The 144179-nt window shown below is 35.5% G+C and overlaps 2 protein-coding genes across 3 annotated transcripts; one reads left to right on the top strand and one right to left on the bottom strand.

Moving 5' to 3' along the window:
* Positions 1 to 31741: 31741 nt before the first annotated feature.
* TENT5D (terminal nucleotidyltransferase 5D) lies at positions 31742 to 93900 on the bottom strand. Of its 2 annotated transcripts, XM_070606200.1 has the most exons (5): positions 93602 to 93900; positions 88886 to 88958; positions 39137 to 39259; positions 37642 to 37690; positions 31742 to 35227 (listed from the first exon to the last, which is right to left on the bottom strand). In XM_070606200.1, the coding sequence occupies exon 5, from the start codon at positions 35206 to 35208 to the stop codon at positions 34036 to 34038; it is 1173 nt and encodes a 390-aa protein (XP_070462301.1). In that variant the 5' UTR covers positions 35209 to 35227; positions 37642 to 37690; positions 39137 to 39259; positions 88886 to 88958; positions 93602 to 93900; the 3' UTR covers positions 31742 to 34035. The 2 variants fall into 2 exon arrangements, with proteins under 2 accessions (XP_070462301.1, XP_070462299.1); XM_070606198.1 differs by lacking the exons at positions 88886 to 88958; positions 93602 to 93900 and adding an exon at positions 50803 to 51260.
* LOC103539998 (charged multivesicular body protein 1B2) lies at positions 93896 to 137891 on the top strand. The gene is made up of 8 exons (XM_008506496.2): positions 93896 to 94101; positions 116795 to 116892; positions 121714 to 121860; positions 122233 to 122301; positions 122386 to 122493; positions 126265 to 126308; positions 135380 to 135452; positions 135870 to 137891. Exons 1-8 carry the CDS (start codon positions 94086 to 94088, stop codon positions 135912 to 135914), a joined length of 600 nt encoding a protein of 199 aa, XP_008504718.1. The 5' UTR covers positions 93896 to 94085; the 3' UTR covers positions 135915 to 137891.
* Positions 137892 to 144179: the final 6288 nt, after the last annotated feature.

The following is a 144179-nucleotide window of genomic DNA, read 5'->3' as shown; positions in this document are numbered from 1 at the left end:
TAAACATGTACCAAGGCTAAGTTTTACTTTTCCCCTTTAAATTCCTGGAAGGAAAGTTTACTTCCTGGGTTTTTTCCCAAATTTTTTGAAAAGCCTTATTAAAAGAAAAAGAGTGCATTTCTTTTTTGAGAGGTTCTGTGCCTACCCTAATATTCATCCAAGTTATCTCCGTGCTGAGATGAAGGTTCTAGTTCCTCAGAAAGGCCAGTGGAAAGGAGGAAGCTGAAAGAAAAACCGACAGATTGAATTATGAGCCCTCTCATACACTGTTGTTGGAAGTCGCAATACCTACCATCCATCTGGAGGATGACTTATAACAAAGCCATTAAAGGTGTTCATATGCTAGTACTCAGTTGTTAGTACCACCCTTAGATCTAGCCAAAGGGGGATCCTGCCCTGGGCCCCACAGCACATGGGGCCCTGTACTTTGGAGTGTATTTCTCAAAATTTTTAAAGATCCCCGTCAGTGTCCAGGAACTACTAGCCCAGCAGTGCCATCTAAGGAGGGCATCCAGAACCCAGTCCGGTCTCGTGTATATCCAGGACCCAAGAGTCCTCTATCAAATTTCTCAAGTCCTCTTCTCATGCCTGAGACAACTCAGATTGGTAGTGCTATCTGGACAGTGCACCCCAAGTCTACACAAGACGTTCATGGGTCCTAGTCCCTGTTTTTCCCCTTCAGGGTACTCTGATTGTCTACTCCACACATGGGATTGGCCAGATGCCTCAAGGGGCTCCAAGATTTCTGACTATGAAGGTTCCAAACTGTGCATCTTTGAGGTTATGCCAGTACCCCCAGGATCAGGCTCCAGTGCCAGGAGGGCAGTCTGGTGAGTGGACCCTCTGGTTAGCATTGTATTTCTTTTATGGGACAGAATGACATTGGGCCCTTGCAAGGATGATAACATGTTGATCTGGGGTCATTTTTGCAACAATCATATGATAAACTCATGGCTCTGGGCTACTGAAAGTCTACCAACAACCCTTGGGCTTGAACCAAACATGTGGGCTCCTACATTGGCTCTCATCCATCCATGTTCTAACTGTAGTGTTGCCTGCAGTAGACAGCACCTTAGAGTAGTGGGGATGGTAGCAGGAAATCCTTGCCCTTTGTGCTTCCCACTTCTGGAAGTCAGGATGGTCACTCCAACTCCTCTGTAGGCTCCACACCATGTGTTAGGCGGTCCTCCAGGGGTGGCTGCACCTACTTACCCTGAAGGCTTTTGAAAATTCAGCTTCCCAATGCCACTGGGTTCTTCTGATAGATATACTCTTTTGCCTCTTATTGATGCAGTGATTTTATCCTCTACCAAGTCAGTCTTAAGCTATGCCAGATGAGGGACAGAGATTTTGTGCAAATAGGACTATTCTTTTTGCTCTGTCCATGGACCTCTCACTGATCCTCCCCATTGGTGGCCATGTGTTGAAAGTAGGATTGTGGTCAACATTGAAAGGTATCACATTCTAGGAATGCAGTGATTGCAGCTAAAGTGTCAAGAACAGACATGATTATAAAGTGTGTTGTTCTACATTTACATTGTAAAATCTCGAATTCCAAGAATTTATCCTAAGTATACAATTACAGATAGCTAAACAGATTTTTCCACAAAAACTATTTTTGTTTATCATAATACTATTAAGAAGAATGTTAAATTTGAAAGTACAATTCATCTAATGAAAGGAGATTGATTAAATAAATTGTGGGACATTTATGTGATGAAATATTATGCAGCTATGAAGATGTGTTTATAAAGACATAAAATAACATTTGAAAATGCTTATAATGAAATGTTAAATAAAAATTATGGAAAACAAAATTCTATATAAACTACTAACTCAATGTAAATAAAATATGCAAAGTAAAAAGTGAAAAGAAATATGTAAAAATGTTAACACCAATGGATAATGGGATTATGGGTGGTATTTTTTTCTTTTTCATTTTACTTTTGTGTATTTTCTGTATAAGGAGCACATAGTATTTTAATTATCAGAAACAAACAAAAATGTAAAACTAAGTTTAAACAAGACTTTTACTGGGCTTTATAAAATTATGATGAAATTACACTAAAACCTTGCAATTCCAGCACAGTGGGAGAACTTGGTTCATTAAAGGCTCTAACACTTATTAGTTTTTTAACCTTGGACAAGTCATTTTACCTCTTGGGGTCTCTGTCTCCTCATTGGTTGCAATGGACTGAATTGTGTCTCTCTTAAATTCATATGTTGAAGCCCTAACCCCAAATGTGACTATATTTGGAGTAAGCAAGTAATTAAAGCTAAATGAAGTCATTAGGGTGGGGCCCTGGTCCCATAGGATTAGTCGCCTTATAAGAAGAGACACCAGCGAGCTCACTCTCTCTCCACTGTGTGAAGACACAGTGAGAATGTGGCTATTGACAAGCCAGGAAGAGTTCTCACCAGAAACTGAGCATACTGGTACCCTGATCTCAGACTGCCAACCTCCAGAACTGTGATAAAATAAATTTCTGTTGTTTAGGCCATCCAGTCTGTAGTATTTTGTTATAACAGCTGGAGAAGACTAATATATTGGTGAAATAGAAGTGCAAATAACTACATTTAAGGTTATTACAGCAATTAAATGAAATAATGTATATTAATTGCCTATCATAAGTTCTGGCATATAGCATACCCAAAATGTGACAAGGAGAGATACAGAGATGAAACATCAAAAAAGAAGTTAAGAGACATGAAAGATAGGATGAGAAGGTCTATCATAAGACTAATGGGTATTCCAGAAGGAAGAAATAGGGAGAATGGCTGAGAGACAATATTCAATGAGGTAATGGCTAAGAATTTTCATTGTTGAGGAAAGCTATGGATTCTCATATTTCAGGAGCACTATAAGTCCTAAAAGTGTTAAATAAAATAAAATTCAAATCTAGATTCATAGTAGTGAAGTTACAGAACTCCAAAGACAGAAGATCTTATGAGAAACCAGAGAGAAAGACAAATTACCTATAAAGAAACAGTAAGTGTACTAACAGAAGACTTCTCAAAAGTAATAATAGAGTTCCAGTTAAGATGGAGGGAGTAAACTTCACCCTGTATCTCCCATGAATTACATCTAAAAACTCTGAACATACTACATAAAGCAACTCTCTTAGGACTCTGAAAAGTAAATACAACAGCCAGAGTGGGAAGGAAATAAAAACTTGAATAAACATAGATACAATGGTGAGTTTCATTTTTTTCCCTCCCATATCTCTGAGCCAGATTCAAATTGACTTGGATGTTGGAACTGTACAGCTTCCAGGGATAGAAAAATCTCCAAGAGAAATCTTCTCTTTCTGGTCAAATGATCATAGCATGGGTGGGGGGAAGTGGCAGGTAGGGGAAGCACAGCTGTGAGATGGAGAGAGTGGGGGAAATCTCATGTTTGGTTTTTGTTTGTTTGTTTATTTATTTTTTGGAATGTCCCAGACTTGAAGCTGCACTCCTGTGGCGGTGTAGGTAGGGGCAGCAGTGGCCTCATAGGCGCCACTCTGAGAGACAGAAAATGTCCTTCTCTCTCACCAGAAGAATTGCAGAAATGGGTCTGTGGTATGAAGAGTGTAGGTGGAAATTCCCATTTGCATTTTCTCTCTTCATGCCAATTTTTCTTGGAGATGGAACCAGTTTTGGAAATGCAGACAGGAAGAGAAGGCTAAAATCCCAGCTTTTTAGATAGTATAGAAAAGGGGATGACTGGGAGCTGCAGAGTGTGGGGGAAATCACACAGAGGAGAGGGCTCAAAAAGGGAATCCATAAAGTCCCTTTGTATGTAAAGTGTGTAAAGTCCAAGGCTCACCTTTGAGCTGCACATTCAAGGAAATGATTAGAAATAGAATACCAAAGGCTTTTAGAACTGAAATATGGTGTACAGGTGTAGATCACTGCCAAAGTTGGAGACTGGTACTCTGAGGGGGTTGGGGTGCACAAGCAGAGTAGATCTGAATAACACTGACCTGGCTTTATGGCTTGTTTTGGCTAATAGAATACAAAAGAAATAATGGTGTGCTTATTCCAAATGGAGGTCTCCAAAGACATTGGGCACTTCCACTCATTCTCTTGGAATCTTGCTTATCCACCTTGTGAAAACACTTGGGCTAATCTAATGGAAGATGAAAGACCACGTGTAATAGAGACAAGCTGAGTGAACTCAGATTATTCTAGATCAAGTAACCCTTATTCAACATGATAGCTGAACACAAATTCATGAATGCATCTACTCAAGACCTAAAGGACCACCCAGCTTAACTAAGCTCAAATTGCTGACCCAAAGAATAGTGAGCTAAATAACTGGTTGTTGTTTTAAGCCATTAATTTTTGGGGTGGTTTGTTATGCAACAAAAACAGTAGCCTGGTGAAGAATGGGAAAAGAGCATGAAGAATTATGAGTGAAGGGTTTTAATGACCCAGGACTGAAAGAATAACTTCATATATTACTTCTATCCGTATTCCGTTAGCTAGAATTAGATCATATGGCCACAACTAACTACAAGATAGGATGGATATTAGTCTATCAGTGGGTGCTGGAAGTAAAGAAAATGTGTTTGGTGATCAGCTAGTAGTGTCAACTACAGAATTTATTTTATTTTATTTTATTTTTGAGCTGCTTTTTTTTTATTGAGTTAATGATAGGTTACAATCTTGTGAAATTTCAGTTGTACATTAATGTTTGTCAGTCATGTTGTAGGTGCACCACTTCACCCTTTGTGCCCACCCCCCACTCCACCTTTCCCCTGGTATCCACTAAACTGTTCTTAGTCCATAATTTTAAATTCCTCATATGAGTGGAGTCATACACAGATTATGCTTCTCTCGCTGGCTTATTTCACTCAACATAATTCCCTCAAGGTCCATCCATGTTATTGAAAATGGAATGATTTTGTTCTGTTTTACAGCTGAGTAGTATTCCATTGTATATATGTACCACATCTTCTTTATCCATTCGTCTGTTGCTGGGCATTTAGGTTGCTTCCACGTCTTGGCTATTGTAAATAATGCTGCAATAAACATTGGGGTGCATAGGACTTTTGGGATTGCTGACTTCAAGCTCTTTGGATAAATACCCAGTGGCGGGATGGCTGGATCGTATGGTAGTTCTATTTTTAATTTTTTGAGGAATCTCCATACTGTTTTCCATAGTGGCTGCACCAGTTTGCATTCCCACCAGCAGTGTATGAGGGTTCCTTTTTCTCTGCAACCTCTCCAACATTTGTTACTATTAGTTTTAGATATTTTTGTCATTCTAACGGGTGTAAGGTGATATCTTAGTGTAGTTTTGATTTGCATTTCCCTGATGATCAGCGATGATGAGCATCTTTTCATGTGCCTATTGGCCATCAGTATATCTTCTTTGGAGAAATGTCTGTTCATGTCTCCAGCCCATTTTTTGATTGGGTTGTTTGATGTTTTGTGGTTGAGTTGCGAGAGTTCTTTATATATTATGGATATTAAGCCTTTGTCAGATATATGACTTGCAAATATTTTTTCCCAGTTCAACTACAGAATTTAAACCTTTAATTTTACAAATTGGGAAAATAAGATGTGCCTTGACCAAAGTTACACAGTAGTTCCAGGACTATAACCCAGGTTCCTAAAAACCAGGCTTATGCTCTTTCCTCTATGTTGTTCTACTTTTGCCGTAGTTTAGTGTCTCTCACACCCATCTACTCCTCTCTATTTCTACTACCACTACACTACTTTAGCTCCTTACTGTCAATCCTAAAGTAATGCATTATCCTTCAGTTCTCAATTCTAGTCTCAAATACTTGGAATTTTATTTTGCATGGTTAATCTTACAAAGCATTGCAATCTTCAATGGCTTCCCATTGGCTACTCCCTTTAAAGTAGCATTGGAAATGTATGCAGAACTGAGAAATCTTTAGGATCACTTATTCTTGAGCGACTCTTTCTCCTGTCTTAGATCTCATTTTCAAAGTGACCTTTCCTGGCTGTCCTATGCAGAGTAGTCATGTTTTTGTGATTCTCTCTCTCTCTCTCTTTCTGTATCATCTTTCAGTTGTTACAAACAAATTATCACAATTTATAATTATCTATACTTTTCATTTGCTTACTAATTTCTTGTCTTCCCTCTCCCACTAGATTATAATCTCCGTACAGACAACCATGTGTTGATTTTAACCAGTTTATCACTAGTATCTAGCTAAGAGTGTGGCTTAAATACTAATTTAATGAAGCCTGTTGATTCTAACCACCATCACCTCTAAATCATGAAATATTGCTCTATTGTATTCATAGATGGGTAGAACATAGTGTCCCGCTTTCAAAATATTTACAAGTTGGTAGAGGAAACACACACATAAACAAGTAATTACAGCAATATGATAAGTGAAGTTTATACAGGATGCTGTGAGAGCACAGAAAGCACACATTTAACTTTCTGGGGAAAACAGCAAAATCTTCATGGAGGAAACAACATGATATAAGAAAGTACTTCCCATTATGTGGTACATGTACCACTGGTGGTATATGAGATGATTTTGCATGATATATAACTGAACATTTATCTGGGCTTGCTGCTGAGTACCCTGAAGAGACTCCAGATGCTTTCTTCCCTGAGTCTTGATCAGTGGTCTCCCTTCTGGTAGCACCATGGAGGGTATAGACCAATAGAGGTGGATACCCATGTTCTATGCTATCAGCACTTAGACCACACAGGGCACCATGTTCTTCTATAACCAAGAGCAACACAAAGAATCAAGTAGCTGAAAACTAGATGGTTAAGGCCACAGGACCCTCACCCCAGCTTTGATCATTTGCCCAGTGAAGGCTTGGTCAGGCCTTACATGAAGACCCCAGTATTTAGAAAGAGTGGAAAAAATAGTAATTTTAAATTCAAAGATATCTTGAATTTCTTTTCCCTGAGGTAAGTACCAAGTAAAGGTCACCAGCCTCTATTATATTGCCCTTTCTAATATGTGGGTTGGGATTTTTGATGTTGATAGCATAAAAATGAAAAGAGAGAATCATCTAATTGATATAAAAACTCATCTTTGTCTTAAGTTAAACATCCAAACAAATACTGCTTTGTTGCCAATGTATCAGAAATAGTTCCATTCTTTTCATCAAGGAATTTATTTTACTCTGAATTTTTGTAAATTAAGTAGATTTATTACTTATACTTCACTGCTTAATTTTATATTTTAAAATGTAATAACATCACTTTCTTATTCTTTATTTTTATATTTTCTTTCTCTTTATAGTAAATGATTCTGGTTTTACCTTTGTGGTGGTGATATAATATTTCTTTCTAAATATATTTGTGAAAAGATACCAAAATGGAACTCTTTATGTTCCAGTTTTGGACGAAGCCTCAAAACCTGATAAGTAAATAATAAGTATCAATATGCTCCTACCAGATTCTAAAGCAAGCATACATGGCCTCAGAGGAGATGACTGAAAATCAGTTTTACAACCTTTATTTGCACACCTCCTCTCCAGCACATAAAATAGTTGAAGATGAAGAGACCTGAAAAAAATTTCTTTGGAGAAAGTTGTTGGAGTGGTATGGGATTTTTTTTCCTTTGCCCCATCAGGCCTCATGAGAGGAGCTTCAGGGACACCATTCAGAGTTTGATGTGTTCCTTAGAGTTTGGAGGATACAAAAACTAGGGTCTAATAGACCTAAAAAGTCTATAGGCTAGAAGCTAGGGCAAACAACCTATGGCAGCAATGTAGGGGGCTGCACTGGGAACGAAATATCCCGTCATCTATGGTGGGACAAAGGTATGAGTTTTAATTCATTTGGGCCAGATATGAACCTCAAAGATGAAAGGTTAACTGAGTTATTTTTAGAAGGGGATCCACCCCAGAGGTGTAGCAATCTGATGGATATCTCCAAGGAACCTGTGAAAGCACTCCACCAGAAACTGAGTCAGTTTTAAACACCCAACAAGCCCAGAGCAAATCAACATCAGATCGGAATGATACCACAAGTTAGAGCTGACACAAGTTAGAGCTGGTGCAAAGGGGGAGTTTACCTTTGAGGGAAGGTTATAATTTGGACTATTGCAAAGGCTGGAACATTTAAATGACTAAAATGAATAATAAGATTGTTTGTGAGTCTGATTTGCAGATTAAAAGTGGCTAGATACCTTTTTCTTTTTCAAGAGAAACTGAAAAAACATCTCCCTAAAATTTCATACAAGGACAAGGTAAGATGCAATCTACAGAACAGATTTAAAGGAACAATGGGAGTTTAAAAATAATATAGTTGCTTCTACTTGTACTCTATATATTTCTTTTCATTCAATGTAGTGGTTGAACACTGATTTAAGTTTGAAAAATAGATCCACTTAAAGAAAAAGATTCAGGAAATATTAGTAAGGTTGTACACACATATAAGAAAAATCATAAAGGTAAAATGTGAATGACTGATATTTGGGAAACATTAGGATAATGCAATAGATCTGGGACAATAGACCAATAGACTTAGAGTCAGACAGCCCTGGGTTAGAATGCCAACTCAATATGTGACCTAAGGGAAGTCACTTAGGCCATTCATACTGACAAAACTAAAGAGGATAGATATATGAGGGGAGATCTTTTAGAAGACACAGCAAGAGTCCAGGTGAGAAATAATGAGGACCTCAAATGAGGCAGTTGTGGTAGGCTGGAGATAAGGGGATCTACAGAAGAAGAGTAAAAATCATTAGACTGATGTCTGACCATAAGCAGAGGAATCAGACTAGTCTCCTAAACCCAGCACATTCAACCTTGAATAGCATATATTTGTGTATTCATTTTGGTCTATTCCTCCAAATAGATGGTTAACTCCTTGATGACAGGATTGCCCTCCCTGTCTTTTCTGTCACCTGTACTACCTAACTATGGTTTGATAAGATATTTCTTGGCCTAACATAAACTTAAGATAATAAAAATATCTTCTTTGGCCTATTGATACCTCCATTCTTGGCTCTTATTGGAAAGAGAAATGATGACTACCAATGCACCACAACCGCAAGTGGGGCTGCAATTCTAGAATAAAGTATGTTGAAGATGAAGGATGTTGATGATTTCTCTTAGGACAGATGGATTCTCTTGTTTTCCTTTTTATTTATTTATTTTTTTTCATTTTTAAATCGCAATCCTCAAAGACATCTGTTTCTTGTTTAATAAATGGAAATAGAACCTGAACATTCTGACTGGGATATCGTTATATTAATATTTCTCTTTAAATATTTGAACATACTACAGTAACTTTTACATTCACTGTTTGTTAATTCCATCTGGAACTCCTTCTACTTATTCACTTTTCTCTTAGTTATGAGTGACATTTTTCAGCTTTTTTACAAATCTAGTAATTTTGAATTGGTACTGGACATTATAAAGGTTACATTTTTCAGTGTAGATGTTTGTTGCCTTCCTTTAAAAAGTGTTGGCCCTTATTTCCTGACAGGGAATTAAGGCACTTACAGATTAGCTTCATTTTTTTGAAGTTTATTTTTAAGAGTTTTGTCATTTGATAGTTCTAGAGTGACTTCCACTCTAGGGCTAATTTTAGCCCTGCTACTACTAAAGCATGACTCTTATGGGGTCTCTACTTAATTATTGAGATTTTCCACTCTAGTTGTTCAGAATTTATACCTCTCCTGGTCCTGTGTAACCTATAAGAACCAACAGTTCTTGGTAATTCTTTGCCTAGGTTCATTGGGTTTTATTCTACACATACATATGGCTTAGCATTCAGCAGGAAGTAAATAGATCAAGGAGATTCCTATGTATTTTTCTGGGGCTCTTTCTCTGTAAAGCTCCATCCTTTCCTGAACTTCACTTTGAAAATTCCAGCTGTTTTAGGCTTTCTGAACACAGATTTTTGTCTCCTCAACTCAGTGAGACTACTATGCTTCCCTTGCAATGCCCTTCCCTGAACAACAGTTTGAAAAGTGCCTCCAGGCAGAAAGTTGTTATGATCCTAGGTCTCACCTTCTTTGTTTCCCTTCTTTCAGGGATCAAAGTGTTGTGTGACTCGTCCAAAGTTTGAAAACAGTTGTTTCATATATGTTATCCAATTTTTCTAGTTGTTTATGGTGAGATGGTATGTCTGATCCCAGTTCCTCCATTATGGCTGATAGTGGAAGTCCAAAATTATAGCCTTTGGAGTCAGACAGACCCAGAATCAAATTCTGCCCATCTCTTTAACTACTTGTTACAAACTGTGCAAACTCAGACAAGTCAGTGAACCTCTCTGAATCTCAGTTTCCTCATTTGTAAAATGGGGATAATAATAGTAGCTACCCTATATGGTTAAACAAGATAGTGAATATAAATTTGCAACATAGTAGACACTTGATAATTCATAGCTGTTATAATTATGATTAGCTTCAATGAGAGACATTGTAGGATTAGCCACCACAAATATTCCAGTCTCCAACTGGTTACCTCATCCTTAAAATGCTTCTGAGTCATCTCTTGATGGTTCTGTAAATCGGTATGGGCTCAGGAATCACAAAGTCAAATTTTAGCCTACAGCTATGCTTCTCCAACTGGGGAAGATATACAGTGCTCTTAGGAGCATTTTACTTTGATTAAAACAAACGTTTGGGGGCTTGCCAAGTGGCACAGCAGTTAAGTGTGCACGTTCCACTTCAGTGGCCCTGGGTTCGCCACTTTAGATCCCGGATGCGGACATAGCACTGCTTGGCAAGCCATGCTGTGGTAGGCATCCCACATATAAAGTAGAGGAAGATGGGCACGGATGTTAGCTCAGGGCCAGCCTTCCTCAGCAAAAAGAGGAGGACTGGCAGCAGATGTTAGCTCAGGGCTAATCTTCCTCAAAAAAACCCAAAACAAACAAACATTTGGAAGGGAGTCTCTTTTCAGGCTATGAAAGAGAGGTCTTGTGGGGCCCTTGTAAATCGAGAAGGACTTGTTAATCTGAGTAATTCTTTGTGTAAGATGATCTACAAAATGCAAGGAGAAGTCTCATATCACCAATCTGACATACTAGCTGAGGAATCTTTAGAAAGCTGAAGAAAGACAGTGGCACTGAACTTCAACTATACTGGGACCAGTGAGAAAGTCATTGTGACCAACAAGTGTTTTTTGCACAGACAATTGAAAGGTTATTCTAGTCTTATCAGAAATAAATGGAAAATAATCTCATTTCAAAGAGCATTAGTTGTTTTTGGATAGAATATACTGCTCTGAAACAGAAAAGTAACACCCTGTTTACTGTGTTGGCTTTCACTCATCTGAGAAATCTCAGGGAAGGATTTGAGATGAGGAGGAAGCTTCTACCTCAAAGGGATACATTGATCTAGTCCCTTTTTCAGATTCAGGTTTCTAAATTGTTCCTTCTTTCTTTGTTCAAATGCTGAACTTTTACTTCCTTTGGTTTGGAAGGTGACTGGCTATTACCCATAGACAAGGCAACTCCTAGATGGGTAGGGAGCCAGAAAAATCTACTTCTCAGTTACTCCAAGCCCCCCACTCCTAACAGGCATATTTAACTTTCTTGTCTGTAAAATAAGGACAACAGTACAGTATTGTTTCTAAATATCAACTAAGATAATGTATGTAAAGTGCTTAACATAGTGCCTGGCTTACTGGAGGTGTTCAATAAGTGTCAGCTTCCTAACTTTCCTCTAACCTCCCTGTATCTACAACAGTATTGTCCATTCCACCCCAACAAAGTGTGGAGCTTCTCTTCTCAGACTATCCATAGGACTTTCCCTTTCTCAACCTCTAACCCCCAAAGTTCTTTCACCCCTCCATGCTCGCAGTGTGTATTGGGGCAGTTTTATCAGTGCCAAGTTGCATATTTAGATAACTTTTTCCACATCTCCTACAGAGAGAGAAATTATACTGCAGAGGGAGACCTGCAAAAATAAAAATAGGTAAAAAGGCAGAATGTAATTGGAGGAAAATTTCACTTGCTTTTTGATAGTTACTTCCCTTGACCATCAACTGCTTTCAGGGTCAGGCAGGATTTTATCTTATCTTTTCTGTTTGGAAACAACTGAAGCATGACTTGCCCTGATCACCTGATGCATAAGTAAACTGGTTTTACAAGAAATGTTTGCTCATGCTAAAAGTAAACAAACAAACAAAAAAACAGGGCCTGGCAAGATGGTGTAGTGGTTAAGTTCACGCACTGCACTTTGGCGGCCCAGGGTTCGCAGGTTCAGATCCCAGGTGCGGACCTACACAGCACTCACCAGACCATGCAGTGGTGGCGTCACACATACAAAGTAGAGGAAGATTGACACAGATGTTAGCTGAGGGACAATCTTCCTCACTAAAAGAAAAGTGTCCCTTGCAGCAATGGTAACTAGCTTGAAGAATAGTAGCTGCTCAGAAAGGAGATTCACCCAAACATAGAACTAGTCGGTGTTGGTCTTCTCTCTTCTACTGGTACTGTCATTAAGATAAAGAGTTTTGGGCTCTAACTGATGTAAACTGGAAGACTCACAAGAAATGGGGACAATCACTCATTTAGTCAGGGATATGGATCTCATTTAATGTAATGACAGCAAAAAACATTATACCCAGTCACTGGAAAATAACAGCACCCAGTATGAATATATCAACTCTGATGATCTATACTGATAAAAGAGTTGAATGATTGTGGATGACTCTGAGGTATTTAGAAAAAGTAGAGCCTTGCTCAGCATCCTATAAATAAATATCCCCCATTAAATAGTATCAATATTTTCTGAGTCAATTCCTTCTGAATTAGGCAATACATTGCATGGCTTCATTCCTTACCCAAGTTTTTTTTTCCCCTTCTACAGGTTCACAAAACACTGTTGTTCAATTGACCATGTCTATAGATAATATTTGTGGAAAAAAATAAGTGGATGCTCTCAGAATTTCTGTGAACTCCATTCTGATGTTATTTCAGAAGCTTGCCACTTCTCGCAGTTTCACTTTAGCTGAAAAGGCTTCTTGCTGTCAACTAAAAAGGAGTAGGATTCCCTTTTAATAATCCCTTCCTACCCTAAACTAGCCTCAGCCACCACCATAGACTCAGCCCCAAACAGACCCCTGGAACAGTAAGAGCAAGATCAGCTGCAAAACGAGTTCCATTTCTCCCACATTGAGGTCTAAAAATTGTCTTTTGCTCCAATGCCTAGAAGCCTCCAGGATAGGCTTTGCTCTCTGAATGACTAAGAGAACTTTTAAACTGCTGCTTCCTTATCAAACCTGAAATCCTGACACATTTTCCTAGGTCTCAGGTGTTCAGAATCCTTAGATTTCCAAGTGGATAATATCCCAGTCCTGAATCCTAGGGCCTAGTCTGGGCAATTTGATCCTTTTACCTAGTCCTTTTAACTGGGCCTAGGTTCTGCTTTCTTATATACCTTTCTAATATATGTGCAAGTCTCATCACAGAGAATCCAGAGTGACCATTCATCTTAGAACATATCTATGGACCCAAGTATCAATATCTGCTCCTTAAGGCAGATACCTCCCAGTCATTAACCTTGGGCAAGATCATACCTATGTTTGTCAGATTATCTTGGACTTGGTTTTTGTGAACCCTTGTCCCTGTCCACACGGATCCTGGCTTGGTCCAAGATCACTCCTTTCTCCCTAATAGATGTGACCAGCATGTTCCATGGCAAGACTTGTACCATTTATTACATCTTTTAATTAATCTAATTGGAATATTTGAAAACAACTTTGAGTTGTTAAAGGGGATATGTAGAAGTCAAACATCAAAGGAGATGGAGAAATATGTCTGAGGTCACAACCTTGTCTCTCTAGAAACTATGAGGACACAGTCTTCCAAATGTCCCTATGATCTGGCATTTTTCTGAAGGAGACAAAGCCTCATGAATTAAATGAATTTCTGTAGTCCATGCCAAGTTCATTAGATACAGGAATCAATTAAAAAGTGATCTTCCAGGCCTTAACAATGTAATCAAGAGGCATCTGCCAGTGGGCTTCTTAGTAAAGCTTTCACAAAATCAGTTGCCGGGACAAGAAATTGGATGCAGGTACATCATTTGAGAGGTGAGCCCAAGAAAGACAAATAAAGTGGTGGAAAAATGAGATAGGGAAGGAAGAAAAGCCCATAAATGGTGCATTAATGAGCAGGTACCACTGTGCGTAACTGGGGCTCAATCTTGCTGCAAAATTCCTGAGGACTTTTGTATAAATTGCTTCAGAATTGTCCTACTGAAAAACAGGGATCAAATTGCATCAACTCCCAGGCACTTCTGACTGTCTTGTTTTGGGCCAGTGATTCTCACCCTGGAGCAATTTTTCCCCTCAGGGGACATGTGGCAATGTCTGGAAACAGTTTTGGTTATCATGACTGGTGAGAGGTGTGTTACTGGCAACTAGAGAGTAGAGGCCAGGTATGCTGTTCAACACTTTACAGTGCACAGAACAGTCCTCACAACACAGAATTATTTGGCCTAAAATTTCAATGGTACCCAAGCTGAGAAACTGCTGTGAGATAAGCAAGTTCCCCTGTTGCAAAAAAAAGCCTTTAGACAGAGAAGCAGAGATATGCAGGCTATTTGTCTCTGTTAGCATAGAATTGAGGCTGCAAGAGAAATCAGAGGTGAACCATTGAGACATGGCACGAGGTGTCAATAGCTTCTATTATACTAATTAAAGACTATTTCATCTCTAAGTTGCATCTTTCACCCAGAATAGCAGAGACTCAAGCTGAGTTCATGAGAGATAGATAACTTTGGAACTGGAATATGTTTATTTCTAAAGAAAATCAAACGTTTATGTTTTCAAAACATGCACGTAATCACATTATTTGTCGTAATAAGGGGCTTTGAAAACAGCAACCATGACAGCTACCTTAGGAATCCCAAAGGTGACTCTCTCCTCATGTAAACAGTTGAATATATGGACACCATGATATTCATATATGTCATCTGGAGAGAGGATAATTTTCATGGTGTTATCAATATTAGAAAAATATCATTATACAGAAAATTCTGTAAAAGTCCAAGAGTGAACTCACATTGCAGAAAGGTGTTTTTTTGGGAGGAAGCCTTGTACTCCAATCAAAAAACATAGTGTGGCTGAATGGACTAAAAAAACAAGACTCATCTATATGCTGCCTAGAAGAGACTTACCTCAGATCTAAAGACATAAACAGACTGAAGATGAAGGAATGTAAAAAGATATTCCCAGTAAATGGAAACTAAAAGAAAGCTGAGGCAGCAATACTTATATCAGAGGAAATAGACTTTAAAACAAATGCTGTAACAAAAGACAAAGATGGACATTACATAATGTAAAGAGGTCAATTCAACAAGAGGATATAAGATTAGTAAATATTTATGCATCCAACACAGCAGCACCTAAATATGTAAAACAAATATTAACAGACATAAAGGGAGAAATTAACACAATACAATACAGTAGGGGACTTTAATACTCCTTACATCAATAGATAGATCATACAAACAGAAAATAAATAAGGAAGTATTGGCCTTAAACAACACAGTAGACCAAATGGACTTAATAAATATATACAGGACCTTCCATCCAAAAGGAGTAGAATACACATTCTTTTCAAGAACACGTGGAACATTCTCCAGGATAGATCACATATCAGGCCACAAAACAAGTCTTAGGAAATTTAAGAAGATTGTTTTTGACCAGGATAGTGTGAAACCAGAAATCAATGACAAGAAGAAAACTGGAGAAAAAACACACACACGAAGATTAACAACATACTACTAAAGAACCAATGGGTCACAGAAGAAATTAAAATGTACTGTGAAACAAACGAAGGTGAAAACACAACATTCCAAAATCTATGGGGTTCAGCAACAGCAGTTCTAAGAAGAAAATTCAGAGCAATATAGGCTTACTTCAAGAAAGAAGAAAAATCTCAAATAAACAATCTAAATTTACACCTAAAGGAACAAGAAGAAGAACAAATGGAGCTCAAAATTAGTAGAAGGAAGGAAATAATAAAGATAAGAGCAGAAATAAATAAAATAGATACTATGAAAACAATAGAAAAGATGAATGAAACTGAGAGCTGGTTTTTTGAAAAGATAAACTAAATTGACAAACATTTAGGTAGATTCATCAAGAAAAAAAGAAAGAGGGTCCAAATAAATAAAGAAATGAAAGAGGAGACATTACACTTGATACCAAATAAATCCAAAGGATCATAAGAGACTACTTTGAACAACTGTGTGCCAGCAAATTGGATGACCTAGAATAAATGGATAAATTTCTAGAAACACTTAATCTTCCAAGACTGAATCATGAAGAAATAGAAAATCTGAATAGACTGATGACTACTAAGGAGATTGAATCAGTAATCCAAAAACTCCCAACAAACAAAAGTTCAGGACCAGTTTCACTGGTGACTTCTACCAAACATTCAAAGAAGACTTAATACTTATCCTTCTCAAAATATTCCAAAAATGGTTGAACATCTGAAAATCAATGTGACACACCACATTAACAAAATTAAGAATACAAATCATATTACCATCTCAATAGATGCAGAAAAAGCATTTGACTAAATTCAACATCCATTTATGATAAAACCTCTCAAGAAAGTGGGTATAGAGAGAACATACCTGAAGATCATGAAGGCTATATATGAAAAAACCCACAGTTACCATCCTACTCAATGGTGAAAAACTGAAAAGTTTTCCTCTAAGATCAAGAACAAGACAAGGATGCCCACTCTTGACACTTTTATCCAATATAGTATTGGAAGCCCTAGCCACAGAAATTAGGCAAGAAAAAGAAATAAAATTCATCCAAATTAGAAAGGAAGAAGGAAAACTGTCACTATTTGCAGATTATATGATACTATATATAGAAAACCCTAAAGATTCCACCAGAAAACTGTTACGACTAATAAATGAATTCAGTATAGTTACAGGATACAAAATAAATATGCAGAGATCTGTTGCATTTCTATACAGCAATAATTAACTATCAGAAATAGAAAATAAGAAAACGATCATATAGAATTGCATTGAAAAGAATAAAATATGTAGGAATAAATTTAACTAAGGAAGTGAAATAACTGCACTCTGAAAACTATAAGACATTGATGAAAGAAACTGAAGGACACACAAGTAAATGGAAAGATATACTATGCTCATGGATTGGAAGAATTCATATTGCCAAAATGTCCATACTCCTGAAAGCAATCTACAGATTCAATGAAATCCCTATTAAAAACACCAATGGCATTTTTCACAGAACTAGAACAAATAATTCTAAAGTTTGTATGGAACCACAAAAGACTCTGAATTGCCAAAGCAATCTTAAGAAAGAGGAACAAAGCTGGAGGTATCATGGTCTCTGATTTCAAACTATACTACCAAGATATAGTAGTCAAAGCAGTATGTTAATGGCAGAAAAACAGATACATAGATTAATGGAATAGAATAGAGAGTCCAGAAATAAATCCATGTATACATGGTCAACTAATGTACGACAAAGGAGAAAGGAATATACAATGGGGGAAAAGACAGTCTCTTAAATAAATGGTGTTGGGAAAACTGAACAGCTACTTGAAAAAGAATGAAACTGAACCACTATCTCACACCACACATAAAAATTAACTTGAAATGGATTAAAGACTTGAATGTAAGACCTGAAACCACAAAATTCCTAGAAGAAAACATAGGGGGTAAGCTACTTGACATTGGTCTTAGCAATGTTTTTTAGTATCAGACTCCACAGGTAAGGGCAACAAAAGTAAAATAAACAAATGGGACAACATAAAACTGAAAAGCTTTTGCACAGTGAAGGAAACCACCAACAAAATGAAAAAACATACTTCTGAATGAGAGAAGATATTTGCAAATCATATATCTGAGAAGACTTAATATCCAAAATATATAAAGAACTCATACAACTCAATATGAAATAACTATCCAATTAAAAATAAGTGGAGGATATAAATAGACATTTGTCCAAAGAAGACATACAGATGACCAACAGGAACAAGAAAAAAGGCTCAACCATCACTAATCATCAGGGAAATGTAAATCAAAACCACAATGAGATATCACCTCACACCTGTTAGAATGGTTATTATCAAAAAGGCAAGAAATAACAAGTGTTGGCAAGGATTTAGAAAAAAGGGAATGCTTGTGCACTGTTGGTGGGAATGTCAATTGGTTCAGTCAGACTGGACAACAATACTGAGGTTCCTCAAAAAATTAAAAATAGAACTACTTTATGATCATGCAATTCTACTTCTGGGTATTTATCTGAAGAAAACGAAAACAGTAATTCAAAAAGATACAATGATGCATTGCTTAACGACAGGGATACATTCTGAGAAATGCATCATAAGGAGAATTCATTGTTGTGTGAACATCATAGAGTGTATTTACACAAACTTGGATCTTACACTCTACTACACATGTAAGGTGTATGGGTCTTTTTTTCAATTTTATTGAGGTCATAATGGTTGATATCATTGTGGAATTTCAGGTGTACATCATTATTTATCAGTTTCTGTATGGACTGCATCGTGCTCATCAACAACAGTCTAATTTTTATCCATCACCGTAAATATGTGTGCTTTTTCCCATTTTGCCCACCACCCAACCCCCTTTCCCTCTGGTTACCACTAATCTGTTCTCTTTATCCATGTGTTTGTTTATCTTCCACATATGAGTCAAATCATGTGGTGTTTGTATTTCTCTGTCTGACTTATTCCACTTAACATCATACCCTCAAAGTCCATCCATGTTGTTGCAAATGGGACAGTTTTGTCTTTTCTATGATTGAGTAGTATTCCATTCTACATATATGCCACATCTCCTTTATCCACTCATCAGTTGAAGGACACTTAGGTTGGTTTCAGGCCTTGGCTATTGTCAATAACGCTGCAATGAACAAATGGGTGCATAAATCTCTTTGAATTGTTGATTTCAAGTTCTTTGGATAAATGCCCAGTAGTGGGATAGCTGGATCATATGGTATTTCTATTTTTAATTTTTTGAGACATCTCCAGACTGTTTTCCATAGTGGCTGCACCAGGTTGCATTCCTACCAGCAGTGTATGAGGGTTCCCTTCTCTCCACATATTCTCCAACATTTATTTTTTGTCTTGTTGATTATAGCCATTCTGATATCTGTAAGGTGATATCTCATTGTACTTTTGATTTGAATTTCTCTGATGATTAGTGATGTTGAACATCTTTTCATGTGCCTGTTGGCTATCTGTATATCTTCTTTGGAAAAATGTTCATATCCTCTGCTCATTTTTTGATTGGGTTGTTTGTTTTCTTGTTGTTGAGTTGTATGTAATTTTTACATATTTTGGAAATTAACCCATTGTCAGACATATTATTTGCAAATATTTTCTCCCAGTTGGTGGGTTGTCTTTTCATTTTGTTCATGGTTTCTTTTGCCTTGCAGAAGCTTTTTAGTCTGATGTCATCCTATTTGTTTATTTTTTCTTTTGTTTCCCTTGCCTGAGTAGACATGGTATTTGAAACATACTGATAAAATTGATGTCAAAGAGTGTACTGCCTATATTTTCTTTTAGTAGTTTCATGGTTTCAGGTCTTAGATTCAAGTCTTTAATTCATTTTGAGTTAATTTTTGTGTATGATGTAAGGTAACGGTCTACTTTTATTCTTATGCATTTGGCTGTCCAGTCACCCCAAAACAATTTTTTTTTAAGATTTTATTTTTTCCTTTTTCTCCCCACAGCCCCCCAGTACATAGTTGTATATTCTTAGTTGTGGGTCCTTCTAGTTGTGGCATGTGAGTCACCACCTCAGCATGGCTTGATGAGCGGTGCCATGTCCATGCCCAGGATTCGAACCAATGAAACACTGGGCTGCCTGCAGCAGAGTGTGCGAACTTAACTACTCGGCCACAGGGCCGGCCCCACCCCAACAAAATTTTTGAAGAGACTATCCTTTCTCAATTGTATGTTCTTGGCTCCTTTGTCAAAAATTAACTGTCCATACATGTGTGGTTTTATTTTTGGGCTTTCAAATCTGTTCCATTGATCTATGTGTCTGTTTTGTGCCAGTACTATGCTGTTTTGATTACTATAGCTTTGTAGTATATTTTGAAGTCAGTGATTGTGATGGCTCCAGCTTTGTTCTTTTTTCTCATGATTGCTTTGGCTATTTGCCATCTTTTTTGTTCCATATAAATTTTATTATTCTTTGTGCTATTTCCTTGAATAATGTCATTGGGATTCTGATTGAGATTGCACTTAATCTGTAGATTGCTTTAGGTAATATGGACATTTTAACTATGTTTATTCTTCCAATCCATGAGCATGGACTATCTTTCCATTTTTATGTCTTCTTCAATTTATTTCAATAGTGTCTTATAGATTTCGGTGTATAGGTCTTTCACTCTGATTATACGTATTCCTAGATATTTTACTCTTTTTGTTGCAATTGTAAATGGGATTGTATTCTTGACTTCCTTTCTGATAGTTCATTATTAGCACATAGAAATGCAACTGATTTTTGTAAGTTGATTTTATACCCTGCAACTGTGCTGTAGTTGTTGATTATTTCTAATAGTTTTCTGGTAGATTCTTTAGGGTTTTCTATACATAGAATCATGTCATCTGCAAACACCAAGAGTTTCACTCTTTCCTTTCTAATTCGGATACCTCTTATTTCTTTTTCTTGCCTTATTACTCTCACCAAAACTTCCAGTACTATATGGAATAGGAGTGGCAAGAGTGGGCACCCTTGTCTTGTTCCTGTTCTCAGAGAGATGGCTTTTAGTTTTTCATTATTAAGTATGATGTTGGCTGTGGGTTTGTAATATATGGCCTTTATTATGTCAAGGTACTTTCCATCTGTACCCATTTTATCGAGAGTTTTTTTTTATCATAAAAAAGCTGTTGGATCTTGTCAAATGCTTTCTCTGTATCTATTGAGATGATCATGTGATTTTTATTCCTCATTTTGTCAATGTAGTGTATCACATTGTTTTATTTGTGGATGTTGAACCGTCTCTGGCATAAATCCCACTTGACCATAGTGTATCATTCTTTTAATGTATTGCTGTCTTCAGTTTGCAATATTTTGTTGAGGATTTTTGCACTATGTTCATTAGCAATATTGGCCTGTAATTTTCCTTCTTTGTGTTGTCCTTGCCTGGTTTTAGTATCAGGGTAATGTGGGCCTCATAGTATGAGTTAGCAAGCATTCCATCTTCTGTAATTTTTTGGAATAGTTTAAGAAGGATAGGTGTTGATTCTTCTTTGAATGTTTGGTGGAATTCTCCAGAGAAGCCCTCTTATCCTGGGCTTTGTTTGTTTGGGAAGTTTTTGATTACTGTTCAAATCTTTTTACTTGTGATTGGTTTATTCAGATTCTCTATTTCTTCTTGATTCAATTTTGGGACATTGTATGAGTCTAAGAATTCATCCATTTCTTCTAGGTTGTCCAGTTTTTTGGTATATAGTTTGTCATAGTATTGTCTTATAATCATTTGTATTTCTGCAGTATCCATTGTAACTTCTCCTCTTTCATTTCTATTTATTTGAGCCTTGTCTCTCTGTTTTTCTTAGTGAGTGTGGCTAAAGGCTTGTCAATGTTATCTTCTTGAAGAACCAGCTCTTCGTTTCATTGATCCTTTCTACTGTTTTTAGTCTCTCTTTCATTTCTTTCTGCTGTAATTTTTATGTTTTCCCTTCTTCTGCTGATTTTGGGCTTTGTTTTTTCTTCTCTTTATAGCTCTGGTATGTGTGGTTTAAGATTACTTATTTTAGATTTTCTTTTTTGTTGTAGTGGGCCAGTGTCGCTATCAACTTCTCTCTTATAACTGATTTTTCTGCATGTCATAAGAGTTGGCATGTTGTATTTTTACTTTCATTTGTCTCCAGGTATTTGTTAATTTCTTCTTTGATTTTTTCATTGATCCAATGGTTGTTCAGTAGCGTGTTGTTTAGTCTCCACATATCTGTGACTTTCCCAGCTTTTTTCTTGTAGTTGATTTCTACTTTCATAGCATTGTGGTCAGAACAGATGCTTAATATTATTTCAATCTTCTTAAAATTATTGAGGCTTGCTTTGTTTCCCAACATATGGTCTATCTTTGAGAATGTTCCATGTACACTTGAGAAGAATGTGTATTCTGGCATTTTTTGATTTAATTTTCTATATATATCAAGTCCATCTTATCAAGTGTTTCACATAAATCCACTATTTCCTTGTTGAACTTCTGTCTGGATGATCTGTCCATTGATATAAGTGGGGTCTTTAGGTTCCCTATTATTATTGTATTGCTGTTAATTTCTCCCTTTGGGTCCATTAATAGGTGCTTTATATACTTTAGTGCTCCTGTCTTAGGTGCATATATATTTATAAGTGTCCTCATGGTGGAAATTCCCCTTTATCATTGTATACTGCTCCTCTTTGTCTCTCATTGTCTTTTTTTATCTTGAAGTCTGCTTTGTATGATATAAGTAGGGCAGCACCTGATTTCTTTCGTTTGTCATTTGCTTGCAGTATGATCTTCCATCCTTTCACTTTGAGCCTATGTTTGTCTTTAGAGCTGTGATATGTTTCCCGGAGGGAATATGTTTTTGGGTCTTGTTTTCTAACCCATCCAGCTACTCTGTGTCTTTCCATTGGAGAATTCAATCCATTTACATTTAAAGTAATTATTGATATATGAGAGCTTAATACTGCCATTTTATCTTTTATTTTCCAGTTCTATATTTCCATTATTTGCCTTTCTTTGTATTTCTGACTTCCATTTAAGTTTGCTGGTTTTCTCAGTTTTCTCCTTATTTATGAATTGTGTCTCTGCTTTTTTCTTTTTGGTTTGTTTAGTGGTTACCATGACATTTGTATAAAACATCTTATAGATGAGATCATCCATTTTATGATAGACTCTTACCTCCATTAGCCTAATCAGGTACCATCACTTTCCTCTTCCCTTTCTGAGTTATTGTTATCACAATTTATTCTGTTTTGTATTGTGAGCTTTTGACTAAATTGAAGTGTTTATAGTTATTTTGCTGCTTTCCTTGCCTTTATCTTTAATGTTATAATTAAGTGTTTGCTAACCTGTTCTGATAGAGACTCTCAGTTTTCAGATTTTGTCTATCTCTTTGCTCAGTGCTTTGTGGATCTTTGCCTTTTTGTTTCAGGTATGAGGGCTTCCTTTATCATTTCTTGTAAGGGAAGTCTAGGGGCAATGAACTCCCTTAGCTTTTGTTTATCTGGGAAAACTTTTCTTTTTCCACCATATCTGAAGGATAGTTTCAATGGATAGAATATTCTTGGCTGAAAGTTTTTGTCTTTCAGTATTTTGAATATATCATTCCATTCTCCCCTAGACTGTAAGGTTTCTGCCAAGAAATCCACTGAAAGCCTGATGGGCGTTCCTTTGTAGATTATTCTCTTCTGCCTTGCTGCCCTTAATATGTTTTGTTTTTTGTAGACTTTTGGCAGTTTTACTATTATATTCCTTGGAGAAGATCTTTTTGTATTGACTTAATTAGGAGTTCTATTAGTTTCATGTATTTGTAAGTCCAGTTGCTCCTCCGGGTTTGGGAAGTTCTCAGTGATTTTTTCTTTGAATAATTTCTCTCTTCCTTTCTCCCTCTGGAATACCTATAATCATTATGCTGTTTTTCCTAATTGTGTCAGATGTTTCTGGAAGAATTCCTTCATTTTTAAATCTTAGTACTCTCTCCTTCTCCACCTGAAGCATTTCTGTATTCCTATCCTCTAATTAACTAATTCTTTCCTCCATAACATCAGCTCTATTTTTTAAGGATTCTAGATATTTAAATTTACTATATGTTTATTTCATATCCAGAATCTATGTTTTTTTTTTAAGTTTCCATCTCTTTGGTGAAGTATTTCTTCTGCTCATTAATTTTACTCCTGAGCTCATTGAACTGCCTGAGTTTTCTTGTAACTCATTGCATTTCTTTATGATGGGTATTCTGACTTTGTCATTTTCATTGTAAATTTTTGTGACTTCAGGGTTGGTTTCTGGAGACTTGTAATTTTCCTTCTGCTCTCAATTATGTCAGTAGTTTTTCTTGATGTTTGATGCACTAAGTCTTTGCTGGCACATTTTTTGTAGTCTTGGGTCCCTGATTCCACCTGGTACCACTGGGGGCAATCAGGAGTTGTCTTTCTGATCCCATGCCGGCTGCTGGAAGTTGTGTGGGCATGGAGGGTGCTCCTGCAAGCCAGGATGTTGCTCAGGCATGTGCCAGGCTGCCACCACCTCCACTTACAATCACGCTGGCCACTATGCTTGGTGGATGGGGCTTCTTCATGGGGCCTGAGCTGGGGCCACTCGGGGCTGTCGTGGTACGGTGGGTGCTACTGTAGGCTGGGAAAGTGTTCATGCATGCACACAGGGCTGCCATCACCTCTTCTTACAGTTGCACCAAGGTGTGTTTCCACTGGCAGGGCCATGGCAGCACCATGGGTACTCCCAGCTAGGATAGCATTTGCACAAGCTCACAGGGCTGCTGCTGTCTCCTCTCGCAGTCACACCAGTGTGTGCTCTCATTGGTTGGGATGCTGCAATACAGTGTGTGCTCCCATAGGCCAGTATAGCATTTGCCTGTATTCTGGGCTGTCCCTGTCTCCTCTTGCTGTGAGAGGACCCATGACCTGGCTCACTGTTTCCAGAGAGCAGTAGGGGAGTGCTCACCTATCTCCACTGCTTCCCAGGGACCCAGTCCCTCCACCTTCAGAGTTACAGCTGCATGGGTTGTTCAGGCATCCTGTTGTGCTGTGTGAGTGTCCTCCTTTGGTCAATGGATGTCCATTTAGTTGTAATTCACAGGGGGAGAGACAAGGGAACAGCTCACTCTGCCATGTTGCTGATGTCACCTTCTAGGCTATATGGTATTCATTTTAGAGGACTAGAATTGTATTTGCAGCCCATTATTGATGAAAATGACATTATGTGGTCATGACTATATATGCACCCCAAAGTTCATTGCAGCATTACTTACAACAGCCAAGATATGGAAGCAATCTGTGTCCATCAATTGATGAATGGACAAAGAAGATGTATATATATGTATTTATATATATAATATTATATTATATATTATATATATATGGGGTCTGAGCTGGGGCCACTTGGGGCTGTGGATCTTTTCAGTTTTTTATCAATAATTGAATTTCTGGAAGTCCTTACTCCACTATTTTACTGACTTCACCCTCGACGTTTCACATGATATGTTAAAAGAATTAATTTGCTTGACAGAAGATGATACCACAGGTCATTAACATTTTGAAGGAGGGATATATTGATTACAGCCCATGGAAGGGAAATCACATTAGGATATAAATGTATGAGCTAGGTGAAGTGGTGAGGGTGTGAAGTGCTAGGATGCAGAGTCAAATGCACAGTAGGGGCCTGAGTCTTTGGAAGGGAGTGACAAAGCCATACTTAACAATTTCCCTGAGGGCTTCCCCAATGGTGAGGTTCAAATTTATTTCTTTTAGGCATTGAGGTGGATCACAGAAGTCACCACTCCAAAGATAGTACTCTGTGAATAAGTTTTGAAAGACAGACATGCCCAGACAAGAGTTGTTAGGTGAGTTTTGGGTCTCCTTTATAATCCATGAAGGCACCAGAAAACCTGTAAGAATATAATTACCTTCCCATAGAACTACTCTCAGATGACTTCTGGTTTTTAAAAAAAAAATTTCTATATTAGTTGGTAATGTCTCTCAGTTCAGCCCACTGTCTTATACCCATCTCTTGTGTGCCTAGAAAAAAATGATCAGTTTAAACTAAATATTTTAACTATAACCTAAGACCATTCTCATATATCAGTTTTCAGGCTCCTTTTGAAACTGGAGAGGGGATTTTCCTCCGTGACACGTATGTTAAGTACCTGATACATTTGTGTATCCTTATATGTGTGGATGTGGAGGGAGGGCATCTCTAATAAAGAGCTGAAGAAACGTGGAGTCCATTTCACAGGCGCATGTATATTCTAAAGGAGACCCAGTTTGTTGTTTGATCATATTGTTAAAATTATATTTTTAAGGTTGTAATTCTTTCCATGATAACTAATTGTGGTTTAAAAAATAGGGATTCTGTAACAACACCAGATATGACAGATGAATATGGAAGCAGCTAAGGACAACACGTGATATGAGCAATGATGGGAAATAGGATACTGCTCATCTTTTTATGTCTTCTACAATTTTATTTTTAAATACCTAAAGACTAAAATTTTAAGAAAAAATGAACAAAGCATATCTTTGAAGAAATCATGCAATATTTTAGATATTCCTACTAAGGACAAGATCCATTTTGGCAGGGATGCGCAAAATGTGTCTTCACTTTGTTTTAACATTGGAAATAATGTAGGGGGAGGACAAGTACAGCAATCACCAAGCCTGATCAGAAATTTCATAATATGCAAGCACCTTAACGGCATCACTGTCAGGGGTCCCAAAATAAATGAATTACGTTTCTACTAATGCTCAAAATGAAATGTTACAGTGCTTGAAAAAATATACTATATGAATATAATCTGTTATAAATGGTAAAAGTCATTTATATAGAGCTATAGTATACTGAAGGTCAGTCCCTCCCCATTGTCAATGGGGATTCTGTACAAATTCCAGGGTAAAGCTCCTTTCTGAGTAATTTTTTGGACACACTGCAAATGATTGATTTGGTATTTGAAATAATAAGCATTTACCCATTTTGCAGTTGGCACATTGCTGCATGTTTCACAGTGATTTTATTTCAAAAACACATTTAATCTAATAACAGAATCTCTATAATGCTTTTCCACAGAGAGCACAAAAGTACATAACAAAGCAAATGAAACAGGTATAAGCTATTAGACAAATAATAAGAGTACAATTATCATGGTATAATTCACTTAAAAATAGCTTCCACCAAAAAGACCCTGCACTGTTCGAATAATATTATGCTTTGGTCAACAGTAAAACAGATTTTTCAAAAAAGCACTTACATGTCTCAGAAATTATATGAGCAGTAACATGGTAAAAAAAAACTAATACGATTTAACATATAGTCAACATTAAAGCAAAGATACGTTTCACTCAGCTCTGGACATTTCAGTCATCTCTTAGATGCTCCATTAATACTTTTGAAATTTTCATTTACAGAAACAGTAAGTTCTTAAGAAGAGTTCAAAATTTTTGCAGTAAAAGATTAAAATTGGTGATGTGAAGTATAAGGCTAAAAAGGCACCTAAAACATTTATAAAACTATTTATATTTACTGCTTTCCTAAAATGTTGAATTTTTTAAAGTTAAAATGTAAGACTGCCTTCTTGTAGTAGTGTAGGAAATCATATTAGCAATTTTACTGGGTGCTGGGCAACCACAGTTACATGTTTCATTTCCTACTTAATGACTATAATTTCTTTCACTAATATTTTCTTTAATGCTAAACAATTGGATTTGACTTAATTCAAACTTGAAACATATCTTTAAGATAAATGCTTATGGATTCAATTTGTTTGCTTATCTTCTAACTTTAAATGTATTCTTTATCTGACAAATTGTTTTATATCTAGTGAAATGGTACTGTAGGATTTTTCTCATATCCAGTAGTTACTTTTGGTCTGATCAATATGGGAAAAATGCAGTTATTCAATGACTAGGATCATAAATAATTTAGGTCCACTTTTCCTTGTTCATTACTTAATGACATGTTTCTGTCCTAATCATCTGGACAATTGCCTTAATTCTTTGTTTTTCAGGTTGAGACATTTATTTACATTCAGAAGAACTTAAAGAACTTTCTACTTGCACATGCTTTTCAAACTGGAAGGATGTTACTAAGACTGATGTCACTCAATCTAGGGACTATATAAGATGAAACAGTCACAGCCATCAAAGTGAATTTTACATTTCAATTAAATCTAGTGCCAGTGTATGGATATAAAGTAGATGAGCTTTTTAGGGATATATGGGATTTGTTGTAAAACAGAATATCTTTATTTAAAGAGCAAGCAAGAGTCTGCTATGTCACCTTATGTTTCAGCATTACTCATTTGTAAATTGGGAACTTAAAGAAAATTAAGGACAAATTGGAAAAGATAGCTATAGGACAACATCCTCGAATTATAATGGATTGAGATCTGGAAAATTCAGATAATCCAACAGGTTATTTCTAATATTTATTGAAAACACTTAAGGTTTTTCAATGAAATATACTGAAATTTTTCAACAAATGTGATACTACATTATAATTAATGAAGGTGAATCACCTATTCGTAGTTTTATATTTCAACATAAAATTAACTCTATAGGAATTTAAATATTTTGTAAGTTTGTATACTTTAACATATAATTTAATGTATTATATCTGAATTGATATGTGGCTTTTGTTGTTAAAAAAGGCTAATTGGCTTGACTTGTAATTTTTTATATACTAATTAAAACTGCAATGCAACTTATTTAACTTTAAAAAATTCCCAAGAATTATACAAGAGCACATAACAATGCTTAAAATGATTTTGACTATTTCTTAACTAAAAAAAAGTTAGTTTATAACTTATACAGTCTGGACTCTGAATGATATGTAAGCCATATAAGTGATTTCTTCACATTTAGTGCCTAGAATTCCAGGGTTCTTAAAGAACTGAAAAGTGAGTTGTTATCTTCTAGAATCATGGCCATTGAATTCAAGTGTTGTTGTTTATCTTAGTGTATCTACTAGTGTAACAAGTAGTTAGTGTAACTACTTATATGGTTAAGCGAAATCCTGAAAAATCAGAGATCCTAATTGGATTCTCCACAATGCACATGTGAAAGCTTTATTCTCTGGAATGGGACCATCTATTGATCACAATCCTACCTGAGTCAATAATTCTGACATTTCTAGACTCTCTCCTCACTAGGAACTAAACTTAGAACAGTGTCATTTTATCTTTTGGTAATACAGTAATAAATTGTCCCTAGACTTCATCTTTTTTGCATCTCATCAGTGTGAGCACAGAGAGGTATCATTTAGGTAAACAATGAAAATGTGAAAGAAAAACAGGAGGAATTCAAAACATGCTCTTCATGAAAATGGATTATGTGCCCCCTTTTTGTAAACTGTCAGGATTACAATTTGTATCTCTCTTCTATAGAGGTACTCTCCTTGACTTAGTAAACAGGCATTAGATTTTATATAAATCTATTTATAGTATATTAAATATAGTCCTCTACATTTCTAAAGCAGATAACTTTTCTGATATGGTTACTATTTCAGTACATATATTATTTACCTAGAAAAAGATAATGCCTTTCACTTTAAATATGTATTTAGGTGCTTTCAACAGAAGTAGACTTTTAACCTTAACAACTGTTATGATATACATTTTTTACCTGTTGACACTATCTGAAAGCATTTTACCTGATAATAAATCTTGAGAAGTTGCAATAAGAAAAAAGTTATTTGGAGTTCACAGCCTAAGTAACCATTGCTCTTTGAAGTCATTTAATCCTAGGGGTCCCAAAGCTACCATACAAAACTCCCCAAACCATAAGGAAAATAATTTATGTAGAATTTTGTTCAAAGAGGCCATATGTAAGGCTTAAAGAACATTTTTAATCCTCTTTATTCAAATATCCACTAATATATACTTGAGTTGACTACTGAATTTTATTAGGGGGAGGTGGACATTTGTAAAACTTTTTAAAACAAATTTTAAATGTTAATGGCTATATAATACCAGTTTTTATTTTAAAGAAACATTTTAGAAGTGACTACTACAAATATATTGGAATTTCTTTTTGGGGGGAATTCCTTTTCTAATTCTGATTTTACGAATTAATTACAATAGATTTATTATTTTTCCATTTGAGATTGAAGCCACATTCTATATAGAAAAGTCTTTTTTTATGTTGTCTTCATATAATAAGAATGAAACTGCTGAATAAGATATTAGTGTGAACACTCATACCACTCTCTATTGTCATTTTCACAGAGACCAGTCTCTGACACTGATATCTCCAGGGCTGTACAAAAGCCAAAGTAAGAATTAAATCTTAGGCTTCTGGGTTCTCTAGTCGAGCCAAAGGACCAATATAAAGTGGACTGCTCATTAGAATTTTAAAGAATGGTTCGATTCTACCATCAGTCTAGAATGTATAACAAGTGAATTGTCATAAATCATCAAGAAACTACTTGAATTGGATTTAACAGGGTTAGTCAGTCCATCACTTTTAATTCGGAGCCATAAGAGAAAATTTTGCAGAGAGGGCCCTCTCAATTTACAGGGGGTAACGTTTTGGCCCTGAAGTTCTGAAAGGTATATCTTATGGTATTCTTTTTCTAGAATAGGGAGTTTGCTATTTTGAGGGGTCATAAAAAGCATACAAACAAAAAAATTCGTCTATAAATTTTCCGTTGCTCTTTCAAGGGCTACATCTAAATAAAAAGAGGTTTCCGTTGTTGTTTCAAACACTAATGCAATCCATGTAGCACTACCTTAGACACAAAAATTTCGTGAAAAATAACTTCACATTCCCCCATATTAAAGTAAAGCAAAACTCGTAACTGTTGAGCTTAAAGGTCACCTGTTACATGTTAAATCGGTTTCCAGATAGCACATACTCTAAATTGTATGTTTTTGCTCAAACTCACAAAATTCAAGGAAAACTGTTCCTTAAGAAAGCACTTAAGAGCCATACACTGATGCCCCAACAAAGCTACCTCCAGCTATATACGCTGAAAAAATATTCATAAAATGAAGCTGTGGATCAGTAACACAATTTCCAATACTTATTACGCAAATTTTAACATTACAACATATAGAATGTAACCACAATAATGACAGCAGAACTAAAAATAAAACATCATTAAATGTACTTTCTTTTATGATAGTAAAGCAAATAAGCCCCAGAGCAGGTTAAAATGCTGAGCTTTATGCTGCCAAAATGGTCTTCGTAAGAATGTTTACCAAATTGTGGTCTCACATATCTCTCAATGCTGCTTTAAGGCTAATTTACAGAGTCAATTATTTTTTTAAATCCTCTATAAATGGAAGTGCTGTGTTGATAGATCAATATAATTTTGAAAAGCATTACAAACTTTAAAATTGCAAAATTTTTCTCAATTATATACTTTAACTTCCTGTATTTTGTAACTTGAATACTTCCAGATAATAGATCCACCGAAAGGAGTGTTAATCATATCTCAAGCATTTTGTATATTGATATTTTTATCAATGCCTAAAACTAAAATGTGGTAAAGACAAATTTTAAAAACTCTTTAATTTGGATGCATTTTAATAGAGCCTTTCTGAGGTGATATACAAAAATGGTATTTGTGCCCAGGATGCCTTCTCAATTTTTTCGAGAAGTTCACAACTGTTCTGGCTCTGGAAGTTTGTCTTTAATTTAGCTGGGCTCTCTCTCCTTTAAAACAACTAGCTAATCCTTCTCTTCAACTTTCTTTGACTAAACTGGACATCAGTCACTATTAGAAGAATCTCTCTGAATTTAAAAATTACAAATACTCTATTAGTAGAACTTTGATGATAATGTGTGGATTTGTGAAATGCAGTAATATTTTGGTTTAAAAAATATGTATCTGTAACTGACACTGAAGATGTTCCACTGATATGAATGCTAGAACTATACCAAAAAGGTTTTCTTTTTTGCTTTTGGTTAGGTTTCGGGGAGAAAACAACAACTCGTAAACCAAGACTCAGTCTTGGATTTGAATAAAATAAAAGAGGAAAAGACAATACCATTTATCTCTTGTAATGAGATGACATATGTTCTAGAGTTAGATTTTTTAACTAATTTCTATGAACTCCTTTAGGCCAAGAGTCTACCACTCATTTATTTATAGAAAAACTTTTCCATTTATTATCCTAATGAACAGAATGAGACAACACTGCTTCTCAAGGCAACCAGCCTAATCCTGGAGAGATACTCATGCACTACTAAAGATAAATATTTTCCTGCTTGGTTGGGAGCAAAAGACAGCCTAGCTTGGTGATGGTATGTACAGAAAGACCACCACGAGAGAGAAAGCTATAGCTTTCTCTTTAGTGATATCATTCTTATTCAACAAGTTTGGCTTCTCTCTCTCTTGAGAAAATATTACATGCCAATTCTGACCTCTTTTACCAAAATGGAAACACATGCTTGAAATGGAAGAAGCACAAAGCTTTCAGACCACTCTTCAAGCAGGATTTAAAGCTTTAGGAGAACACCATAAGGAAATTGCTTTTTAGGGAGGAAGAATTTAAATTCTCAACAGGACCAAAGGAAGCTAAGGGAGAACATCGGGCATAAGATGTTTCCAAACAGCTTCAGCATTCTGCTCATCAGCGTAAAATGCCTTTACAAGTGACTCATCACCATCATAGTTATTTTAGTCTTAAATACTTTTCCTGTATCTTTTGGAATTGTTTTTTGGTACTGTTAATATAGCATCAACTCCTTTAGCTCTACGTATAAGCACTCTCTAGAGTACACTTAGGGCCGAAAGATCAATCATTTTCAGCCAATACATTATGTCAACAGATTACTGAATTTTCTCTTTAATATAGCATTTATAACTTCTTTGTTTGTCCCAAGCAAGGAGGTGAATCCATATAATGTTTTAAAGCCTTAGGGTTGTGTGGACTGATATATATGTGTGTATACAGACACATAAATACATATATTTTTTAAATATAATTCTTTAAAAATATACTGATGGCCAGTGGTGCTGTGGTATAAAACATCTCAGAAATATTGGTATTTAAAAATGCCATATTTGGTGTACTTCTTGTGTTCAATACTGTAATACAGAGAAGACATATTAAGTGTAGTCTATAACTGACAAATTCTCAGAATACTGTTGGATCATGTTGTGATGGAAAAACTTGTGATTGTCAATGAAAACTGAGATGGAAACTCATAAAAAATCAGAAGTAAGTGAAAGTAGTGAAGTTTTCTGATGGTCTTATTTATCTTCATTCAGGACAGCACCCCTTCTGTCATCTCAGATAATATTGGTCATGGATTATTTTCTTCATTATGTTTTAATCCTGATGGTAGATTTGCTAGCAGCATATTTGATGTAGTAAGTAGATATTCAGATACCTGATGAACATATGCAATTGTTGAATAAATTATAGTGTTATGCAAAAACTCACATGAGGAGGCACTTAAGTGGCTTGTTAGAAATGATCTTTGGTAAGAGCAAAATGAAAAAAGTGCTTCATTTAGTAATAATGAAAATATTTTCACTTACTAACACTGAATGTCTCCAGATATATTAAGATGTTGGTCAAACAGGTGAGAAAAATCGTAAATGCCAAGGCTAAAAACTTCTGCTTTTTGCTATTTGCGTTTTAGAGTCTCCTTTTAACAGATGATGACAGAAAATTTTCACATTCAGAGCTGGTCATTTTCATTCTTTTCAAGTTATTTGGGGGAAAAATGAAGAAATCTGTATTGGGTACAGTATTGGTTGTACAGCTGGATGGTATTATTCTTCAGATCCACAAATTAACTAACTTACTTGATAGTTGATAAATTACTAATGTCCATTGTTTTCCAGAACCATTATTTTTCAGTGTTACTTCAAACTATACTAGGATTTTGTATCTAATCCAATTTAACTGGGAAGAAATAAATGCTTGAAAAGTCCAGGGTTTTAATGTCTTCTGAATCTGTTGTCTTTGAAATTAGGCATTTCTGTTAACTAATGAAAATTCACCGATGGTAATGATGTAAACATAAAGGAATTGATTAAATACAAAAATGTTAGCACTTGTCTTTACTGTACCTCTGGAATTTAAAACATAAGTCTTTCCTTTTATATTTTAGTCAAATGGCAGGTATCTGTATGTGTCACAGCAAGTCTGAAAGTCAAGAAATAGCTAGTAATATTTGAAAATCATTTTAAGTGTTCCAAGACATTGGAAAGTTATTATAGCTAATCAATAACATCTGAAAACCACTTAAAGTGGTCAGTTCACAGATGATATTGTATTTATTATGATGGTTTAAGCTATAATTGATGGAAAATAGTTAGCAATTGCATAAAAATAAAAAGAGATCTTACATTTATGGAATTTGGAAACTTGCTTTTGAGAGATGTTTAATTAAAGCAAAGTTTCTATTGTATGTGTGTTTTTTAAACCGTACAATTTGGCACATGAAAGTGCAGTGGGTAGTATGGCTGAAAGAAAACAGGTGGTGGTCCAGATATTACATAATAAGAAGGGTATCCTCCATTAGCAGCAAAGTATGGAGCAGGCTGATAAAAGCAAGTTACATTGTCTGTATTGGGTAGAATATTCTGTTCTCCAAGTACTTTTAAAGCCATAAGGGTGATCATATTGAGTGTCTGTCTTCTTTCACGACCCATGAGGCAAACAGTGCTTTCATTCACAACTCCATGCAAGGTCATAAGGTAGTCATACTTGCTCTTTTCTTCTCCTATGAAATGGTTGCAGAGGTACGATTCAATCTTCTTTTGCTGTTCTGCTACATCAGGAAAATCAATGAAAAACCTAGAACACATATAACGTTCCAGGATCTTGATTTCTGCTTCACAAGCTGGCTTAAAGTCACGAACCAGCAAGTTGCTGTACTTCAGAAGGCCGCCACCTCTAATCTCTTCAGGTTTTCTGGTACATATAAGTTTGTATTGCAAATGTGTCATTGCTTCTTGGAAGTCTCCATACATGCTTTCAGCTACCACAACAGGATAGGATTCTTTGGTTAGCTGAGCATTTTTGTCACTGTAGAAGTCTAACATGGGATCCAAAACAATTTGAAAGGAATCTACACTAAATTCAAATTGTCGTCTGAGTGAATTCACAAATTTTAGCTCTACATTCTTACCAGTGTTATTTGAAAGAGAGATGAGACTCCAACGATCATGCTTATTGCAAACTTTGACCATCTTCTGCACATAAGCCTCTTTCATGGTCTTTAGGGTGATCTTTTCCTTTTTTACACCTTTTGGTAAAAAGTCCAGGAGACAACCTAGAACTGCATCTTTAACAACCTGAAATTCTTGATCACTTGGTAGTTCAACACGAAAAATAATATCCAGATCCTTATAGCTGATTCCATTGTGGCTTGCAAGTATATAACTTGCTGTGGAACCATTTAATCTGGAATCTTTAACAATAATTCCTTGCTCTATCAGTTGATCTTTCACAACATGAATGATATCTTTTGGTTTTACCTCCAACGTGGGGAAATTCCCCCTTCCATGAATTGGAGTTACTTCATCTAACACTTGATCCAGTGTTACAACTTGATCCCAAGTGAGATTGCTAAATCTGATTTCAGACATTGTGAAGTCAGTAGACCAACTAGAAAGCAAGCAAATTATTGAGAGAAAAGGTTAGCATCTTGAAATCAGTGTTATACCTAAAGCATATGAAAAAGTTAAAAATAGACTTAACTTTGATGTAAACAAAATTAATACTAGGAAGTAAATTATCAATGTATGTAATCATGTTTAAATCTATAAGTGAAATAAAAGCCACCATGATTATGGCAAAATTGTTAGATCCATTGGTGCATGCAAACAGGCATTCTCAGGGATTTGTTAGAGTTGTAATATTTTTGATATAAAATTGTGGCCTTTCTCAATATTACTTCAAGTAAATACTATAATGATTGTACTAATTTTGTGGTATAAATTTTGTTCATGAAATAATCATAGTATATCACTGAGGTTAACTGCCATGAATTTAAAGTGAGATCAGAGAGCATGTCTGTGTGTGTTAGACCCAACTGACTGAAGAGCATAATGTTTAAAAGTAATGTATACCATCTTAATCCAAAAGCATCACAGTATTCTTATATATTATTCAGTTTCATATATATTACTGCTCTCATTTTAAAGAATATTACTGAAGTTCATTATTAGGGTATGAATTCCTTGAATTGCTTGAGGATAAGGATAGCACCTAATTCATTACCTCTTCTATGTGCCAAGTAACCCTTTAAGAAATGTTGGTTGAAGGAGATAATGAATGTTAGTTTAAAATGAAAAACAAATGAAACTACTAAATTTGTCTCCAAAATGAGAGCAAGAATATATAAAGGCATAAGATTCCTGAGCTTTAAAAAATGTTTTCTGCAGATGTGTAATGTGACATGCTCAGAAAACTTTACAGTTGGGGAGGTGTCAGGAAATTAAAATTTTAAACACTATAAATGCAATTAAATATAATTATACTATTATGTAGTTACGTACAATGACAGTTACTAAATGGATCTTCGAACAAGCTATCTAAGCAAATAAATCTAGGAAAGTAAATAAGGTTCATTATAGACATAGCTTTGAGTTTAGGCATTCTTTCCTGAATCCAGAAATAAAAATTATATGAAGCTTAAGATAGATTTATATAGACAGTATTCATATTTTGCCTATCTATGGAGTTATTAGAATAGAATTTGAATAGAATAGAAGAGAATTATGAAAATAGAATCTGAAAAGAATTAGAACAGAATCTGAATATTTAGAATTTAGTGTTGTGTATTTCCATAGTAGAACTACAGCAAACAGAATCATTTTATTTGACATCTGTAGAACCAACTTTGATAGTCCAAGCATTTTTGCAAAAGTCCAATTAAGCAAGGGCAGATCTGTGTCAGTGAGAAGATTAAACCTATTCTGTTTCTCTATATGAAATCTCCATAAACATAAATAGAAGAATATTTACTTTTATTATATGATGAAATGGCCCACATCATGTTTGTTTCATTTTAAGCCACATTAATTACTAATGTTCATACAGTTTCATCAGTTATGTCAATATCCAAATCAATCCTTAAAGATGAATGGGCTGAACTGATTACACATCAGGCTGTTGGATTTTGGTCATTCATTCATTAAGTGAAATGATCTATATAATGTCTTTAGGACACTGGAAAGAGCAAGATGCTATATGAAGGACAGAATATGCAGTAAGAACTGACATGCCTGTTTTCTAATTTCTTTTTCTAGAATTATCACTGAATTATTTGAAGCTAACAAAGTTTGTTATCTGCAAATTCTTGGATCTGGAAAAGTATTAATTCATGACATTGGCTGGCTTCATGTAAAAGCTTTAGGAAGATCAATCATTTATCTAAGAAATATTTTAGAAATGTCACATGTAAACTATACAATTTTAATTGATATAAAAAAGGTCCCAAATTCATTTTTAATATGGAAATCTCTTTTGCAAATGGCAATTTTCCTTTCCTTAATGGCAAATTTTCTTTGTCAATATTAGTTAAAGGTTAAAAATTCAATGGCCTAATCCCAGGCCCCATTTAATTTAAATTTAAATTTAATTTAAAATCTCCATTTAAATCTATACCTTTAATCACCAATGATCTGAGAACAAAGCAGATCATTTACATTGGTACACTGACATTATTGAAGTTATCAAATTCCTTTCCATATAAAAGTTTCCAGGATTTTCATGTGCAAATAAAGCCATCCAAAGACATGATTAAGTTTACTAGTCAGTTGCCAGAAGGCAGGAGGTCTTGATCAAAAAGGGGTCCTTCAAATCAAGAAACAGGAAGTCTCACTTTACATCTCAGATCTGCTCATAGATATTAGAGAAGGAAGGGAAGGGACAGAACTTTATTTCCCAGACAGAATCATAGTAAGATCTTGCAAAGAAGAATAAAGAGGTCTAAAGTTTAACTTCACTTTACACTATAAAAGTGCTGTTGGAAAACCGATTATCATTGTGCAACTATCTAATTGATGCTTGATTACCTGTGTAAATGATACCCAAATTTTCTGGTCTTCAGGATTTCCTAGAGAGCTTTAAAAAAATACACAAATAGAATATTTTAGGTCTAGTATTTCTTATTAAAAAAAGTCACAGTGAGTCCAGCCTGCTAAATGTGGGAAAAAGTGTCCTTGGTTCAGCAATATATTACTTAACTATCAAAATCAGGGTTTTCATAACCAGTTACTTTTTCTTCTTTTACCTTGCTCTGTCCACAACTACATAGACTCATTTTTTAAATCAAGCCTATTTTCCTATAGAATTAACATCTCACTATCAATCAAGGAATTCTGAGCTACCATCTCACCAACTACCTCTACAGCTATATGCACAGGAAATGCAATTTAGAACTTTTAAAAAATATCCTTAGAAAAAAGCATAATCATAAAAATAAATCTCTGATACCCATACAAACACATATACACATATGGACATATATGAGCACACAAAATATATTGAAATAGATGTCACGATGGAATAAATATAAGTGATTTATATTGATCTGGAATCTACACAAACCTCCACCAATGCTCACGTCTATTAACATGGATAATCAAGATTTGAGAGTAATGTTATGCTTCTCTGGTACATTTACTATCCATTTTCATGTAATGCACAATATCAATACAATGCTATAAGTACAAATTTCAAATATGACATTAAAACAATAAGACATCTTCATGTGTGGATTATGGCTTAGCACTTATCTGTTATACCTCATACAGCAGAATCAAATACTTATATACTAAAGACAAAAATAGTTAGAAAACATGTTGGGAAATTTAATTTAAATTGCTGAACCAAAAAACAAGGCTAAATATAAACTTTGGATGACTATCATACTAAAGGTAAGAAAATTCTAACAAAAATCATCCACATTATTTATGTTTCTGTCATAGGTACAGTATACTACTTAGTTACAGAAAGTGTGTTTCTTGAGCATGAAGTATACAGCTATGTTTTCATGTACTAAAAGCTCAAATTCAGGGCAGAAATCATTCAATAATTTGCCAGATAAACTCAAAGAGAAGCACAAAATCTGAAATTCCTGATTATTCTTCTCCAAATGTGGAGACCAGAAGTAGTTCACTATTTTGCAGAGCACATAAATCTTGCTCTGACTCTCTGCCTTCTTCCAATTTACCTATCCGTAAAGCTATCACCTTTTCCATCGCAATTAATATTAGTGTGCCTATAATGTACTGGACTATAGTAAAAATTAAAATCAAAACAAAGTGAATTCCATTATTCAATTGGTTAAATTCACCTGGGAATGTAAGGCAAAATAAATGAGTTGCCAAGATTTCACAAACAACTGTGAATAAATACTTGTATAATACAGTATAATTATTCTCCCTACCAACACTCTATGGTCCTTCTGACTGTAGGAACAGAAGGAGAACTTATCCATTGTTTTCATATTTGTATTAATATTAGAATAATATTTTCAAAGACAATGAGAAAAGACTTAAGACTTACATTGACAGGATTACTTTCAAGGATGCAATACAGTTGAATTAATATGATGGTTCAGTGGATTGGTCAGTGAAGATAGGAATTTTCATCTTATCACTGAATAAAGTCATGAATCAACAAGGAAAACTGCAGGGAACAAAAAAGCAACAATAGAGTTCCTGGATAAATGTTATATAGAAGCAATCATTAACAAAATGAAGAATAAAAATCACATGATCATCTCAATAGATGCAGAGAGAGCATTTGACAAGATACAGCATCCATTTATGATAAAAACTCTAAATAAATTGGGTATAGAAGGAAAATACCTCAACATAATAAAGGCCATATATGACAAACCCACAGCAAATATCATTCTCAATGGAGAAAAACTGAAAGCTATCCCTCTAAGAACAGGAACCAGACAAGGATGTCCACTGTCACCACTCTTATTTAACATAGTATTGGAAGTCCTAGCCAGAGCAATCAGGCAAGAAAAAGAAATAAAAGGGATCCACAATGGAAAAGAAGAAGTGAAATTGTCACTCTTTGCAGATGACGTGATTTTATATCTAGAAAACCCTAAACAGTCCACTAAAAAACTTTTAGAAATAATAAAGGAATACAGTCAAGTTGTGGGATACAAAATCAATGTACAAAAATCTGTTGCGTTTCTATACACTAACAATGAAGTAGCAGAAAGAGAAATTAAGAATACAATCCCATTTACAATTGCAACAAAAAGAATAAAATACCTAGGAATAAACTTAATGAAAGAGGTGAAAGACCTGTACACCGAAAACTATAAAACATTGTTGAAAGAAATCGAAGAAGACACAAAGAAATGGAAAGATATTCCGTGCTCTTGGATTAGAAGAATTAACATTGTTAAAATGTCCATACTTCCTAAAGCAATCTATAGATTCAACGCAATCCCTATCAAAGTTCCAACAACATTTTTTACAGAAATAGAACAAAGAATCCTAAAATTTATATGGAACAACAAAAGACCCTGAATAGCCAAAGGATTCCTGAGGAAAAAGAACAAAGCTGGAGGTAACACACTCCCTGATTTCAAATTATACTACAAAGCCATAGTAACCAAAACAGCATGGTACTGGCACAAAAACAGACACACAGATCAATGGAACAAAATTGAGAGCCCAGAAGTAAACCCACATGTTTATGGACAGCTAATATTCGACAAGGGAGCCAAGAGCATACGATGGAGAAAGGAGAGTCTCTTCAATAAATGGTGTTGGGAAAACTGGACAGCCACATGCAAAAGAATGAAAGTAGACCATTCCCTTTTGCCATGCACAAAAATCAACTCAAAATGGATTAAAGACTTGAATGTAAGACCCGAAACCATGAGACTTCTAGAAGAAAACATAGGCAGTACGCTCTATGACATTGGTCTGAGCAGCATATTTTCAAGTCCCATGTCTGACTGGGCAAGGGAAACAAAAGAAAATATGAACAAATGGGACTACATCAAACTAAAAAGCTTCTGCACAGCAAAGGAAACCTTCAAGAAAACGAAAAGACAACCTAACAATTGGGAGAAGATATGTGCAAACCACATATCAGATAAGGGGTTAATATCCAAAATATACAAAGAACTCATACAGCTCAACAACAAAAAAACCAACAATCCAATTAGAAAATGGGAAAGAGATCTGAACAGAGATTTCTCCAAAGAAGAAATACAGATGGCCAACAGGCATATGAAAAGATGCTCAACATAATTAGCTATTAGGGAAATGCAAATCAAAACTACAATGAGGTATCACCTCACTCCGGTCAGAATGGCTATAATTAACAAGACAGGAAACAACAAATGTTGGAGAGGATGTGGAGAGAAGAGAACCCTTGTTCACTGCTGGTGGCAGTGCAAACTGGTCCAGCCACTATGGAAAGCAGTTTGGAGTATCCTCAGAAAATTAAGGATAGATCTACCATATGATCCAGCTATTCCACTGCTGGGTATTTATCCAAAGAACTTGAAAACACAAAGGCATAAAGATACTTGCACCCCTATGCTCATTGCGGCATTATACACAATAGCCAAGACTTGGAAGCAACCTAGGTGCCCATCAAGGGACGAATGGATAAAGAAGATGTGGTATTTGTACACGATGGACTACTACTCAGCCATAAGAAATGACGAAATCCAGCCATTTGTGACAACATGGATGGACCTTGAGGGTATTATGCTGAGTGAAATAAGTCAGAGGGAGAAAGTCAAATACCATATGATCTCACTCATAAGTAGAAGATAAAAATGACAAAAAAACCCCACATAGCATTGGAGATTGGACTGGTGGTTACCATTGGGGAAGGGGGGAGGGGGGAGGGCAAAAGGGGTGATTAGGGTCACATGTGAGGGGATGCACTATAATTATTGTTCGGGTGGTGAACATGATGTAATGTATCCAGAATTTGAAATATGATGTACATCTGAAAAAAATAAAAATTAAAAAAAAGAAGCAATCTGATACCCCTTGTCCAGTAGTCCTACAAATTACACACACACACACACACACACACACACACACATAGAGAAAGACAGAAAGACAGAAGAAATGATTTTCGCATACATTGGGATTACATGGAAGGCTTGTAAACACACAGATTTCTGGGTCCTGGCTCCAGACCTTCTCATGCAGGTCAGAGATGGGGCCTGAATATTTGCATTTCTACCAACTTCCCAGGTGACACTGTTGCTGCTGGTCAGGGAATCATACTTTAAGAACCACTAATCTAAAGGAAACTAAGAAAGAAAAGTAAAGGAACAGTAGTCCTAATAGCAGTACCTAGTCCCTCATAATTTGGCTATTTCTATTTAATTTAAAGCATTATATTGAATCATGTAGGTAATTCTGATCAAAGTGAATGTTCCTTTAAAGTATAGGCTTTTTTTTCTTTTACATTTTAACAGTCCCATATTAATTTAAAGCTAAGAGAAAGTCTTGATAACGTTTGTATTAGGATTCTAAAACACACGTCTAACTAGTATCACTACCACAAATGATTGTATATAGAAGTGGACTTCTGTGCTTTAGAAACTGTCGAGACATATATATGCATATACCTACATATAGATAAAAGACAAACAGATTTTTATCACAATGTATTTCACCAATCCAAAGAAGTATGAAATATTATTTGCCTACTGGAAAGAGGTATTGGATATTTTATCTGTCATACTGCACTTGTCTCCAAGAGAGAATGTTAATGTCTGTGAGAAATGGTAAAATATGACAAAGCAATATTTACTTAAACTATAGTTTACTCACAACCAACTATTATCCCTTTAAAATTACAGGTACTCATTTCAGAAAAAATAGTATTTTTGTATATCAAGAAGAAAATACTATGATTACCAAATGATATTACTTTGATGTTTCCATCCTGTATTCAATAAGAATACTGGCCAATATTAGTAGTATAATGAACTAAATAAAAAGAAAAAGAAAACAATCTCTGAATCAAAAGTGTTAATAATCTCACAGAAATGTCTCTCACATTGTTCTCACCTTGTCAAAAGTAGGGTGAAGTATTACACTAACCTAAGAAAAAACTCCTACTGATATTTCACTCATTCAAATCTGAAAGAACAGTTAACAGAATACTAATTGGGATACCTATGAACACATAAACCAGGCTGTGTCAGAAAGAACCCTCTCCCCACAATGTTCACTGCTTTGTGTCTGTCTCTGTAATGAAAAATGTAAGATGTCTACTGTTTTGTTGTTTTCCCTTTCAAAACTAAAGTGACGTCAATCAAGTAGTTAGTTACTCAAACCATATTCCTTTTTTTAAAATTTTCATTGAAATCATGATAGTTTACAACCTTGTGAAATTTCAGTTGTACATTATTGTCAGCTTTTTTTTTTTTTTTGAGGAAGATTAGCCCTGAGCTAACTGCTGCCAATCCTCCTCTTTTTTTCTGAGGAAGATTGGCCTTGAGCTAACACCTGTGCCCATCTTCCTCTACTTTATACGTGGAACGCCTACCACAGCAGCCGGTGCCAGGTCTGCACCCGGGATCCGAACTGGTGAACCCCAGGCCACCAAAGCGGAACGTGTGCACTTAACCACTGCGCCACTGGGTCAGTTGTGTTGTAGGTGTACCACTTCACCCTTTGTGTCCATAACCACTCACCCCGCCTTTCCCCTGGTAGCCACTAATCTGTTCTCTGTCTACATGTTTAACTTCCTCATATGAGTGGAGTCATACAGAGATTGTATTTCTCTATCTGGCTCATGCCACTTAACATAATACCATCAAGGTCCATCCATGTTGTTGTGAATGGGATGATTTTATCCTTTTTTATGGCTGAGTAGTATTCCATTGTATACATATACCATATCCTCTTTATCCAACCATCAGTTGATGGGCACTTTGGTTGCTTCCACATCTTGGCTATTGTAAATAATGCTGCAATGAACATAGGGGTGCATGGGACTTTTGGAATTGCTGATTTCAGGTTCTTAGGATAGATACCCAGTAGTGGGATGGCTGGGTCATATGGTATTCCTATTTTTAATTTTTTGAGAAATCTCCATACTGTTTTCCATAGTGGCTGCACCAGTTTGCATTCCCACCTGTAGTATATTAGGGTTCCTTTTTCTCCACAACCTCTCCAACATTTGTTACTTTTTGTTTTGGTTATTTTTGCCATTCTAATGGGTGTAAGGTGATATCTTAGTGTAGTTTTGATTTGCATTTCCCTAATGATCTGTGATGATGAACATCTTTGCATGTGCCTATTGGCCATCCGTATATCTTCTTTGGAGAAATGTCTGTTCATGTCTCCTGCCCATTTTTTGATTGGGTTGTTTGATTTTTTTGTTATTGAGCTGTGTGAGTTCTTTATATATTATGGAGATTAACCCTTTGTCAGATATGTGACTTGCAAATATTTTTTCCCAATTAATGGGTTGTTTTTCTGTTTCAATCCCGTTTTCCCTTGCCTTGAAGAAGCTCTTTAGTCTGATGAAGTCCCATTTGTTTATTCTTTCTATTGTTTCCCTTGCCTGAGACGACCTGGTATCCGAAAATATCCTTTTAATACTGATGTCAAAGAGTGTACTGCCTATATTTTCTTCTAGAAGACTTATGGTCTCAGGTCTTACCTTAAGGTCTTTGATTCATAAATGGGGATAGAAGGAAATTACCTCAACGTAATAAAGGCCATATACGACAAACCCACAGCCAATATCATACTCAATGGGCAAAAACTGAGTGCCATCCCCCTGAAAACATGACTGAGACAAGGATGCCCTCTATCACTACTCTTTTTTGTTTGTTTGTTTTTGTTTTGTTTTGTTTTGTTTTGAGGAAGATTAGCCCTGAGCTAACTGTTGCCAATCCTCCTCTTTTTGCTGAGGAAGACTGGCCTGTTTTGTTTTGAGGAAGATTAGCCCTGAGCTAACTGTTGCCAATCCTCCTCTTTTTGCTGAGGAAGACTGGCCCTGAGCTAACATCCATGCCCATCTTCCTCTACTTTATATGTGGGATGCCTACCACAGCATGGTGTGCCAAGCGGTGCCATGTCCACACCTGGGATCCAAACCAGCGAACCTGGGGCCAGCAAAGCGGAATGTGTGCACTTAACTGCTGTGCCACCGGGCCAGTCCCTCTATCACCACTCTTATTCAACATAGTACTGGAGGTTTTGGCCAGAGCAATTAGGCGAGAGAAAGGAATAAAAGGAATCCAAATAGGGAGGGAAGAAGTGAAACTCTTGCTGTTTGCAGATGGCATGATCTTATATACAGAAAACCCCAAAGAATCCACTGGAAATCTTTTAGAAATAATCAACAACTACAGCAAAGTTGCAGGGCATAAAATCATCTTACATAAATCAGTAGCATTTCTATACTCTAATAATTAACTAACAGAAAAAGAACTCAAGAACACAATACCATTCACAATCGCAACAGAAAGAATAAAATACCTGGGGGTGAATTTAACTAAGAAAGTGAAAGACCTATGCAATGAAAACTACAAGGCTTTCCTGAAAGAGATTGATGATGACATAAAGAGATGGAAGACATTCCATGCACACAGATTGGAAGAATAAACATAGTTAAAATGTCCATACTACCTAAAAGTAATCTACAGATTCAATGCAATCCCAATAAGAATCCCAATGACATTCTTAACAGAAATAGAACAAAGAATCCTAAAATTCACATGGGGCACCAAAAGACCCCAAATCGCAAAAGCAATCCTGAGAAAAAAGAACAAAGCTGGAGGTATCACAATCTCTGACTTCAAAACATACTACAAAGCTACAGTAATCAAAACGGCATCGTACTGGTACAAAAACAGGTGCACAGATCAATGGAACATAATTGAAAGCCCAGAAATAAAACCACACATCTATGGACAGATAATCTTTGACAAAGGAGTTGAGGGCATACAATGGAAAAAAAGAAAGTCTTTTCAACAAATGGTGCTGGGAAAACTGGAAAGCCACATGTAAAAGAATGAAAATTGACCATTCTTTTTCACCATTCACAAAAGTAAACTCAAACCATAGTCTTTTGATTTAATAGTTGCTGGTGAGTAGAGCAGTAGCTATAAAAGGAATAAGTATTGGGGGCTGGCCCCGTGGCCGAGTGGTTGGGTTCGCGCGCTCCGCTGCAGGCGGCCCAGTGTTTCGTTGGTTCGAATCCTGGGCGCGGAGATGGCACTGCTCGTCAAACCACGCTGAGGCAGCATCCCACATGCCACAGCTAGAAGGACCCACAACGAAGAATATACAACTATGTACCGGGGGGCTTTGGGGAGAAAAAGGAAAAAAATAAAATCTTTAAAAAAAAAAAAAAAGGAATAAGTATTGAAATAGCTATGTAGGAATAAGTAAAATAAAACTTTTAACCAAATTGTTTTAACAGTGAGGATTGATTTTTTTTTTAATCCTCAACACTGCAGAAAAGTTTTTTTCTTGCTTGTTTATTGTGCTAACCCAAAGCGCAAGGATACCAGTCAGAGATAATAAAAGCAGTGAAAGGCAAAGCAAATGAGCTGCTTTAAATGGGATAAAAGTGATCTCTGCACCAATAGAGAGCTCCAGTGATTTAGTTGCCTGATTACAGAGAAAGCAAATTAAAAGTGGAAGTCTGTTTCTAGTAGTCATTTTATCAATAGGATCTGGATTGAAAATGAATGTACTTTGAACTCACTTTGCCTTGAAAATCTTGGGTATTTTCACTTTTCTCTACACAGCAACAATTTATCTATATATCTCAGCTATGTTGAGTCCACAGTAATTATGAATATTTTCTTTTCTGAATGTCTATTACATCTACTTATGTAACCCTAGAGCAATGCTTAAAAAGTTCACCAAATCAGAATATATATCCTTTCTAAGAGACAGAGATAATTCCATAGAATAGCTCAGATTATATGCCAGGTGAAACTAGTAGCAGGATGTAAGAAAATATAGGTACACGTATGTAAAGTTGACCTCATGTAATCTAACCTATCTCTAAGTGAAGACTCTTAGTTGCAACTCCTTGAAGCAGACTCTTTCTCTATGGCTGTCATAGTAATTTATTCCTATGAGAGCTAAAGTTTTTAAAATGTGATGGTTCAAGGTTTAAAAATGTATAGAAAGTAAAATGGAAGTTAAAAAATTCTGAAGAACCAGTTTTTCTTTTCAATTAGATTTACTAGCTCTTTGTTCCACTAAAGTGAGAGTAGGTTTTGCTTACAAGGAAACATAGAAATAAGCCTGTGTTTAGAGTCTAATTGTAGAAGGAAATTTGTTCTCTATAAGAACTAGTACTACCATTAAGCTCTGTGGACAACCTATGAAATTCTTTTTTGTGTGTGAAGAAGATTGGCACTGAGCTAACATCTGTGCCAATCTTCCTCTGTTTTATGTGGGATGCCACCACATATGGCTTGATGAGCAGCGCTAAGTCCATGCCCGGGATCTGAACCTGTGAACCTCAGGCCGCCAACGTGGAGCACGTGAACTTAACCACTGTGCCACTGGGCCAGCCCCTAAAATTCTTTTTCATAAACACCATAATCACAATGTGTTTATCAGTTGTTCTAAATGGGCAGCTATTTTATAATCTGTTCAAAATATCTTGACTAAAAGTCATTGATTATAATAAAGTATTTGTCTGTTCCTCCTTGTCAACTTTTCTGTTAGCCCATTACATCCAAAAGGTTTAGTTGCAAAACAATCTTAAAATGTATTTCAGATTAAAATCTTGGAAAGGATGAATATTTTAAATGAAAAAGTATAAATATTTAAAAGGAAAGCTGTACATTTCTAAAGATTTTAATATAGACAAAAATTACAATAATTTGTGTATTGCTGAATTTAGAATTATTATATTGATGTGTGCTATTTTAACAGATCTGAAAAATCATCAGGAAATCATAGTAAGATTAAGCTATTTGAATACTTAAATGAAGCTTTTGTTATTGCGTGCATGTCATTTTTATATGATTGACCACAGTGCTTGAGTCCTAGAACAATACTTGTATCACAAAACACTGTATCACTTATGCCATAATACACTCTTGCAAGTCTATAGCATTAAAGATTCAGGAGGGAGTTCTCAGTACCAGTTCACTTTTAGCATGTCATTTGCAAATTTGGTTCTGATGAATGAGTCACATCACTATTGACACTAAAACAGTTCCAATTTAGGTCAACTCAAAAACTATTTCTGTTGCAAAGATTCACTTGTCCAGGATTCTACTAATGAAATGAATGGGTTCATTTTCCAAATTTATAGCCTCTTACAAATGCACCTCAGATAATTGTGAAGCTTGAGAAAAAGTATTTATTTTTAAATTTTCTTAATTTAAAAAATGATGTTTTTAATTATTTTAAAAATGTGTGTAACAACTTCATTTTCAACTACTAGAAGTGGCATAGTGCTCAGAGATATTATTGGGCTTATTATAATTAGGCTTGGCCCATGGAGGGGAAGAAGATCAATTTCTCCTATACCAAAAAATGGTGGAAGTGTTCAAAGTTTCTAGTTTCTACTCAAACCCACAACAAGGCAGGTATATAATTTCTACTTTACTGTTATCATATGCTGGTCTGTCATTCTCTCCACTTTATGACCACCTCTTTTCAAATACTATGCTTAGCTCCATTTCCCATTCTAACAGTCAGTGTTCTTACTGACTGAGAATTTATATGAATCCCTGGTTGGTTTCCTGTCATTGTTGAAAAAGGAAATAACTTGTTTGTGAAATTCTTATATGTAGGTAGAGCCACGATAAAAGAAGGTTTTGAGTTGAAAAGCTCAGATGAAAAGTGCTTTGGAACAATTAAGATAAACATGCCAGGTGCCTAAAGAAAAGAACACAAAGGTCCAAAGAGGAACAGCTCTGGATTTAAAAGTGTCATGCTCAGAAGTTTAAAAAGAACTGCCTTCCCCCAGGTTAAACCTCTGCCCATAATCTCAAAGAAATCTTACCACTTTCTTCCTACTCTGCCCTAATCTGCATACACACACTTTCTTGTGTTTGTTTTTATCTTTTGTGTTGCTGTGGATGTTGTTTGCTGCTTTTAAGTGTTAAAAGCATGCACTGTTCTAGGGAAATCATCTCCCAACTCCTTTCACGTTTAGTGCCAGTCCCCTGCAGTGGGAAGTGTGAAAGCTCAAGGCAAGCACCGCCTCCTTCCTCTTTCCCTCCGTTCCTTACAGTGGCTGGTAGAGGTTGACAGCTATGTGAATTCAACAGCCATCAAATCAGGCTTCTTTCGCTTCTGACGTACCTAATGCCTCGAGTTTCTGCCTCTCCAAACTGCCATCAACCTCAGACAGGGGAGCTGGCCAGAGAGAACTCCAGTTCCCTTTGGAGGGAGTGGCTGGGTAGGTATATCACTGAGAAGACTCAAGTGCAACAGGTTTCTGGGCAACTGCAAGCTAAAACTACCCGTGAGACCAAAGTGTCTTCCCCACTGCACTGAACCCTGTTCAGGTGGCCATGACTCTCAAAATAAACCCAGTAACCAGGCAAGTGTTCCCCAAGTCATTCCAGATCTCTTATCCCTTTGTGGATAACTCTGTCAACACTCAAGAGATCAAAGATTCTGTGGAGACTGAAGGGGATTCAAGAATTATAGCCAACACCATACACACCTTCCATATGACTCAGCAACACTATCTGAAGAAGCAGGAAAGTAAGAACTCACCAGAATGCTTGAGGAAAAAGCCTCAGCTTTTTTGTTTTTTTAAATCTCTGCTAGTATTTCTCCTCCTCTCCCCTCACTATGCCCTCTCGACTATAAGAACTCACTTCATCAACTGCTGCTCTCTTTGTATCAATCCAGGCAAGGAGCAACTGGAGAGGGGCAGGGATGTGACCCTAGAATGAGGCTTGGGAGGGGCATTCTGGTAAACACACAGGAGAAGGGGAGGAGCGGTCAAAGACAGAGAAAGAAATAGAAATGCAGAAATTAAAATACAAAGGAAGGAATAACGGAAGAAGAAAGGAAAGAAAGAAATGAAGGAAGAAAGGAAAGAGAACACAGAGAGCAAGCGCTTCAAACAGCTGCTGTCCAAGAGCAGCTGGGTGCTAAAATAACTTCCCCACACACACCCCTCTAGTCCCACTCGCCCACCCCACAGACTTCCCTTCCTCCCAGGCTCATCTCCTTCGTAGCATAAAACGATTTCCCCAGCAACCTGCCTTCAAGCAATTTACGGTGGTCCTTTGTATTGAGTCATATGGGTTCCATCTACCCCAGGCTGGGGATCTCTCCACTACTTTCTCCTTTAGTGCTGAACTTTTACAGTGGATTAATACTACCTTTTCTCCATTCCCACACAGAAAATTAATTTCCTCTTATCCCCATTAATACTGTCTGGCCCGTGTCTTTCCTACCTCCCACTCATCTAACTCCCCCCAACACCACACACACATACACACACACACACACAGAAACACACACAAATGAAAAACTCCTCCTCCCCACACCTCTTCAATCATTGTCAACATAAACACAAATTTAAATTCATGCCCAGAAGGCAGTTCTTCTAAAATAAGTGGCTTTTTTTTTCTAGTGTCTTTCTTTCCTTCACTCTATATCATGAGAAGTTCCCTCCCTCACTTCAATACCTCTGCTCTTTGTTTCGCTAGAAATATTTAGGTCCTTATGTTTTCTCCCATATCTATAGCCACTTCTCTCAAAAGAAAACAGCTGGATGGCATTCCTTAAAGAAAAAATTTCAAAATGCAGTCCTTGACAGTTTAAAATAGAATTGTCTTAATAAAATACACTAAGTTTTTGCTTAGTAATAGCAAATGTATTAATCTGATTATTGTTTCTAACCTTTACTCGCATTAAATTATTCTACTAGCACAAAACAGAGTTCACAGACTCAGACTGAATAAAAGAGATAATTAATGAGTGCTATATAGGGGGAAACAAACCTTGAAAGGAAGTTCAGGATTATAGGAAAAAACACATATGTAAATATACTTGATTATCTGATTATAACTTTCTTTCACTGATATGTAGCAATTAAACACATTTGATATGTAAAAAAGGAATTAGGCATAGACTTTTACTTTAATACTTCACTTTAGAAATGTCTGAAGTCAAATTATGAAAATCATTCACTATCAGGCTATTTATTGAGATGTCAATGTATTAGCAAATTAATCTGGCAGGTGTGTAATTACTTACCCTGGAGTTGTGAATAGACATAATTCTTGATACTACATCAACATGTCAGTTATATTATGTCTCTCATCTATTACTGTTGACTTAGCACAGAAAGTAAAATATTAAAATAGCTGCTGATTTTCAGCACATTAACTGAGTCCAATTTTACCACAGCCATAATTATGGACACAATTACTAGTACAAGAGATAATTTTCCATGAAATTCAGCATATATGTTTTAGTTGAGTAAAATAAGTTTTTGAATAAACTGTAACTTCAATGTCAATTTCAAAGTCCACTCACAGTGAAAACTAAAAGAAAAAGTAATGAAACGCCCTGTCTCTGGGATTTCTCACCACGTCTTTTGATAGCACACTTTGTTAAATTTAACAACACTCCTACTCTGAAGACTAACTTTCTTCTCCAGAGCTCCCTATCAACTGATCTCCCCACATTCTCTGCATCTCACCTGCCATAACACCATGGGTACTGTTGCCAGGAGACTAAGAATACTACTGTTGCATCATCAATCCTCTTATAGTTAAGAGTATTTTCAAATGAAAAATTTATATGGGGCAATACTGAGTTCCAAATTTCAAGAAAAACAATGATACATTGGACATATTAAAGATTAAAAAATTATTCCTCAAGTTACTTTGACTTTAATAAAAAATAGTAAAGATAAGTATATAAACCATACAGACATACATATAGCCAAATATTTTTGTTTTATTGTAACTGTCAATATGTGAAATCAAAAGCAAGTTATAATTTTTGAAATACAGTCTTTTGGGAAATATTGTCTATTTAAATTTTATCCCCCAAATTAACATTGTTTTAAAAATCCTTAAACAGTTAAAAAGCATTGTGGTTGATTAGCATTTGAAAATTGTTATGAATGTTATGAAAATTAATATAAAACCATTTGAAAAGACAGAGTTCTTCCCAACATATTGCCTTGTTATAACATGTCGCATTTATAGAAATCATTCCATAACCAGTTTTACAAAAAATATCAAAATTGAGAAGATAGGCAAGCAAATAGATGGAGGAAGAAAATTATTTGCCAAAGCCAATGATCCGTGGGATATGTTTTGGATCTGTATGTATGTATGACACGTATATCATTTTATAGTAAAATGTAGAAGGGACTAAGTACATTTTGAAAAGGTCAAAGAAGAAACAAGATACATGCTCAATTTTTTTCTGGCACTGTAATATATGTCAAAAGAATAAGACACAATTTTTGAATAACATCTAAGAGTATAAACCATATATATAAAAAAGAGAATGCTAAATCAGAGCTTAATCTGAAAAGGAGAACATATCTGTACAGTTTCTAAAGGAAAAATAAAGAAATTACATGATATGTAATACTGAATATAGATTTTTAAATTTTAACTTTTTGAGTGCAGAATTTTTAAACATATAATTAAATGGTAACAATAACTAAAAATTATATAATGCTTATAATGTGTCAGGTACTAAGTGCTTTAATTAACTCCTTTACTTTTCACTCAAAAGAATAAAGAAAATCAGAACAGTTCAAGATTCAGGTGAAAAAATTAAACAAGTTATACAAATAAATTAATGAGTAGAGTAACAGATAAAATAGCTCAGAATTAACTAAGAGGCAGATAGGCACAGGGTTGGTGGGGTTTAAGTAGAGTTTAAAAAGTTAAAACAATATAGTAACAAAATAAAAACAGTACATGTAATAGTGACAAAGACAGGAAGGATTCTTCTGAGAATAAAAAGACAAACTAGAAGTCAAAAGACAACGATCGCTAAGTAGCTGTTTAGTGATCAAATGTGTGATTTCAGCCCTACGCATTCCAAAGGTCACAATTTCCAATTGGATTAGTAGTACCGTATCTCTTTGACTCAGTTTGATATATATATTTTAAAAATCATTAAAGATTCTTTTCTAAAACAAGAATGATCTTAAAAATTACTGAGTAAATAGTTGCATTTCAGGGTAAAACACTCAATTCCTTCCCTGAGCTCTTGAGAAAAGTAGAAGAGGAATTGTTCTCTGAAGAGCCAGAAGGGTAGCAATCAGGATGATGGACTTTGAACATGGTGTAGACAGTCAAAAGCATCCTTGAATGGGTTTCTGAAAATAAGCTGCTAGTAACAGAAAAGACTCAACATTTGAAGTATATAGATGAATATATCCCTGACCAGTGACATATATCTTGAATGAAAACTATTTGTCATCAGCTATGAACTAGTCAGATAAAGAGCACTAATACCTACTTCCCGATGGGCGTTGGTTAGGATGAAGAACAGTTTGCCTAGGATTTTTCACTTCATCTTATTTTACCAGTAAAATGTTGCTATATTTTAAAAGCTATACTACATTGTGGAGTAGTAAGTTCGGCATTATTTTAATACATATTTTTGCCTTTTTGTTTCAGTGATTCAGACTGAGTGGTCCTTAAAAACAGATACTCACTGCAGTAAACTCAAAGGTTACATTTGGTCAACAAATTTAATATCAAAACTCCAGATTCAATATCCATTCAATATCACTTTGGCAAAAGAAATGGGTAAGAGTAAATTGAAGGTACCAAAAGATCTTGAGTAAGAAATCAGATCATTTAAAAACGTAAAGTTATTGTGATACAGTACAAAGCTTTGTCCTTATCTTCCAATATTTCTTTGTAAACCAAATAGTCTCTACTGGTTTTTAAAACAACTAGATATGTATTGGGAGTACAGAGAATGATGGAGACTATATAAATGCTACTACAGTGCCTCATCTGAAATGCCTGGGGGATAGCAGGGCAGATATCTTTTGAATTTCAGAATTTTTCAGATTTTAAAAAGGCAATATGGGGATACACAGTATACATTATATAACACTTCCATTGGGATCTGGGGTATCACCCTGTAATCAAACACATCAATATTTCTGTAGTGAAACATATGATTATTCACACTAAATGGGATAAATAAGTATAATAATTGGCACCTCACATTCTTAGGTTTTGCTATCCAGCCAGTTCAAGTTAGGTCAGGTTTTACTACCAAAATTAATTATGAAAACATTTTAGACTTTCAGAGTTTTTTTAAAATTTCTCAGTTGTGGATAAGGGACTGTGGGTCTATATATAAAGACTGATTTCACACTGGGAATGTCTCTAGCCAAGGAAAAACAGTTAAGAAAGTCAATAAAGCCAATTCCTATTTATACATCTATTACCCAAAGCCAGAGTTTTGTTTAGGATCTCCATGTGATTAAATCTACAAATGTCCAAGAGTAGATAAATATTTATTTGAAATTTTATAATTACATTTCAATTTCACTGATGGGACCCATGCACAGTCAACACTATTATGTTGAAATTTTACCTGAGACTATAATCAATTACTCAAACTATCCTATCTTAATTATAATTCTTTACATTTCAACAACTCTTTAGTGTTTACCAACCATGTTTATATAAATTCTCTTATAAGTCTGAAAGGTAGATAGGGCAGGCATTATGGCGTCATTTCATGGATGAGGAAATAGATTCATAAGGATAAATGGCTGTTATTTATCCACTGTCCAATGCTGTTTTATCAGGGTCTTTCTGTAGGGCATGGCCAATATAATTGATTAGTGCTGAATGTGGATTGTGTAGAACAAAACATTGTGGGTAGGTCAAAGAGTTATAAGACTGTGAAGGAACGGCTAAGAAATGCTCACCCATAAGCGAAGTGCCTTAAAGCCCAACATATGGCCTCTCAGAGATGCCTAGAGACTCAGCTTTGTACTTGACTTTTGAGACACACTTTATTACACTCACAGCAAAAATGTAACCAGGACTCTGACTCATTAATTTGCTAATTAATCTTGCCAGTACAGACATATACCAGGCAGTACTATTTAGTACACTCATTTCTCATTATTAAAGAAAACAATGCTCTTCATCATGCTTTAATTTTGCCATGTCTCATTGAATTTCATCTCCTAAAAAAACTACACTCAGAAATAAAAGTGAAGTTATTAATCATAGGATCTAAGAGTTATACAGAGCCTAAAAATGGTCATTTGTCCAATCATCCAACCAATTCTTGAATTCTCCGTGCAACAGGCTTGCCTAACATGCAGTCACAAATTCAACCCTATATATCTCCAATGACAAGTAACACACTCTAAAGCAACCCATTCCAGCTTTGGATAGCTCTGTCAGAAAGTTCTTACACTGAACTGAAATCTGTCTTTCTGTTACTTTTACCCACTGGCTCTAGTTCTACTGCTTTGGTGGGTAGAGAAGACGTTATCCTTCATTACCATGAATAATCTTCAAATATTTAAAGACAATGTTTGAGTCTCCCACGAGATGTCTTTCTTCCAGGCAAATAAATACCTTACTTCCCCCAACAATTCTTTATATTGTATCATTTTGAATCTTCTTAACATCCTGATCACAATATTATGAACATGCTCCAGTTCTGTTTGTTTATATATTGAACAGATTTCACTAAGTATTTCCCATATGTCTAGATATCTCTTTAAAAGTGCAGCATAAATTACAGGGATTCCTATTTAAAATTATATGTTTTACAATACATAGTGACCTTGTTGCTAACCCTTGTCTTCTATTCTTAAGAAGTGCTCAATTGGTGAAAAGTATTTAAGAAAAAGCTGCTGGTAAATAAATAGGATGACACATTTTAGGTGCTAATTTATAAGATAAAACAAGTTATAACTTTGGGTGCTGTACCTTAACTCAATTTTATAACTTAAAGCAACAAAAAACTCAAATCTAACAGTTTTTGAGGGATGTTACAATGTTACAAATTGATAAAGATATAAAAATACATCAGATAAGCAGTCTAAATGGCTTAATAAGCAGAATTATGAAGGAAATTGAAGTATTTATTCTGCAAAGAGGAAAAAAAAAGGAAAATATCAAGCCGCCATTGGCATCAGAGGTGTATTTCAAGAGACAAAACAGAAAGAAAATAAACTGGGACCTATAAATCTTCAAATCCAGCTCAGCTGGCCGAGTTGTACTTATTGACCAGCTCAGGATTAATATAAAAGAAACGGTGGTAGATGGAAAATAAATGACAAATAATTATGAAAGAACATTGACCGCTTCTTAAGAAGGTAGCCTATAAGGTAGCTAACGCAGTAGACCAGCAACACTCAAACATTTGGGCCTCAGGACATTCTTTACACTCAACAATTGAGGAACCCAAGAACTTCTGTTTTTGTAGATTATATTTATCCAGATTTACCCATCAGAAATAAAAACTGAGAGATTTTTTAAAATTCCAATTTTTACTTGAAAGCTTACATTTTGTCATTGGCAATGAATACTGTCAGTTGTCTTCCTTGAAGTGAGACTCACTTCATTCATTTTCAAAAAATGTCTGCCAAATACCCAAGTCAGAATAACTATGATTTGTCAGTAGTTCTTTCAAGTAAAAATGGTGTTCCATGAATAAAGCAGCTAGGAATTCAAATAATTCAATTCAAACAATTCTCAATTCAAACAATCTTATAAGTGCTTTTTCTGGAGACAACCATCAAATTTGGTATGAGGAAGAAGTGCTTTCTGCCTATTTTCCCCTCTATTGTACAGATTTTAAAGAGATGTATACTCAAGGGTCTAGAATTAATAAAATTAATAACTTTTACTGCTTCACCAAGGACATTGAGTGAAACTGGCTTTTTTTTCTCCCTGTGAGTATATTGTGGTGAAGAATACAAATGACTACTACTATAATTTAGTACCAGTGCTTTGATTCATGCTAAGGTGCTAGTAGTTTTACTCACCATCACTTTTGCCCAAATGTCAACACAGCATATAACGAAAATAACACTTTAGTATTATGAAAACAGTTTGACTTCATGGACCCTCCAGAAGAGTCTTAGAGTCTCCTAAGGATCCTTGGACTACACTTTGAGAACTACTCCAAAGGACTATACCTACAAGCATGGTTTCCCATTAATTTTTATTTGCACCCACAGCTTACTTTAGGTTACTCTATGCTTTACCAAATGAAATTTTAAATACTTATAATGAATAGAAAGGTTTTGTTGCTGTTCCTTTGGGAAAAGGGGAACTAAAATCTAATAGCTATTTTACACTCCCAAATTCATCTACACTTCAGAGCCATGTAACTCTCTATTGCTACTTGGATGCAGCAAACTCACATTTACAAGGGAGAGAAAAAAAGAACAGAAAATATTTAGTAAATATAAACTCATAGTTCACTGTGTATGGTGATAATTTAAAATGAAATAAAGAAACAAATAGAAAAACTGTATAAAACTCATAAAGGATAACTTTGAATAAATTTTATTTTCATAAGATCAAAAATAAAGCTGTATAAGTGTCCCTTTGATTTAATATCACTTTTCAAACATTTCTATACTAATAAACCTTCTAGCAAATTAATACACATCCCTTACATAAAACATCAAGATTTCTTTGTTGACAAGGATATTTTAAGTTTGGGAGAAATAAAAAACAGAACATGACTTTAATCAAACAAGATCTAATGGGTTTTATATTATCAAAATTTCTTGCTATTTCCAGAACATACTTTAGGCTTTTCTGTCTTCAACAATTTGTTCCTTACTCCTCAATGCTTCCCTTAAACTATGCCTATAAAAACCCTTCCCTAACCTCTTCTCTCCCCAAATCTGCCTAACAGTCATCCTTCAAGCCCATTTCAAAAGCCATTTCATCCCCATAGCCTTTCCTAATCTCTCTTACCTTTCGCATATGCTTGTATCTTTCTTATACCTATTAGCATATTCTCCTTCCTATTAATTTTTTTATATATTTATTTTATCCCTGTTACTAATATGTTTCTGAAGGAACAGATTAGTCTTTTCCATATTTGTATACTCTTCAAGGCCTAGTACAACGCTTTTCTAAATAAGAATAGGTTGAATTGAATCTACAAACATTTACTGAACTCATATAATGTGTAAGGCACAGGCTAGGTGATGTATATATGAAGTATAAGACCATTATTGACTTCTAGCTCTTATAATCTGCCAGAGGAAATAAAGGATGAAAACAGCAAGATATGATGGTAAATTAAAAGTATAATGATTTAGATAAAAAGGTCAGAGGAAGATTTTGGGCATGAGCTCATTGAAGTTCTCCCTCAGTTATGGCTGATGATACGGTCAGTGAGACAAAAATCCCATAACTTTTCATTCATTATTAAAATTGTGGAAAAAATGGATAGTTCCTCCAAAGTACTGTCATCACAGTGGTCCTCAACCAGGAGCAATTATGCCCCCCAGCGGATACCTGGCAAAGTCTGGAGACAATATTTGGCTGTCACAACTGTGAGCAGAGTGATTGCTACTAGCCCCTAGAGGCAAGGGATGTTCTAAACATCCTACACAGGACAGCTTCCCAGAACAAAGAATTACACAGCCTAAATGTCAATAGTGCCAAGGTTGAGATACCCTGTGTCATTAGGAAGTACACGGATATTTACTTAGCTTCACTGAGAAGTACTGCTAGTAAAAGAACACTAAGGTTTCTAAAATGTAAGGTTCCATTTTATAAAACTGTCAGAAATTCCTGGTTTAAGAAAGGAAAATGATAGTATGTTATCAGGTAATTAATAGTGAGTGTATTAAAGGTATTTCACTTTGTCTATTTTGCTGATTTTTAGGCAGATTCAATTATTTAAACTATAAGGGCAATCAGACTATTTTTTATTTTTACTTAAAATGCACTTAACTGACTTTTTTTTAGCACAGTGACTTTATTTTAGTAAAAATGATACAGGTTCCCTTAAAATTGCTTAAGCAATAGTAAAAAAATACAAATAGGATAGAAACAAATTACCTTGAATCCTACTAGTGTTAACATTTGAAGAAATACAGCCTGGAGCACCTTGTTCTCTCTGTGCACACACCATATGGAAGGTTAGAAATAAATAATCCTACTACAAAAGGATCATATGATATTATTTTAAATAAAATATTCCAAATGTAATTTTAGTTAATTTTAGTAGACAAAGAAACTGAAGTTAAACTGAAGAAACTGCTGAATATCAGATAAATACTTCTTCAAGCAAGATAGATTAGTTTTTAAAATATTCCTCTAAATTAAAACAACTGTACTACATAGACATTAAAACATTTTTTTAACTACGTATTTTAACTTTGTTGAAATTTATTGATTATAAGCTATGAAAAATAATGAAATTAGCATATTTGCATTTCATCTCATTCATGATTGTTATTAGCTAGCTATATCATTTTCACATCAGCAAGGTTTAATGCATTTACACTTTATAACCAAAATTTTCTTAATTTCTTTATCTCTTTTCCTAACACCTGTCCAAATATGCTCTGTCTATCATAGTTACGTTTGTTCTACTTCCTGTGATTGTCACATTCTGTCCACAACTTTTAGATCTTGCTAGATCATATTATCTTAAAAAAATATTGTAGGGGTTGTTATGGCTTCTACTTGGTATGTAGAAAGTTGGAAAGAGTAGCATTCCTACTCTAACAACAAGAAAAATCGGATAATATACAAAATTGTAACTTTCATGAACTTATCAGAGAAGCAAGGTCACATGGCTACAAACTGGCCTGAAACCTAAGGAAAGACAGGTGCTTCCAAGAAGAGATGGGACATAAGCACTGGCTAACTTGGGGAGGAACATGGGAGGATAACAGGCTGCCACACAAGAAGGAAAAATTTCAAATAAAATTTGTAACAAATTGCTTAAGGCTGAGTGTGAGCTCATGTGAAAGTATAGAACTCCTAAGATCTGTAGACTACAGAGTGTTCAAACCCACTTGCAGGCTCTTCTACACAAACCTCTCTGGCTGCTCACGGCAAAAAAAAGATTGAGGGCAGGGCAGGAGACCAGAGAAAGCCCATCTCATGGTAAAGGCCTGGGGAAGGGGAGTGATTGCCAATGTCCGAAGAACGTGAATTTTATGCGCAGATCACTCTCCCCTACGGAACAAAAGCCTAAGCTGCTAGGGAGAGGGTAGCAAACCTTTGTCATCCCAAGAGCACAGTTGAAGACGTACTGTAGCTAGAGGAAAGTAATAGAAAAAAATAAAAAACAGGGGCTGGCCCCCTGGCCGAGTGGTTAGGTTTGCACGCTCCGCTGCAGGTGGCCCAGTGTTTCGTTGGTTTGAATCCGGGGCCCGGACATCAAACCATGCTGAGGCAGCGTCCCACATGCCACAACTAGAGGGACCCACAAGGAAGAATATACACCTATGTACCGGGAGGTTTTGGGGAGAAAAAGGAAAAAATAAAATCTTAAAAAAAAAGTTTAAAAAATAAAAAACAAACCTCTACCACTGGGGGAAGGTCCAGATCACTGATAAAGCTGTCCACAGGAGAACTAGGGGCACAGGACCTGTGAAGGACAGAAGCTAAAGCAGAACACAAAGGATGTCCTCCCCTGCATAGCCCCTCACCAGCATAAGGTTCAAGTAAAAATACAGAGATAGACCTTCTCTGGAGCACAGGATCACAGGGAAAGGCTAAAGCTGAGGGTATACTATGAACATTAGAAAGACCCTCCAGCAATGCAGCACTCACTCTAAGCACAGGTAACTAGAAGAATTTGAAGCTGGTAGTACACGGAAAGTAACCACAGCAGGAGCAAAGCCCCACACCCACTTCAATTCCTGATTAGATTATCTCAATTTCCCTACACTAAAGGCTAACAGAAGAAAAATACCCACTTTTAGGCATAAATACTATTTATCTTAGTCTGTTCTGTCCTACACAAACTATTCAATTATCAAGCAAAAATTATGAGTCAAAAAGGGCAAGAAAAAACAATACAACAGAAAGAGATTCAAATAAATGGCATAAATGATGAAATCATCAGAGAACTTAAAAGAACTATGATTAAATACTCTAGTGGAAAAAGATGGACAACATTAATGAATGGAATGGGAATACCAGCAGAGAGATGGAAACTACAAGAAAAACTCAAGTTAGATTATTAGGAATAAAAGCAAGTTAACAGATATAATGTCTTCAGCAGGCTCACCAGTGGACTTGACACAGCTGAGAAAAGAATTAGGGAACTTGAAGATAGACCAAAAGAAATTGTCCAAACTAAAACACAATGGGGCGAGAGGGAGGGAGGTATGGAAGAGGAGGATAATGATGGGGAGAGAGAGAATGTGATAGAGAATGGTATATCCAATAGCTGTGGGACAATATCAAACATTAATATATATGTAATTACAACCCCAAAAGGAGAAGATGATAGGGACAGAAGAAGTATATGAAGAGATAATAGCTGAGAATTTTCCAAAAGCAATAAAACACAATAAATCACAGATCCAAGAAGCTCAAAGAAAACAAAGCAGAGTACATACACACCCATATGAACACCTATAGACATATTATTTTCAACCAACTAGTTGACTGAATCATTCACAAAGAATCAAAAATATTTCTCCATATAACATGTACCTCCTGAATTGTTGCTCAGTTTCACACACAGGTAGTTGTGGCCTCTTGAAGCAGTAATAGGTAGTATTTACAAAGACTTTTAAAGACATGCATACAACTGTAGGAAATATGGTGCAAATTGGGTTTGGGGAAGTATAAAGTGAAGGAAAATTAGAGTTTCTATCATGTTAAATGATGGGCATCAATGAAATTTTAATCACATTGTAGGATAAAGAAAGAAGCTTAGAAAAGATAAATTTTAAGAATAAAATGAGAATAAAACTATAAAAATGTTAAAATCCTAAGCTACATAAGACTATAGGCATTGGGTCATTAAGAACATTCTTGAATAGTGCCCCAAAGTGATTTGTAGAAAAGAATATTTTTTTTTTGAGGAAGATTAGCCCTGAGCTAACTACTGCCAGTCCTCCTCTTTTTGCTGAGGAAGCCTGGCCCTGAGCTAACATCCTTGCCCATCTTCCTCCACTTTATATGTGGGACGCCTACCACAGCGTGGCGTGCCAAGCGGTGCCATGTCCACACCTGGGATCAGAACCGGCAAACCCCGGGCCACTGAGAAGCAGAATGTGTACACTTAACCGCTGTGCCACTGAGCCAGCCCCAGAAAAGAATATTAATTTCAAAATGTTAAGGTTAAGCTCCTAAAGATATGCAGGTTTCTTAAGAGATTATTATAAAACAGCTAAGTGACCTAAATCTTTCTTAAACTTACTATACAGAGTTGAAGAGAAAAGTGAAGTGCCCTAACATTTGTCAGTTCCTACTAAGTGTCAGATAATGAGACCATTTATATTTTTATATCATTTAATTCTCATAATCATTTGAGGTGGATATTATTATCCACATTTTAAAGATGAGAAATCTGAGACTTAAATATATTAAATAATCTGTTCCAAGTAACATTGCTTTTAAGTGGTACAAGTGGGATAAAAATCCTAGGCCTATTTGGTTCCAAACACCATACACTTTCCACTGCACCAAACTGCCTTTTCAAGAGCTTTGCTATAATTTCTTATAGTTGGAGTACACAAGGATAAGGTTGCTTTATGAGTGAATGTGTTTAGTGCCTAGTGGCACTTCAACTAAACCTCTTTAAATGGGGTCTATGGGACGTGCCAAATATAATAAACACTACTCTATGGGGAATAATGTCATAATGTCTCATTTTATCTTTAGCTTGCAATTTCTCTTAAGATAATATGGTTTTTTACTACTACTTTCTTTAGATTTCAAGGGATGTTTAGTACAGAATTCTGATATTTTATAAATAATGTGTGCATATCTTATCTACGCACTCAGAGCTCACTTTTTCAGACATGATATAATTTTTACTACTATAGCAGAGTTGATGCCCATATCATTTATAGAAGTCTGAGGTACATATGTCAGAAGTATGTTGCTGGCAAGACAGTCAGAATTTTGGGAGCTGAAATTGCTGAAATCTAGGAAGAATATATTCAAAAACAAGGATGCATGGTAAGTTAGAAAGAAGTTTTTACTTAGAACTAGAGTATTGAGAATGGTTAAAATATAAAGAGAAAGGTTCCAAAATATTACTTAGATTAAGGTATATAATGTAAGTTTATTTAATTCCTATTTATTTGCTTTTATCTTTTAATAAATACATTTTGATAAAAAAATGAAATCGTATTAATCTAAATCTTAGACAACCTAATCTATAAATAAACTAAGTGACTTTAAACATCACAAGCTTATAATTGTAAAAATACCAAAAAAATGCAATAAAGAGCTCCTTTTGACTGCTTAGCTTGTGATACAAACTTATCAAGCTAATGCAAATGAAGTTCATTATAAAGAGATTTGGCAGTTGGATACACAATTAATGGGGGGAATTATTTATAGCACAGAAAAAGGACTGAAGGCTACTGAGAAGTACTATAAGGAGATGATGTTATCTCTTTATTTTAATATAAGTTCCATAGCTGCTTGGTAGATCTTTTAATAAGATGTAGAATAAAAAGTTTTTTTATTCTCTATGAAGTGATATTCATATGCTCCTAGAGTTTCAAGAATAACACCCAAATATTCAAAATTATTTCTGTAAATTGAATGTAAGCTAAAGTATCCATTTTTCTTTGACTTACCTAGTCTTGGAAATGCCAGGGTTCCAAACTATATAGAATTGTACTCTGTTTCAAGTAGGAACACCTCCTCATACCTGTTTCCAAATAATCTTTTCCTTCATACAATGACCATCTTGTCAGCAGCTTAATCTTCTAGTTTTAATAAAAATAATTCCAGGGGACCGGCCCCGAGAATGAGTGGTTAAGTTTACATGCTCTGCTTCAGCAGCGCAGGGTTTCACCGGTTCAGATCCTGTGCGCGGACCTGGCACCGCTCACCAAGCCATGCTGAGGCGGTATCCCACATGGTAGAACTAGAAGGACCTACAACTAGAATATACAACTATGTATTCGGGGCAGCTATGGGGAGAACAAGAAGGAAAAAAACATTGGCAACAGATGTTATCTCAGTGCCTAGGTGCCCATTGAGGGATGAATGGATAAAGAAGATGTGGTATTTATACACAATGGAATACTACTCAGCCATAAGAAATGATGAAATCCGGCCATTTGTGACAACATAGATGGACCTTGAGGGTATTATGCTGAGTGAAATAAGTCAGAGGTAGAAAGTCAAATACCATATGATCTCACTCATAAGCAGAAGATAAAAACAATGACAATCAAACACATAGCAACAGAGAATGAATTGGTGGTTACCATGGGGGAGGGGGGGGAAGGGCAAAAGGGGTGATCAGGCTCACATGTGAGGAGATGGACTATAATTAGTTTTTGGGTGGTGAGCATAATGTAATCTACACAGAATTCAAAATATATTATGATGTACATCCAAAAGCTATATAACGTTACAATCCAATGTTACTGCAATTTAAAAAAAAAAATAATTCCACCATAGCTCTAGATAGGTCCTGACACTTTAATAATGGTTTAAGTCTGTCCTTCTTTTGTTTGTCTCCCTTGTTAGTATATTTCTGTGTTCTACTTAAAGCAGGAACTTTGATCACATTCTTTAACAATGTATTTTTGCTTTCTTTTGGCAATTTCTGGACTATCTCATCCTGTCAAACTGAAAGCCCTATGTAAGCAGAGATCCTGCATGTTTTCTCCCCACTATATTTCCATAAAAGTTAACACATGCCTAGTATATAACAGATACTCAAAAAATTGATGAATAAATGAAGGAACGAATTTTAGGAAACTAAAATTGAGAAAGGCTATTAACTTTCCCAAGATCACAGGGCTTACTAGCAAACAATAGAGCCAAGCTAAAACTCAGGTCTTCTGTCTCATAGCCGCTCTTTCTCCCTAAGAGATAAAACTCTGACGAAGAAATGGGTTTGGTAAGTATACTTACTCTCATATTTGTAAATTGTACACACACAGGCATGTTCAAGCACACATATACATATACATATACATACACACACAAGCTCATCATTTTGATCATTTCAATATCCACTGTGATGACTCTTCTCCTAATATACTTGCCTATCAGTATCAGGCCCTCTTCTCAGATGATCTTGTCTTCCACCCTGTCAAAGACATTTATTCCCATAGCTATACTCTTGACATAACTGCAATTCCTCCATTATCTCAATTTCAAAAATTCTATTCTCTGACTATCTTGTCTTCCCAGGCCATACCTTTTACTATCCTGACTCCAACAGTCCTATGTCCCCATTGGACCTACAAATAATTAATCTTACCACATTTTCACTGTCTTCACTTTACTCATATCCTCTTCTCTCTCCTTACTCACCTGAAATTTCATGGTCAGTCATTATAATCAGTGCTTCGCATACACCCTCAGTTACCCTACCTTTCTCTCACTGCATGATACTCACTTGGTTAAACAATAACCCTGGTTAAAGCCAACTCTCTGTTTACTCTTTGCCTGATGCCACGCAGCTGAACATGTCTGGAAAAAAACACACAACTAGGCTGACAAGTCTAATTTTAAAATTAATAGCCACTAATTTCGAGTAAAATTGTAATGTTGCCAAGCAAGCATACTCAATTTCCCTAGTTTATTCTCTCTTCTACTTTCCTAGACAATTATATACTTTATACTCTCTCCTCAAATCTTTAACACCCTCTCCTCAGTACTCACTCTTATCTGAGCACCTTTTTACCCACTTCAATAAGAAAACAGAAACAGAAGAAAAATTTTACAAGCAACTACAACCTACTTCTACTCACTTATCTGCATCTGTGCCTATGTGTACTACCTTCTCTCCTGTTAACTGTGAATGTATTGCCCACAGTCCTGGTGAAAGCAAATCCCTCAACCTTTGTAACATTTCTCACCCTCTCAAATACTCAAGGATACTGTCCTAGATATTCTCTCCTTTCTCCTGGAGCATCATTCTTTCCCACTCTACTAGATCATTCTCATCAATGTACAATCTTCCTGTTATTTCTTCCAGATTAAATAAAAACTCTCATGGCTTCATCTCCCTCTCTAGCTCTCATTCTATTTCTCTTCTTCCCTTTACAGAGATACTCTTTGTAAAGTAAACTACATGTCTTGTTTCCATTTTCCCTCCTCAGACCACTTCACTCAAACAATATTCGATGATGTCGAAGTTGCTAAATCCATTACTCATTTCTTAGGCCTCACCTTACTGGACATATTAGCAGCATTTGACACACTTCATCACCCTCTCTTCTTTTAAACACTTTCTTTTTTGGATCCCACACTCATCTAGTTTTCTATTACTTTTCTGGAAACTCCTTTTCATTCTTTTGTTTGTTGTTTTTCATTTCTCTAAATTTGGAGTGAGTTCAGTTCAAGGATTTTTTCAGAACTACATTTACTACATGAGTGATGTCATCACTTTCATGGTTTTAAATATCATCTCTATGACGATGGCTCCTCAATATAAATCTCCCAGCTGAACCTCTACCCTGAACTCCAGACTTGCATATCTAACTGCCTATTTGGCATGTCCACCTTGTTGTTGAATATACTTTTCATATTTAATGTTTCCAAAATTGAGTTCATGATAGCATTCATCACCCCAAAACACAGCCTGATGCAGGGTTCTGACATCTCAGTTATCTGTGTAATCACGGGCTCATCTCTTTCACTCACACCTAAATCTAATCTATCAACAATTTCTGTGAGCTCTACCTTCAAAATATAGCCAGCTGTTAAACCACTTCTTACCACCACACCATCCCCACTCTGGGACAAGGTATCATCAACTCTTGTCTAGATTATTGCAATACCCTCCTAACTGGTCTCCCTTATTCTACCTTTACCTTCTTGAAGCCTTTTTTAACACAGAACCCAAAGTAATCCTTTGAAAATGCAAGTCTTATTATGTTACTCCTCTGATCAAAACCCTCTAGTGGTTTCCTGTTGCACTCAGCATAAAAAGTAAAGTCTTAACTATGACCTACAAGGACCTACATGATTTGGCTCTCCATTACTTCTCTGACCTCATCAACTACTCTCCCTTTTTATATCCACTCCAGCTACACTGGCCTTCTTGCTGTTCCTTGACTATGCCCAGCACACAAACACCTCAGAGTGTTCTCTGGTCTGGAATGCACTTTAACCATACATCTACATGGTTGCTCCCTTACTTCCTCCAGGTCTTAACTCAAAAGTCAGCTTCTGGGTAAGACCTTCCCTGGCCATCCTTTGTAAAATTTCATTGTCCCACCTCCACAAATCTCTCACATCCTCTTTCTCTTTCCCTTGCTTTTTCTCCTTAGCATGTTAACACTCTCTAACATACTATATTTTTTATATCATTTATTGTCTACCACCACTACTATTAAAATGAAAGGAGGCTTCTCGCTCATTGTTATATCCAAAGCAAATAAAATACTGACCGGCACATAGCAGATGCTCAACAAATAGTTTTTGAGTGAAAGCATGAATTTACTATAGGCCAGGTACTGGAGATTCAAAGAGGAATAAGGACCAGTCCCTGCCTTCAAGTACTCACCGTCTAGTAGAGGATACACACCCTCAAAGCAATTTTCCAGTTATTTGTATTTTGTTTAATATGAATCATAATATCTTTTGATTAGAAAAGAGTGAAATATACCCAGTGTTCCCTAATGATAGGAGTCTTGGCTTATTCATCTTTGATAGTAAACACATAATAATAGTTATCATAGTAAACATAATAAAAATATATAATATGTTTGTTAAATAGATAAATTAGGGGATAGAAAAATAGAAGTATGACTATAACTGACAACATTTGGATTATAACAGTCATCTTCACTGGATCCTGTAAAGTGTTTCCTAGCCAATTTCTGGAAATGGTATTTTTCCTAAAAGCTTAGATTAAATGCTTAAAACAGGGTTGGATATTCTATACTTCACGAAAGTATAGGGGAAAATGTGTTTGAAATTTAAAGTAAGATTCCAACATTCAAAAATGCCATATCGGTAAGTTAATAAAGCAGCTGACAATTTTAATCCCTTTATATTTATCTCTGCATACAAATACCCAATGAATCATAAATTTACAACATCTAAAACACTGACCTTCAGATTCAGAGCTATCATCTTTTTACTTTCTTGATTTCTAGTTTCATAGTTCCTGGTAAATTAGCATATTTAACTTACTGTAAGTGACACTTGCATATATGTCTTTTTAAGGTTAGGAACTGTAGGAGGAGAAGACTACAATTCCTTCTGCCCATATGAAGCCTGGTTCGGGCCATCCTCTTATTCAGAATGTTCAGAGTACAGGACCCAGATTGTGCCAGGCATTAATGGGCAGAAAGTCAATAAACTAGAAAAAGATCAATTTTACAAATGCCCATATAGACTATCTATTGCTTAACTCTAAGGGACACCATTCACATAGAATAGGTTATGAATGACACCCTCTAAAGTTACTGCAATGCAGAAGTCCTGGATGTGGAACCTCTATCTCAGGCTTTCTGCCTCAAATGTTGATCAGGTAGGCTTCCTTAAGATAGGCTGAGCAGATTCTTTCTCTCTTCCATTCTACTTCTCCTACATTAAATCAGTTTAGTTAAAATAGGACCTGCTTCACATACTCTATCATCTATTTTACTTATCTCTTCTTTTGCTTCTGCCTAGCCCTAGCCACAGGGTGCTGGACCAAATATTTCTATTTGACAGTTCCAGTCCAAATATTTTTATTTCAAAGGAAAAGGAGCCACTACCCCTGACTCGCCCTAAAATCTTAATTCTCAACCACATGCTATAGCATGGAGTGCAGCATAGCCCCACATTAGGGTATCAAATGCTAGGCCAGCTAATAGTAAAGTGAAACTTTGATTCCCATTCTGCTTTGTTGCTTCGTTGCAGAGAAACCCTACAGGGAGAAGGGGCAATTGGCAAGGCAGGATCCAGGAATTTCTGGTTTCCTACCTATTAGACCATCCAATAGAAATGTAAACATTTACCTCTAGCAGAAACTATCATTCAGCTTCTTGACAAAGATCAGGATTCATTAACTGTTTCTATAAAAACATTAGGGCTCTAAAAATAGAATTAAACTATGGTATTTTTGCATTGTTGCTACGCAGTGGGACAATTAAAAAATTAGACAAATTTTCTCATGTTTTTTATTAAAACACGTACACAACAAGAAGAACAGCAGCAAGAAAACAACCTCCTTGAAGCAGTAAGGGTAATGACTGACACTTGAATGCTTTCTCATATCTAGTTTGTACCTGATGGGTATTTTTAGTTTCTGACTATCCTCTCATCATCCAGTAATGTCATTTTTAAAAGGGTGACCTAAAATAGGAATACAGAAGGTGAAAATTCACAGAATAAAATTATGAAATAAATCCCAAAAAGAAAGGGTAATGTAATGTTGTGAGTGAAATAAGATGAATAATAGAGGATATTTAGGAAGAGAAAAGACAATAAATTTTGTACAGCCCCGTTCATTGAGAATCTTTAAAAGCAACTGAAATTATCACATTCTTTTTCATGGAAGGATAATGACAGAAAGGGGATTTGATATCAGGGACTTAACTGAGAAAAGTAACCATCTTTTATAGGTTCCTTTTACTATAGGTTTATAGGTTTTTATAGGTTTCATAGGGTTAGTATAGCTTCAGCTAAAGATTCCATATCTTATACATCTAGGGCATCATATACAGTAGTTAACATTTTTAATGATGATCCTGAGATTCTGTGAAATTCTCAAATGTCTTCTGAATTACACAAGATTAAGTTTAGAATAGTTATGATGATAAAAATATTTTATTATAGCTGATTTCTCTGAGAAATGATAAGCCATAAATGGTATCTGTGGCAACTTAAAGTTAACCACAATATTTCATTAACCAAAATATCTCACTGCCCACCCTTCTAAGTATATGGGATTTACTGCATAAAAATTAAATATAGTCAGCCAGTCCTCAAGTTTCAAATTTCCACTTCCAATACGTTTGGTTGTGACCAAAATATGCATTTTCCTCATTTGCTTACCTGATGTGTGGGCCATTGCCATGTTACTATCAGAGACGGAAAGGGAAACCAGAAATCAGATTCACTTGTTAGAAAATATCTCCCACTAAATAGAAAAGTTGCAGCTCTAGGTGACTTGATCTGAGAACAAATAGAGATCGATGTGTCTGAAGTGTCATTGTGTTGTTCACTCTGAATTTGTAGCTCACATGTTGGTCCTTGCTGTGACATAAACAGCTTATGAGTCAGTTGTATAAGACAAGAACATAGTAGATGCCACTTTTATAAACAAAAGAAGTACTGGATACTTAATCAGCTTGAAATGTTCTCCTCTCAAAGAAACAGCCTGGGTTCTTTTTTAAAGAAATGATTGCAGTTATCTCAATATCTTTGGGGAAAGAATTTAAGTTCTCACAAAATAATTATTAAGTGTGGATTGTTTCCAGTTTAGTACGTTTTTTTTCTCGCAGGGCTCTACAAATTCTATAGCTTCAAAAGGAAGACACTGCAATAATAAGATACAACCCCAGAAAATACTGAAAACACATAAACATCAAAACCTACTTTTATAAAGTATTAAGAAAAGAGGTTAGCCTTGGATTTAATCAAATATTTTCTATTTTTAAAACAGCAATGAATTTCGCCTGCATGTACAGATTATATATTGGCGAATTTGTAAAATAAAATCCTTTATCAACCAAATAGTTACAGCATGGCAATTCAATGATACTCAGCCAGTTATGCTTCAGCCATGACCAAAAGGGGCACCTGTCCTTAGACTACTCACAGCTTGTATTTCGTAACATAGTAAAATGATGATACTGATGGCAGCATTGTCACAGCATCAACCTCATTTTTAACACGAAGTAAACATCTATTCATTAAGAGGAACCTAGTATTGAGCAACTATTATTCACAGGCACCATCCTAAGTATTTTACGTATATTGCCTCATGTATCTCACAACAATCCCAAGAGATAGATACTATTGCTATTTCCACTTTACAAAGCACAAACCAAGACTCAGCAAAGTAACTTGACTAAAATAAGTTAACCAGAGACCAGGCACTTAACCGAGGAACATGGAAACACAAGTAGCAATACTCTTCACTACAACCATCTATTCTTTTCACCCAAGTTATCTTTGTTCACAGCTTTCACTGAGCACCTGCTGCAACAAGCAGCTGAGGAGCTTTAAAATATACTGATACTTTGGTCCCATAGGAAAGATTCTGATGGAATTGGCTTCGTTACTGAGAATTGTAAAGGCTCTCAGGTGGTTCTAATGTGCAGCCAAGCGTGAGAACCACTACTCTACATGCTCATCTAATTTTCTAGACCCAATGGTTTGTGAGAAAAATAGACCATTCCTCGCCCTCAAAAAAGACGTGAAGCATATGAAATCCAACTAAGAGCACAACCTATATTACAGAAAAAAATTCCAGAGATTAAAGCCAAATGCTGTTTATACACCTGTTGGCACAAAATATGGTGCAAATGAATATACAGTTTGGCTCTTCCTTAACCAAGCAAAATATTTACAAAACAGATGAATTATGGGTGATTATATTAGAAAATGTTTCTCCATTTTTTTTTAGTGAGTTTCCCTATGAACTTAAATTATAATTTAACTAATTTTTTTCACATTTGTGAATGCAAAGTACATGAACTGCAAATAAGACAAAAATACACCTGGCGACAATGTAAATACAATTAAAAAGCAACAGAAAAATGAACCAAGTAACAAAGTACTAAAACAGCAGGAGTGTTCAGAATAAGATGGTGTTTATCACGGAATACTTCCTAGAAAAAGGGGACTTTGAACAAGTGTTGTATGTAGTGATAAACCCAAGTCAAAGGAAAGGAAAGGAGATGACATTACAGATATAAGATAAAAGAAAAAGTAAGATCTCTGGAGGAGAGAGGACTAGAGAGAATAAGGAAAGTGGAAAGGGGGGTGGGAGGAAGGGAGAAATACATGGCAAATGGAAAGTTAAAAATGCGGAGTTAAAATTTGAAGAGGCAGTATAACATAGTGATAAAAGTGGTTGTGAGGCTCTAGAGTCTTACTAACTGGATTCACTTCCAGGTTCTAGCTGCCTGGCATTAAGGTAGTTATTTTGCATCCTTCTGAATAAGTTTCAATATCTGTAAAATGGGGAGAATCATATCTGCACCTCATTATTATTTTGAGGATTATATGAGTTATACATAAAGTCCTTAAGACAGTACCTGGAACATCGCAAATGTTAGCACTTTGTGTGTGTGTGCGTGTAATCAGGTATGAATATATATACAAAAATAGGCAATCTTTTCAATTTACATCAGAGAAAATGAGGTTCAGAAAGGTTAAGTGACTTGTTTAAGGTCAAATATCTGGGATGGATTATGCAATAAACTTTATAATGAAGGTGTTGAGACTAATTTTCAAAACTTCACCCAAATGTAAATATTTGTGCTCTTCAAGCAGCTAAAGAGGAAAATGTTTTATGCTATTTAGAGACATGGGTGACAAGCTTGCAGAGAAAGTCAGGCTCTACTAAATTAGATAGTGGAACAAACTGAATGATTGACAAGAAATGATTTCCTAGTTATGATGGACAAGAGAGGGTTAATTTATTCAGGATCTTTGGAAATCTAAGATATTTTTCCTAAAATCCTTGCTAATACTTAGTGTTGATCCTTGGGAAAACTGGGTAAATAAGCAGAATGGCCCCAGCAACCTCTATGATGGTCTTCAGCTCCACTGATGGTGCCTTCTCCTTGACTCAGTTGCTTATTATATTCTTAACATGTCTTGAATTTCTCACTATAATTAGCTATGTATCATGATCTAGGAAGTTAATTGTTCGCTATTGATTATGAGCGCTAGAGTAGGAGTGAAAAGACACAGATAATTAAAAACAATGGATAGTCCCAATAACTACTATGTTTGACTTTAAATGTATTACACATTTCTGATAGCAAATTTACCTTTTTAAGTAAGTTTCTGATTAGGGGAAATAATAAGATTAAAGTACATTCCTTGAATATGCATACACTGGCTACCCAGCGAGGAAAATCAACATGATAACATGAGGACAGATGGGGAAAGGTAAATCTAGAAAGGAGTTTATCCCCAAAATAATCAACACACGAAAAACTGAGACCTGACTACAACAATAATAGTCAATTTCAAAATAAGGTTTTAAAGACATATACCTAATGCACGTTCTGTTAGATGTGAAAATGTTTGGCTCAAAGATGGATGAGACAGAAGTAATCAGAAAGACAGGATGAAAGTTACTAAAATACACAAAGAACAGTGATCTGTTGAACAAAAAGATAAATTTCAGCCATCAATGTTTAAATACCAGAAATAACTTTCTGATCTACCCATTCTTAGCAGAATATTTTTCTTGCATAGACTATTTTCTAATTATGATAGAGAGAAAACTGTAACACTATAAAGATGCAAGAAAATTTCCAGTACTTCATTGATTTTATGAATGGAAATTAACAAAAAAGAAAAAAATAGGATTTATAATATAGTGAGTAGATTGACTATCTCTTGTTCTTTCAACAGAGGAAAATTAAAATATTTTACATGAGAAAATGATATCACAGAACTATATAGTTCCATATAGAGCTACAGTTGCTGCTTTTTCTTGTTTCCATAGCACTTTCTACATATATGTATTACTTCATATTGCTAACATTTCATATTGTATTATCATATCCTTTGCTTTCATGTCTGTCTCTTTCATTAGACCCTCAAGTTTCCAGAGGTTAGAGGCACATCTTATTTATCTTTTATTCCCAACATCTAATAATTCGTGAAACATACCAAGAAAAGAAAAATAACAATGAGATAACATTTTTGCTTAAAGTAGCAATATAAAAATCAGATGTAAACAAAGATTTATGTATAAAGATATTCAATGAAACGTAACCAATAGAGGAAAGACTATATACATAATGGATGATGGACTAGAAAATAGACATTTAAAATTGTTTTAAAAGAATACTTAACAGTATTGGAAAATGTTAAAATTAGAAAATTTCATATATGATTTAAATTATGAAAAATATGATATACATAATACACATATGGGTAGAAAAATAAGAAAATATAACAACTTCTCTTTTGGTGATATTTAAGTTTTTTAAACTTTTTCAGCACTTTTGACATTTTCTACAATTGACATCTATTTTATAATCATAAAAGTATTTACATCAATTTAAAAAGTAGATAGTAATTTCATCAACTTGAGGTTTAGTTATATCACATCAGAGTTGAATGCAAACAATTCTGCAGTGCTTTTATTTGCTTCTTATGATCAACAAATGTTTATGAAGAGAATACCACTCTAGGCGACTATAATGCTAGGTGCTGAGGATAAACAGTATTATGAAACCATTTTCTTTGGAATTTACCAACTGGCATATTAAGTTTCCTTTTAAATGGAAGATAACTCAGTATTTCAAATGTTAGGAGTCTAAAATATTTCTGTTTTCAGCTTTTGCTGATGTATTTTCAAAATCTCTTTTATTTCAGACATTCAGAATAGAATGTTTCTTCAGGATAAAGATAAAATGTAACTACAAATCTTAGTATGAGTCTCCCTAAATTTGGATTTTTCTTTTTTAATTTCTATTTGAGAACATTTGCACTTGCTAGGAAGTACCTCTTTCCTCTAGTCATGATAAAGAATGAACAATGTTCATGACTACAAAAACTTCCCTTTTAAGATTCTTGATTGTGTCTAACACAAAATGAAATAGTATTCAAATAAAATAGGATACTATTTTAACAATCGAAGCCCCCCAAATCACTTGCATCTGACGTTATCAGATAACTGAAGCAAAAATCATCACTATGTGTTTACACAAGGGCAAATCCATATACCTTTTACATATCTGGGTTCCTTTAATAGCACCTAGTGAAAGGTCTGTCAAAAAATAAGAGCTCAACTAACATTGACTGAAATATCATAGCTATAATATTTAATTATTACCATTCACTAGAGCCAGTAACTCGTGTTTTAAGAAAAAAGAGGTTAATGGAAGGGATAAGTTCCTGTTTTCCACAACTTACAGTACAAGGTAAAAGTCCTCAAGCTTTTTGAGTATGAAGACACCTTTTTAACACCAAAAAGATTCCCAGAACCACACATGACAGGAGTTGTCATGTTCACTGTCAGCGACTGAATAACTATACACCAATAATAACTTTGATAAGTTCAGTAACCCTTTTAAGTAATTGTGTTTTGGGGAATTCATTTAAACTACAGTCAATTCTTGTTGCAAATAAAAACGTGGATCACCTGCAATGACTCAGAGCTCTTGGTCCCTGAGGGAATCACAGCTCAAAGGTGTACAGCTTTGGCAAAGATATACAATTTAAATAAATTGACTACAATAAAGATTTTTGAAGTGCCTACTAGGTGTCAGGCACTATGACAGGCCCAGATGATAACAGATAAGAGTCCCTACTTTCAAAAAGTTCAATACAGTGGGAAACCCTAACTGAAAATTATAAATACAATCTGTCAGCATGAAGAATGACAATTATACACGGAGGTAGTGATGTGGCCAAGAAAAGGTTCCTATGGATGACGTGTGAGCCAAGTCTTAAGTGAAGAATAGCACTTATGGGCTTTAGGAGAAGATGGAATTCCAGGCTGAATGAAAGCCCAAAGCAAAGCCACAGTGGTGATAAATAGCATCATATGGACTTGGAGACAAAGCTCTGGACTGTTGCTATAAAGTAATGCATAAAGTAAGCAATTGTAGAAAATAAGGCTAAAAGAGATAGGAAGAGGCCTAATATAAAGGACCTTATGTGACTATGTTAAGGAGCTTGAATCTTATGCTGCAAATTAAGGGGGACCATTAAAGGGCTTTAAGCTGAGGTGTGGCATCATCAGACTTCTGCTTTAGATAGGGCTTCCAGTAGATGGATTTGAAAGGGATAACAATACAGGTGAGGAAAGTATTTGTTGACTAAAAATGACTGACTGAATGAACGAAGTTGTAATAGTCCAGACAAGAGATGGTGAGAGTCTGAACTATAATTGTGATAGCAGGAGTAGAAAGGAGCAGATTCAAGAAATATTTCTATCAATTAGCAGGACCTAGTGACTAATTAAATGTGAAATATAAAGTAGAAAAAGTAAAAGATAAACCCTGGTTTAGGTAACTGGGAAAAACTAGTAACTCCAAATGAGGTTGAAAATACTGAATGAAGAGCTCTTTGGAGAGGAAAATAACAAGGTCAATTTTAGATATGTTGAAGAGCCTGTGAGACAGAGAGATCCAGCAGGAGTTAGATAATGGAGTGTAAAGCTCAAGTGAGAGAAACGTGGGCCAGACATATAGACTTGTGGGTCCTCACCATACAATTGAAGATAACAAAGTATAAATTAGTTCACCCAAGGAGAGAGTGTAAAATAAAAAAAAAAAAATCATAACAGAATTGTGGGAACACCTATGTTTAGAGGATAGAGAGAACAGGAATCCATGAAATACATAAAGTATAGTTAAATATGTACAATAGCCAATAAAAATGTTTAAGAGAACTACGAAGTAGAAAGTTTCAAAGAGAAAAATGCAATTAACATTGTGAAATGCAGACAGAGCATTGCTTTATTTGACCTCATCTGGGAACCTGCATATTGGGCAACCCAAACTTTTCACTGCTCTGTGCACATCAGCAAAAAAACAAAATAAAGAAAACACTGCAAGTATCGATGTGAGGTTAAAAATAGATTTTAGTGAGTAGACAAATTTGCAAGTACAGAATCCGTGAGTAAAGTAACAAGGATCTACTGTACCTGAAAGTCATCACTCTATTTCACTAAGGATAAATAGGATTATGTGCTATACCTAAACCAGGAATCTCAGGATGATAGCAGGTTTATGAAAAAAATTCTTTGCCTAGGACTTACACCCAGTTAATTAGTCCACACATAAAATGCCCAATGTCATATTTAAGGTCTTCTACAGAGGGCACAGACTACTAATACAGCCACTTAACAATATGTATATCAATTTAAAAAGATACCAGACAAGTTTTTTTCATTGTTCAATTATTTTAAAAGTCAGCACTGTAATTAAAAGTAGATAACTTGATTTTGTAAAATGAAATAAATCTTTGGTTATATATAGCATGCTCTCACAATATATACTCACTGCACTTACATTACAGCCAAGGGGAAAAAAACAGGAGGAACCAAACCATTTTTAATATATATACATATATAAATATATATATTTAAATACATATATATTTAAATATATTTAAATAAATATATATATACGTATTTGCCTCTATAGAATACGTCTCCTTTATGCTCCGTCACTCATTAAGTTAGTTAATGCTATTCAGTTATAGACCATAAGATTTCATTTTCAAATTATATTAGAATCTATGAAAACTAAATATAAAGTCTATATGTACTCTATGAAGACTACATATAGTTAAAATATAAGGCAATCTATTCCAGCCAGGAAATGGATTTCTTAAACTTAGACCACATGTTCTCCTTCAAAAGAAAAAAAAGGAAAGGAATTAAAAGCAGCATATCTGAGACCTACTTTGCTAGAGAGAACTGAAATTTAGTAACCTTAGTCATTTCTATGAAACCCTGTTGTAGAGTACACCTTCTTTCCTTGCTTTGCTTATACAATTAGTTTTCTCCTTCACCCTGAGGAGCAAAAGTGTGCACTCTAAGAGATGTGAATTTTTCCCTTTTTGGAAAAAACCGTTTAGTATTTTTATAATAAATGAGATAGAGGGAGTTTGATGTAACATAACAGCATGGGGGATGGAAGTCTCAGACGTCACAGTAAATGTCAAAAAATAAAGAGTTTAGTAGTTTATTCCTTTGCAATATCCAAGTAAAAAAATAAATATGAAAATACAAAATACAACTATAGGCTCTTTAATAACAAGCAGCTACTCCAAATATATGTTCAATCTAAAATTCGGAACTTGCCCTGTCTGCTGTTTGGGTATTTTCTTCTGTTAGGCCCTGTATAGTCAAGTCTCATTCACTTCTATTACTGGAAAAAAAGTCATTCACATACTGTTATATGATCCTTTGTATAGCATCCCCATCCCTTCCCCTGAACCTGCTGCCACACAGCTTGTCAAAACCAACAGGCTATTTTTGAGACAGTGCTTGTAATCAAAAACTTCGGTTGTTCAAATGGCTTTGGCTTTTTTTCTCTTAAAACCTTATTTATTTCTTCTCACATTTGTAAAGGAAAGGAACTTTGAGTTCAGTGCCATATCGCTTTCCCTTCCCATTTCCGCATACAACCCTCTTTCAATAGGTCACTCCTACTCCCAGAGATACCAAGGTGTAATTTCCCTCCCCGGCCTGCCCTTTATGGGCACCACTGTATATTTAGACCTTTTGTTTTTCCTCTCTGTACTGAAACTTACCTGTGCTCCATCTCCTCTAGATTTTGAAGCTTTTAGCCCTTAATAAACTAATTCATTTAAAAAGTTGCTGGCTATGGGGCCAGCCTGGTGATGCGGCAGTTAAGTTTGCAAGTTCCGATTGGGCGGCCTGGAGTTCGCTGGTTCAGATCCCGGGTGTGGACATGGTACTGCTTGTCAAGCCATGCTGTGGCAGGCGTCCCACATATAAAGTAGAGGAAGATGGACATAGATGTTAGCTCAGGGCCAGTCTTCCTCAGCAAAAAGAGGAGGATTGGCAGCAGATGTTAGCTCAGGGCTAATCTTCCACACACAAAAAAAGTTGCCGGCTATAATGTGTTCTCCCTTTTAGGGGATATTAAAACAGGATTACATAAGAATCACTAATATTAGGAATTTCTGGTGTATAAGAGGATAGTGACAAGATTTAGTGGGGTTAGCATCTTTTTAACAACAACCTTCAAACCATACTGTGTCTCATATAGGCAATATATCATAGTAAAAATAAAAAGACTAGATTAGAAGGTAGGTTATCTAGATTTTAATACTGACTCTAATATTGCGTGTGGGACTTGGCAAGTCACCTCACTACTTTAAACCTCAGTTTCCTCCTCTGTAAAATTAAAGGGTTGGACTAGATCATTAACAGCCTTAGCATCTCCAACTTTATATGATTCTATTCTACACAGACAGAAGGGCAGCTATATTGAGGACACTGAACAAAACTACTTTGCTTGACTTAGAATTACCTTCATTACAGTTTTAAATTTTGTTTCAATATGTACAGTTATCACTGAAGAGTTCTCTTGGTTCTTCCAACATACACGCCTTTATCATAAACATCCAGAGAAGCTGAGCTACTGCTCTATAACCTCTCTGAACACAGACTATCAACTATCACACACCATTCTTCTCCCATATGATGTAGAATTAACAATCTGCAATCCTGGTAACTTCTACAGACCACGAAGTGGAGTTGAACTTTATTCTGTACTTTAAGAAAAAAAATCAGTTTTGGAAGGTTTCTTGATTCTAAGAATTTACCCATTTCTTCTAGATTATCCAATTTGTTGGCGTATAACATTTTGTAGTGTTCTCTTATAATATTTTATATTTCTGAGGTGTCTGTTGTAATTTCTCCTCTTTCATTTCTAATTTTATTTATTTGAGGCTTCTCTCTTTTTTTCTTGGTGAGTCTAGCTAAAGGTTTGTCAATTTTGTCTATCTTTTCAAAGAACTAGCTCTTGGTTCCATTGAGTTTTTTCTATTTTTTAGTCTCTATTTCATTTATTTCTACTCTGATTTTTATTATTTCCTTCCTTCTATTGATTTGGGGCTTTGTTTGTTCTTCTTTTGCCAATTCCTTTAGATGTAGTGTTATATTGTTTATTTGGGATTTTTCTTGTTTGTTGAGGTAGGCCTATACTGCTATAAACCTCCCTCTTAGAACTGCTTTTGCTATACAGAGAATGTGAATAGACTAATCATTAGTAAGGAGATCGAAACACTACTCCAAAAGCTCCCCAAAAATGAAAGTCCAGGACTAGATGGCTTCCCTGGTGAATTCTACCAAACATTCAAAGAAGACTTAATACCTATCCTTCTCAAACTCTTGCAAAGAATTGAAAAGGAGGGAAAGCTTCCTAAATCATTCTACAAATCAACATTACCCTGATACCAAAACCAGACAAGGACAACACAAAAAAAGAAAATTACAGGCCAGTAATCACTGATGAACATCGATGCTAAAATCCTTAACAAAATACTAGCAAATCGAATACAACAATATATTAAAGAGATCATGCACAATGATCAAGTGGGATTTATTCCAGGGATGCAGGATGGTTCAACATCCACAAATCAATCAGCATGGCACACCACATTAACAAAATGAAGAATAAAAATCATATGATCATCTCAATAGATGCAGAGAAAGCATTTCACAAGATACAGCATCCATTTATGATAAAAACTCTGAATCAAATGGGTATAGAAGGAAAGTACCTCAACATAATAAAAACCATATATGACAAACCCACAGCTAATATCATTCTCAATGGAGAAAAACTGAAAGCTATCCCTCTAAGAACAGGAACCAGACAAGGATGCCCACTTTCACCACTCTTATTTAACATAATATTGGAAGTCTTAGGCAGAACAATCAGGCAAAAGAAATAAAAGGGATTCGAATTGGAAAGGAAGAAGTGAAACTGTCACTATTTGCAGATGACATGATTTTATATATAGAAAACCCTAAAGAATCCACAAAAAAACTTTTAGAAATAATAAATTAATACTGTCAAGTTGCAGGATATGAAATCAGCAGACAAAAATCAGTTGTGTTTCTATACACCAATAACAAAGTAGTGGAAAGAGTAATTAAGAATACAATCCCATTTACAATTGCAACAAAAGCCATAAAATATCTAGGAATAAACTTAACCAAAGGGGTGAAAGATCTGTAAACTGCAAACTATAAAACACTGTTGAAAGAAATTGAAGAAGACACAAAGAAATGGAAAAATACTCCGTGCAATGTCCATACTTCCTAAAGAAATCTACAGATTCAATGCAAGCCCTATCAGAGTTCCAACAATATTTTTCACAGAAATATAACAAAGAATCTGAAAATTATATGGAACAACAGAAGACCCCGAATAGCCAAAGGAATCTTGAGGAAAAAGAACAAACCTGGAGATATTACACTCCCTGATTTCAAAACACACTACAAGGCTATAGTAACCAAAACAGCATGGTACTGGTACAAAAACAGACATAGACATCAAGAGAACAGAATTGAGAGCCCAGAAATAAACCCGCATATCTATGGACAGCTAATTTTCAACAAGAGAGCCAAGAACATACAACGGAGAAAGGAAAGTCTCTTCAATAAATGGTGTTGGGAAAACTGGACAGCCACATGCAAAAGAATGAAACTAGACCACTGTCTTACACCATATACAAAAATGAACTCAAAATGGATTAAAGACTTGAATGTAAGACCTAGAACCATTAAACTTCTAGAAGAAAACACAGGCAGTACACTCTTCAACATTGGTCTTAGCAGCATATTTTCAAATACCATGTCTGACCAGGCAAGGGAAACAACAGAAAAAATAAACAAATGGGACTACATCAAACTAAAAGCTTCTGCACAGCAAAGGAAACCATCAACAAAATGAAAAGACAACCTAACAATTGGGAGAAGATATTTGCAAACTATATATCTGATAAGGGGTTAATATCCACAATATATAAAGAAGTCATACATCTCAATAACAAAAAAACTAACAACCCAATTTAAAAAATGGGCAAAAGATCTGAACAGACATTTCTCGAAAGAAGATATACAGATGGCCAACATACGCATGAAAAGATGTTCAACATCACTAACTATCAGGGAAATGCAAATCAAAACTACAATGAGATATCACTTCACTCCCGTCAGAATGGCTGTGATTAACAACACAGAAAATAAGTGTTGGAGAGGATGTGGAGAGAAGGGAACCCTCATACACTGCTGATGGGAGTGCAAACTGGTGCAGCCACTATGGAAAACAGTATGGAGATTCCTCAAAAAATTAAAAATAGATCTACCATATGATCCAGCTATTCCACTGCTGGGTATTTATCCAAAGAACATGAAAACATGAATGCATAAAGATATATGCACCCCTATGTTCATTGCAGCATTATTCACAAGAGCCAAGACTTGGAAGCAACCTAGGTGCCCATAAAGGGACGAATGACTAAAGAAGATGTGGTATATATATATATATATACCATGGAATACTACTCAGCCACAAGAAACAATAAAATCTGGCCATTTGTGACAACATGGATGGACCTTGAGGGCATTATGCTAAGTGAAATAAGCCAGAGGGAGAAAGTCAAATACCCTGCGATCTCACTCATAAGTAGAAGATAAAAACAACAAACACATACCAACAGAGATTGGACTGGTGGTTACCACAAGGGAAGAGGGGGAGGGAAGGGAGCAAAATGGGTGATTAGATACGTGTGTGGTGATGGATTGTAATTATTCTTTGGGTGGTGAATATGTTGTAATCTATACTGAAATGAAAATATATAATGATGTACACCTGAAATTTACACAATGTTATAAACCACTGTTACAGCAATAAAAAAGAATAAAAAATAAAAAAATAAAAGAATAAAGGGGAAAAAAAGAAAGAAAAAATATCATAAGTTACTGAAACCTATTTTATAGTTCTAGTTTATACCAAATCTGAAATTAATGTTGTTTATACCAAATTCCACGTTAAATCATAACCATTTAACCAGTCTGAACAGGAACCAATGCTATCAGTTTCTAAAATGAATGATTCAAACTATCAAAAAATTCTCCAATCTTCCTGAACCAAAATGCTATTTCTTTTGGTTCAAGGGCTAAATTGGGTTCTTTTTCACTCTCCTATTAGAACTGCATGGTAGTTGATCTCCCATTCTATAAGACAGTATTAGTTTAAAATTTATTTAAAGGAACAAATAAAGAACACATCTTTCAATACCAACAGCCTAAATTTTATTCACAATTTGTAAATTGTCTCATTATTTGTCTGCCCATTGAGTTCTTTAGTAATAATGAGATCTTACTGTAGTTCCATTGCTCTTGTGTTATATTAAGTTCAAAGTGAAAAAAAATAATGATGTAACTATGGGTAGTACAGTAAAACCTCTAATGATTTATGTTTGCTTATGTGTAAAATAGTGTAATGATGCCATAAATGTCAACCAATAAACAAGGGGCAACTGGTTTTTTAGCCTCATTCATCTGGTTCTGAAACCTGTAAAACTATTTTAATATCACATAACTCTGAATTTTCTTTTAAAGACTACCATCTTTAATCTCTTCTACTTAGGACAGAGTTAACTAGAAAAGTGTTGTTAAGATTTTCTCCTTAACATGCTTATTTGATTGGTAGTGTTTCCAGAGAGTGAATATGCACCATGGGATAAATAAGAAACACATTACTTAATTACATAAAAACTTGAGTTTCATAGTCTCCCAGTCTGGATTTAAAGTGGAGTTACTGACTAAGCAAACACAGGCATACCTCTGGAGTGGACATAGGTATTAATCCTTCCCCTGTGTCTTTGATCTTGTCATTCTACCTATCAGGAATTACTTTCCTTTTTCCCTTGGCCTCTCCTAATCTTTTAAGTCTGATGTCTTCCATGAAAGCTTGAACATTCTAGTCAACACTGATCTCTAGTCAACACATCTCTCTGATGTCGAGCCAGTGCTGCAAAGCTAATACTTAATGTTCTCTAATTGTTTAATATATGCTGGTTTGATTTCTACAACTGAGTTGTAACCTCCTTGAGGACAGGATTCATGTTTTACATTTATTTTCACCCAGAGTTGTGGACAAATAGAAGGTATCCAAAATTGTGCACTGATTTATTAATCAGATTTAACAAAGATATCCTCCAACTATTATGACATTAGTACAAAGACATTATAGGGAGAACCTTTCTCCAAAGAAAAATTCCCCAAGAGTAATTAAAACCATAGGTCTGATTCATGAAGAAGGGGAAACTATTGGTTGTAATAAAATGTGTGTATTCTCTGTGAGGTTTGTGATCTCAGTTTTTTCTATGATTACAAGCTCAAAGATAGATCTTTGTCTATTCCATTTCAGAGAGGGCTAGTATTTAAAAGTCCTTACTACATTTCTTTTTATCACTAAAATGCTTTGTATACAGTTAAAAAATAATAATAAAACAGGATTTGCTTCCTGTAACACTTAACTATGTGGTATTTTGACATGGTCTTATTTAGCCATTCACAATGAAAACTGTCTTTTGTGTTGGGTGGATACATTTTTCTTGAAAGGTATTCCAGCTAAAGGGCACTTTAATATATGATATTTAATAACTGAAAACTTGCAGGATCATCAGTTAACTAATTTATAATTATACCATTCATAAAGACATCGGAGTCACAAAATCAAGAACAACTTTGCTAGCACCAAAAGTGATTAATTTTTATCATTATCAGCCCAAAGACACCTAAAGTTCAAAACAGAGTATTTTCCACTGCTAAATGTGTTGGGAGTTGATTCAAGCTCACTTACTGTCTGGTATCAAAAGTATGTAATATGTCTAAACATAAAGAATCTGCTATTTGTATTAAACAGGCAGTTCTCAACTTCGGATATATTCACTTAAGGAGAAAGATGATTTTAACAGACATTTTTGGGAGTTGAAAATACACTAAGAGTCTTTCTTTTTTCTCTTTTCAGCCATTAATCTGTTCTAAATCTCACTCTTAACATTTGCATATTTCTCCCAATCACAGAAATGTAGCTGGACATGAAGATGGCTCTCTGAATGAAAGCAATAGCTCTAATTTAAAAATAATAAAACTTCATCAAGATTAAAAGTGTGCTAAAATTCAACTATATGCAAGGAAATCAGTTAGTTCCAGGGGTCAAAAGTCATATAAGCAACAAAATGACCTGGTCCTAAAGAAGATTATAAACTAACTGAAGAGATAAGGCACACGTATAAAAAGATAATTTATGTAGTAACCAAAGATGTTCACCAGGGTGTTTACCACAGTGGTTGTATCACTCTGACTTCTTGATACCAAATTTTTAAGTAGCATCTTTTCAGAAGTTGATAGGCTTATAGTAAATAGTAAGAAACATGGTATCAGAACATTTATACACTCATGCACCTGGCATGGTCCCACTTTGCGTAATTTAAGACTATTGGCTAAATCTTCATTTTAATTGCACTGCATCCTATGAATTCTAGTAGACTCTTCTGGGTCTAAAGTATAGAAATCTAGGTTGAGCTTGAGATTCCTTGGTCAAGCATGATTTCAAAATATCCAAAAGGCTTGTACTGAAGATGAATATGAGAATTAGTAAGAAAAAAAAATAGAAGAAAGGCTATTAAGAAAAGAGAAAGGAATACTAATAGAGAAATACTACTGGTTTCTAAAAAAGAAAGAAGAAATGTAAAAGAATGATATAATGAAGAATACGCTTGTCAAATATCTGTCCATAATCTTTTTTTCCTACATCTATCCAGAGTTGAAAAACTGTTTATTAAAACCATACTTTATTTATTAATGCAATTGTCAAAGGCAATTTTGAAGACAATCCTTTATACCCTTTTCATAAATACATCTTAAATGATAGGTTATCTTAAGGTTGAAATAAAAAATGAAAGGCTTAATTCACACCAACCTTTTAATTTTTGCGTAGTTTGGTCATCACCTAGTTGTGATTAAGCTTCAGCTTAGGATCTGACTTAGAAATGGGTTAGTTGAATTAAGTTGCCATAGAAATTCACTGTTTTGTTCTTAGGCAACTAAGAAACACAAGGTCTGGAATAATTTATGAAATAAAATTTTAAGCCTGTTTTGGCTGAATATGGAATTTGAGACTTGTTGTGGTCAAAGTGGTTATCTCAATTAAAAATTCAATGATAAAAAGTCTGATAAATATCATTGAATAAGTTGCTGTCAAGAGTGCATACAGGACTGGCTTCCCATAGTGCTACATTTTTTTCATAAATTCTTATTTTTTCTATACATTCTTGTCAAAATTTCTTTTAATTGATTGCCTCTTTTATTCTAGTTTTATAGTGGATCAAGTGATATATAAGTATATTCCCCTATATATCTTCATATGCATTACCCAATACCCATTTTAGGAAAAAGAATTATATACATGAAAATGTTAACTTTCAGTACATCTCAGCTACAATGAACCAACAACGGTCTTTAAAATTGTGAGGTTCAGAAAAGATGAAAGCATACGACAATCCTGCTAGACCATGGCTACAAATCAAATAGGCAACTAACCCAATATACTTACATTTTTATAGATTTTTGCCTGATACATTGATCTTGTCCTGTATATCGTTTTTCCTTCTAACTGAGTTAGAGTATAATAAAAGCCTTTCTGGAGTCAGACCCATAGTCCATCCAGCTCAGTACTCTGTTTCTGATAATGTCAGTTGTGTAGTGCTAAGCACACAGTAGGCAATCAATATTTCATTGAATTGGTCTTGAAATAAGCAGGAATGTCTGATTTCTAAGTCACCAATCCCAAGTAAAAGCCAGCTCTTTCACAAAATGCATGCAAATTTAACTCATTTTTTAATCTTCATTTTCAGTATATAAAATCTTTTAACATATAAAATAGTACCTCTTTTATTTATCTTAAAATAGCTATTTCTACCCTATTTCCCAATAATTTCCAGAATTATTTAGAGAACTCTTCCAGAATATATGTTAGAGAACTCTTGCAAATGCCTACTGTGAAACACAGTGAGTCACTGTGGCATTGTTTGCGACTGAAAAAAAAAGAAAGCAACTTATAAATGTCTATCAAGAAGGGAATGGACAAATAAAATGTGCCATATTTACATGATGGATTATTACATAAACAAATGTAAATACATGAACATGGGTAGATCTCAAAAACAATGCTGAGTAAAAAGTATGGAACCTTTAAGAAATTTTAAAAGAGCAAAAATTAATGAAATAGAAAGCAAACATCAATAGAAAAGACCAGTCAAGCTAAAAGCTGGTCCCTAGAAAACCAAAAATTTTTTTAAATGCCTGGTGAGACTGATCTAGAAAAAGTAAAAGAAGTAAAAAATGTATGGAACCTAGACATATACTAAGTGTAATATTTATGTAAATTTAAAAACATATACAAAATGTAGTATATTATCGATGAATGCATATTTATGTATAGAAAAGAACACATACTACTTCATGAAAGTAGTTACATCCAGCAGGGAGAGCAGAGAATAAGACTAGTGAGTGTGGTCAAAGGAGACTTCAACTTCATCTATTGTTTTAAAAAGGACTTGAAAAAAATATGACAAAATATGAACGGTTGTAAATTTTGGGGGGAGGTGGAAACATAGATGTTTAATATATTATTATTTACATTTTCAATATTTTAAAAATTTCTCATAAAATTTCTTATAAAACTACAAAGAGAATCATGTAATATTGGGAGAATGTGCAGCTAAACTTATTAAAAACAAAATACAATGGGGGGGGTGGCCCAGTGGTGCAGCAGTTAAGTGCGCACATTCTGCTTCAACAGCCTGGGGTTCACCGGTTCGGATCCTGGGTGCGCACATGGCACTGCGTGGCAAGCCAAGCTGTGGTAGGTGTCCCACATATCAAGTAGAGGAAGATGGGCATGGATGTTAGCTCAGGGCCAGTCTTCCTCAGCAAAAAGAGGAGGATTGGCAGCAGTTAGCTCAGAGCTAATCTTCCTCGAAAAAAAAAAAAAATACATTGAATACCTCCTTCTAACTTTAAGTAGGCTGAGTCATAGGAAGATTACCTACTCTTAATTACTCAACATCCTAGGAGCAAAATTCACATTTACTCTACCCATACAGTCCATGATTGTACAAACTGATTCAGTCAACATTTACTCATTCTTTCTATATAGAATATTAAACAGTCTATTCTGATCAAAGCCCCTAGCACTTGTTGTAACTGTCTTTCTCTGGCCCCTCTTCTCTTGACATTAATTCTTTCTCAAGAAATGGTCACTAGAAAAAACCTAATTTTTCCAAGCAACAAAGTAACATGCTTTTATACAAGTATGGTTCTCTCTTTTGTTTCAAATACCTCTCTGTTGATGATGTTTACCTCTTTTTTTTTTTTTTTTTTTTTTTTTAAGATTTTATTTTTTCCTTTTTCTCCCCAAAGCCCCCCTGGTACATACTTGTGTATTCTTCGTTGTGGGTTCTTCTAGTTGTGGCATGTGGGACGCTGCCTCAGCGTGGTCTGAGGAGCAGTGCCATGTCCGCGCCCAGGATTCGAACTAACGAAACACTGGGCCGCCTGCAGCGGAGCGCGCGAACTTAACCACTCGGCCACGGGGCCAGCCCCGATGTTTACCTCTTTTTTGAGGGTTTTTTTTTTGGTTGCAGAGGACATTACTTAGCTTCCATTTCTGAGAGCCTCTATTCTAAGTAGTCCAACATTCAGAATAATCTCATTTAATCCTTACAATAAACCTAAGAAATAAATACTATCTCTGTTTTTGCAAATGAGGAAATCGAAATACAAAGAGGTTAAATAACTTGTTCAAGATAATCAGCTATTAAGTATGGGAACCAGAAATTAAAACCTAGTTCTGAATGACTCCAAATGCCCTGCTCTTTCCACTGCCTCAAAAGTGAACAATTTTACAATGACTTCAAAAGCCCTTTCCTGGATCCTAACTTTACCAATTTTAGTACAGTGGTTCAAAATCTAGAGATGTTATTGTTGCTTTGCTCTTGCTATGTTATTCCCAAGAAAGAGCAAGCTGAAAAACCTTTTTGTTGCTATTGTTGTTGTGTCTGTTGGTTTGATACAAAGGCAGTGTTAGATGATGCTAGAGCTAGAGCAGTGCTTATTAACTGGGGGTGATTTTATTCTTTAGAGGGTATTTGGCAATCTCCAGAAACATTTTTGGTTGTCACAACTTGCGGGGGATGAGTACTGATATCTAGGGGATAGAAAAAAATTTACAAAGGCTAAGTGTTCTACCCAATTATCAGATAAAGTTCTAAAACCACGGGAATGGCTTTGACAGAATTTTGACTTGAGATTCCAGAATCGATCTAGGATAAAGAGTGGTATGAAAATAACAGTAAATAAAAGCAGTGTGGAACTAAGTGTATAGGTTCTGCGGCCAGTAAAATGGGATACAGGAGTACAGAACAGTAGTCTTAAGAGAGTGAGTGTTTTTTTGTTTGTTTTTTACCTTATCTTCACTTGCTCTTCTGAAAAGGGTCTCTTAGTTTTGCTTCTTCTTAACAGTTTTCTTCAAACAGCTCCTGGATTGTAGAATAATAGAGATAAAGAAAAGGTTTATTAAAAATGAGTTTCTCTATGAGCACTTACACCTATATTAAAGAATTCTGTATCACACAACTCTCAAAACTAATTGGAATCATCCCAAAGTGGGAAAGTATCTCTAATAATAGCAAATGCTTTATTCTTTCTCACCATATCACCCTTTAAGAATCAATCACCTCAGCTAATGATAAAAAAATATAATTTGAGTATTCAAGTTTTAAAAAGGTTTCCTGGCAAAGGAAAATTTTACAGTCTTGAACACTCTGTTAAAATCAAAGGTTTCTAAGGGGCCGGCCTGGTGGTGCAGTGGTTAAGTTCGCACGTTCTGCTCCTCGGAAGGCCAGGGTTCGCTGGTTTGGATCCGGGGTGCAGACATGGCACCACCTGGCAAAAGCCATGCTGAGGTAGGCATCCTACGTATAAAAGTAGAGGACGATAGGCAAGGATGTTAGCTCAGGGCCAGTCTTCCTCAACAAAAAGAGGAGGATTGGCAGTAGCTAGCTCAGGGCTAATCTTCCTCAAAAAAAACACAAAAATCAAAGGTTTCTAGAGAAATGTTCTTTCTGATAAATATATATTATAATCACCAAATGTCACCATTTATTAAAATAACAATGAAATATTAGAAACAATCACTTATAGAAATGGTAAATATGTGGATGCATTTTTCCTAACTATCCAAGACTATTTTTTTGTCTTTTGTTTTCTATTCACTTGAAATTTACATTCAGCTTCTCATCTTGTCTCCTTGCGTTCATCTCTCATTTCCTAATTATAAATCGGATAATTTTTCAGGTCACCTATGGCAGGCACTCAAACCCATTTCTCTTGTGTTTCTGCCTCATCTTCTATTTGCCTCAGTTAATAGAACTTCACTCCCTCTGTAGCTCTAATCTCATTCACTTGTCACTTGAAGAATTGTAGGCTAGGAAATTTTGCAAATCTAATCAAAAACGGTAGAATGAAACGAAACCAACAATATGTTCTTTGCCTGCCTAGGGAAAAAGTTTCTCCATTTTGAACAGGAAAAAACCCTCAGTTTACACCTCTCTAGGATTTCTAGGAAACTGAACCTTCTTATAGATACCAGCAAGACTGCCGGCCAGCTGGAAGAATTCTTCAATTTACTCTTATACTAAATTGGTGCCTGAGCTATAGAAAGCAAGACGCAGAAGTGGCTTTATTTATGATTCCTCCTTGCCAATCTGCTATCTGCATTCAAAAGTACTGGATTAGAAATCAGAGTCCTGAACTGAAGACAGACTCCATTTGCTCAAAGCTTGTTTGGGCAAAGCCTATAATTTCTCTGAGCTTCGATTTTTCCTTTATTTAATTGGTAAAAAGAGGATGATAATACCTGCCCAGGTTGCCTCATTTTACTGTAAATATCAAATGAAATGATATATAAAAAGCACTCTGTAAACCATGAAGTTCCAACCAAATTGAGCTATTTTAGGCAATATAAGATTTACATTACTCTATATTAGAATGTTCATTTCCATTAGACAAATTGAGGCAAAATACAGGCTTCTGGGCCCCCTCCAAACTTATTCTATCAGAATCTATAAAAGTGAGGACCTGCCATCCGTATTTTTAACAAGGGCACCAAAGTTTGAGAAATACTATATAATACTACACCATTCTCATTTCTGGTGTACTCCTTTCTTTCTATTTCAATGGAAGTCTAACTGTGATATACCATTTAATTTTATAACCATCTTGGAATTATTAGCTAAAAGATAAAAATGCACTGTCACAAAACAACCGAAATTAAATTTTAAAAGTTAAGTGATTTCGATTTCAACTGCATTGTCTTATAATTGTTTTTAACTTTAAAAATCAAAGCTTGTTCTTTGTAACATGGTGGATTGCAAAATATTTAGAGAACTAAGAATGATTAATCATAAAAATAACTCAGTTTCCTGGGGGAATTATTATAATTTAGCACATTAGCTTTATTCATGTCAAATTTTAACATATTCAATAGCTGCTGAGTTAACTTGGGATACTGTATTGGTTCTTTACATCTCAATTATCCCAGTGAAAATTCACAGATCTTTTAAAACACATCTTTCTAAGTAAATATAGGTGAAATTTATGATATCTGAGTTTATCAATATTTGACTGATGTTGCTTGAGTTAAACCTTCATATTTAGAGTTAACTAAGTCTCAAAAGAATAACTTGGGAGGTCCCATGCCTATCATCTTCATTATAGTCTTGTTCTAAGGGTGAAAGGAGAAAAAGATAGTTGCCTATTTAGGTGAAACAGGGTAGGAGGTATTCCTAATTTTGACCGAGTGGAATACACAAAGCCAGGATTCAAGATAAGCCCCCAAAATAAGAAATATGAATAAATACAACAAACAATGAATGACTAATTGTGCCTAGGCTAAGAGAGTAAAATTATATTTTTAAAGATTACATATGGGTTTAAAAAGGTTAACCTTAATCATCACTATGATAAAATAAGCATTTCCAGATTTCATTCTAACATATTTAGCAGACCAAAATAAGTTATTGATTATAACTGTTTAATAAGAGCATGTGTTAATCTAACACTAATATATTCCTAGAGGCTATATTAGCCTGGAAACAATCCAAATATCCATCATGAGAACAGATGAATAAATTACAAAATATTCATACAGTGGAATACTCTGCAGCAGTGAAAATAAATGAACTATGGTTATACGCAATAACACAAAAAAGCGAACATTATGATGAGTTACAAAAGCAAGTCAAAGAAGAAAAGCACTGTGATTTCATTTACACAAAGTTCAAAAACATGCAACACAAATATTATTTAAGGATACAAATACTATGGCAAAACTATAAAGAATAACAGGGAAATTATATATAAATTCGAGACAGCAGTTGCTTCTAAAGAGGGAAGGAAAGGAATGTGCTTAGGAAAGGGGTATGCAAGGGAATTTAAAGGGAATGGTAATTTTCTTTCGTTAAATTGGGTGAAAGGCCACAGGTGCTTGCTGCATTGCTTTTGTTTATTCTATACTCACGTTTTACAAATATTGTTTTATAGGTATTCAATATTTAATAAAAACAACTAAAATTTGATGTCTTTCCTTTCTATACTCTCTCTGTAATAAAACAAAGTTTATGATTTTAACAGATTTCAATTCCTTGCTTTTAAGAGCAGTTATAACTGAATATACATATACTTTAAATAGTTCTATACTGTGCTTAAGATAAAAAAATAAAGTAACTTTAAGAAATAAGGTATACAAGAAAAAATATGAGAGCAATTTTTAGAGTCAAAATTAGTTCAGAATTCATAAGAATAAACTTTTTAATCTTCTAAATCGTTAGTAAATCAAGGATATATGCTATTTTTAATTTCTTTTTTATACTTAAGATGGGCATCAACAACAAATTTCCTAACTGAACAAATATCTTCATATCTCAATTTTACTAAAAACCTGATCCTATCCTAAGGGTCCCTTTCTTAAGAACTTCTACAATATGCAAAAACACTTTAAAAACACTTTTTAAAACAGGCTTATTCTTAGAGATTACCTACAAATAACTAAAAGATCTTGACATAAAACTAGGAAATGCTTAAACTTTATCGTTCTGCTCTACATGTGGATTTATTGAACGAGCTGTGTTAATACCTATTAAGCACCTAGGGAAGAACTTCTTTAAAAATATTTTTTACCTTTATACCAAAAAAAAAGTTCGCAGTGAAATACAATTGTTTATCTAGCATGGAAAGTGATGAAATGATATCTGCCCAGTTTTGTCCATCTCTATAAAAGTAAATCTTGCATCTCAAATATATAGAGTAAGATCAAAAAATAAAAATAATCTTTATACAGTTTCATCTATGGAAGTGTACTTTCCCAGATTGTACTTTCCCAGAACCTTATATTCGAAAAGGTTTGTTTCTCCGCACGGAGGGTTTATCGGTTTATCCTTAGGTAACAGTCTGAAGCCTACCAATCATCGTCAACACAAAAGAGTAAAACAACAGCTTTTAGAAGCATTTTGGTTCAATATGAAACGATCCTAAAGATAAAAAGAAGCTTAGCCAATTATATACTCCTCATTTTCCTCACATACTGAAATTTTAAAGAGAAAAACATTAACGCCGAACTTATAAAATTCCTCAGTAAAATCATTCCTGTTTTTCCCGAAAAGATCTCTTAGCCCTTCCTTAGAATTTCCAAGAGTTTTGAATTTAAATGCAGCGACACTCACGCCAGGGATCTCCTTCCTTCCCAGAAATCGAGAGATGGCGCCTAATAAATTACCATTGGCTATTTTAACACTCACATACAGAACGCCAACCAGTATGCAGTATTTCGATTAACCTCCCCGCCCATTATAGAAAGATGTCGTAGTAATTTTCATATTTTACACCATCTATCATAAAAAATAACTTATTTATTACGATTATATATTGCACAGCAACTTCGCCCCTTGAACCTAGCCTTCCTTTTTTTGTCCTCCCCTTCCAACTAAAACTTTAAGGATCATGAGCCTTTTTAAAATTTGAGCTGAACCTCACAACTCAAAATTACCAACCCCGCTAATCCCTTACGCCCTTAGTTCATACGATTATAGGTTTTTTTAAACAAAGTACTTTAAAAGCCCTATACCTTTTTCCTTCATCCGTAAGACACAAGCTCTGAGAGGAGAAGTGAGGGGCCAAGGATAGAGTGAAATCTGAGGGAAGAGGTGGGGCGGAAGGTTAAAAAGAGTTCAGAGGACGACAAAGGAGAGAAAACCAGGTTAGCTGGGTGAGAAAAACCGTTAGGCATTGGGTTAGACTAGGGTGCACGCGGAGGACACAAGGGGGAGGAGCGTAACCTCTTGCCCTCAAACCCCTCAACGCCCCCCAGCGACTGCAGCCCACCCCAACCGCCTCTCAAAGCGGCAGCCATTTTGGCGTTGCCCCAGCCCCGCCCCTTGGGCGCAGAGGCTCCACCCCCCGGCGGGCCGTGTGCAGAAACAGGAAGTGGGATTGCACACCTAGGAGCCGGGCGGGCTGCGGCTCGAGACTAGGGCGGTGCTCTGAGCACCTTCCCAGGAAAGCCGTGCTGCCACTTCTGGCTGGTGCCTCCCGAGAAAAGTCGTGGGACCATGTCGAATATGGAGAGTATCCTTTCCGGTCTGAAAAGCTGCTGCTAGGGCTAAGGGAAGTGGGAAAGAGCAGGGGCTGGGGCCCTGGGAGGCGCCGGGTGGTGGTGGTGACCTTTTAAATTTAGTTGTGGAGGGGTGAGGGCACTGACGCCGATTGGTAGGCGCCGGCAGCTTGTTTTGTTTTGTTGTTGTTTTTCTGGTGGCCGCCGCCATCCTAGAATCGGGACGTGAGACTGCTTTGGCAAGAGTCAGAGGAGTCGCGGGACTGGTTTGAGCAAGATTCTTGAGCGCGAACCTTCCCTCATTGAGATCTACTGTCACCTGTCATTTCAGTGAATTTTTCCTGTTCTTAGAAACAGAGAGGGAGTGGTTCGGAAACAGAGCCGGCAGGAGTTTGCCAGAGGTTTGGGGCGGAGGTATAGGTTTTGAATGCAATAGCTTTTGTGGAACTTCTTACTTTTTCTGAATGGAGGTGACTGGTAATGAGGTAAAGTGCTTAATACCAGCCCTCCAAACTAAGGTGAGTGTTTGCTTGTTAGTAATCTGATTTAGCACACGAGGAAACTTATAGTTCTCTAAAGCTTTAAAACTTCGTCAGTTGCACCTGTGTTCCCACTTAAGCAATGAGTTTGGGGTTAGGAACCAAGCTGTGGGAAGCCCTGAATTGAAGAAGGATGAAATTGTTTTTCACAACTGAAATACCGTCACAGGATTTCCATATCGCTGTAATTCCTCCTTCCAGGAGTTAGGATTATAAAAAGTAGAGTAGCTTGGTATGTTGCCATTGAATAAAACTTGGCACAATGACAACATGTAAGTAATAGTAATTGATTGATAGCTCATGTCGGCTCTTTTGCCTTCATTAGTTTGTAAATCTGAAACATGGAAAGACATTTGGTGAGAGGATTAAATTATGCAAGCCATACTGATAATATTGATACATATCCTGTGCTGAGCTGGCCAAGATAAACCAAGAATAAAATGTGAACGCTTGAGGAGGTGCAAATTAGGTCACTTCTTGAACAGAGTGGATGACTAAAAGGCCCAGTTATCACTATGGTTTAAAGGATATAATTTATGGAAGTGTAGTTGTGTTAGATGATTTTTTTTTAAAGCAGCATCATAAAGGAAAGAGCACTGGACTGTGAGTCAGAAGATCCATTTCTAATCCCAGTTCTGCCTCTTAAGAGACATGTGAATTAGGACAACTCATATAGCCTCTGTCATGCAGTATTTACTCATCTGTAAACATACTGACCTGCCAACCTTATAAAGCTGTCGTGAAGATAAAATAAAATGGAAGGGCTTACTAAATTATAAAGTTTTGAACATGCTGTTAAGTATTCAGAAATTTTAGTACAAATTGCTTTCTTTCCCCAGAATTTTTCAGAATTTGAAGTAATAGCTCTAAAATTGCTTTTGTTTCCTATTCTAGTAGTGCAGGTTATTTTTGCTCTACCTAAGCCTACCCTATGTGATTTTCAACATCAAAATAATTGGCTACTAATTTCCTTTCACTGAAAAGTATGTGTGCCTGACTATAATTAAAATTAATGGTACTGTTAACAATAGTGTAATACCTAACAAAAATGAACTGTTAACTACCCTTCAGTCTATCAGAGGAAGTAAGGAGGTTTAATTTAATTCATACCATTTGCCGGTGATCCCTTCTTCTGATTTCTTTTAGTAGAATCCAGACCTTTTCCTTGGAATATAGAGGAGGAAAATGACATATAGCTTGAGACCTGTCATACATTAAAAAAAAAACTTGAACTGAAATTTGACTAACATTTATTTGTCACCTATATAAAATGCAAAAATCTCATTGTTGCAGTATTTAAGAAGACTAAATTTGCCAACACAGTTGAATTAGCATGGCAGTTATGACTTCTGTCTTTGGACAGTTAAAACACACTGAATTTATCATGGTGGTTTAGATCAAATCTCAGTTCAAAGAACTCGATGGAATGACCAAATTTATTTGTTGTAACATGTTCATGTAGGTGTTTACAAGTACAGAATTAATAGTATTATATGTGCAGTATTAACACAGTATGTTTCAGGAGTAGTGTTTGATTAACTATGGGAGTGAAACAATAGAGAAATAATTAAGGGATACTTCTCTATTCCATGCTCTTTTTTGTTTTTTTGCTTCTCTATGTTTCTACCCTTCTTCTGGCATTCTGTTGGTTGTGGACTTAGTTCAAGCATGCTTCATTTCCATGAAGCTTTCTATGTCATCTTCCTAATCTCCTAACCCACCATCCTCAACAAACCTAGAAACCTGAGAGGACCAGTTCCCACCAGTTCCTACTGTGTGCCCCTTTCCTCATTTGTTTTCGACACCATTTTAGCCTTTTTTCTCACTATTGTAATCATATGTTTACTTATCTCTCTTTTACATTAGACTGTGAATTCCTTGAGGGCGAGGTCTTGATCTTTCATCTTTGAATCTTAATGTGCTTGCACAGCACTCAGCCCATAGTGGACTTGTACAAAATGGGCAAATGACCTTCTGTTAAGAATTAATTATTAACGTATATTGAGTCTGAGTCCCTTCTATGGGCTGAGCAATGCACCCAGGCTGTCGATAGAGAGGGTTACAACACCCATTCCCAACTTCGAGCAACTTTTGATCTAACTGAGCCAGGACACAAGTGAGTGAGGATAAATACATAGCAGTACAAGGTAGCACACACTGAGATGAATGCTAGAGCAGCGATTCTTGATCCCCTGTGTGAACTTATTAAACTCCTTGAAATTGTATGCAAAATTTTGTATGTTAGTATGTGCCTTTTCCTGGGGAAAATGTCTATAGCTGACACCTGTTTCTCCAAGGGATTCTAACTTGAAAAAGGTGGAAAAGTACAGTTGTGCACTGCGTTATGATATTTCAGTCCACAGCAGACCGCATATACAATGGTGATCTCGTAAGATTAGTACCATATAGCCTAGGTGTGTAGTAGGCCATACCATCTAGGTTTGTGCAGGTACTGTAGGACAGGAAGGAATTTTTCTTTACCGTTCTAGGTTCTTCTGGCTGGTCGAAGAATTAAATTGACAAGAGACAGATTAACAGGAGAAAAATAAAAGTTTAATAACGTGCATACATGGGAGAAACCCAGGAAAACCAAGTAACTGCCAAAATGGCTGAAGCCCTCACTTAAATACCATCCTCAGCTAAAGATAAAAGAAGATTTTGGGCATGGGGAGAGTCAGGGACTTCAAAGGGAAGGAAGACAATTCACAAGTAGATGAAAAGAAGCAAATATTTGGAAAACAAGTGTTTGGCCACATAGAAATAGAAGAACACAGAGGGGAGCCCAACAAACAAGCCTTTATAGGTTCCTCCCTGTCTACCACCTAGTTCATGTTAGACAGGTTTTTTATCTGAGTTCTGTTAGGCGGGGAAGCGGGCGTGGGGGGGGGGGCGTCGTTAATCAAGAAAAACTTTCCAGTCTTTTGTTCCTTAAAACTAATCAGCCTAAAATCATCCATGTTAAAGAGACACATTTTAGGATGTTTAGGATGGCAAATTTTGTTCACCTTCAGTACACTCTGTGATATTCTCACAATGGCAAAATTGCCCAATTCCACATTTCTCAAAACGTATCCCCATTGTTAAACGATGCATGACTGTAATGAAGTAGATAATAGGTACTGTTGACATTCTGAGAGTAGACAAAGGGATGTTGTGAACTGAACTGGTTTCGTTACTTCCTTTTGTAGTCGCTCAGACAGATGAGACTGTTATAGGCAAAGATTGCCAGCTACCTTAAAAAAGTCTACACCCTTATGAATGGCTTGATGTCCTAAAGCAGAACTAATTACATATCAGAGTCTGAGGTTTTGCTAGTATTGACAAATGCATTGTGATTTTTTTTTTGACCAACATTAATAATATTTCAAATTTTCTTTTTAAATATCTTTACCTGACCTTAGTCTTGTAATTTATGGCCTGGCTAGCTGGTAGAATATGGTGTCTTACAAGAAGTATTGAGTGTAAAGATTACTTACAGTTCATCATTTGATGCCATTTGAGGACCAAGCCTGAGCCATTCACTATGAAAGTTAAAATGCAAAGAGGAAAATAGGATTTGAGCTTGATTTGAGTTCCTTCTTGTTCTTTTATTCAGCAATTAATCCTCAGTTATCCATCTCTAGGCTTTAGTTTTCATGTCTGTAACATGAAGGAAGTTGACAAGTGATTTCTAAGGTTCCTTTCAATTCTGATGATTTCCCTGTATTTCTGGGATGCCAGACTCTACCTCCCAGAAATATGCAAGGGATCATCAAGACGCTGCCAGCTGAAAAGGGGAAAGTTGGATGCATAATGCCATTTCTTCTCATCAAATGTATGAGTAAACAATCTATAGTATTGGTACCACTGCTTTATTCTGTGGCAGGCAGATGCTAGTGAACATTTTTATTTCCTTCCTCTAACCTCTATTTTCAACTTCTACTTCTCTGTGCCCAAAAGGTTGCATAATCCTACTGTTGTCACTTGGAATCAAATAGCTTTCTGCCCTACTGTGTTTGGGTAACTTTCACTTAGTGTTGCTCCACCTACTTCAGAGAGGCAGTCAGAACATGAGATTTCTACTATGAAATTCTACTAGTAAGCTAATAACAATTTTCCTTGAGGAAGCAGATTGAAATCTTAAAACAAGGCTTCCTTCTGTATCCATAATGAATATGTTGAGCCCTGATGCTTATGTATTTAAATTTCAAAGCAATAATCTATTAAGACATAGTCTTTTGCCTGTCAGCACTGTAATTGCAAATAAATTAAATCACAGAATGTTTTAAAGAGACAATGGGACTTTTTATTCCTTGACTAACCATATTGCCCAATTAAGATAGGTGACTTAGCAAAGTCATGAGATGGTAATGACAATTTATTGAGCACCTACTATGTGCCAAACTTTGTGGTGGGGATTCTGTATATGTTATCTCAGACCCTCAAGACAACACTGGAAGACAGGTGGTAGTATCCTAATTTTGTAGAAGAGGAAATTAGAGCTAAGAAAGCCACAGAGCTTGTAATTATAGGGTAAAAGATCTGGGCTTGGCTCCAAAGTCTCCGTTGTGTTCACTTTTCCACAGTGCCTCCAGAACTTACAGCGCAATTCACTTATGTTTGATGGAGTCCTAGGGTTGTGCAGAGCTACTTTTTCTATATATTGGCATTCCGCTTGAGGTTTTGCTTCAAAGAGAGTTTGAAAAACCATGAATCTACACAATCACCTTTGGGAAAGCCTGAAGATTGTCTTGAAGACAACTCTGGTTCATAGATATTTCATATTAAAAGGTACATCTGTATGATGTAATGTTTTAAATGTTTAGAAAATTTTAATTTTGTAGAATTGGAAGATGGGATATTAATACTTTCTGAAAATTAGAAATGATTGGATATTCAGATGATTCATTGATTTCCTTATTTATCAATCCCAAGGGCCAAATGAGTTATTTTTTTCTGTGTGTGCTTTTGTGTGGATTTTGGCAGGAGGAGGGAAACCTGTTGTCGTTAATGGAGATCTTTGAGACCAGTTTCTCAGTCAGTGTTACTGTTTTTGTTAGCCAGCAAGCTAGCATTGTGGTGTGTGTGAAACCTCATGGGGATTAAGAGGAAGATGGTAGGGAGAGGAAGAAGGGTATACTAGGCAAAGGAACTGTGTGTAAAGACAGCCAGATAACTTGCGGAGGCCAACATCCCTGAAGCAGAAGGTGCTGGAGCCTGCGATTACCCAGCACCTAGTCTAGGGACTTATGCATCATTCTGTACGTGTTAATAAATATTACTGTTCAGTCTTTCTAAACTTTCAGTCCAGGAAACATGAAGTATTTCAGTCATTTCCTTTTCAGGGGGCAAAGAAAAACAAATGCCTTCTTAATGACAGCCACTTAGCAAAATTCAATTTATGATCAGTCAGTGAAGGAGATTATTCTGCCAGTGTTATTTTTCCAAATAGAAAAATACTCCAGGGATTTATAGCCAAGTAAAGTATCTAAAATATTGCACAATATATCAATTCTATTCCGTAGCTCAATTTAGTAGTTGAATTGATGTCGTTTTCCACAACAACAATCAATTTCCCCACTTCAATATAGAGGACATTCACTTATTGTAGCATACACAGAGTGTGATGATTTGAATAGCAGACAACTGAATTTAAGAATTTCTTACTCTAGTCGTAGAAAGTACCCAAGAGTTAGAGGCAAGGTTTTAGACCCAAGGATGTTTTGATTTCTGGCCTAGAACAAAAGATTCATCATCAGAGAAACACTAGTGTTACAGGTTGCCTGGGCTAAATAGACACGTGAATATATTTGATGGCGGTAGTCTAAGATAGGTAGTCATCTGTGGATTCATCTGCTTATACTTATTTGTACTAAACTGTTGGTGGTCTTGTCTGTCTGCTATATTCTAGTTTAAGGTTGAGGTTAGGGAATTCATCTCCTTATTTCTGAACTTTTAGAGCTGTTTAGAATAGGACCTGGTAAAAATTCGTATGGCCTTAATGTACATCTAGCCTCATGATAGGTAAGATTTCTTAAATTGAAAAGAACTTGTAGAGTGTGTGTGTGCACGTGCATTTTCTGCTTCTATGGGACTGAATTGTTAACTCTGAATTTATTAAAACAAGTGTAATAATAGGGTTGTAGTTGTCAGAACTGCTAGTGATTATGATTTAGTCAATATTCTCATGCTTTATTTCACTCATTGTTGCATTGTATTAAGTGTTTTTCATAGTTAAAGTATTCCTCCTGGAGACTAAAAGTAAATTATTTTTTAAATTATATGAGTTACTTTAAAATTTAGTTTATAAGTACTCAAGAGTATAAAGTTTCAGACCGTTTTCTAAGCCCCATGTACTTTCAAAGAGAAAATACTACTGACATGAACTTAAAAATAAATAATTTTTTTATGCAGGAAAATAACTGTTTACATAGAGCTCCTTTCCAAAAAGAAATATTTTAAAAAATGCCTTATTCCTCATTCTTAGGTACTTTTATACTTTAAGGTGTGAGCATTTTAAACAATAACCATTCTATATACTGGGTAGATGAGAAAATTCCTGTACACAGGGAAACAGGTTTTGATTTGAGTTGCCATTTGTTTTCATATTCAAATCAGCATTCACACGTCTCTAAATTTTAGAAAGGCAATAAGGAACATATGCCGTATATTGTATTATATCTTGGTGGCTTGTGGCAGCACCTCATAATCACACGCATTAATATTCCTACACTGAAACGTGAAGATTAAGTGGGATAAATTAAAGACTATATCTAACTTATTGAGATCAGGTTTTGTCATCAAATTTGTTCTAGTCACGTCATGTTTTGCTAACAAATATTATATATAACTTTCAGTTTTCAGAACTTTTTGGATTTTGGAACTGTGGATAAGAGATCATGGATGTATATGTGTATAGATATATATCTGCAACAGAAACATTCTAATATGTATGTGTATCATAAGAATCAAATAGAGATCCGTGGCCTCTTATCATGTTACTTTTGATAGCAACAGAAACATTCCAATATTTCAGTTGTCCTGTGGGAGAGGATACTGAATCAGTGGTTTCTAAACCTAAATGTGCATAAAAATCACCTGGTGAGCTTTTAAAAAGCTACAGATTTCTGAGACTCATGCCAGATCTACCAAACTGAAAATTCCAGAGATTGAGTCCAGAACTTTGTATTTTTTAGGAGCTTTACTGGTAATTGTGATACTACTGGTGTGTGATGAAGTTTCAAAATCAAGTCCGAATGAGAAAAATAAAAAGGGACAATGTAAAACGTATTTTTTCAAAGCTAAATGTATTCAATTTTAAAAGCTTCCCTTTATTCTGAGACTCTCCTTCCTACATTTTTGGTGTTGGTATATTCTTTGTTTTAATTATACCAGACCATGAAATTAAAAAAGTTTGGGATCTGCTGTGACATTAGTTTTCTAACTCTTAGCAACAGAGCTCTTTTTTTCTTTATGAAATCTTATTTGGAATTGTGATATATAACAAATAACATTGTATTAGTATAAACTTATTTATAAGCTTAAATGTATAATTGAGTCCTCTTGGCCAATATCAGTGGTGCTTTTTTCCCAATATGTCGTGTACCACTGCGAAACACTTTTCTACTAGAATTCATTTACTTAAAGCTTTTGAGAACTGCTGTTCAGCACTGCATTAGGCTGATAATATAAGGATGATTAGGACTCATCCTTATTCTCAGGGTGTCCATGGTCTAGTTGAAGAATCGGACATGTAAACAAAGAGTTATAATAAAGTAAAGGACATGATATATAAAGTAACATGGGAATACAGAGTAAGTAGCTACTGACACTATAACCTACAAATTAGTGTTTCTACAGGGTATACTCAAAGTTTAGGAACAGAATTTATGAAAACGGTCTTGGACAGCAGCTATTTTATATTAAATTTAAAGCACAAGCATGTTCAAGTATACACATTCCTAACAGTATTTTCCATATACTCGTATTATTTAATACATGCTTTTTGTTCTTTTTTCTTTTAATTTTCAAACAGCCCTCCTTTTTAAAAATTCAAAGATACCATCTTATGAACAAGAACTGTAAACTCTTAAATTAATATAACCTTTTCTTTGAAATGAATTTTTTAAATCATGTAACTTTAATCCCCATCAACCCCCAAAAAGCACAAAAAAGAATAACATATCAGTTACCTACCACTGGGCTTAAGAAATAAAATATTACTGACTCAAGTTCCTTCTTGCCCCACCACACATAAACGCTGTGTGAAAGTTCATATTTATCATGTCTATTTCTTTATATTTTACCACATACATGTACATTCTTAACATATAGTTGTATCTTGCATATTTTCCAATTTTATATATATGGTATCATATTGCCATTTTCATTTCTATTCAACATGATGTGTGGGATTCATTCATTATGTCGTTTTCATTTTCACTTCTGTATAGTTTTTCATTGTAGAAATATCCCACAATTTACCCATTCTGTTAATGATGAACATTTAAGTGGTTCCTTTTTTTTCTGTAATTGCAAACAATACTGCTATGATCCTTCTTTTACAGATGTACCTCGTTTTATTGCCCTTTGCTTTATTTTGCTTCTCAGATACTGCATTTTTTTTGAGGTAACATTGATGTATAACATTGTATAAATTTCAGGCATACATCATTATATTTTGCCTTTTGTACAGACTACATCGTGTTCCCCACCAAGAGTCTAGTTGCCGTCTGTCAGGATACAAATGTACTTCTTTACCCTTCTTGCCTCCCCCTTACGCTCTAGTAAGGAACAATCTGTTCTCTGTGTTTATCTTCCACCTATGAGTGAAATGATACAGTATTTATCTGTCTCCATTTGACTAATTTCACTTAGCATAATACCCTCAGGGTCCATCCGTGTCATCACAAATGGCAAGATTTCATCTGTTTTAATGTCTGAGTAATAGTCCACTTTGTATGTATATGTATACCACGTCTTCTTTATCCATTCTTCCTTTTGATGGGCACTTAGGTTGTTTCCATGTGTTGGCTTTTGTGAATAATGCTGCAGTGAACATAGGGGTGTGTAATCTTTTCAAGTTAGTGTTTTCATGTTCTTTGGATAAATACCCAGAAGTGGAGTAGCTGGATCACGTGGTAGTTCTATTTTTAATTTTCTGAGGAGTCTTCATATGTTTTCCATAGTAGCTCACGAATTTACATTTCCACCAGCGGTGTATGAGGGTTCTCTTTTCTCCGCATCCTCTCCAATGCTTATTGTTTCTTGACTTTTAAGTAATAGCCATTCTAATGGGTATTCTGAGGGGATTGTGGTTTGTATTTGCATGTCCCTAATAATTATGTTGAACATCTTTTCATCTGCCTGTTGCCGTCTGTATATCTTCTTTGGAAAAGTGTCTGTTCTGATCCTTTGCCTATTTTTTAAGTTACATTGAGTTTTTGTTGTTGAATTTTATTCTTTATATATTTTGGATATTAACCCCTTATCAGATATACGATATGAAAATACCTTCTCCCAGTGAAATGTTGCCTTTTCATTTTGTTGATGGTTTCCTTTGCTGTACAGAAGCCTTTTAGTTTCATGTAGTCCCCCATTTGTTTATTTTTGCTTTTGTTTGTCTTGCCTGAGGAGACATGGTATTCAAAAAAATACTGCTAAGACCAATGCCAAAGAGCATACTGCCTCTGTTTTCTCCTAGGAGTTTTATGATTTCAGGTCTCCCATTTAAGTCTTTAATCCATGTAGACTTAATTTTTGTGTATGGTGTAAGATAATGGTATACTTTCATTCTTTTGCATGTGGCTGTCCAGTTTTCTCAACACCATTTATTGAAGAGACTTCCCTTTCTCCATTGTATGTTCTTGGCTCCTTTGTCAAAAATTAACTGTCCATAAATTTGTGGTGGTATTGCTGGGCTCTCAATTCTGTTACATTGATCTGTGTGTCTGTTTTTCTGCCAGCACCATGCTGTTTTGATTACTGTAGCTTTGTAGTATATTTTGAAATCAGGGAGTGTGATACCTCCAGCTTTGTTCTTTTTTCTCAGGACTCCTTTGTCTATTCAGAGTCTTTTTGTTCCATATAAATTTTAGGATTCTTTGTTCTATTTCCATGAAAAATGGCATTGGAATTTTGATAGGTATTGCATTGAATCTGTAGATTGCTTTACGTAATATGGACATTTTAACTATGTTAATTCTTCTAATCCATCAGCATTGAATATCTTTCCATTTCTTTGTGTAGTCTTTGATTTCTTTCATCAGTGTCTTATAGTTTTCAGTGTATAGGTTTTTCACCTCCATGGTTAAGTTTATTCCTAGGTATTTTATTCTTTTTGTTGTGATTGTAAATGGGACTGTATTCTTGATTTCTGTTTCTGCAAGTTCATTGTTAGTGTATAAAAATGCAACTGATTTTTGTTTATTTTGTATGCTGCAACTTTATTGTGTTCATTAACTTTAATAGTTTTTTGGTGTATTATTTAGGTTTTCTATATGTAACATCATGTCATCTGCAAAAAGTGACAGTTGCACTTCTTTCTTTCTAATTTGGATAACTTTTGTTTCTTTTTCCTCCTAATTTCTCTGGCTAGGACTTCCAATACTGTGTTGAATAAGAGTGGCAAGAGTGGACATGCTTATTTTTTTCTTGTTCTTGGGGAGATAACTTTCAGTTGTTCACCATTGAGTATGATGATAGCTGTGCATTTGTCATATATGACCTTTATTATGTTGAGATATTTTCTTTCTATACCCATTTCACTGAGAGATTTTATCATAAATGGTGCTGAATCTTGTCCAATGCTTTCTCTCCATCTATTGAGATCAAGTGATTTTTATTCTTCATTTTGTTAATGTGGTATACCAATATGTTGATTGATTTGCAGATGCTGAACTATCCTTGTTTCCCCGGGATAAATCCCACTTGATCATGGTGTATGATCCTTTTAAAGTATTGTTGTATTCGATTTGCTAATATTTCGTTGAGCATTTTTGCATCTATGTTCATCAGAGATATTGGCCTGTAATTTTCTTTTTTTGTGTTGTCCTTGTCTGGTTTTGGTGTCAGAGTAGTGTTGGCCTTGTAAAGTGAGTTAGGAAGTGTCCCCTCCTCTTCAATTTTTGAAAGAGTTTGAGGTGTATAGGTATTAGATATTCTTTGAATGTTTGGTAGAATTCACCAAGGAAGCAGTCTGGTTCTGGACTTTCATATTGTGAGAGGTTTTTGATTAGTGTTTCAATGTCCTTACAAGTTATCATTCTATTCAGATTCTCTATTTCTTCTTGATTCAGTTCTGGGAGGTTGTATGATTCTAAGAATTTATCCATTTCTTCTAGCGTATCCAATTTGTTGGCATATAGCATTTCATAGTATTCTCTTATCCTTTGCATTTCTGTGCTATCCATTGTCATTCTCCTCTTTTGTTTCTGATTTTGTTTGAGCCTTCTCTCTCTTTCTTACTGAATCTAGCTAAAGTTTATCAATTTTATCTTTTCAAAGAACCAGCTCTTAGTTTCAGTGATCCTTTCTGTTGTCTTCTTAGTCTCTATTTTATTTATTTCTCCTCTAATTTTTATTATTTCCTTCCTTATACTGACTTTGGGCTTTGTTCTTCTTTTTTGTAGTTCTTTTAGGTATAGTGTAAGTTTGTTTGAAATTTTTCCTGTTTCTTAAGGAAGGCCTGTATTGCTATAAATTTCTCTCTTAGTACTGCTTTTGCTGCGTCCCATAAGTTTTGATATGTTGTGTTTTCATTTTCATTTGTCTCCAGGTGTTTTTTGATTCCTCCTTTGATTTCTTCATTAACCCCATAGTTGTTCAGTAGCATGTTGTTTAGTGTTCACATATTTGTGACTTTTCCAGCCTCCTTCTTGTAGTTGTTTTTGTAGTTCTTAACATCGTTGTGGGAAAAGATGCTTGATATAGTTTCAGTCTTCTGTAATTTATTGGGACTTGTTTTGCTTCACAGCATGTGGTCCTTCTTTGAGAATGTTCCCTGAGCACTTGGGAAGAATATGTATTCTGCTTTTGGATGGAATGTTATATGAACCTATTAAATTCATCTTGTCTAATGTTTCATTTAAGGTTGATGTTTCCTCATTGACTTTCTGTCTGAATGATCTATCCGTTGATGTAAGTAGGATACTAAGGTCCCCTGCTATTATTGTGTTGCTGTCAATTTCTCCATTTAGGTCTATTAATAATTGCTTTATATATTTTGGTGCTCCTGTATTAGGTACATATATATTAGTAAATGTTATGTCTTCTTGATGGATTGTCCCCTTTGTTATTATATAATGTCCATCTTTGTATCTTATTAACTTTTTTGGCTTGAAGTCTGTTTTGTGTGATATAAGTACAGCTATATCAGCTTTCTTTTGCTTGCCATTTGCTCGGAATATCACTGTCCATCCCTTCACGCTGTGCCGTTTGTCTTTAGAGTTGAGATGGATCTCTTTGAGGCAGCGTATTTTGATGTCTTGCTTTTTAAACTATCCAGCTACTCTGTGTCTTTTGTTTGGTGAATTTAATACATTTACATTGAGGGTGATTATTGATGTATAAGGCCTTACTGCTGCCATTTTATCTTCTGTTTTTTGATTGCTCTGTATTTTCATTGGTTCTTTTTTTCTTGTGTTTCTGTCTGCCATTTCAGTTTGGTGGTTTTCTGTGATGTGCTTCTCAGTTTCCTCTTTTTTTATGTTTTGTGACTCTGCTCTGAATTTTTGTTTTGTGGTTACCATGAGGTTTGTATAAAAGATCTCATAGATGAGATAGTTCTTTTTCTGCTGATAGCATCTTATCTTCATTTGCCTATACAGGGTCCATCCTTTTCCTCTTGTATATGTTTTTGTTGTCACAAGTTATCCCCTCTTGTATTGTGAGTTATTTATCAAATTGAAGTGGTTATAGTTATTATTAATGCTTCCTTTCCCCTTAACCTTTATATTATAATTAAGTTTATACTATTCTGTTCTCATACAGATTTGCAGTTTTCTGATTCTATCTATTTTCACTTGCTCAAAGCTTTGTATACCTTTGCCTTTTCAAGTAGGAAGGCTCCTTTCAACACTTTTCATAAGGTACGTCTAGTGGCGATGATCTCTCTCTGCTTTTGTTTGTCTGGGAAAGCCTTTATTTCTCCTTTATATCTGATAGATATTCTTGCTGGATAGAGTATTCTTGGCTGACAGTTTTTATCTTTCAATATTTGGCATATATCTTTTCACTCTCTACAAGGCCTGTTGGGTTTCTCCTTAGAAATCTGCTCATATCCTACTTGGAATTCCATTGTAGGTTATTGTCTTTTTCTCCCTCACTACTTTTAATTTTATGTCTTTGTCATTGATTTTTGATAGTTTTTTTTATCATGTGTTTTTGCGAATGTCTTTTTTGCTTTGGGATATTTGGATGTTTATTAGCTTCATTGATTTGTATCTCTAGTTCCTTCCCCAGGTTTGAAAAGTTCTCAGCTATTGTTTCTTTAAATAATCTCTCTGCACCCTTCTCTCTCTCTTTTCCTTCTGGGATACCCATTTCCCTTATATTGCCTTTTGTAATGGAGTCAGATAATTCTCATAGAATTTTTACATTTTTTTTAAGTCTCGGTTCTTTCTCTTTTACCTGCATCATCATTTCTATGTTTCTATCTTTGAGCTCGCTAATTCTCTCTTGCATATGATCTGCTCTATTTCCAATGCTTTCTAATGCATTCTTCATTTCACTTATTTAGTTCTTCAGCTCCAGAATTTCTTTGGTTCTTTCTTAGAATTTCAATCTTTTTGGTAACGTATTCCTCCTGTTGAATGATTTTATTCTTGGGCTCGTTCAACTGCCTTTTGAGTGTTCTTGTAGCTTGTTAAGTGTTTTTTTATGACAGTTGTTTGAATTCTTCAGTTAGATCACCATCTTCCGTGACTTTATGTTTTGTTTCTAGAAAATTGTTTTCTTTTTTTAGCCATGATACCATGGCTTTTTGTGATGCTTACTGAGTTATTCCTCTGCCAGTGCATGTGTTGTCACAAACATAGTTTTAATTTAGGTGTACTTTGTTTTGCTTGAAACTTTTCAATTGCTTGGAGATTAGAAGCCTTTTTTTGTTTTTCACTAGGTAGCACCATAGTGCTAGTTTTTGGGTTCTCTTAGCTGAGCTACCTCTGTCTATATTTGAGGATCTACATGTTCTACCCTCCATGACATCTATTTAGGGTATCACCAGTACTCTTATTGTTGTTACCTTTGCTTCATGGGTCACTGATTCCTTGCTGTTGATGGTTTTGCCATCACTGGCTTTGCCACCAGGGGTACAGGGATGGCTCACACCTCAGCTGTGTCCTGGGTCACCTGAGTTGGGAGCTCCACTGCTGTGGTGAGGGGAGTGAGAAGGTGAGGAGTGAGCCTTGTATGTTGCACACTGTCTCAGGTGTTACCTGTTACCTTGTGGTCATATGCACCACTGCAGTTGGGATGTCAGGGTTCTGTATGCACCTCTCCTGCTGCTACTAGGCTCTGAGCTGAAGCTGGAGGGCCTGGGATCACGGGGATTTGCTTCCACTGCTGCTCTGCTTCCCACGTCCTCAGGTTCTGCTGCAGCTAGCTGGCTAGAGTCACACACGTGTGCCTCTGCTGCCACCCACTGAGTTCTCTGGGGCTGGGGGTTGCTGTTTAAGCTACCACAGCTGTCATCCAGGATCCTGGGCTCTGCCTCTGCTATTCCCGTATTTAGCCTCCTCTGTGTGCTCCGATTCACCCACCTTTGTATGTACCAATGTGCGATCTTTTTGGGGTCCTGTTGTGTTGTGCACTGTAGGCTTTTTTGGATTATGGATGTTTTTTTCACTGTAGATTGAAGGGAAGAGACAAAAGGATTCTCTTATGCCTCCATGATGATCCAGATAATGCATTTTTTTACAAGACCCTCCACCAGCAAAAAGACTGATTCCCAGAAGGCTCAGGTGATGGTTAGCATTTTATAGCCAGAAAGTATTTTTTAATTAAGGTATGTATGTTCTTTTGGATGTAATGCTACTGCACACTTCATAGACTATACTATAGGGTAAACATAACTTCTATATGCAGTAGGAAACCAAAATATTCGTGTGACTTTATTGCAGTGGTTTTGAACTGAATCTGCACTATCTCTGAGGTATGCCTGTACATATTTCCTCTGTCAACTGGGGACAATTTCTTTAGGATATATACCTAGGAGTGGGATTTCTGGGTTGGAGAATATGTGTACTTTTAATTATCTGTGTAGACATTTATCTACATAGATGATACATTCTGTATTGTCAGAAAGTAATGATGCTTTGATGATTTCTATTATAATCCATGTACCTTTTATTTCTTTTTTCTTTTTTTTTTTTTTGAGGAACATTAGCCCTGAGCTAACATCTGCTGCCAATCCTTCTCTTTTTGCTGAGGAAGACTGGCCCTGAGCTAACATCTCTGCCCATCTTCCTCCACTTTATATGTGGGATGCCTACCACGTGGCTTGCCAAGCGGTGCCATCTCCATACCTGGGACCCAAACTGGCGAACCCTGAGCCGCCGAAGCAGAACCTGTGCACTTAACCGCTCTGCCACCGGGCTGGCCCCTATTTCTTTTTTCATTTCTTACCATGCTTGCTAGGACTCTAGAAGAACAGTTCATGAAACAACAAACAAAGAAAAAACCTATGGCAGGATCATTTTCTTGTTACTGATTTTTAAAGGAATTCTAATATTCTAATATTCACTATGAAGGATGGTGTTTGCTATAGATTTTTGATAAATACATGTTTTTTGAGGTTAAGAAAGTTTTTTCCATTCCTAGTTTGCTAGAAGTTTAAACCATTCTTCTGAATGTTGGTTTGATGAAACCATCGAATATTGGATTTTATTTAATGTTTTTTCTTTATGTATTGAGATTATCATCTGTGTTTTCTTTAATATTCTAATATGGTTAAAATACATGGATGGGGGCTGGCCTGGTGGCATAGTGGTTAAGCTTGCACGTTTTTGGTTTGGATCCCGGCCATGGACTTACACACCACTTATCAAGCCATGCTGTGGCAAGTGTCCCACGTATAAAGTAGAGGAAGATGGGCACAGATGTTGGCTGAGGGCCAATCTTCCTCAGCAAAAAGAGGAGAATTGGCAGCAGATGTTATCTCAGGGCCTATCTTCCTCAAAAAATAACAAGATAGTTTTTTTAATGTTAAACCATCCTTGCATTTCTAGGATAAACCCATCATGAATATGAGGTACCTGTAATATTTGCTTAATTGCTCATTTTTACATGTTATTTATAAGTGAATTTGGTCTGTGTTTGCCCATTCACATATAGTATCCTTTTTTGATTTGGGTATCAGAGTTGAGAAGTCTTCCTTCTGTTTTCTATTGTTTGGAAGAGTTTGCATAAGATAGGTATTACTTTTTTTTCAATAATTGATGCAATGTACCAGTAAAACCATCTGGGCCTGTGGCTGTTGTTTATTAATTAATTTATATGTTAAAATGTCTTAACATTGAGTCAAGAATTTAGAATTATTCGATTATTTACTTTTTAATTTGGTTTTATAATATTCAAGGATTGTCCATTTTTGTCTAAAACTTTCAATTTATTGGCATAATGTTCATAATTCATTATTTTAAAATATCTCTACTGTATCTGCCATTATTTCTCGTTTTTCATTCCTACACTGTTTGTTTATGCCTTCTCTTTTTCCTTGATCAGTTTGTACAGAAGTATGTGAAAGTTACTAGTCTTTACAGAGAACTCAACTTTGGACTTTTTTATTCTTTCTATTATATCTTTGTTTCTGTTTTTTTCCTCTGAGATTTTTTTTGCTGTCCTTATGCTTCTTTGGGGTTTATTCTATACTTTTCCTGACTTTATGAAATGAATACTTATCATGTTAATTTTTAGCCTGCATTCTTTCCTAATGTGAATTTCTAAGGCTAGAAAACTCAAATCTGAGTATGGCATTAGCTCAAAGTCCTACAACCCACATTCCACTCATTTCGTTGTCACTCAATTCTAACTATTTTTAAAAATTTTTCATTTTAATTTCTTCTTCATTCCATATGTATAATTTTTTTAATTTCCAGATATATATTTTAATAAGCTTTTTAAATTTTAGAAGAGTTTTAGATTCTTACAGGAAAATTGTGAAGAGAATCCCCATATTAATTAGTTCATTCATTATAGAGTTGTGCTTAGACTGCTAGTTTGATATCTATTATTTCAGATTTGCTTTATGGCCTAGTGCAGGATCAGTTTTCATCTGTCTTACATGCTTAAAATGATGTGTATTCTCAAATTATTGGGTACAAGATTGCCTACACTTCTCTATATGTTTATTAAATTAAGCTTCATAATAGTTTCATAACTTCATATTCTTAGTTTTGTCAGTTACTGAGAGTTTTGTTATAGTCTCCTAAGGTTGATAATTTTCTCTCTGTCAATTTTATATACATATACACAAAGACATTGTGATGCTATGTAGAGGTACATGGAAGTTTAGAATTTCATCCACTTCTAAATTTACTTTTTATCATTTTATAGTGACCCCGCTTTTGTTAAATGCCTAATGCTGCTTTTAGGTGGTCTGATTGATCCTAATAAAGTTACATCTGCTTTTTTTTTGGGTAATTATTTGTCTGGTATAACATTTTCTCTCCTTTTATGTCCAACCTTTGTGTCTTTATGTTTTAAAGTCCTGTTTAAAACACATAGCTCTAGTTTGTTTCATTATTTTTGTAATCCATCCTGACATTTTGGAGATGTTTCTATCCTTTTACAGTCATGCATTGCTTAACAACATTTCAGTCAATGATGGACCTCATATACAACGGTGGTCCCCTAAGATTAATACCATATGGCCTAGGTGTGTAGTAGACTGTGCCTTCTAGGTTTGTGTAAGTGCACTCTATGATGTTTGCATAACAAGAAAATTGCCTAATGATGCATTTCTCAGAACATATCCCTATTAAGTGACGCATTGGCTGTATCTTATGATCTCTCTTGATCCTGTTTTCTCTGTGATTTGCTTCTCTTTTGCTACGTTCTTTTGGATTTATTAAGTGTCTCACCCCATTTTTTCTCTACTGTTTTTGAAGTTACATGCTATTTCCTTAGGAATAACCTTCACATTCTAACATTCATAGTTAATTGATTATCTAAAAAATCAGAAACTCTTTCCTTCTTCTGAGTAATATAAAGATTTTTAAACATTTAACTTCAGTCACTCCCATCCTCTGTCTTATATGTTTTTCCTATCTAATAATGTTTGTTCTGCCTTTTTATCTCCAAAATTAGACATTACAATTATTTTATAGTCAGTATTTTTCTGGACTTACCCATGTGTTTACCAGTCTCTGGGCTCACTAAGCCTTTCATTATGTCTGTCCTAATTTTGTTCCTTGTGACATACAGTCAGTCATCATTATTCAGTCATCATTATTTACAGAATCTGTATTTGCAAATTCACCTACTCACTAAAATCTGTTTATAACCTGAAAATCAGTCCTTGCTGTGTTTTTGGTTTTAGAATCATTCGTGGACATGCTCAGTCGGTGAGAAGTTTGAGTGGCCCAAGGCACACATTCCCATCTGAGGTTGAACAATGTGATGCTCTGCCTTCATATTTCAACTCTCAATACTGTAAACAAGTGTCTTTTTCACGTTCTGTCTGGTGCCACAATTTTTACATTTTTTTGTGCTTTTTCTTGGTGATTTCACTGATCCTCAAGTATAATGCTAAAGGGCTGTGTAGTGTTCATAAGTGCAAGGCCATGATGTGCTTTATGGAGAATATATGTGCGTTAAATGAGCTTCTGTCAGAGATAAGTTATAATGCTGTTGCCCATTAATTCAATGTTAATAAATTAGCAATATAAATTTAATAAGGTGCATTAAAACATAAATACAAAACAAGGTTATGCATTGATAGGTTGATGAAAATGTTATGAACACAGGCTTGCATTAATCTAACCCTGATTTTCCCTAAGAGCAATGGTTCCATACTTGCTAATTCACTGTTTGCAGTGACTTCATGAAGTATAACTACCATGAATAATATGAATCCTCTGTACATACTTTGGAAGTTTCTTTAACGTTTTGTTTGAAAATTCTGTTCATTCTGATTTTAGTTCTTTTGTAAGTAACCTGAATTTTCACTATGGTTTTTTTTTAAAGTTATTTTGGTCTTTGGTATTCTGGGATTTACCATAATGTATCTAAGTGCGGATTTATTTTTGTTCATCCTGCTTGGGATTTTTTTTTGGTGCTTCCTGAATCTAAAGATTTTTTTTCTCTCATCTCTTGTTACTCTCAGGGTTTATATCTTTGACTATAACCCTTCACACATTCTCTTCATTATGCCTATATGGGATTCCAGATAGTAGACATTATTATTCTATTTTCTTTATCTCTTATCCTCTTTTTAGTACTAATCTTATTTTCTCAGTCTAGTCTTAATTCAGATCTATATTCAGTTTGCTAATTTTCTCCTCAGCTTTAACTAATTTTCTTTATCTACTTTGCTGCACCCCTAGCTGTGAATCACGGCCCACATTAACCCTTAACCTTGTTATCTCATCTTCCTTTGCCAGCTGATAAAACATTTTTCTATCACACCCTTATGCTAATGTTGTAGCCTTCAAGAGTTCTAGCTTTATTCAGAAAGTTCAGATCCGGCACCTTACCTCATGTGGTCCCAATAGGGGCTTTGACTTCAGGGGCTTCAGTGCTTACCTACTACTGATATTTCCTTCTTCCTCTTTGATTCTGTCCCCTAAGGATTTTCCTTCCCCTTTTGCAAGCTAAGTTCTGTGTTTAAAAGGACACTTGTGGTTTATTCAGTATTTTGAGGTGTTTTTCTAAATCTCTAGGCTTCCATATTTATGGAAGTGTTTCCTGTCTTTTTAGGATAAAGGGGAAAATAGCTCTATGGTATCAAATAGACTTTTGTAATGAATCTCCTATTAATTCTTTTTTGGCCAATATTTTAGACCATGATCAACCTTAACTATTAATATTAAGTACAGATTTAGGCATTCAGCAGTCAGTCCTCAGTATTTGCAGTTTATAGTAAATTTCAGGTTTAAGGGAAGATGAGATCATTCTTTAAAAACAACAAAGAATTTATTAGTTACATGAATTCATCTAAAATAACTGGTTTCTTAATTTAGCTTTTGACTATAGTGACTCTTTATACAGAGATAGTGATTCTATTTGGGAGATGATTTGGGAAATTAAAAACTATTTCTTTTCCTTTGTTTCCATCTATATCAGTGATTCAGATTCTCAGCACAGTTCGATTTTGCCCCCCCTCCCCAGGTGACATTTGACAGTGTATGAAGACATTTTGGATTCTTGCAATTGGGTAGGGAAGGTGCTGGTGTCATCTACTAGGTAATGGCCAGGGACACTGATAAACTTCCTGGAATTCACACAGCAGCCCCCACAACAAAGTATTATCTGGCCCAGAATATCAGTAATACTTAGGTTGAGAAACCCTGTTTTTAAAAAGAGCTATAACTTTCTCAGTCACCTAGCTGAAATTGGTAAATCTTACTTATAAATGTAAAATACATTTTACATTAAAGTTACCCAGAAATTCATACACATATACTTATTTTCTTAACAATTCTAGGTATATTTGCTGTTGATGAAAAATACTCAGGGTAGCCAAGTCATCCCTCTCGTTATCCATAAATAAAGTGTCAAATTACAACATTAAGCCGTTGAGAGATGAAGAAGGTAGCTTAATTTATGATTTAGTTTTGGTAAATAAAACAGTCAAATAATTCTTGTTTTCTGACAGTGATATAATCAATCCAAAAGTCAGCCTTTTAAACTATATGATGTATGTATACCTTTCAGAAAAAACGAACCCTACATCATTTTTGTAGGTATCCTGAAGAAATGCAGAATCAAGCTTTTAAAAAAGTAGATTTTACCTTTTCCTAAAGGGCAGAAAACACATAGAATCTTCCTAACTAGTGATTTAATCATGGTGCAGACTAGTTGTTTTTTTTTTTTTTTTGAGGAAGATTAGCCCTGAGCTAACTACTGCCAATCCTCCTCTTTTTGCTGAGGAAGACTGGCCCTGAGCTAACATCCATGCCCATCTTCCTATACTTTATATGTGTGATGCCTACCACAGCCTGGCTTTTGCCAAGCAGTGCCATGTCCGCACCCGGGATCCAAACCGGCAAACCCCCGGCTGCCAAGAAGCGGAACGTGTGAACTTAACCGCTGCACCACTGGGCCAGCCCCTACTTGGTTTTGAAATAATCTACACTGCTTTGTCATATTCATGTGCATATACTTCATATTTGTGAAAACTTTATGGTATTGCACATTGGGGTCTTATTGAACAGAGCACTTTTCTTCCCATTACATTTTTCTTTTTTAATTTAAAATTTTCAATCTTACAGTAGTTTAAGACTTAAAGAAAAATTGTAAAAATAGTACAGAGAGTTCTTTTGTACCCTTTACTAAGCTGCTTCTAATGTTAACATCTTACATAACCATAGTATAATTATCAACAAGAGGAAACCAACATCGCTACAGTATTATTAATTAAACTACTGATCTTGCTTAAATTTCACCAGTTTTTCCACTAACGTCTTTTTTCTGTTCCGGGATCCAGTCCAGGATCCCACATTGTGTTTAGTTGGCATGTCTCCTTAGTATTCTCCACTCTCTGACAGTTCTTCAGTCTTTCTTTGCTTTTAATGAACTTGACACTTGAAGAGTACACTGGTCAGTTATATCGTAGAATGTCTCTCAGTTCAGGATTGTCTGATGTTTTCTCTTGAGTAGATTGAGGTTATGTTTTTGGCAACAACACCATAGAAATGATGATCTTCCCTTCTCAGTTCATCATTTTAAAAGGTAAATGATGCTGAAATGTCATCACTGGTGATCTTATCCTTGATAAGGTGGTGTCTGCCATGTCTTTCTACTATAAAGTTGCTATTTTTTCCTTCACAATTAATAAATCTTTCTTGCCGTTATGTTTTTTTTAATAGAAAACAGATGTAGAAGAGAAAAATTCTGTTTCCTCAAACTTTGTGAACAGTTGGTTTAAATATCATAATCTTATCTGATAACTTTTATAATTTAACACCTTATGTGTAGGTAGTTAGGTTGCGAAATGCCTTTTTTGAATAGCCTTAACATATATTTCCAGAACACCTCTTTAACTTGAAATTTGCTGCAAAAGAACTTAATAGGAATGCCAAGAAATGCGATAAAGAAGAAAAGGCTGAAAAGGCCAAGATTAAAAAAGTAAGCCATTTTTGGTATTTTTACTGTCTTTTGAGCTCATGAAAGAAGTGCAATGAATCATGAAAGAGTGGTTGTTTCAGTTTATTTTACATTGAAGAAAGATTGCTGGCTTTAGTATTCTAAACCAGATATCTATTTAAATAAATTATTTGTTATCCAACATAGTTAATGATGGCTCTTTTTTGTTTATTACTATTGATATGTGCCAGTAAGTCTCACAAGACAGAATGTAACTGTAACAGAATGTTACCTGACTGTTCTGTTACCTACATCAAAGACTGTCCTTTGGTTTATAGCCAAAACCACTCTGACTGAGAAGTATAAAGCTTATATGTAGGAATAATATTTAACATATTTTGGCTCATTTTAATTTCTGCACTCTCAAAAGTTTTATGTCTAAACAGTGTATAGCATTAATGGCTATTGTGGTTTGTATATCATGTATTTGCCAGGAGGATTCACAGGACTCAACATACATTGTACTCCTGGTTATGATGTAATACGCTAAAAGGGTACAAAGCAAAGTCAACCAAGGGAAAAGGCATATGGGACAAAGTTTGGAGGAATCCAGCCTCAAGCTCCCAATAGTTCTCTCACGGTGGAGTCACATAGGACAAGCTTAATGACTCTAGCAACAGATTGTGACAACAAGTGTGAAGAGTTGTGTACCAGGGAAGTTCTCCTGCACCTAGGAGTCCAAGGCTTTTATTGGTAATCATTGCATCCTCTGCCTAACACACACCAAAATTCCAGACTCCCAGAAGGAAATTTGATACTTGGCATACACTGCATTGTTTGTACCAACAGTTTAAGCACGATGAGCCACTCTTAACCATTCTGGAAATGGTGGGAACCTGCCCCAAATCCAAGTTTCTACATACCAGCCAAGTGCCAAACTTGGAAGTAGACCTTTCTATTGATATCAGTCTCAGGCTTGCTATGTTAACTCTTTTCTGCACGTGTGTATTTATATATCTATTTTTAATATTTTATTACTTATTCAGATCTTTGATAATAGCATATATCCAATCTTTAAATTGAGTCACTTTGGGTATTTTGTCTACTTGTAATAGGGAAAACTTTAAGGGAAGGGAAGAAAAGTTGCAGAAAAGAAGATGGAAGTAGATTGGCTGAGTTAGAAGAAAAAATAAAGCTAAAATTGATATATTAGGAGCATCCCTTTTTAAAAACATAATCCCAACTATTGCAAGGAAAGAGAAAGCATAAAAAGATCTTTGGCTAATATTTCTATATATTGAGGAGATTAGAAATAGCCTAAAAATGATTTTTGAGATTTCAAATCTCAGGCAAGCATGGCAGCATTAAAATGTGTGAAATCCCAACAAACAAAACTCCAGGACCAGATGGCTTCACTGGTGAATTATAACATTTAAAGAATTAATAGCAATCCATCTTAATGTCTTCCAATAAATAAAAGAGCAGAGAAGACTTCCAAACTCATTTTACAAGGCGAGCATTACCCTGATACCAAAACCAGGCAAGGAAACTACAAGAAAAGGAAAATTACATGCCAAGATCCCTGATGAACATAGATGCAAAAATCCTCAACAAAATACTAGCAAACCAAATTCAACAATACTTTAAAAGGATCATATACTGTGATCAAGTGAGATTTATTCCAGGGATGCAAGGATGGTTCAATATCCGCAAATTCATCAATGTGATACACCACATTAACAAAATGAAGGAAAAAAATCCTAAGATCATCTCAGTAGATGCAGAAGAAGCATTTGACAAAATTCAACATCCCCTCATAATAACAACTCTCAACAGAGTGGCTATAGAGGGAATGAACCTTGACATAATAAAGGCAATAAACGATAAGCCCACAGCTGTCATCATACTCAACAGTGAAGGGATGAAAACTTATTCTCTAAGATCAGGAACAAGACATTGCTGCCCACTCTTAATGCTTTTATTCCACATAGTATTGGAAGTCCTAGCCAGAGCAATTAGGCAAGAATAAAGAATGAAAGGCATCCAAATTTGAAAGGAAGAAGTAAAACTGCCACTGTTTGCAGATGACATGATATTCTATGTAGAAAACCCTAAAAACACCACCAAAAACTGTAAGGATAAACGAATTCAGTAAAGTTGCAAGATATATAATCAATATATGAAAATCAATTGTGTTTTTATACACTAATAACTATAAGAAAGAAATTAAGGAAACAGTCTCATTTATAATTGCATGAAAAAAATAAAATACCTAGGGATAAATTTAACCAAAGAGTTGAAAGATCTATACACTGAAAACCGTAAGACCTTATTGAAAGAAATTGAAGATGACATAAATGGAAAGATATTCCATGCTTATGGATTGGAACAATTAATATTTTTAAAATGAGCACACTACCCGAAGCAATCTGCAGATTCAATGCAATCCCTGTTAAAATTCTGATGACATTTTTCACAGAAATAGAACAATCCTAAAATTTGTATGGAACACAGAAGACCCTGACTATCCAAAGCAATCTTGAGAAAGAACAATGCTGGAGACATTATGCTTCCTGATTGCAAAATATATTACAAAGCTTTAGTGTGCAAAACTGTATGGTATTGACATAAAAACAGACACATAGATCAATGGAACAGAATAGAGAGCCCAGAAATAAACCCATGCATAGATGGTCAGTTAATTTATGACAAAGGATCCGTAAATATACAATGGAGAAAGGTCAGGCTCTTCAATAAATGATCCTGGGAAAATTGGACAGCCATATGCAAAAGAAGCAAAGACCACTATCTTACACCATATACAGAAATTATCTCAAAATGGGTTAAAGACTTGACCATAAGACCTGAAATCATAAAACTCCTAGAAGAAAACAGGTGGTAAGCTCCTTGACATTGGTCTCAGAGATGATTTTTTGGGTATGACGCTAAAAGCAAAGGCAACAAAAGCAAAAATAAACAAATGGGGCTACCTCAAACTAGAAAGCTTTGGCACAGCAAAGGAAAGTATCAACAAAGTGAAAAGACAGCCTATGGAATGGGAGAAAATATTTGCAAGTCATGTATCTGATAAAAGGGTAATATCCAAATTATATAAAGAACTGATACAACTCAATAGCAAGAAATCAATCTGATTTAAAAATCGGTACAGGATCTGAATAGACGTTTTTCGAAAAAAAAGACACACAGATGGCCAACAGGTACGTGAAAAGGTTCTCAACATCACTCATCATTAGGGAAATGTATTAAAACTGTAATGAGATATCACCTCATACCTGTTAGAATGGCTGTTATCAAGCAAGACAAGAAATAAGTGTTGGAGAGGATATGGAAAAACGGGAACCCTCGTGTACTGTTGGTGGGAATGTAAATTGGTGCAGCCACTATGAAAAACAGTATGGCGGTTTCTCAGAAAATTAAAAATAGAACTACCATGTGACCCAGCAGTTCCACTTCTGGGTATTTATCCAAAGGAAAGGAAAAAATAACTCAAAAAGGTATTGCACTGCCATGTCCATTACAGCATTATTTACAATAGCCAAGACATGGAAACAATGTAAGTGTCCATCAGTGAATGAATGGAAAAGGAAAATGTGGAATATATATAAAATGGAATATTATTTAGCCATAAAAAAGAAGGAAATCCTGCCATTTGCAGCAACATAGATGGACCTTGAGAGCATTATGTTAAGTGAAATAAGTCAGACAAAGAGAAATAGCACATGATCTCACTTATATGTGGAATCTAAAAAAAAAAAATACAAACTCATAGATAAAGAGAACAGATTCTTGGTTGCCAGAGTTGGGTAGTTGGGAGTTGGTGAAATTGGAGATGGTGGTCAGAAGGTACAAACTTAAAATTATGAAATAAATAAGTTCTGGGGATGTAATGTACAGCATGGTGACTATAGTTAATAATACTGTATTGTATGTTTGAAAGTTGCTAAGAGAGTAGATCTTAAAAATTCTCATCACAAGAATAAAAGAATTGTAAGTGTATGGTTATGGATGTTAACTAGAAAAAAACTTGGAAAGTGTGTGAGGTTACATGTACTAGTATACTTATCATATCGCTGTTTATATTGAAGAATTGGAAACAAGTATCCAGTGGTCAGGGATCTTAATTGATCCATGTTCTCAAAATTCAGTCACTTCCATACCGTCTTGGTTTTGCTGTAGTGGAAGACCATCTGAACTATTTAATATTTTTCTTTAAATTGACTTTTAACTTTAGCCCTACCCAGAGCTATTATAACAGGAAAAATATGGATCTGTGCTAATTAATTACATCATTTCAAATATGTGTTTAAATAAGTGGATAACTAAAATGAGGATATGTGTCAGTAGTGTTTGTACTACACATGAGGAAAGCCCTGGTTAGTAGTACATCCGTAAAACACAGCGTTCAGAAACGATGGTGTAGTTATATATTTATTGACTTAAAAGCATGGCTTTTTTAAAGTACTAGGTGATAAAACAGTATGCTCTATGCATGTACTTTTGTAGTAAATAAATTTATATTGTAATAGTTAAGTTTATGTACTTAGAACACTAACAGTAGTAATGGCTCAGTGATGTGATTGTGGGAAATTTTTTAAACCTTAGATTCTGATTTCTTAAAATATTAATGAACATATATTTTCTAATCATAATTAAAAAGTTAACCATAAATTCTTTTATTTTCTAAAAAAACTAATCTGAAAGCTCTTAAATATTATTAAAAACAAGTTAACTTGGGGTTGTTTTCCTCTTTTTAAAATATCTGTACTTTTGCTCCCTTTCTTTCCCAATATTTACTTTGCTCCTTGTCTTCACTGCTATTTTCTCTTGCTTTGTTTGAAATAGGCCATCCAGAAAGGCAACACAGAAGTTGCAAGAATACATGCTGAGAATGCAATCCGCCAGAAGAACCAAGCAATTAATTTTCTGAGAATGAGTGCTAGGGTTGATGCTGTGGCAGCCAGAGTTCAAACTGCAGTAACAATGGGCAAGGTAAGGTTTAATACCTGTAAATAATAGGAATTCTTGATTTAAGCTTAATGAGAGTATTAAGAGTTGTCAGAAATCTAAATCTATTGCAAGTTGCTACAGTGTGCTGGTAAAGGCCTTCATGTGCAGGAGAGACATCGTCAAAGTGCTTAGTGAGGAAAATGATTTTGGCAATGGATTTTACACTAACGTCTAATTAAGTTGTCTTCAAATCAAGAGTCAAAGATAGTGCCTAGACCAGAAATACATATTGTATTTTTCTGTTAAGGAAAAGGTAGACAAATTTCATTAGTTGATCTATAAGTAATATATTTAAGAGACTATATAAATTTTGAGATTACTTATACACTCAGTCTTTTTTTATACTTCCAATAGGTAACCAAGTCCATGGCAGGTGTAGTTAAGACTATGGATGCTACATTGAGGAGTATGAACCTTGAAAAGGTAAAAAAAAAAAAACAAGTATCTGATGTTCAGATAGCATCTTTTCAGTGTAAGTTTTTCTTATGACCATATTTCTCTTTACAGATTTCTGCTCTGATGGACAAATTTGAACACCAATTTGAAACACTGGATGTTCAAACACAACAGATGGAAGACACAATGAGTAGCACTACAACCCTAACCACACCACAAGTAAGAATAGTTTTTCTACTTAGGATAATTTTTTTAAATTACCCATATTCAAAATATAATGGCTTTGAGCCTAAATCCTCTCTAGAATGCGAATCCGGCCTGTGCCTAAAATGCAAGTAGGAAGTTAGGCTCTGCCTCTGCATTCCTGAGGATATATTGGAAGACGACATTCCCTACTATGTTTTGAAGTTCTAAGAATTACGCTAGCTCACATGTCTAGAGCGCTGGAACTTGGTTCTCTCTTGCTGCCAGTGGTCCTTATTGATGCAGGCATTGCACTAAAGGCTCACTGAAGCCAGTGGGTATTGGGTATTATCCTAAGCCTCAGCTAATTCATCTTATTGCAGATATTCTTCTCCTTCCTACCTGCTCTTTTGGTGTGTTATTTATGCACAAGTCACAAGTGAACAAATAGTAAATTACAGGATCAGTTATTTTTCAGAAAACTAGGATGTTTTCTAAACCTGCAGCTTAGAGATGTGACACAGCGAAAATTAAAATTTGAAACTAGTTTACATGAGACGTGATCCCAAAACAAAGTTTTGTGAAATTCAAATATTCAGAGAGAAAATTTCTTTCATTATCACTCTTCTCTTTGATCCCGGCACCTATCACATGATTCATCAAATGAACAAAGAACTTGTTACCACTACTTAAGGTGCTAATATGGAAAAATTATAATTTACAAGATACGTTAGGAAGAAATCAACAACTGTCCATCAAAATTTTACTGCAGATAACTTTTCACAAAGAGGTAAATAATAAGAGAACAAGCTTTTATTCAGGTTTTAGAGTTAAAAAGAAAGAATTCATGTGTATGTCTTATAGTGAGCATCTATTTAGCCATTACTTTTTTTTTTTTTGAGGAAGATTAGCACTGAGCTAACTGCTGCCAATCCTCCTCTTTTTGCTGAGGAAGACTGGTCCTGAGCTCACATCTGTGCCCATCTGTTTCTGCTTTATATGTGGGATGCCTACCACAGCATGGCTTGCCAAGCGGTGCCATGTCCACACCTGGGATCCGAACCGGCGAACCCTGGGCCACCACAGTGGAATGTGCACACATACCGCTGCGCCACCGGGCCAGCCCCTAGCCGTTAGTTTTTTATGTCCTCGAGAACCTTGCTCCCCATAGCGTGGTGCAATTATCAGGAACATCTGTATCATCTGGGAGCTCATTAGGACTGCAGAAATTCAGACCCCATTCACAGGCATACTAAATCAGAATCATTTTAACAAGATTCTCAGGTGATTTTTATGCACCAATATCGAGTAGCATAGTCCTAGAGTTTCTGATTCTTATTCAAGCGCCTTAGGTAATCCCCAGGTGATTTTATGATCAGTCAAGTTTAGGAAACGCAAGTGAATTGGAAAAATGACTTGAAGGCAGGACGCTTAGATTTCTAATCCCCACTCTGCAACTAATTAGCTTTGGGGCCTTAAGATACTCACTACCCTGGGCCTCAGTTTCCTTAGCTATAAAATGTAGAGGTTGGATTTGCTCATATCCAAATGACTTGTAGTTCTGAAAAATCTTGAGATTCGTTCACCCAACATTTGCTGAATACATTCTCCTGTTCCAGGTATTGTGCTAGGTGCTGGGGACATCAAGTATATACAAACATTCTTCATAAAAACTCAACCAGGGGCTGGCCCCGTGGCTGAGTGGTTAAGTTTGCAGCTCCGCTTCAGTGGCCCGGGATTTTGCAGGTTTGGATCCTGGGCACGGACGTGGCACCGCTCATCAGGCCATGCTGAGGTGGCGTCCCACATAGCACAACCAGAGGCACTCACAACTAGAATATATAACTGTATATTGGGGGGCTTTGGAGAGAAGAAAATAAAAAAGAAGATTGGCAACAGTTGTTAGCTCAAGTACCAATCTTAAAAAAAAAGAAAAGAAAACTCAACCAAAACTTACAACAGAAATGGAGAGGGATCTGGTTGAACATACTGAGTTGCCCAAATTCTCATGACCTGCTCGTGGGTAATTATAATTTAAATCGGCATATCCTCTTTGAACAAGCAATTTGGTAGTATCTATAGTCTGTTCTTAACATAGCAGCCAGAGTCATCCAGTTAAAACAGGTCAGACCATATCACTCTTCTGCTTAAAACCCTCCAGTGGCTCCCCATGCTCCTCACAATAAAGCCACATTCTTTATGATGGCCTCTAATGTGTTATAGGATTTACCTCACCCTTCTTCTCTGACCCTCTCTCCTATTATTGCTCATCACTCTACTCAGGCACTTGGCCTTTTATTTCTCATACCCACCAAGTACATTTCTGCCTCAAAGCCTTTTCAATTGCAGGTTCCTCTGCTTCAATGTTCTTCCTCAGCTTTGCAGACATCCTCATTGCCCACTCTTCCACCTCCTGTAGTTCTTTGTTTAAACAGCGTTGTCTCGGGTCTTTCCTGACCATTCTACTTAAAAGTACATCAACATCACGCCCACCATGCCTATACTCCCCATATACCATCCCTGCTTTATTTTTCTCCATAGTTCATGATATCACCTTCTAATATACCATATGATTTTTAAAAAATTTTATTTGCCCCTCCTTTCACATGCACACACTAGAATGTGAGCTTAATGAAGGAAAGGATTTTTATTTTTATTCATTGATGCATCCCTAGCACTTAAAACAATATCTGGCATAAAGTTGATGCTCAATTAATATTTGTTGAATAAATTAGTGTATAAAAATGCATGTAACCTATAACCTAGTACTTCTATTTCCAAATTTATACATAAAAAACCCCTACGTGTGTGTACTAAGGTATTTATATATGAGAATGTTCATTGCTCTATTGTCTGTAATCAAGAGAAATTAAGGGAAAATGTCTAAATGTTCAGAAATAAAATTGAGTGTATTTCTATACTGCAGTATTGTACAGGAGTGAAAGTGAATGAACTAGATCTCTAGATCTCAATATACTTAGATCTTATAACGTTGAATGAAAAGTGCAAATTGCAGAATAGTATACATAGAATAAATACCATTTAAGTAGATTTTAAAAGCATAAGTAATGCTATTTTATATATGAAGTAAAGACAACAAAATGTAAATGCACATAAGTATTTGATGTATTTTTTCTGTGTTTTGGAAATAGTTTTAAAGTGAATGAAAGAGAACAATAGAAACTAAAGCCCAACAGCATGGTTAGTGATTTGCTTAAAATCATACACCTTGTTAACAATAGAGCTGGGACTATATCTTAGAGCTCCCACCTGTATGTCCAACATATTTTTAACAGCTGAGTTAAAAACAAGACTTTTTTTGATTAATCAGACGCTAGTCCCTGAGAACTCCTGTACTGTAGTAAAACCTCAATATTTATATTTTAATCATCTCTAGATATTTTTTAAAGAGTAATCCTTAATATCAAACTTGCATCAACTAGCAGAAAGAAAAATTATTAATCTAAAATTTAAATCTGTTACACTTTAAATTCAATCAAAATGGGTTAGAACAGAGCTTTATAAATTGGTTCACTCTATTAAAGAGAGCTACACTACTCAGATTCAAATTATATGTGAATATTTCTGCTAATATTTTTCATAAAACCTCATAGCTTAAGGCTTTGTGATTTAACATTATTCAGAAATAAATCATTTTCTGAAATAATTCAGCTCCCTCTGGTGGTAAAAAAAATACTTTTAAAAAAAAAGTGTAGACTGGTTCTCCTTGTTAAAGCAAAATCAAAAACAAAAACCACCTAAAAAGCAAATGCCATTAAAATACAAATTTTCATTTTATTATTCTAGAACCAAGTGGATATGCTGCTTCAAGAAATGGCAGATGAAGCTGGGTAAGAAATTGTTCAGATGCTTTTGGATAATCTTGATTTAATGTCTAGAGATCCTAAAATTATGTAATGTGGATAAAAATATTTGTCTTTACCAACAATGGTCAGAGTTAGGTTTTTAACCCTAGAATTTAGTGTTGGAGGGCCTTTGGAACAGTCCCGCCAGCTCTTTGCCATACTCATGAAAATTTTGACTTTGTTCAAATCATCCTAATATTTTCTTAAAAATTTCTGGAGATACATTCATTTAGTGTGTGATAAGAAATAGAGGAAGGTGATTGAGGGAGGCAGGAATGTTTAAATGTTGCCTTAATACCGTCTATGTTCAGCGTATATCAGATGTTTAGATATTTTTTTATGAAGATGAAAATTATTTTAATATGACACATTTACTTAAGCCAATAAATAGAGTTTTGTCATAGGTGAGTGTCACTTTTCTGTTGTTTTTATTTTTTAATTTTTATTTCTTTTGAGGAAGATTAGCCCTGAGCTAACTACTGCCAGTCCTCCTCTTTTTGCTGAGGAAGACTGGCCCTGAGCTAATATCCGTGCCCATCTTCCTCTGCTTTATATGTGGGATGCCTACCACAGCACGACGTGCCAAGCAGTGCCATGTCTGCACCCGGGATCCAAACCAGTGAACCCCAGGCCACCAAGAAGTGGAACGTGCGAACTTAACCACCGCACCACTGGGCCGGCCCCTATTTTTTATTTTTTTGAGGTCTTAATAGTTTACATCATTGTGCAATTTCATTTGTACATGATTTCCTGTCTGTCACCACAGAAGTGTTCCCCTTCACCTCCTGTGCCAACTCCCCACACCCCTTCCCCTGGTAACCACTGAACTGTTTTTTTGTCTATGTGTTTGTTTATATTCCACATAGGAGTGAAATCATCTGGTGTTTGTCTCTCTCAGTCTGGCTTATTTCACTTAGCATAATTCTCTCCAGGCCCATCTATGTTGTTGCAAATGGGATGATTTTGTCTTTTTTTATGGCTGAGTAGTATTCCACTGTGTATATATATATATATATATATATATATATATATATATATATATATATATACCACATCTTCTTTAGCCAATCATTGGTCTATGGGCACTTGGATTGTTTCCATGTCTTGACTGTTGTGAATAATGCTGCAGTGAACATAGGGGTACGTATGATACTTTAGATTGTTGATTTCAAGTTGTTTGGGTAGATATGCAGTAATGGGATAGCTGGGTCAAGTGGTAGTTCTATTTTTAATTTTTTGAGGAATCTCCATACTGTTTTCCATAGTGGCTGCACCAGTTTGCATTCCCACCAGCAGTGTATGAGGGTTCCTTTTTCTCCTCACCGTCTCCAACATTTGTTATCTTTAGTCTTAATGATTAAAGCCTTTTTAACAGGTGTAAGGTGGTATCTTACTGTCGTTTTTATTTGCATTTCCCTGATAATTAATGATGTTGAACGTCTTTTCATGTGTTTATTGGCCATCTGTGTATCCTCTTTGGAAAACTGTCTGTACATATCCTCTGCCCATTTTTGGGTCCAGCTGTTTCTTTTTTTGTTGTTCAGTTGTGTGAGTTCCTTATATATTATGGAGGTTAACCCCTTGTCAGATACACGATTTGCAAAGATTTTCTCCCAATTGGTGGGTTGTCTTTTTCTTTTGATCCTAGTTTCTTTTGCCTTGCGAGAGCTCTTTAGTCTGATGAACTCCCACTTGTTTATTTTTTCTTTCGTTTCCCTTGTCTGAGAAGACATGGTATTCAAAAAAATCCTTTTAAGTTTAATGTCAAAAACTATACTACCTATATTATCTTCCAGGAGTTTTATGGTTTCAGGACTTATCTTCAAGTCTTTGATCCATTTTGAGTTTATTTTTGTGTATGGTATGAGATAATGGTCTACGTTCATTCTTTTGCATGTAGCTTTCCAGTTTTCCCAACACCATTTATTGAAGAGACTGTCTTTTCTCCATTGTATGTTCTTGGCACCTTTGTCAAAGATTAGCTGTCGGTAGATGTGTGGTTTTATTTCTGGGCTTTCAGTTCTGTTCCATTGATCTGTGTGCCTGTTTTTGTACCAGTACCATCCGGTTTTGATCACTATGGCTTTTGTAGTACATTTTGAAGTCAGGGGTTCTGATGCCTTGAACTTTGTTCTTTTTTCTCAGTATTGCTTTAGCAGTTCAGGGTCTTTGGATGCCCCATATAAATTTTAGGATTCTTTGTTCTGTTTCCGTGAAGAATGTCCTTGGGATTCCGATTGGGATTGCATTGAATCTGTAGATTGCTTTGGGTAGAATGGAAATTTTAATTATGTTTATTCTTCTAATCCATGTGCATGGAATATCTTCCCATCTCTTTATGTCATCTATTTCTTCCAGTAATGTCTTATAGTTTACGTTGTATACGTCCTTCACCTCCTTAGTAAAATTTATTCCTACGTACTTTATTCTTTTTGTTGGCGATTGTAAATAGAATTGAATTCTTGAGTTCTCTTTCTGTAAGTTCGTTATTAGAGTACAGAAATGGAACTGATTTTTGTAAGTTGATTTTGTACCCTGGAATTTTACCGTAGTTGTTCATTGTTTCTAAAAGTTTTCCATTGGATTCTTTAGCGTTTTCTATATATAAGATCATGTCCTCTACAAACAGTGAGAGTTTCCCTTCTTCACTCCCTATGTGGATTCCTTTTATTCCTTTCTCTTGCCTAATTGCTCTGGCCAAAACCTCCAGTACTATGTTGAATAAGACTGGTGATAGAGGGCATCCTTGTCTTGTTCCTGTTCTCAGAGGGAAGGGGTTCAGTTTTTAGCCATTGAGTATGATGTTGGCAGTGGATTTGTCATATATGGCCTTTATTATGTTGAGGTGATTTCCTTCTCTCCCCATTTTGTTAAGAGTTTTTATCATAAATTGCTGTTGGATCTTGTCAAATGCTTTCTCTGCATCTATTGAGATGATCATGTGGGTTTTATTCCTCATTTTGTTAATGTGGTGTGTCATATTGATTGATTTGCAGATGTTGAACCATCCCTGTGTCCCTGAAATAAATCCCACTTGATCATGATGTATGATCTTTTTGATGTATTGCTGTATTTGGGTTGCCAATATTTTGTTGAGGATTTTTGCATCCATATTCATCAGTGATGTTGGCCTCTAGTTTTCCTTTTTTGTGTTGTCACTGTCAGGCTTTGGTATCACAGTGGTGTTGGCCTCGTAGAATGTGTTAGGAAGCGTTCCATCTTCCCTAACTTTTTGGAATATCTTGAGAAAGATACGTATTAAATCCTCTCTGAAAGTTTGGTAGAATTTTCCAGGGAAGCCTTCTGGTTCTGGGCTTCTATTCTTTGGGATGCTTTGATTACTATTTCAATCTCTTATGTTTGGTCTGTTCAGATTCTCTATTTCTTTTTGATTCAGCTTTGGGATGTTGTAAGAGTCTATGAATTTATCCATTTCCTCTAGATTTTCCATTTTGTTGGCATAGTTTTTCATAGTATTCTCTTATAATTCATTGTATTTCTGTGGTATCCATTATTATTTCTTCTCTTTCATTTCTAATTTTATTTATCTGAGCTTTCTCTACTTGTTCTTTGTAAGTCTGGCTGGGGGTTTCTCAGTTTTATTTATCTTCTCAAAGAACCAGCAATTTGTTTCATTGATCCCTTCTACTGCCTTTTTTGTTTCAATAGCATTTATTTCTGCTCTGATTTTTATTATTTCTCTCCTTCTGCTGACTTTGGGCTTTGTTTGTGTTTCTTTTTCTAATTCAGATAGGTGTAGTTTGAGATTGCTTAATTGGGATTTTTCTTGTTTGTTAAGGTGAGCCTGTATTGTGATGAACTTCCCTCTTAATATGGCTTTTGCTGCATCCCATATGAGTTGGTATGGTATGTTTCCTTTTCATTTGTCTCCAGACATTTTTTTATTTCTCCTTTAATTTCTTCAGTGATCCATTGGTTGTTCAATAGCAGGTTGTTTAGTCTGTACATCTTTGTCTCTTTCTCAGCTTTTTTCTTGTAATTAGTTTCTAGCTTTATAGCACTGTGATTGGAAAAGATGCTGCTATTATTGCAATCTTCTTAGATTTATTGAGGTTTGCTTTGTTTCCCAACATATGATCTATCCTTGAGAATGTTCCGTGTGCACTTGAGAAGAATGTGTTTTCTGTTGAATTTGGATGGAGTGTCCTATATATGTCTCTGAAGTCCAACTGGTCTAGATTTTGATTTAATTCCACTGTTTCTTTGTTGATTTTCTGTCTGGATGATCTATCCATAGCTGTGAGTGGAGTGTTGATGTCCCCTACTCTTATTGTGTTATTATTAATATCTTCTTTTAGGTTTGTTAATAGTTGCTTTATGTACTTTGGTGCTCTTGTGTTGGGTGCATAGATATTTACAAGTGTTATTTCCTCTTAATGGAATGTCCCTTTGATCACTATACATTGCCCCTCTTTGTCTCTCTTTACTTATCTTGAAGTGTACTTTGTCTGATATGAGTATGGCAACACCTTCTTTCTTTTGTTTGTCATTAACTTGGAGTATCGTCTTCTATCCCTTCACTCTGAGCCTGTGTTTGTCATTGGAGCTGAGGTGTGTTTCCTGGAGGCAGCCTATTGTTGAGTCTTTTTCTTTAATCCATCTCACCACTCTGTGTCTTTTCCTTGGAGAATTCAATCCATTTATGTTTAGGGTGATTATCGATATATGAGGGCTTAATGCTGCCATTTTATCATTTGTTTTCCGGTTCTCCTGCATTTCTTTTGTTTCTCATCCAGTGTATTTTGGTCTACCAGTTGAATTATGTAGTTTTTTATGTTGTGTTTCTTTGTTTTCTCCTTATTGTTTGTGTCTCTACTCTTCTCTTTTGTTTATTGGTTACCATGAGGATTGTATTCAAAAATCTCATAAATAAGATAGTCCATTTTGTGATAGCCTCATTTCCGTAGGCTAAAACGATTCAGTCCCTTTCCTCTTCCCCTCCGAAGTTGTTTTTCTCACATCGTATTCCATGTTGTGTTGTGAGTTTGTGGTTAAAATGACAAGATAATCTTTGTTTTTGATGTTTTCCTTTCTTTGTCTTTAATGCTATACTTGAGTATTTGCTATCCTGCTCTGATTCTACCTATTTATCTCCTTAGTCTGTGCTTTGTAACCCCTTTCTCCTTTTTTTTTTTTCCAGGTATGAGAGCCTTCTTGAGGATTTCTTGTGGGGGCGGGGGGGTCTCATGGCTACGAACTCCCTTAGCTTATGTTTGTCTGGGAAAGTTTTTATTTATCCATAATATCTGAAGGATATTTTTACTGGATAGCATATTCGTGGCTGAAAGCTTTTTCCTTCAAAGCTTTGAATATGTCATTCCAGTCTCTCCTAGCCTGTAAGGTTTCTGCAGAGAAATTGATTGAAAGCCTTATAGGGGTTCCTTTGTAGGTTATTTTCTTCTGCCTTGCTTCCCTTATTACTCTTTCTTTGTCATTCACTTTTGCCAGTTTCACTACTGTATGCCTTGCAGTAGGTCTTTTTACATTGACATAGTTAGGAGATCTTATAGCCACTTCTACATGGATTTCCATCTGCTTTCCTAGGTTTTGGAAGTTATCTGCTATTATTTCTTTGAACAAACTTTCTGCTCCATTCTCCTTCTCTTCTCCCTATGGAAAACCTATAATTCTTATGTTGCATTTCCTAATTGAGTCAGACATTTCTTGGAGACTTTCTTCATTTCTTTTTAGTCTTAGTTCTCTCTCCTCCTCCTCTATCTGGAGCATTTCAACGTGTCTATCTTTGATTATGCTGATATGCTCCTCTGTGATGTCCACTTGAGCATTCAGGGAATCCATGTCTTGTTTTATTTCTTCCATTGTGTCTTTCATCTCTAATATTTCTGATTGATTCTTCTTTATAGTTTCAATCTCTTTTGTGAAGTAGCTCCTGAAGTTGTTGAATTGTTTCTCTACATTCTCCTTTAACTCTTTGAGTTTTTTAATGATAGATATTTCGAATTCTCTGTCATTTAAATTACATATTTCTGTGTCGTCAGGACTGATTTCTGGGTACTTGTCATTTTCTCTCTGGTCTGGAGATCTAATGTATTGTTTGATACTGCTAGAGGGAGTGGCTCTGTTTTTTACCATCCTGGTGTTATTTGGTCACAGTTACCACCTGTCACCACTCGGTGTGGGTCAAGAGCCATGTATTCTAAGCCCTCTGCCTTCAACTGAGATCCCAGGTGCTGGACCCAGGCTGGGTGGGTGGGGGAGGGGGCGTTTTCTCCTGGGTGCTCTTGGTGTTTTCTCGCTCTTCTCTCGCTATCTGTTCTCCTGGGGTGTTTGCTTGATAAGGTCACCCCCGTGAAATCTTTCACCCTGGTAGAGGGCTTCCCTCTAGGCTGCAAGGGCCCACTGGAGATTCTTGATGTTTCCATGAACGAACATCCCCTCCCCCATTCCTTCCCCTTCAGAGGTCTCCCATGGTCCTGGATCGCAGTCTTTAGGGAAGGGAGCGAAGGTGTCTCTTACACCATTCCACCTCCTTCAAGGGGCCTCCAGCCTCTACACCCTCTGTCATATGGCTGTGTGGGTCTCTCTTACATTTTTTTTGTTGTGTTTTGATGTCCTGTGTTGGAGTATGAATGTCCTTTTCGTTGTATGTTGGAGGGGAGAGTTTACTGGGGAAGTTCACTCCACCATGATGCTGACGTCACTCCAGATGTTTTGTTTTTTGTTGTTTTTTTTTTTTTAAGGAAGATTTGCCCTGAGCTAACATCTGCTGCCAATCCTTCTCTTTTTTGCTGAGAAAGACTGGCCCTGAGCTAACATCCGTGCCCATCTTCCTCTACTTTGTATGTGGGACACTGCCTGCCACACCATGACTTGACAAGTGATGCATAGGTCCACACCAGGGATCTGAACTGGTGAACCCTGGCCCACCAAAGTAGAACGTGCAAACTTAACCACTGTGCCACTGGGCTGGCCCTAGATTTTTTTTTTTAAAGAATCTTCTAAAGGAATTCTGCTGTGATCAGTTGATTAAGTCTTAAGCCCTGTTTGAATCCTGCAAACTGAGCTATATGTGCAGAATGTCCAAGGAGTTCAAAAGATGGCAATATTGCTTCATTGCCGATGGTCTTTTCTTTTTTAAGTAAATAATTGACACCCATTGTGGCCCTGCTATTCAAAATAGGGTATCTGTTAATGAGCTGTTTATTTAGGCTTTTCATGTTTGAAGAGACTGACTCAGCCATGATAATGTCTGTGTTACAGAAGTCATGTTATCAGTATTCTTTAGTATATTATTTAGCTCAAGATAAAATTGTAGTAAAGAATAAAAATATTTTTTTCAAAGATAAAGATTAAAACTGCGTGATATAAAGTGTTATACTTTGTCTTCAAAAGTGGAGTAATTTGAAATAGGGTTCATGTACTCTATTCTTTTCTCCTGGGAAGAGAAAATTTGAAGTCACTTGGAAAATATAGTTGATGAATACTATTCTAGTGTCTAAGCTAAGACCTGATCTGATTAGGATGAACAGTTAAGTTTATCAGCTCTTTAGATCACTAATGTATCATTAGTAAATGAAAACCCAGGGTAATCAATTAGGTTTGCAATATTTGAGAACAAGGCTGGAGGTTAGGTTCTACACTACTTTACTTCCTTAGTATCCTGCTGTCGTCCACATACCAATGGGGAGGTAGCAAGAAAGGTGATTTTTGTTAAGTATCATAAAGAGACTCAGGCATTGTGTGTCAGAAGACTCCATCTTAGTAATTTGTGGTATGGACTTGTTTCTGTTTTTACTAAACACTAAATAAGAAGATTGGGCTTGCAGAAACTGCAAGGAATGTCTTGTACAATGAATATTGCCACATTACAGGCTTGTGGACCCTCAGTGGGAATCAAGTTCAGTAGACAACTTTTTGATAAGATTTAGAGTAGAATTTGTCAACCTTGACACGATTGACAATTTGGGCTGGATAATCCTGGAGGCTGTCCCATGCATTGTAGGATGTTTAGCTGCATCTGACCTCTACCCACAAGATGCCAGTAATACCCGTCCCCCGAATTGTGACAATCAAAAATGCCTTCAGACATTGCTGAATGTTCTTGCAGGGGGGAAAATCGAGAGAGATTGGTTATGTCAATAATGAGTGGTGACTGGAGCAGTAGAGACACGTAGAACTGCTAATGTCAAAATACTGATGCCCATCCCTAAAGATGTTTAAGTATCTGAATTCTGTTTGAGTTTATGATTCCCTCAACAAAATTTGAGTATAGCATATCTTTACCTTTTAAATAACAATCTGTCTATAGAATGTCCTAATGACTGGTAAAGTTATTATATTCCCTGTAGTGTTTTCAAACTGGAGTTAGCTTTAGCATACGCTGGTCTAGAGACAGGCAGAAAGGCTAGTTTATATTCTAGAGGAGTGTTTACAATGGAGATTAAAATCATAGTCCTTGGAGGCAGACAAACTTGGGTTCAGATCTTATCTATCACTAGGGTGATCCTGGGCAAATGTACTTAACTTTTCTAAACCTCAGTTGTGTGGTGGATGGACATAATGATTCCTGCTAAGCATAGCTCAGGAGCTAGGCACTGAATTTGAAGTTAGCTGAAATGTTCGATATGGATCCTGAGGCTACATTTATCTAGTCTGGTTTATCTATTTTGCATATTAATTTTCCTTCCCAGTAGGAGACATATAGTAATTTCCAGTAAATTGAATACATTGGATGACCACTGTTTTGATCTTTTGTTCAGACAACCAGATCATTTTCCTGTCTTTTATTAGTGTTTCTATCATAAGATTGTCATCCACGTGGGTCATCATTAGCACTCAACAAAACTGCTTTAAAATTAGTAAATGCATTTACCCTAAGGTGGACCTTCATAAGATATTTAAGTTCTATTTAGATTTTTAAAATTGAACCAGTTTTATTTTTATTTAAATTAAGGTAAAATGGTATGTGGAATATTCAAATTTGCAATAAGCCTATTTTATTACTTATTATAATTAGATAAGGAGGAAAATGCCTGTATTAACATTCATTTATGGTAATTATTTTTAAATTTTAGCCTTGATCTCAATATGGAACTACCACAGGGTCAGACAGGTTCTGTTGGCACAAGTGTTGCTTCCACGGAACAGGTAGAGGTTTGATTTTATCTTGATTAGTATGAACTTGATATATGCATTAAATATATATTATATGTATTTACATATAACTAAATATATATACCTTTTGTTCTTTTATAAAAAGTATCTCTCTACTATATTATGAAATCATCTTAAATTAGCAAAATGTGATTAGCCTTTAATTCCTTAATGATGGGTGTTTTCTATTGGCGTGCATATTCAATTTAGAAATTAAGTTTGCTCCCCTTTATAGCTTCTGCTCTATTAAGCTCTTCATTTATTCTGAAATGTTTAAAAAGTAAAGTCTAATTGTTGCTTCTGTGAATTTTTGATCTAAGATTTTAAATCTTATTTAAAATGTGAGCTATTTAAAATATTAGTGAATTATATTTGTCACAGCTTGTGACTTTTAAAATTTGCTTTCTTCAGGATGAATTGTCACAGAGACTTGCTCGTCTGCGTGATCAAGTGTAATTTAAAGAACTGGTGTTTTTGTTGACTTTACTTGCTTCTGAAATATTTTGTGTGTATATGTAGATAAATTGCACTCCACTTACACTAAGATCTCCTTACACTACAGAATGCTTAAACACTATTTGTATATAATACTTTCTTTTGCCTTGCTGTACTTTCCAATACTTTAAGAAATTCCAGAAAGTTTCCATCTTGACAGATTTTACAGTTTTGTATATTATGTTGAAAAGTATGAGGGACTTTTCTTTGTAGATGTCTTTGACCAACCTAGTGTTAGCTTGTTGTATAGGAAACCTCATTCTCAAAAATTACATCAAAAATCTAGCACCAAAGTACTACAGAAAAAAGTACTTTATATAGAATAAAATATAGAATAAAGGTTTTGGTTTCTTTTTAATTCAAAGTAGTTTTAAATCTTTGCCTGCATACACATGTGATGCATCAAAATAAAAGAAGGGAAAACATGTTTACTTAATATGTTTACATAACCACAACACCTCATTTAGCATCATACATTGGGCAGTGCTGTTTTTTGTGTTTTATGTTTGTGTTTGTTTTTGCTATTCAAGCAGAAATGGCGTTGACTTTTGATCTGTGTTCATTGGCTTTTAAATTTAGATTATTATTGGAATTTTTACCCAGGGATCTAATGACTATTATTTGAATTCCTTAAATTAAAAAAAAATTGTTGATAATTTTCCTATATAACTAATAAAAATCTGCAGCTTTAAAGAAATTAAGGTTTACTCCTTTTTTACATTTTATTTTTGCTAAATATCACTATTGGTAAGACTCTCAAAGAAATTTAATCTTTCATACTTTCACATGAAATTGAAACACATTTTTAATGGTTCTCCTATTTCTACTCAACCCTTGTTAGGCTGTGTTTTAAAAGGAGGTTAATTTTCATGGCCTTAATGTCATTCACATTTTCCATAAGATTGTTGATTGGTTTACGAGAATCTTGGCCTGTTTTTAAACCAACAAAAAATAACAACAAAGAAAACAAAATTGAAGCAATTCAAATTACAACTACTATAAGTCCTGGTTAAATGTGTTCATTCTTTTATCTTAAAAAACAACAACTCTTTAATGACTGGAAGAAATGAAGTGGAAATGAATAAGTTAGAATAAAATTTTTTACCGAGCCATGTGAATAACTTCCAGCTCAATGGAAGTTGGGAGCACAACATAGCGGGTAGAGGGAAAGAAAAGTCAAAAGGTTGTAAAGACTAGACTCTGGAAGGACAGAATCTGTGGGGAGAAGCATTTGATGACTAGCTGTATTACTTGCCATCTCCCCAGGAATATCTATATTTTACACAATTAAAATGAACAAATTAACATGTTCCTGCAATTTTCTGATACAGTGGTCTCAAATGTAGAGAAGTGACCAAGTTATATTTTAGCAAGTATACTACTAATCCAGGTTAAAGTAGGTAAGGTGTTTTTCCTTACTACATGATTGAGCCATGAAATAATTCCAATATTTCATAAAGTTCTATTGAAGAGTACATCTGTTCAGAAAATCTTTTCATTGTAAGTCATGAAGGCAATCAAAGTGAAATTATGGAGATACTTTTTTTTGCTAAATATTCACCATTCATATATGATGTTTCCTACTGTAAATGAGAGTGTGTATAAATGAAGATTATTTTCACTGGTTAATGAAATGAGAAATTATTCTTTTGCTAAGTTTGAGTTAAACCTATGTAACTTTCTTGGTACTTGACTATATGGTGTGACCTCAATGTGGTAATCTTCCATTTTGTTTATAATTGATGCTTTATCCTTTCTACTTAAGCATCCTGGGGAGCCATAGAAGAAATTATTACAGACTAAAATATCTATGAAATAAGAGTTTTCTTATTTCCCATTGGTGGTAATTGTAGCTTTTGTTCTTGTGAATAAAAATTGTTAAATTGTGAATATGGCTTACTTAAAGCTAAAATATAAATGACTCTGATTTAAAGATAACTGCTCATAGTTTTATTTAACAGCCGTATCAGATTGCTCTTTTAAAGATAGTGTTCTTTGGTAGACACAAAGTTGTACTTTGGGATTCATCTATTGTCTTATAAATATAATAAAAATTTATTTCTTACACTTTGTTCTTAGACCAGTGCCCCCACAACCTGTGAACTCTTGTTAGTATAAATTACATTTTTAATTTTATAAGTCATTGGATAGTTGAAAAATAATTTGTCAGACTATACTATCATGAAGAGTAGACATCATAGCACCTTTTATTTACCTTCAGTTTTAGTTCCCTGTCAATCTCATTTTCTTCTGATTTTTTTCCCTAAGCATTTGATTTATAATCATTTGGTAGAATGTACAAGGTCATATTCTCAGGAACATTTTGCTACACCTTCATCCTTTAGACGACATGGCTATTCTTTAAAGAAGTCTTAAAAAGCACCCCTCGCAAAAATTATACTCCTGCTCCTATGCCTCAATGCCTAAAATCTTCCACCTTCCTTTGAACCATCTTAGGTAAGCATTATGGGCTGGATTATTTTACCTGGTTAATTTATTATCAATCATTGTTACAGAGAAGAAACAGTAAACAGGTGATATGATAAGAGATGAGTTTGCTTTATAGTGTAGAAAGTTATGGGAAAAGAACCTCTGGATGGACTATCTGAAGAGAATCTAAGGGTACTAGTTATCTAGAAAGAAGATAAGAACAAAATGATTGATGGAATGCCAAAGCCAAACTTAGCCTAATTTCCTGTGGATTAACTGAGGTTAGTAGATAACAGCTCCGAGCTAAAGTCTTAAATTGGCTCTAGTGTAGCCTGTAGAGGAAAAAGCTCTGGATCTGATCTACAGTGATTGACGTCGGGTTCCAGGCCTAGCTCTGATACTAACTTTTAGCTTGGATAATTCTCTTATGTCATTCTGGGCCTTAGATTCCCTTTCTACAAATCATTTCAGAGTACACTGGTTGTGTAAATTGAAATGAGTTGTTGTAGTACATTCCCACCATTCTTTTCTGTTTTCTCCCATTCCCGCAAAAGAATTCTAAATGCAGTGTTATGATGTTATAGGTCTTAGAATCTTTTGTCTCAGGAGACCTAGAGAACATCTAGTCCACCCCACCACCCATGTTATGGAAGAGGAGACCAGAGAGATTCAGAGCCACCACATTTGTTAAGCATCTACTATGTGTTAGGAACAGTTCTGGGCACTTTGATATATTGTGGTTTATTTAATCCTCTAAAGAATCCTGTGAGCAAGTGGATGACTGATATCCCCGTTTTTAGAGAACGGGAAACCATGCTGATAGTTTAAGTAGATTGCAAAGATTCATACAGCTATTAAAAAAACAGAGCTTGGATTTTATTACAACTGTGTCTCCAAATCCAGTGCTCATGGCACTGTGCTAGAACCTGGATTCTAACTGGAATTACAAGGCAAGTCTTGTTATACCTCATCCACATTCTATTCCCACTATATAATTTTCTGATTTTATTGCTGAGACAGACAGTGAAAGCTACTAATCCAATTCTTGACCTGGGGGTAGTTCATCCCGAGACAAACAGGTGTTCAGCAGAGTGTTTCTAGGTGAGGAGTGGTTCTTTTTTGCTCAGACTGAGCTATCAGAAAAATATGACTTTCTTCCAATTTGGAAATCATAGCTGTTTTTCCATAAGGAAACAAATGGAACCAATTTGTTACAAAGTTAAGTAAGCTGTATTCATACTCAAGCTTTTCATTTTCCACACTGGAAAATGTTCCCAAGCTAAAAGATGTATTGGTAAAAATCATTCGACTGAAATTGCAAAAATAAAATCTACGCAGCCTACTGCTGATACTGTCTATATTCCTGTAAATGGACTACTTCCCTACTGAAGTAGCAGGTACAAAGTTCTCCAAAGTGCCCTGTTACAAATAAATGACTAATGTGCCTGTGGTGCTTAATAAGTAGTTTATGTATTGTCTGCCAGACAGCTAAAAGCCTTCCAGCCTTCAGTTAGAAAAGTCCAATTAGAATATTCAAGGAAAATTTATGCCTAGTAAAATAAATTACCTGTTCTGTTTTATATTTGTTCTCAAATTTAATAAAGGAAGGCAAAAAGTCTTCATTTAATATGTTGCTTGGTCACTAAAACAGAGTTGGGTCCCATGTTCCAAATAAAGGTCCACAAAATGAACTCTATGCATCTGTTTCTTAGAAATATTACTCAAACTTAATCACGCCCGAGCTTGACATGTTGAGCTTTTCCTTTATCAGAATGACATGAAATCATTGAGAGGAAAAAGATGAAAGTTTTGGAAAACGTTACTGCACAGTGATTTTATGTCACTTCCATAAAGAGATTTGGGTGTTGAAGTAACATGATAATTAACAAGGGCTGTCTCTATATGTAATTTTGATCATTTCTGCTTTGATTCAGTCAAACATAAAGTCTAACAACAATTCTGGGATTAAATGAAAGATGTGATGGAGGATCCTTTTCCACGTAATGGGAAGAAAAGAGAGATTCCCAATTACTAAAATCTCTAGAGGGTTTTTTTTTTTTTTTGGTGAGGAAGATGGACCCTGAGCTAACATCTGTTGGCAATCTTCCTCATTTTTTTTAGTTGTATTTAGTTGCTTTTTTAGTTGTATTTCCTAGTTGTAGACCATTCCAGTTCTTCTGTGTGGGATGCTGCAACAGCATGGCTTGATGAGCAGTGCATAGGTCTGCACCCAGAATCCGAATTGGTGAACCTTGGGCCGAGAAGCAGAGTGTGCGAACTTAACCACTTGGCCACGAGGCTGGCCCACTAAAATCTATAGAGACTTAACCAGCTCACTATGCTTTTTTGAGACCCTCCAAGTAGAATTGCTTATGTACAGAAGAAAGAAAATTGAATCCAAAGCCAAATTCACTGTTTCCATTCGTGTTGCACCATTGTAAGCTTCATAAAGAATAGGCATTACTTAGCTAGGGTGAGGATAGCGACACCATCCCACTTCCAAATTCCTCTGGGGCTGTGTGTGAGGGTAGAGAGTGAGAAGGAGGTTCAAAATGGCAACACTCATTGAAGTGGAAACTTTTCACATTAAATATTTATTCAGCACTTATTATGCACAAAGCCCAAACTTGTTTTCATTATACTGCCCAGATAGATGTTTGATGATTCAAAATATTTAAAGATACTGTTTTTGAGGGAAAGAAGGCAATGACCAACATATATTAAGGACCAGGTGCATAGTTATGGACTATTTTATCTGTGTTACTTCATTTAATCCAACAACCTCATAAACTAAATATAATCCCATTCTATAGATAAGAAGACTGAAACTCAGGCTTTTGCATGTCCAAAGTAATTATAATAGTTAACACGTTTTGAACACTTGCTGTATGCCAAGCACTATTCTAAATGTTTTGCTTGTATTAACTCTTTTAATCCTCACAACTTCCATTTTACAGATGAAGATTAGTAAGTGGCAAGGCTGAAATTCACACGAAAATATTTTTTTAAGTTCTTTCCATTTGCAAGGAACCCAGATGAGCTCAGATCTCGTCTGCTAAAAAGGATTTATTGTAAAGATATGTAGAGAAAGAAATCAGGACACCATTTTGATAACCACATAACCAGGCCTCATAGATAACTGGAATCTTTCATATTCAGGCTACAATAGTAGCTCTAGTAGTCTTACAAGAGAGATGGATTATCAATACCTCTAATAAAACTTCCCCACAGAAACTATCTTTTGCTCCTGCCTCTAATGTTAAAGTATCGTGGTGATGTAATGATCACCATTATCAACTTACTCGACCTGTTTCTGCTGCTCCAGTAAGCACCTGTTACTGGCATACCTAGTCTCTTTCTATTTTCCATGCCTCTAATCCCCCTCACTCACCATCAAATCCAAGAGAGGATCTGATGAGCTCAGCCAGTCATCATCCCAGTACGCCCTTTACTGGGGCAAGTTCTCATGCTTACTGTCTCATAGCCAGTTGAAAAGCCCGTTATATGCATGGAGTGGGATAGTCACCTAAGGATAACTAAGCCCTCAGAAGGGTACAGTGAGGATTATCTTAAATGCTCTTCCCTGTACATTAACTGACCCCTAAGCACATATATGGTTATACCGTGTCACCTTTTTCATTATGGCGTACTAAAATTTTTATGGCACTGGGTCCGTACGCCTTTTCCATTATCTTGATAGTAGAGTACTGAAATCCCAGATCAGGCCCAGAAGGCATAAGTTTGTCTCCAGTGTCCCAGCTTTCCTTTTAACACCCATTGCCGTACTTTCAGCACCCTCCTCATCATGTGTCAGAGCCCATTGCTTTCCTGAAAAGGAATTAACAGATTGAGTGCCTACCGTGTACTGAGTGTGTCATAAACATCTCTCGTAATTCTCACAAGTCACATGAAGTGAGATGTTATCCCTATTTTACGCTTGGCTGGGCCTGAGGCTCAGAGAAGTGAAGTGACTTAGTTGGAGTGTCACAGCTAGGATGAGAGCCCAGATTTAATCTCAAGTCTGTTTGAATCCAAAGCCCATGGTGTTTACACTCTGCCAAACTATCTCTGAAAAAGAGGCATCTGCCAAATTCCCTCATGAACGCTTGGGGAAATCTGCAAGAGAATTTGTATTTTAGGTAATAATAAAAGCTATCATTTTTTTAACATTTGTTATGTGTGGAGCACTGTGCTAAGCCAATGTTGTTGTTTTAATCATGACAAAAACCCACTGAGGAAGGTACTATTCTTTACCCTGTTTTTTACAGATGAGGAAACTGAACTTGAGAGAAATTAAGCAACTTGCCTCGGATAAGGAGTTAGTAAATGGCTGAGTCCCAGTTGGCTCTTAATCATTGGATGCACTACTTTCCATTTTAAGGCCATAGGAAGAGAGCAATGCTTAACACAAGCACTGCGAGTAGAATTTGAGGCATGATTGCAAGACTTACAAGGAGGTAGTTATTTTTTAATGGGAGATTATAGTGCATCTGTTTATAAGGTTATCCTGGTCTGAAGTATTCCTCTTCTTGCTTTTGTGGAAATAAACATTTTAAGAACAGGCTTTCTGTTACCCACCTGCGCAACTCTATTCCCTACATTAAGCCCCAGTGTAGCAATGGAACTGCTCTTGATGCCACATTATGCAGAGATGATCATTTCTTCTTTGCAGCCCTTTTCTTTTTCTCCTGGAGCAAGCTGTGCTGGATTACCATGGAAGCAGAGTCTGACTAGCTAGGAGTCATTGCTTTTCTGAGGATGGCAGGCTGTTAGGGCCTTTCGGGTTAAACAGAGTTTTATTGTCTTAAGCCTTCTCTGCATGAAGAGTCTCTGCTCATTTAATTCAGTATGGGAGGTGGAAGCTGAGTTCTGCAGATACAGGGCAAATACAGGAAGACTCTTGCGTAAGTTAGCTGTTTCTCTTCCCCAGTGGGATGATTCATAGAGAAGTGATCCTGGATCATTTCAAGTCCTTGGAATATTTGCTATTGATTGAGTGATCATTTCTCGCTTACTGCCTTGAATGATGAGCCAGTGTAGACAAGCCATCTTGGAGTGTCTTTAGAACTTGTAAATCTTCCACTGAAAGCAGCTCACTGGGAGGGGCCAGCAGCAGCCACTCAAGGTTCTCCAAGTGGCCTCCAGAGTACAGACCCCAACAAAGGGTCGCTGTTTTTTCTCTGGCCCATGGGCTTCCCCTTCTGTACAGGAAAGGAGTCTGTGGTGGCAGCCAGCTTTACCTCTGGCTTCCTTCCTCCCTATGAATACCCAGAAAACCTTGCTATCTATGAATGTGCAGGCCTCCTACCCTTAATGGAATATATGGGGACATTGAGACCCAGAGAATGACATCCTTCATAAATATGCTGTCTCCACATCAAATCAGTGGGCTTTCTTGGCTCTAAGATAGGAGGAATGATAATATTAAAATTAATTTGCATAAAAAGAGCTCTTTTTAATAACTCAGTATAACTTTTCTGGAGTTGAAAAACTTACTAATTTAAACCTATTTTTCTGTCTCCTCCAAATAAGTTATGTTATTTGTAGAAACTCATATAGCAAAGATTTATTATTATTTTTACCATCATAATCATTATTCAGTTATTCAAAAACTTGAATTTCTCTAACACCTACTAATTTACAGGGTGCTTTCACATGAGCCATGAAGATTCATTTCCACAACCCTAAAGAGGGAGGCAAGGCAGGATAGTCATAACCTCGTTTATAGATGAAGATATTGAGTGATCTCTCCAAGGTCAAACCCAACCACCTGTGGTGCTAAGCTTCTAGGAGCTC

Source organism: Equus przewalskii, chromosome X (assembly GCF_037783145.1).
Source record: "Equus przewalskii isolate Varuska chromosome X, EquPr2, whole genome shotgun sequence".
Taxonomy (NCBI): Eukaryota; Metazoa; Chordata; class Mammalia; order Perissodactyla; family Equidae; genus Equus; species Equus przewalskii.
Note: the sequence above shows the minus strand (reverse complement) of the source record. Positions and strands in the feature narration are given on the sequence as shown.

Excerpts from the sequence above, each read along its gene's own strand:
- TENT5D (XM_070606200.1), bottom strand. The coding sequence starts at position 35,208 with ATGTCTGAAATCAGATTTAGCAATCTCACTTGGGATCAAGTTGTAACA.
- LOC103539998 (XM_008506496.2), top strand. Across the intron at positions 121,861-122,232 it reads CTGCAGTAACAATGGGCAAG|GTAACCAAGTCCATGGCAGG; the intron begins GTAAGGTTTAAT and ends TACTTCCAATAG. Across the intron at positions 122,494-126,264 it reads CAACCCTAACCACACCACAA|AACCAAGTGGATATGCTGCT; the intron begins GTAAGAATAGTT and ends TTATTATTCTAG.